General features: G+C 40.1%; 3 protein-coding genes and 1 non-coding gene across 5 annotated transcripts; 3 read left to right on the forward strand and 1 right to left on the reverse strand.

The window, feature by feature from the left end:
* Positions 1 to 43824: 43824 nt before the first annotated feature.
* On the forward strand, positions 43825 to 95267 carry LOC138194460 (A disintegrin and metalloproteinase with thrombospondin motifs 16). Its single transcript, XM_069143212.1, has 24 exons — positions 43825 to 44331; positions 44498 to 44588; positions 47296 to 47657; positions 57286 to 57688; positions 60219 to 60421; positions 62500 to 62583; positions 63247 to 63406; positions 65202 to 65307; positions 65736 to 65873; positions 69274 to 69427; positions 72103 to 72198; positions 75122 to 75270; positions 76520 to 76692; positions 76842 to 76972; positions 77278 to 77401; positions 77587 to 77831; positions 77986 to 78127; positions 79492 to 79618; positions 90504 to 90708; positions 92274 to 92468; positions 92588 to 92644; positions 92837 to 93052; positions 93222 to 93369; positions 93452 to 95267. Exons 1-24 carry the CDS (start codon positions 44239 to 44241, stop codon positions 93565 to 93567), a joined length of 3918 nt encoding a protein of 1305 aa, XP_068999313.1. The 5' UTR covers positions 43825 to 44238; the 3' UTR covers positions 93568 to 95267.
* Positions 95268 to 97913: 2646 nt separating this feature from the next.
* trnae-cuc (transfer RNA glutamic acid (anticodon CUC)) lies at positions 97914 to 97985 on the reverse strand. The gene has a single exon. It is a non-coding gene; the product is annotated as a tRNA-Glu (tRNA).
* Positions 97986 to 98871: 886 nt separating this feature from the next.
* On the forward strand, positions 98872 to 110838 carry ice1 (KIAA0947-like (H. sapiens)). 2 transcript variants are annotated; one of them, XM_069143213.1, is made up of 20 exons: positions 98872 to 99077; positions 99216 to 99274; positions 99900 to 100011; positions 100180 to 100256; positions 100359 to 100396; positions 100519 to 100601; positions 100773 to 100849; positions 101086 to 101123; positions 101255 to 101337; positions 101435 to 101471; positions 101769 to 101825; positions 101947 to 102030; positions 102180 to 102544; positions 103053 to 105917; positions 106762 to 106930; positions 107248 to 107408; positions 107901 to 108091; positions 109082 to 109182; positions 109300 to 109398; positions 110122 to 110838. In XM_069143213.1, the coding sequence occupies exons 1-20, from the start codon at positions 98988 to 98990 to the stop codon at positions 110301 to 110303; spliced, it is 4968 nt and encodes a 1655-aa protein (XP_068999314.1). In that variant the 5' UTR covers positions 98872 to 98987; the 3' UTR covers positions 110304 to 110838. The 2 variants fall into 2 exon arrangements, with proteins under 2 accessions (XP_068999314.1, XP_068999315.1); XM_069143214.1 differs by having other exon boundaries at positions 100528 to 100601.
* Positions 110839 to 111920: 1082 nt separating this feature from the next.
* LOC138194462 (terminal nucleotidyltransferase 4B-like) lies at positions 111921 to 121554 on the forward strand. The gene is made up of 12 exons (XM_069143215.1): positions 111921 to 112843; positions 112928 to 113051; positions 115383 to 115429; positions 115982 to 116102; positions 116209 to 116316; positions 116420 to 116548; positions 117096 to 117315; positions 117855 to 117981; positions 118189 to 118292; positions 118460 to 118641; positions 118790 to 118927; positions 119113 to 121554. Exons 1-12 carry the CDS (start codon positions 112110 to 112112, stop codon positions 119545 to 119547), a joined length of 2469 nt encoding a protein of 822 aa, XP_068999316.1. The 5' UTR covers positions 111921 to 112109; the 3' UTR covers positions 119548 to 121554.
* The last annotated feature ends 17114 nt before the right edge of the window (positions 121555 to 138668 follow it).

A 138668-nucleotide genomic window follows, 5' to 3' on the forward strand; every position in this document is an offset into this window, starting at 1 on the left:
TGCACATGAGGGTTCCTGTGTGTGTTCTTGTGTGTTGACCACATTGCATGCATATGCACAGTTGTTGTGCGTGCGTGCGTGTGTGTTTCAGGCCTTGATGTCCTTATGCAGTCACATCTCCATCCACGCGACAACAGCCCAGGCCCCTCCACTCATCAATTTTGCATTGCCATTTAAAAAAGCCTATCACAAGTTCCCCATCAGTTTCACATCGGCCCCTGGTGCACATAAAAAGGCCTATTTATACTGATCCCCTCTCCCTGAAATTGTTTTTCAAAGGGAAGATATTATTTTGTGCCCTTCTAGTATCAAAGGCTCGTCAGCACTCCAGAGAGTCAACCAATATCAAAGTAACACAGGAGCTAGAGGACACATCGAAGAGAGTATGAGCAAAAAAAAAAAAAAAAAAAAAACACACATTTAGCATGAACTACTTTGGGATGTTTGGTTGCTCTTATTTTTGTTTACTGGATCTGAATTCTGTCACTTTGTGTCAGGCGACATGCGGGCTGCCTTTTAATTGGGTCTGACATGTTTCTCATCTTAGACTAACTTTACCAATGTACAAACATGCTGTTCATCCTTCACAGAGGTGAAAAATATGGAATACAAACTCCAGAGAGTGACTGAATCAAAGGTTACAAAATGTTCAGACATCACGAAGTGGTACGATGTGTTTGAGTGCGCTTGATAAAGTGGGGTTGTACTGTGGTGGTACCTCCTGAGCACAGGTGCATTTAGAAAAGTCATAGCACTAAATCCTTTGGAAATACATGGTGTATCCTCTCCTAGGCATGGAAGTGTGGATTAGATACTCAGCCTGTCAATGATAACAGGTGCAGTATTCCATGGATGATGTGGTATGTTGGGGTGCAAATGTTGCTGTTGCAGGGAAGCCCCTGTGTTCACAATTCTCGGCAAACAGTCAAATAATCCAGGTGGAAATTAAAATTTTAAAAGGCTACACTTTGCCTCTTTTACAGGTTGCGAAATTTTAAGAGGTGAATGTTTAAGGCAAAACATTTGTCATGTTTCAGAAGTTGTAATATTTGCTTACATTGTTGTCACTGAATTGTAGTTTCTTTTTCAAAACTGTTTGAAAAGAGTTTGTTTTTGGTTTTTTTTAAGAATCTGATGGCACATCAAACACAGTAAAAAAAAAAAAGTATTTCCAGCAAAGTCATGATTTGGCACATTATCTAGTCCCCTCCAAGATTTTACAAAGGGTTTTGGAATTGTTGTGATCCAAAATGTTTGATTTTGCATCAACTTAAGTGAACGCTTTGTGGTAAAATTGGAGAAGCCTTAAAAATGTAATCTCATTTTAAGACAATAGGTATTATATTTTAGGGAAAATGCAATCAACAAAACAATTGCTTACATAGCTCTACCAAACAGTCTGTGACTGCAATATAGAATATGTCGACTACATATTCTGTAAAAATATGTACTTAAAATGACTTAAACAATATAGATTCAACACATTCTGTATGCCCAAAAACAAAGTGCAACTCTTTACACCTGAAACGCATGCAAATTCATTGGTAGTGCAATTGTTATAAGACCCTATTCCCTGTCACTTCTGGTTTTGTCATTTGTTTTGATAGTGAGCGGAGAGCTTGAAGAGTCTTGCTATCTATGAATAAGGAGTAGTTTTTATTGACAAAGCAAGTTTTGTTTGAAAAGGCTTATTTTGCTTGGCGAATGCTTTTAATGAAGAGAAATTGTAGGAATTTTGCAAAATTGCAAGCTTCCGCAAAGTGGTTCAATTTGCATCTAATGCAATTTCCTGGAAGGTGTTACTGCCATAGACCATTTGAACAAGGAAGATTTTGTTTGTTTTAAAAGATCACTATGGCCTACATGTCATAGAATGTCTACACATATTAACATATTATTTGGCGATAGCAAAGCATGAACCAGTTCTACCAGTGGGCAGGCTACCACTTGTATTTCTGTGAATGTTCTATCGAAGTACAGATGGTGGTTTTGTTGGACTTTATTACCTCACAGACATTCACACGTCACATGGAATAATAAAGAGAAGAAGGGAATATGTCTGAGATGTTTTATTCTGACATTTCTCTCTACCTCCACAGACTGTACCTCAGTGTATCTGTGAGCAGATAACAAATGAGGGTGCCAACTGGGCCACAAAATGCTGCAGAGATAATCTGTTATCAGTGAGCCTCACTGATCCCGGGGAAAAGAAATAGGGCTTAGAGGGCGAAGTGTCAACACCTTAGATATCTGTACATACTTAGCCCTGGAATCAAAGCTAAGGTGGCAGGACCTGCTCACTACTTAGCCTCATATCTCCACAATGGTGACATCTCTGTGCTACAAACCAAAGTGTCTCTTGACTTTCAGCCCCGGGAAGGCAGTGAGTATGATCTATACATCCGAGGTGTTTTTATGGCAAACTATATTTACTTTTGTTCCCCTCAAAATTTCATTGCATTGTTGATTTATTTTTTTAAAAAACAGTCAAAGGATGTAGCCAGACTGATTGGGCTTTTGTCCTGCTTTTTTTTCTTTGTCTTTGACCTTGTTTTTCTGTGTGGCTTCTGTTGTGGCCAAAATCTAGTGACACAAAAAACAGAATGCTTTCTACTTACATTGAGGTTGGAAAATAGGGAGATACTTTGCATAATTAGTTGTTTAATTATGCATAGTTTGCTTGCTGAAGGGCCTCACATGGGAAGAGATCAAGAAAAACCTTGAACTTTATATTGACTTACAAAATAATGGAAACATTTAACAAAGACCAAGAGGATTGTGCACTGGGAGAAATCCACTCCAACATGCTTCTTCTAATGATCCCTAACTTCAATGAAGACTTTCTCAGTTCCCATTTTCTACAAGTCATATACTCTTTTTATTTGTGTAGTCTATTTTCCCAAATCACACCATCTTATGCATACATTTTAATATCTCTGAATATTGTTTTCACACTCGCCAACCAGGTCAAGATCATCGTGTAACCATTTTTAATGGTTGGAGCCTTGCTCAAAGTATTAAGAAAGATACTTTGTATACTAAATGGTATCTAATACTGTATTTCCCACGCATTTTAACAGGTCTGAGTTAGTGCTGTGTATCATACCAGTAGTACCAGTTTGTGGCACTGAATACTACTCAGCGCCACGTGGAGTGTCTGTGGGGACTCCTATTACCTGCGTACCATTCTTACTAACAGTGAGAACTTTTTAACACAACATTTAATAACCCCCTACTGAATCTCTTTAACAGAGAAAACCACCATGACACAGCAATGTGTAACACATAAACAATATTTAACACTATTTATTTACAAAATTGCACCTCCAAACTGCATGCTGGGTACACTACCTAGCTACCCAGGTAGCATCATTGTCTGTTAAAAGCTGAGAGAATTTGTGTCGCTACAATAACTGAAAAGAGGGAGGATGAGGATAGAGAAACCAGAGATGCTCCAGAGGAAACAGGGAAGTCAAAGGGTCAGCTCTGGCTTGAAGAAGCAGTTTACCAAAGCCCAACATATGACAGGAAAAGCAAATGGTGGGGTCAAAATACAAACGCAATACCAATTCACCAATGCGAGGACACAGTCCAGAGACAGTCAAGAAAGGCATGTTCAGAGCAATGATTAAAACACTAGATGAGAGGTATGTCGTGCAGTTATCAAATACTGCACTACAGTAGGATTATACCCTTAAGTGAGTGCTTCCGACAGGTGTAGTGCTTAGAGAAAGGTTGGACAGAAACATGTAACAATGTATTGCAATATTTGTGTGTTTTGTCAAAGAAAATAATAACTCGTACCAAGTCTTTATTAAAGTACTGATATATATATATATATATATGATGAGCCTAAAGTATTATGTTTAATTTGCTATGAAAATACAATAAAGCCCAGTCCAGTCATGGAAAGCTTTTTTTGGTTTTGGTTTTTTTAAATTGTGAAACACATTTTTGGTCACACTGCCCAGCACTAGTCTGAGTTACAGCAAGTCACGACAGAGAACCAACCAGTGGTTTGCAGTGTTTTCAAGTCACCTCTTAGCTTTGAATCAGTTCAGCTCGCCTGGAATCCTAGACAACAACAAACATTACCAAGTGCATGGGAGTATCCACAACATTTGCCCTGAGGAAAACCAAAAAAGCAAAGTAGACTCAGGTTGAGTTGAGCTATATAGTGTAAAGGCGGCAGAATTTTGTATTAACATTTTTATCCATATATCCGGCAGCACTAAAAAAAACACAATTTTTTCTTTTCACCATTGGCAGCCATTATTAACAAGAATTAGTTTAAACTGTGTGACCTAGCTACATCGTTAACTTACACAGAAGGATATGTATCTATATCCACTGCTTTTGTAAATTATATCTCACAGAATGTTACATTTCTTTGTGTTGTGACTATAGTTTTTGTGACATCAAACCTCTGGGTCTAAAAAAAACACTGTACATAACTAATATGCCTCTTGCCCGAAGAACTTTGACTGCATTTAACAAAAACCCACCTGGGCCTTCATTATGAGTCATTAGGCTTCATGGTGTTTTCATGGGTTTCTCTTTCTCTCATATGAAGATCCATGCAAATCTCTCAAGTAGCTTAAATCTACTCACTGCAGTATACCAATACAGATATCTCAAACTGTTCACAGAGATAAGTAAGGCTGGGTTCCTCATTACCCATCAGCAGAATGATTACTCTTGCTCTAAAAGCAGCAGTGGACACTCCCATTTTGAGAAATAGAAATACCGATGAAATTGTATGTCAATCACTGCGCCAATGCCTACAGTAGTAATCTGAGTACATGTGTCTGTATCTATAAGTGTAAGGCACGGGTGTGCATACCTGTGTGCAAATGTGTCTTTTTTAGAGGCTTCCGACAAACGTGTCAGCATATCAAACATGAACTTTCCTTTATCCTGCTCTCCATTTTTCCATTGATCTTAGTACAATCACTTCAAAAGGACCTGACAACTACGGTAGTACAAAGCAGGGCTCAATCCCTCCTTTACATCTGAAGGGCAGCCTTGGCCCTGGATGGTACCACTCTCAGCCCAAACACTGTCAGTTCAGTCTGGCTTTATTATCAAGTGGTTTGAAAATGAGCAGAACAGAAGAGACACCAAATATCAATTTGCTGCAGGCATTAAAACTTTTTTGGCCTTATCAATACCCTAACACAGTTTCTTTCTTTGACTAGTTGTCTTTGTCAGTCTTGTTTTTCTCTATATCTAAATCTGATATGACTTTCAGATTCAAAAAGGTCACTACAGAAGCAGTAAAGCGTACAGTTCGTTAGTTTATCAAATATCCTGCAAAATCCTAGCTCCTGCTTGCACACATTCAAGGACAAATTCACAAACTCACACAATTACACTCATCTACTAAAAGGTACTTGCTCTGTCATGATATACATATAACACTGTATATACATTTTCACACACACACAAACACAACATAACTACACCGCCACCTCTACACACATCCTCCACCACCTCCAAATCGCAGCCGAGCAGCTCAATCTTTAGAAGTTCTCTTAATCAAAGTGCAGTTGTGAGGCTAATCAAAGGGCTCTAAATAACTCCATCTCCCAACACAGGCCATAGGAGGATTAAAAATCCACTAGCCAGAACTGGGTTTCTTCGATCTGGGGGCCGCTAACGCCTAATGAGAACTCCCCAAAGCCCCAGATCACAGCTGAGCTGCTGGGCGCAGCATGCTGAGGCCCCTCTTTAAATCCTAAAGAGATCCTATCAGGACGAGATGAAAATAGATATATTGCCCTCTCTGGGTGTCAGATGATTAAAAGAATGGCAGAGGATTATAGAGTCCAGTTTGGATGTTAGTTCTGGGAGGAAAAAAAAAAAAAAAAAAAAAGAAACTCAAAGTGTTCCTGTATTTGTGTGTGTCTTTTACATGGCATTAGAGCCCTAACAGAGAACAGTAGCTGAAGCCCAAGGGTGAATGTAAAGGCAGTGCTCTATTATGCAGACTTAGAAGACCTACATTTTGTTTACTTAGATCTTAGAAGGATTACAGAGTCCGTTTGCAGAGACTCCATTAAACACCCAGGCTTTTTGTTCTAGTTGGCTTGATGACAGTATGTTTGTCTTTATTGAACCACTATCTCTACATAATTACTGTTTGCCCTGAACCTCTAATAAGTGGATTATGATACTGGCATGCTTTGAATGTTGGATAGTTTTACAAGCTGCATTTATCTGGAACAGGCATTTGCTAATATACACTTTGACAACTTTAATAATAATCTAATAATTACACCAAATCTCATCAAAAAGACAACAGCAATGATTAGGAGTTTAAAGGTGTCTGACGATTATTGGTACTTAAACATGTTTAAAATTGGGTAAAAAAGCTAATATTTTTGCCATACATATTTCAAGAAAAATAAATGAATACAATGGATTTGTATTACCACACAGATGTTATTTTTTATTGTCTGATACAGATGAACAGAGCCTCTCTGGAAACCTGTAAATAGAATTACCCATTTTTAACAACTAAATGGACATTCAAGCACTTATTGTGTAACTCTACATACGGATGCATTTGCTTCACATTACATAATGCAGCATAAGATATAATTAGATGTTTATAAACTCTGATAGCGCTTTCAAATATTAATATCGGACTACTTTTTAACAATTCAACCTCCACAGAAAACCTAATCTACATGTATTTGTGCTTACCTATGCTTTAACATTTGCATTATTAGGAACCTGACAATTAGTCATCGGTTTCCTTCCCTGTGCAGCGAGACACATGCTGGAAACCGATCTGCCTGTCCATCTTTTTAGAGTGGAGGATCTTTATGCTCTAACTAGACCAACACAGATCTGACAAGGTTGTGTGCACCTGTCATGTCCCACTCTCCAACAACTTTAACATGTTCATGTCTGGGCCTGGCAGGTCATTATAATAAATGAGGTGGGCTCAGTGGACAGCCATGCCTCGTTCCTTTTCCCTAATGGGAGCGAAAGAAATCTGCAAACCAGTACTTTACACTGACTGATGCTGAGGCCTCAAAGAAACTCGTTAAAGTGGACAATTAGAATTACGGGGGAGGTGGGGTGGGATGTCTCCCTGCCCAATCACATGAAATGTCCCTTGTTATTTTAATAATTCAGACAGCAGCTAATTTCTACAGCCCAACTGTGTCAAGGTAATGTGCAGCTCACATGTCCTAGATGTGTCACTTTGAACTTGGTCACTACAGCTTCTAAAGTACTGCAGACAGGTACCTAGCAGGGGACACGTCGTGCGCTTTCAATTAAATCAAGCACGGAGGAAAATATTGAGTGAGAGGAAATGCACGAGGAAGTGCTGAAACTCTATTATCATGTGGTATAACATCTGTGGTGGTGCATTTTTTTGTGCATTACATATGTACAGATGCTTGTATCTCTTATATTGTATACTTGTATATTCATATTCAACGCTCAGCACTGCAACTGTCACTCACCAACAATATGTTGAATTGAACACAGAGAAGGCATAACTTGTATGAAATCCCCCCCCCCCCTCCTCTTCTGGGGCATATTCTGCCCTCAGTGCTTACACAGCTCAACAACAGACCTACACACATACCTTGATGCTCAAGTGTAAGGCTGTTAGACCCTCCACTCACATCTGAAGTGGCTTAGCACAAGTGCAAATCTCTCCAAACCAGACCCTGAGGACTCTATTTCATACTCCAAGCCCTTCTCTGCCTCTTCTTCTCCAATATGCCTGACCTAGACGTCTGCACTCCTTTCATCCACATTCCCATGGAAACTCATTTAGCCTAGCTAGAGGGAGAAGCCAGCCCTGGGTTCAATTGGCTGGATTTACACTTGAGATATTATTCATTACATTAGCTGCCATGCTGATCTCTTGCTCGGTTGTTCTCTCTCCCTCTCTCACGTTCTATCTCTCTCACATCGTCTGGTGCCAGGCTTCTCAATATATTCCCTGTCTTAAAATTCATGGACTTCTCCTTAATACATACCTATATTCAGTTTTCTTCTATTGTTATCCACCCCGTCTCATTGCCACATGGAAATTGCATTCTTGAATGTCAAGAGCAATATTTTCAAGGACAAATTAAAACGATGGCACAAAGCTGCTGCATAAGAAAGTAAACTTGTCTCAGATTTATTTGAAAGTATGTCAGGGATTGTAATAATATGCAAATACAGCGGTATCTGCTTTTCTTACAAAACAAATAGATTAAAAAAAAAAGAATAATTGAATTGTCAACGCTTGTTAAAACAATTCAACATGGTGTCCAGACAATGTAACAGTGAGAGAATTTTTTTTTATCTTCAAAAGCCAATGTGTGGCTATCAGTAGTATGGAATGTAATGGCTAATTGTCCTTGCTGCTGCAGATTTTATGGTCCTTAAGCTTATTATATAATTGCTTGCCAGAGCCTCTTTCCTGCAGTGAACTGAACCATAATGAGTGTGTATGTGTGTGTGCATATCAAAGGAAATGTATGATTCTTCTTCTTCACATTTGTACTCAATCCTCGTCCTCTATCTTTTCCTCTTTACCCACTAGCAGAATATTTAATTATGTGGCCAGTACATTGTTCGTCACCTGCCGGGATACGGCAACATGATGTCGCATATCAATGGACATGACTGGAAAAACTCCAAGCCAAATAGAGAAGCATCCCACAGCCACAAAGTTTGTTATACACATTGATGAAAACAACATCAAACACAAATGCTGTGAACTCCTGAAACAGGATTTTAGCCTTCTTTCTTTCTTGCTGAAAAGCTGTAGTAAAAGTTCCTTCCTCTCCAGTCCAATCCCCGCACTGGGCCGTGGAATTAGCTGGTTCTTCAGGTTCCTTAGTTTGCATGCACAACTCCACTCCCAATCCTTCAGGCACAGACCCTTTATATAGACCATTTTAATCTCTTCTGAGAACATTCCTCCCTGTTTACAAGTTGAACAACATCCATACAGTCTGAGCTCACATACTGTATCCATCTGTCCCCTTACAAGTGTGAACAGACATGTAATAATGTTGCCTTAATTAAATGTATTTTTTTCTATCTATTAATGATTTTACGTATTCCTGTAATCGCCACACCAGTACAAAACTGCACTACCAAATAATAAACTCCTGCCTCACCGGAAGTCTAGACACAGAGCTTATACAACAAAAGTTAAAAAGAAGATGCAACTGATTCTGAACTCTGCGTGCTGACTTGGACCAGAAGGCCAGACCACATTACCCCCATTTCAAGGTCCTTATATTGGCTACATGTCAATTTCCATATTGCCTATTTGAAGTTGTTTAACTTTTTTGTGAAGCACTTTATTGTCCAGCCTGCTCTGCTACCATACTTCAAGTATATGCACCAGCGTTGTCTCTCATGTCCTCTGGCAGGACTCTCTTGATTTTATGCTCATTTTAAGCTTTTCTATTCCCTTTTATTGATTGTATTAAAAAAGACTTTAAACCTACCTTAGAATATATTTTGATAAGAATGTTTACGGCCATCATTTACTTTTATTTTGTCATTTATTTTACTATAATTTATGTTTAAAATTATTCAATGTCCACATTGATTTTATTTGCCATTGCATATGATCCATTTTATCTGATCTGTGTTTTGACTTCTGGTTTTCAAATTTTCATCTTTTGTCGGTGCGTTTCAGGCTTTAATTGTTTTAGTTTTTACATTTGAACTTTCTTATTATCAGCCTGTTGATCATCTGTAAAGCTCGTTGAATTTCTCGAATCATTATAAAACATACTATACGTATAAAGTTTAGATTTGTTTTATTTATTTTTTTATTACCAAACAATATTATTCTTGAAGACAAAACATTTTGACATGTGCATGTTTTTAGGTCCAGGTACATTACATTCTTAAAAGTGTACACACACACACACACACACACACACACATACACACACACACACACACACACATACACACACACACACACACGGGTGTATCTACTTGTGTGGGCTTATATGGGTGAGTGTGCACTTTCTCACATGTGCATATGCCTTGTTGTCACAGAGAGAAGGGGGTGTATCCATCTTTCCCAGTCCATTTTTTGGAGATAATGACGACCATTTCTTCTTCTCAGTGACTGATGACAGGCAGAACTAACCGCTAATGGCATGCCAGTGCTGGAGCACGCCACTTATGTTATTTTTCCTGACAAGGCTCAGGGGAAGACTTCATTTTTTTGACACTTGACCATGCAAATTCACTCCTGCTACATTATTCCACATTTACATCCATCTCTCACCCCACCACCCTAACCCCCCACCTCCTCGTCTGTCGACATCCACCCTACCCCACCCCACCCATCTCTTTCCTTGAGAATCGGCTCGTGGCTGCAGACAGTAAAAGCCAGGCAACTAAAGTGCCATGAAAAAATGACTTGAACAGCAATACAAATGAAATTATGAATAAAAAGCTCAACCTTTTCTATTCTGTACTTTTCCAGTTTAGACCATTTCCATAGCAAATGAGGTGGTCAAACAGAAAGCTGGTAAATGCAAAGAGAAGTGGTAAATTTGAGCTGTGGCGAGTGCAGTCAAGGTGAATATGAGCTCTACCAAATAATTCATTGACACAGGAAATTTCAATTTGTGTCTTTGTGTATTGTTCTTTTTTTTTTTTTTTTTTTTATCTCAGGTTGTGACAAACGCCTGTGCTGCACATTTCACAGAAGGGTCTTATGACTTAGGAAACCACTCAGACAATTTTGCAAGATTTAGTATCAAACTTTTAGAAGAGGTTGAATAATGAAGATGGTTTGGTAGAAGGGGGTCACGGTTAGTCAGGTTGGATTAGAAACCACATGTTACAGGAAAATACACGTATAAACTAATGCACAGACTGAGACAATTCAGAGTTTACAGTGTTGTGGATGATTGGACATTTCACAGTTCTATCTTTATCCTCACATCCCCACCACACGCAATTGGTATTGCATTCATATTCTGCCATTATGAACAAAGAACAAATTTTGCTCCACTGGCTCTACAAAAATAGAAAACATATTTTTGCTTAAATGCCATTTTTAATTGTATGTTCTTTGTCTTGCCTTTTTTTCATTCTTAGAAGTTTCAATTAAAAAATAATGCTATGATTTTTTTAGCTGATTTTTATTGATACAGTATGTGCCTTGTGAAATAATTTTTTTTTATTAAAACCCTTTAATTTACAAATAACAGGTGTGTTCCACGTGCATTATTGAGATGTCTATTTTGTCTTACTCCTTATGCTATTGTTTTTTCTCAAAAGTTAGAACATTAGGCTCTCTTATTATTGCAACAACTTCAACTCCTTTCAAATGATATGAATAATTATTGTTCTTAATGGGTGGTATTGGTTTTGTGTTCATGTGCATATTTCTATATTGTGTACAACCATTTGCACAAACGTGTGAGCGTACTGTCAGAAATGTTGTGTTTGTTTGTGCTTTCCGATCTGAGATGCGAGTCTGCCCGTGGGTGCATGTGAGCGAGAGAAGCAGGAGGTTGATGGGTCTTGGTGGGTCAGCACACCTGCTGCGGCTACAAGCACTCTGGGACAGCTAATGTTCTCTGAGCTGACAGGAATCTCCCCCCACCACTCCAAAATCCAACCCTCCTCCTCTCTCCTTCCCCTTTAGCTTGAGCTTAGATAGATTGCCCTTGTAACGGGGGCTAATAATGTGCCACAGAAGGCTTTTTAATGGGGAGGACTTTGATAGGTTTTCCAGGACACAGAAAAAGACACATGGAGGAAGACATATGCATGGCAAGCGCATGAAGACAGGAATGGACACACACATTGATGCGCACATGCATGCTTGTGAACTCACACACTTAAATGTGTATGTGCACACATCATTGCACGTACCCACACACACTCTACCTGTCGGCTTGTTTTACCACATTATTACGGCTGGCAGGGAGTCTCTGGCCCTCTGCTGTTCTCCAAAGGCAGCCTGTAATGTGTCAAGAGAGAGAAAATGAGGAAGGAGGGAACAGAGGGAGGAAAAGAAGGAGGAAAAGGAGGAGGAGGTAGACTGCCAGCTGACAATGAAATAAAGCCTATTAGAGAGAAGTAAAATAACACAGGGAAGGAAGTGACAGCAGGCCTGTTACACATACAGCTTTACTGTCTTTAACTACTGTCAGCCCCACTGGGTGACAGCAGCTGCCATCTCTCACACACACACATAAAAGAGGCCTATATGCATTCACACACATGCACGCGAGTACAAAAACACAAGCAAGCACACACACATAGGCTTGAAATCACACTATCCCTGCTGGTAATAATGCACATGCAGGGTTGTGTAAATAAAGGGACACACAAACACACAGATTCATTGCAGGGACAGCATGTACATCAAGCTCAGAAATACACACTGAAATTCCCACAACCATCGAAAGATCTGTTTATGTAGTGTTAAAAAAGTGTTGTTTTTTTTAACTGTCACTGTTTAAATGTAGTGATGCATCCTTATGTATTGTTTTCCCTTATCAAGAATGTTTCAAAATAAAAACAAGAAATTAAAAAGAAACAATGATCATTAGTTCTGCTAATTTACTTTTGAATTATGATTACATATTAGAAATACAGAAAGTAACTAACATTTTTTGTATCCTGATTCCTTCATCGAGCCTCCTCTAATTTTGTCTCACTGTTTTCTAAAATCTCAAAAATTGCTTTCAGCCCTTCAGCAGCCTGTTGCCAACCGAGCAAATGGTGTGACTTTTAACATGCCACATTTTAACTTTGTTAACTGTTCATTCACAATACATTTGGTGGTGACTGGCAGATAATGACTTATATGTTTGTATTGACATGCTCATGCTTTAATACATTAGACATTAGCCACACTGAGCAGACATCTCCATGAAAAATGTTGGGATTAAAACTCCTCCTCCTCTACATATATAAACTTCCACAGAACCACCTGTTGTCATCAATCTTCTGTCCACATCACAAAAAATATCAGGAGGCAATGAGTCATCCCCTCCTCTTCCCTCTTTCAAGTAATGCCTTCAGCAATGCAGTTTTAAATGCAGTGGACTTTCTGCTGGGATTAACTGAATTATGTGGTGGTAGAATCATTGCTGTCATTATTTTTGGTTAAATTCAATACCAATGGGACAGAAAACCAGTCCCTTCAGTGTCCAACGCAAGACTATTTTTCTCCCATTAAGCCAGCAAGTCAGAGTTTTACTGGTCCCCTGTACATTTTCACTGGTTCAGCAGTTTTTTCCCAATTTTGGTGAGTTATTATAAAAAACAAAAACAAATAGCAGAACAGTAAAGTTCCCTTTACGTTTGGTTGTTTATGATGTAAGAACAGATACAAATGTACGACAATAACATTTCAGCTAGTATGGATGGATCAAGAACTGAGACAACGCTGAGCGATCTCCCACCTGTGTTTCCTACAGGTTGAGAATTTAGTTTTGATGGTGGGTGTTGCAGCGAGTAAGTGATATATGTATGCAGAGATTCATACAATTTAAAGGGAGAGACCGAGGTCATTTTCTCACGCTACAATTTACTGATGTCCCCGAAACACCTCGCATGCTGACTATCAGTTGACACAACAATTTACCAATATTCCTTAAACGCCTCATGCACGGTATCACTGGCTAGGCAGCTACGCACGGAGAGGAATATAGTCACCACTGCACCGTTAACACGGTGACACGTCGCTCTGATGTAAGATTTACCAAAGCTGAAACTTTTATCTGTCTGGCCAGGGACTGGCCAAGCTACATCAACTTTTACTGGCCCCGGGCCATTAGGCCAGCAGTTATACTAGACCCTGGTCTTACAGAGAAACATCAGGTTCTTGTATATTTGTTAGATGAGCACTGACCATTAAAATACTGATTTCCACCCTCTACATGTGTGCACTTATCACCTGCATTAAATAATGAATACGTCACCAAACATGAACATTAATCTGAGTGAATATTCCCTTTTGACAAATAGCGAATTTAATAGAATTCCTAAAGAAATACGGTTCTGTTTTTCTGCAGGAAAAGTGTCCGAGTTGCTATTTTAACTTACCCATGGCCAAATAATGATATGAGGCCAGTGATATGAGGCTAGCCCTTTGGAGATAAAATCGATGTCATGTAAAGTCAGATTTCACTAATGTTCTCGTCACCATGGTCATTCAAATGTACATTTTAAAGTGACATGAGGCTGACCTGTCGGGAAAAATGGACTTTTAAATGGTATAGACAGAAGACTTGTAAGGCCGGGTCTCACTAATATCCTAAAATATTTATGTGTCCCTCCATCAATGCATGAGTGAGGGATATTCTAATAGATGCTCAATTATTCATATCTATAAATAAAACCTGCTTACCTAGATTAGGATTTCCCTACCTTGATGGTTTATGAGGACAGTCTAATAATGTATGTATGCAAAGGTTTTTGATGTTCAGCTCTACCTGCACGTTAAGTTCAGACAGCAGTCAGAGAAAGATGGGTGTCACAACTAAAAGCGTGGCCATCAGATATATGCTCATTTCATATTCACAGGACACAACTTTCTTGACCTTTACAGCACTTTGCAATAGCTCAGCCACCTTGCATATTTCAATATGTGCAGTATATATATACGGAGAAGGCCAGTTTGTTAGACTGTCAAACCGATGGCATAACATCACGCATGCTTTGGATGTTTGTGACTGCTGTAATGAGAATAACCTCTGCACATGTCAAACTCCTGCACAGCTGATATTAGTAGAGCTCTATGTGGCTTTACTTTTTCAATACATGAACAAACCGTATTAGATATGGCAGCAGAGATGGTGAAATGTAAGAGTATTGTGTGCTCCCGAGTTTATAATGTGTGAAAGGTGCTTTGGGAACAGGCCTTAAATGAGTTGTGTGACATTAAACCCAAATCTATTCACATTCTGAAGTTATTATTTTGTCAACGACTGAAGACTGACTTGTAAAACAATGAGGAGTACTATTCATTAGAACTGCATAAGTAATTGAAAAAGCTATCGCCACGGTAGCAAACTAACGCAGAAGTACCTTTTCTTCACCGTTGTTTTTATTGACACGTCTGCTTTGTTGTATCCTCCAGATCTCTAAGACCACTTGTGAGAGACAATTAACTGCTAATCAGTTTTAGTCACAGGCTGTTAGTATTTAATTGAATAAACAAACAGACACAAACAACTTAATGGGGAGTGTTGAGATAATGTTTTGCATATTCACTTACTTAAAATTCTGTCATGAAAAATGTCATTATTGTCGAGAAAATTAATCACATTATAATTACACTGCGGCAGAAAACAAGAGTTGTGGAAGTGGGTTAAACATAACTTCAGTTATTATAAGAAGTCATTTCCTCTTTTTTAAGTTACGTTTCATCATCAAGTGCAGATTTAAGTAGAGCTCAACTGATTCATCGGTCGTCCGATTCTAACTACTGATATTGGCCTTTCATAGATATATCAGGATCTGCGGACAGGTAGTTCAAAGCGAAAACTTTTTTTTTTTTTTTTTTTTTATAATAGAATGTGAAGAAAAGGTTCTTGTGCTATTTTAGAAATTGTTCTATTTGTTGTTTTGTTTTTTTATTATTCATAATTACTACTTTCCCTTTGAAGTTTTCATCAATCATTTTGGACAATAAGTTTATTGTTATACCATAAAATATCCTGCCTCCATAATATATCTTTGTCATAAGTGTTTGTTTACCACCTGTCAGTCTATATATTGATATCAGAATTGTTTTTACGTCCTATTATTAGTATCAGATGCAAATCCCCAGTATCAGTCGCTCACTTTAAACATGCTGCATTTGCTGTAATAGAATGACCGTCTTTTATGATTTAGTTTTATGATTTAATTATGAGAGTAATTGAACTGCCAAGTATTGATTTACTTCCAAATACAAACAATAAGGCAGCACTCTTCCTGTTTTGGGTTCACTATATTATTTTGTTTAGTTATAAGGCCACATGAAATAAAAGATGCTTAATCAATTTTCTTTGATTCTGTCAAACAACAAAATGTAAAGATAAAATGTATTGATCAGACAGCATCAATACATATCTACATTCCCTACTTAAAAGCACGGTGTAGTCAATTAAAGCGAATGCTCTAATAATCAGCAATCACTTGGAGAGAAAAGACCAGTCGGTATTCAATAATAGCGACTGGTCTTTTCTCCCCAAGTGATCCAAGTTATTGAATAGACGGGGAGAGTTAAAAGACTTCTGATGAGACGAGCCCAGTAAGCCTATCGAGAATCTGAGAGGCAAGTTCCACAGATAATGAAGTCTTCAACTGTGGTGAGCAACACAACTCACACTGTCTCTATCTGTGTCTGTGTGTGTGTGTGTGTGTGTGTGTGTGTGTGTGTGTGTGTGTGTGTGTGTGTGTGTGCGCGCGCGAGAGAGAGTAACAATATCAAATTGTGTAATTAATTATGAACACATCTAAATAGGGGAGATACAACAAAGGTTTGAGATACATGCAGAATGAGAGAGAGAGAGAGAGCGAGAAGGAGAGAGACACATAATTACTGCTTTTGAGTCGTTTCCATCTTAATAACGCATCAGGGTGAGAGATGAGCCTACTCTGCCCTCCTGTGGCCACAGTGGTGAAATACTGACTGCCACAGTTCTCTTGTCTGCAACTAATTGCACTCTCTGAATTGTATTATCCTGCAACAGAGGTGCATCAAGGAGTGTGGTTTTAATAACAATGACATCAGTGTAAAGATGGAGTGACAAAACACAGCTCCAACTGGTCTGTAGTACAGCAATCATTTAAGATTTGATCTAACATTTACTATAGATGATATTGTAACATTTGTCTCCATAAATGAAGATACATGTTTCAAATAATTCTAACTACTTGAATGATGGGATAAAATTAAATAAAGGACAATAGCCAAAACACGAGATATGATGCTCATAATTATGATTAAAATCGAGATTGCTGTGTTGAATAATGACATATGATATATATATATATATATAAAATGCCATCATTCCTACAACAAAAGGGTTATGCTACAACAAATATAAGGCAAAACAACCACCTGAGTATTGCTGAATGTACAGAACCACAATTAAGGAGAAGTTATCGGGCTTATTACAGCTAACCTAATTGTTGTACGTTTTATTAAGGAAAAAGAAATAATGCCGCTGCTGTTTACAGATCATTACCAGTGTTCAGCCAGACTTTTCAAAGTTTAAGTATTAACTATTTACACCACTTACTTTTACCTTTCTTGTTTTGTTTGTGCATTAACGAGCGAGCCACCAGCCAAGTCAGTATTACAGTGTGAGACAAACAACCACCAATCCAGCCAGTCAAGGCAGTTGGCCGAAAAAAAGAAAAAAAAAATGCAGACAGGCATCTCAACAGTCAGCCAGAGTGACAGTCATTCCACCAACAAGTCAATCAGACACTCGGCTAATCCTTTAGTCAGTCAACAAGCCAGTCAGCTATCCAGTCGGCCTGCCACTCATCAGGTTAGCCAGTCAACATGCCAACGCATCTACCAGTCACTTAATTTGCTCCCACACAGCCACCGAACCAGCAGCCTGTCTCCACTTCAAATAACCAGCCAGTCAGTCAGTCAGCCAGATAGGAAACCAGTTAACCTCTGCCAATGAGTCAACCACTCCGTCAGTATAAACAATAACCGTATACCTGTCAGTTTAGCACAGTATATATAAGTAGGACTGAAGAGCACGCATGACCTTTCTGGCTTCCTGCATGGAGGTGCCAAATCATTAATATTACTATGGCAACCACAGGGCAGACATAAACTTAGGATACATAACGACTGCATCATTTAAGGATGGCCTCCTTGCCACAAACATATCTGCATATGCACAACGACACATGTGCACATAGACACAAACACACATACCCAATATATGACATGTGACCATCTCCTCTGTTCTGCCCTTGGAGAATCTAAATGCTAAATGTATGTGCATATTTTTTCATAGCAAGAGACATATTAGAATTTTTTCAGCGACTCCCCACTACTCCCCCCCCCCCCCCCCCCCCCTCGCCTGTCCACATTCGCCGTCTCCCATACGGAGGACATGAAAGAGTCTGAAGCGCATAATGCCGGAGGAATTAAGGGATTCCTTGGTGGCCCTGAGTACCAGGGGCCATCGCAATGACGAGGAGGCTTAAGCGCTTTGTATCCTCCCTTTTACCCCACTCTGTCTCGCAGATTTCATTTTTCATATTTTTCTGAGGGCGTGTGCCTCTTTAAATATTCATTCTGAGGTAAAGTAATGATCATGTGTTTTTGTTGTTGAAGGAGGCACATATATTAGAACACAGAGGAGATAGATGTGTTCTCTTGTTTTGAATGGGAAGACAAAGCAAGGAGGGGAGGAGGAAAACGTCCCCGCCTGTGTGTCTATACATGTGCAAACGATATGTTTGTTTCTTTGTAAAATGTTTACTTAAGAGCATCTTTAAAAAATAAATAAATAAAGTCAGTTCCTTATCTTATTTTTTTATAAATCAACTACCATATGCAAAAAGGACAAACTGCCAAAAGGACCTATTTCTCGTGGTGAGTGGAGATGATCTCACTCGTTTCTTTTATCTCTTCTTCTCCAATGATGGCTATTGATCTGGGTCAAAGGGAGCGGAGACAAAATTGATTGAGAAACTCTAGCATGGTCAAAGAGGAAGGATTCCCACCAGACCTTCTGACTGGTGTTTGCATCTTAGGGATCTCTCTCTCCATCAGAGGCCACTTACCATCTCACCACCACTGTCAAACATGATATTCCCTGTTTTGAGAGAAGCTAGTGATGTAGATATTTGCAGTTATAAACAGTAAACTGTGTTACTTTATCCTAGGAGATGATAAAGATGTGAAAGAAGTTTGGATATCATCTTGTGAAGTTGATGTTAAAAATAAGCCAGCAGGGGTTCTGGTGTGATGCACTCAACCATAGTGAAATAATAACAAGATTTCATCAAAATTTCAGTAAGGTGCATACAAATATTGAGTATATTTAATATACTGTTCATACAATGTTCATGTTTTTAAGATGTTTTTGAAAAGCCATTAACAATAAATATCCACTAGAGGGAGATATTGAGCTGTTTCATTTAAGAACAAAATTCCATTTACATGCACATTCTTTGAGCACATGTAATCAAGCAAACTCCTTCAGTCAGGTAATCTCATGTAAGAGATGCTGTTCAACCATTCAGTGCGATTACAATAATTGGAGCAGGGGTTGGCTGCTTGTTTGCTGGATTTAAATTTGCATGACTTCAGGTCCTTCTCATGACTTCATACTCTCCCTCCTTTTTTTTTTACACTGAACAATTTCCCGTTTGCAGTATATCAATAGAATTAAGCACATACTAATGACATCAATATTAAATAAAAAGTTTTTATATAATATTTTATAATTATTAAGTTTAGATTTTTCTTCTATTAAGCTAAAAAAAAAAATAATAAAATAAAAAAAAGAGTTCCATTGTCAGTTAATGTTTATTTTACTTTCAAGGTTTTTATGTGAGAAAAGCTCATTATGAAATACACAAAACCTAGTTTTGACATTCATATACATTGACCAGAAAGTCATCTATGCTATTGTCCATGACACGTCGATAAACAATGTCATTTTCAGAAAAGTTTTTAACTTAGAAAACCTTTGGGTAAAGCCAGTCAAGTATCCTCCTCATACCCTGTCTGTACATTTTATTTTCCTTAATATATTTTTTTCAATTTCATTTAGTCATAACCTTTGACAGTGCAGTGCAGACGGGATGATTTCTGTCTACACAGAGGCTCACGCCGTGAAAATACCTTCTTCCACTGCACTGCATCACAACAACTCAGAGGAATTTACGTGACTATTGTCGACCAAACCCTTATCACAATCAGCGCATCCCCACGCTAATAACTCTAAAACCCATCATTCACTGGACAAAGACATGATGATGCCAGTGTGTCAGAGGTCAAACTGCTCAAATATAAGCTACCATGATCGGCTGTGTAGGACCAGGTTGCCCACTAACGGTAAGGTTGACAGTTCAATTCCCAGTTTCTCCTGTCAATGTTGTGCGCTGATGTGAAAGGCACTGAACCCAAAATTGCTCCAAATGACCGGCAAGTATGCACCTTACATGGCAGCTCTGTCGCCTTTGGTGCATGAGTGAGTGTGTGAACGGCTGAATGAGAGACAAACAATGTAAAACGCATTGTAGACTGCCAAGATAAAAAAGACAATATAAATGAAGACCTTTTACCATTTAATGTAGTAATAAGCGGTGTTTACAAATGGGCCATTTCTTTAATAGCGCTGCATAATTACTGAAGTTTCATGTTTTAACTGCTTATGTTTAAATGAGAGTTTAACTAGGTTTAACTATGTTTTTACTTCAGACAGTGCACATGATAGGCTTACTGTAGTGCAGCAGGTCAGATTCATGTTTTGTGTTAGTTTTGGCGCTCTTCCCTCAGAGGTGAATGTGAACATCCGTTAAAGTGTCACTGATCTTGATCAAAGCTGACACCCACCTGACCCAGCTTGTTCTGTTACACACACAAGGTACATGTTACTGTAAGTGCATGTATACACAAGCACATACACAACGGTATAGATATAGCAGTTGCTCCATCAACCACACACAAATGCTGATATAGTATGTACGGTATAAACAGCCCCCAATATGTACTGTACAGGCCATGCACATTTACACACAAACGCACACACACACGCGCACACGCGCACGCGCACACACACACACACACACACACACAGGCAGACACACACACACACACACACAGAGCAAGCGAGAGAGAGACACTCGGTGAATCAGTGGAGGAATACCTTTTGGGAGAAAAAAAAGGAATCCTCTCCCTCCGAGTGTTAATCCCTTCTGTTGTTATCGATGTTAATTGAAAGAAGGAGCTCTATAATATGGTCCCCTGCTGGGTGATTACTTAGCCCAAGCACAGCCTGGCACGATTCATAAACACTTCCAGGAAAAACTGAATTACAGCCATTCTTTGAGCCGACACACTTAATAAAGCCCTCGCTTCGACCTGAGGACGGTGTTTATTTGAAGGCATTACTGCAGCTGTGCATTGTCACTGGAGAAGCAGAGAATTGACAGCGATAGAGAGTCAGAAGGAAAGGTCAAAATGGTCTGAGGAGAGGAAACTAAGTGGCCGACCCATATTCTCCTTGGGTTCGGGGTCAAGTGGAGTTCAGTGACTGGTGAGTGTCAGGTGAACCCTGAAGTAATTTCTGTAATTTCTCTGTAGTCGTTTACCTCCATTCATGTCTAGTGGAAAACATGGTGCTCCACCAAGCAAGTCAACATGACAGTAGGTCCAACTAATGATTGGATAATACAATTACATATCATGTCAGAGATATTTTTGCCAAAAATGACTGTACTTTGGGGTACAGAAATATTTATTTTTGTTTGTGTATGTAAATCTAATGGTTAAAATGCTGGAGCCCTATGAAATCAATGAAAGTAAAAACATGGCAAAAAATGGGTTTTAAGTAATTTGGAGAAAGAAGTAAAGTGTGGTTCATCCAGTAAATTGTGACTATTTATTTCTATGTGTGCTTGTAAGTGTTGAACTTGCGTCATCTCAGCACAAACTCTTGTGTAAGGAGCCATCCTACCATCGGTGCACAAAGATGGCAGTGCAATTGTGTACGTATTTCAACTTTAACGACCTGTGAAAAACTGCGCTGATATCCATACGATGGCTTATATTTCTGTGGGCGCAGCTTTATGCGCATCCACAGGGATCCTTATGTGACTCAAGGGGGCTCTCAATGTAAGAACAACTCCGACCAGCTGTTCACGGGATCTATAGCACATATGAAAGGCATCTTCTCTCTGCAATTTTCAGCTCATGGAACGAGCATTTGTCGCATACAGGCGGAATGGTGCAGGGATTTCCTGTTGATATTACACATATTAACTTTCCCTGATGCCTGCATGTGAACAGTGAATATTATTCATTGCTATGCACGACAGTGGAAAAACAAAATAAAAAGGGTGTGTTTTTGGTTTGACCGTTTTTTTCTGAATTTTTTTTAAATGGGTTAATGTAAATTGAAATCAATTTCAATATTTTAAATGTGTGTATCCTCTTGTAGTTCACACAGAATATCACACAGATCAAGTTTTTTTTTTTTTAATGGCACAAGTATTTACCTAGATGTAAAAATAGCATCAATAAAAGTTAGATCTTTCAAATAGCAGCACGGCCAGTAAGCCTTGCCACCAGGTCTAATCCATTCTCAGCATTTACTGTAGTGTTTCTTCCCTCTGGTGGTCAGAAGATGCACAGCTAGAAGGCAACAATGATCCTGAAGCGTCATCGCAAAAAAAAAAAAAAAAAAAAAAAAAAAAACTTACAGCACAGTGTGCACCACGCACTCGGCTAGTATGTGTGTGATGGTCAGCAGTCAGTGGAAGGTCGTGACTTGCCCTCAATTTGGCTCAAATATCAAAACTTCATCAATTCTGCATGAAAAACGCTACATTTAAATGCCAAAGAGTAAAAGGTTCGAAGTGATAAGTTTACACCGAGGGCACGAATCATGCATTATCACTAATCTCCAGATTGCACATGCAAATAATATGCATGCATGCATAACATCTAAGCAGGTGCAGGTCATTCATCTTGTCAGTCTTTTTTAAGTACAGCAGCTCTAATTATCCTACAATCACAGAATAATATTTTCTCCTTTGAAAACAAAATTACAGCCCCCTCTTTTTTTCAGTCATTGCGGAATGTGGCGTTGGCTCAAAGTGTGTGTGTGTGTGTGTGTGTGTGTGTGTGTGTGTGTGTGTGTGTGTGTGTATTCATTCCTTGCACTGTAGAACCAAGTCTAGAAAGAAAAGGCTGTCAGTCCTCAAACATTTGGCAGAGATCTTAGATATGTAGCATCCTAATTATGTTGATTGAAACGCAGTCCAGAATCATCACGTAAAGGTTTCCACTCATTAAACAGAGTTTGTTTGTCACAGAAGAAAAAAAAAAAATTAGAAGCATGAATTCCATCCTTGTTTCCACCCAGTCTGACTACCGTTGGAGGGAGGTGGAGAAAGTGGGTATTTGTTTTACTCATTCACACCGAGGCTCTGGTGGAATTAACTGCAGGCAATACATCCATACATGATGATCATTTCAGTGACTTCCTGTCTTTGTGACCTGCATTCATAGCTGCTGAACCAAATACCACTATGCATGTGTTTATAGTATAGAGATTTTTTTTTTAAACTCCATTCAAATACAATATTTACATCTTCAGAGGTATTATGTATTCAACCTGGACATTTTCACATCCACGAATTAATTATTCTGTGTATAGTTCTATATCCCTGAAGAGTATACACACTTGTTACTCCTGGACAATGGTAGCCACACGTGGTACAGTACATCTTAAACCAAACGGGAAACATGGTACTGATTACAGTACTATGACATTTGTATTAAAACACTTTTTTTCTTGCCTGCCAAATGTGCAATAACAATATTACATATATAATTAGAGGGGCGCTCAGAGAGCACACGCCTTCAACAAAGCCAATAGTCCATGTCAAGTCACGTCATCCCCCTGAACACGGCAAACTTTCACGCAGAAGGAAACGGAGCTGTCAATCTGTCGTGGCGCTAGCAAAACCCAAAAGAAACTGTGGTAGGCCTGGGTGTGCATCACTCAGACAAGAGTCAGCCAATGATAAGAGAGGGTCACTAATATCAAAGCTCCTAAAAGATACAGATGCAAAAAAAGTGTGTTCTTGCTAGAGCAGAGAGAAGCTTAACTATAACGATATTTTTTGGTACTTAAACCCATAAAAATGGTGCATCTTAAGGTTATCAAGACTGCAAATAAAACATTAGAGAAGTCCAACATATGGGTCCTTTATTGATACAAAAACTGCCAAGTTGGAACACACCCTATAATTTTTGCAAAATACTGTATATATAAAAACTTAGAAACTCCATTTATATGTTGACATCAAAAGATTATTGGGACATCAAGATGCTGTTGAACTTTACTTGAAGTTTACATTCATCTAATCCACTTGCTACAATACTCAGGCAATGACAACATCAGGGATATGGGCATATATTCAAAGTTATTTTTTTGACCATGGACAGTGACTGAATCTAATCAAGCAAAACCCAAACTTAAACATCATTCCATGATTTGTAATCAGCTTAGTTTAATTATGTTTTCAATCTCCAACTAATGAGCTGTAGCAGCTCTATAAGTCACTGACTGATGTGTGTGAGTGGGTATTTTTTTATTTTTTTATACTGAGGGTTGAAGGGTGGTAACCTAAACAATGTAAGAGTGATTGGCGAGATGTTGAGAACACCATTTGAGTCAGTTTGGTTCCCAGTATCTCCGTGTGTGTGTGTGTGTGTGTGTGTGTGTGTGTGTGTGTGTGTGTGTGTGTCTCATACTCCTCCTTTCCTTTCCTTTCCTTTCCTTACGCCCTCTTGGTCATTGACTAATGTTCTCGATGCTATTGTCCAGCCACACAAAAGCCACCACCAGGACGTGCACGTAAACACATACAACACACTTTTCTCACATCACCCCTTTCTGACAGTCAGAGTAAAGGCTCCTCTATGACTGACAACGTTAGCCTATGTCTAAAAAGTTAGGTTTGGGAGTATTTACAAAACGTGGCACAGGTGAGCCTTGTCCTGTGGGCAACCATGAGCCAAGACCGGAAAGTAGGTTAGAGTGAGTCTGTGTGGGGTCTTCTGGAGGCAACAGGTTAAGAGTGGAAAGAGCATCAATGTGAGGGACTACTTATGAACACACATATTGAGCTAAATGAGGGCAAATTAGAGCAGAGAAAGCCGACTCTGTATGTGTTTGTGATGTGATAAACTAATCTGTAAGCATTGGATATTCTTTTACAAATGAAGGTTGTTTTTTTTCTAATAATCTGCAAAGGGCAGTTGTCTTTGTGGATGGACATGTCTCTTGTTTATCAAAAATATAAAGAAAAAAAAAAGAAAATACACAGGTACTGACCAATTTTTTTTTATTTTAAATAATAGAAATTCATACTGTGTGAGAATATTTGACTTGGGTCAACATGTCAACAAAATGAGCACCGTGTAGAGGACACGTGTTCTCTAGGTTGGCACGTTGCAGGAAAGAAAAAAGGAATTTGAAAACTAACTTAAGCTGCGGAAAGACATTTTTTTCAATTATATATGTGCGTGTATGTATATGTGTGTATATATATATATAGAAAATGTGGCTGATTTGTAGCCCTGACATGGATTCCAAGTAGACAAGCATCGAAAAATGTTCATATTTTACAATATAGGGCGGCACAGTGGTGCAGTGGTTAGCATTGTCGCCTCACAGCAAAAAGGTTCAGGGTTCGAATCCGGTCCTGGGCCTTTCTGTGCGGAGTTTGCATGTTCTCCCTGTGCCTGCGTGGGTTCTCTCCGGGTGCTCCGGTTTCCTCCCAACATCCAAAAAACATGCACCTCCCCAGCTACTCCTGCCCACATGCCTAAGTGTCCTTGAGCAAGACACTGAACCCTAAATTGCTCCCGATGGTGTGCCATCGGTATGTTGTAAGTCGCTTTGGATAAAAGCGTCAGCTAAATGAAATGTAATGTAAAAGAACTAATCATTTACATTACGTTTTTGAGTATCATGTTAATATTAGTGTCAAAATGGAAATGATGCAATGCCACAGTGGATGCAATTAAAAGAAGGGTTAGGTTGTGGTGATTCAGAACCCCCTGCTGATTATGTCAAATGTTGTTGTTTTTTTACATTGTATTCAGTTTTGTGTTGCTGAGCTGGAGGTATAGTTTGCCTCCTAAAAAAACAAGTACATTTACTGTATAGCGATATGATCGTGATAAATGTCTGACCACAAATTGGACTGAACGAGGGCTAACGTGTCTCTGCAGGCAGCTGCTACCAATGGGGTCTGTTTCCAAAGAGAGGGATTAGTGAAAAACAGTTGTCAGAGGACAAATGAGAGCCATGGGAGCAAAAAGACAAAAAACCTCACAGACACTTATACGAGCACATGAAACAGCAGCACACACATTTATATTAGAAAAAAATACAAGCAGATATTTTTTTTTTCCTCTAACTGTAGAAGAGTGCTGAAGCTTGTCACATGGAATTAACAGTGTTTGTTTTTGTTTTTTCTAGCAAAATCAAACATTCAGTCAACATTTCCAAGTATTCGGTTACAAGGGAAAGGGATATAAAGAACAAAGGCATTTTCATTGTTCTCAATTTGTTGTGTGACAAGTGCATTAACTATGCGAAACTAAGATTGAAGAATTTACTATTAGAAAGTCTTTTCTGGGATTCTGGAGGGTTTATGTGTTGTTGTAGCGGTGTATGTGAAAGAGAGGAGGGCAACTATTTTAATAAAACTATGAATTTTCTCTTAATTTTGTATTATTATCATGACAATGTATATTTAAAAAAATGTAGTCTCAGCCATTAAAACACTAATCATAAACACTGGTAAAAGAAAACTTCGTCAATAGAATAGACAACAAGTTTCTCATCCTCACATGGTCTCTATCTGTATCCAGCAATCAGCTGTAGGGGTGGGAGAGGATCAAATGTTATTTGTGTCTTAACGGTCTGGTTATTTATCAATAGTCTTATCGGTTCTTTTTCAGTATTCAAGACCTTTTTTTTTTCCAATTATCTTTTAAAAAGGGATGTCACTTACTTCAGGGCTAACTCCGTTCACTTTCATCCGTAAATTGCAAGCTAGACACGAGAAATTGGCTTGAGACTTCATTCAGCTTAGGTGCTGTAAAAGGAAGTATTTGGGTGCTGGGCCCAAGTGTTGTAATGACAAGGAAACCCATGAATTAGCATTTTCTATTCCTGCACCAAACATTACAAACGCATCCAAGAGCATGACATTGGATCATAAAAACAACAGGTGTTGTAGGCGAGGGTCTACTGAAATGCAAGATCAGTGATTGGACAAGCAACATAACAGTTAGCTCATTATTATTGCTCACAATGTGTTGTAAAGTGCAAATAGATCAGTTTGTGATGCAGGTTTTGTCCACAATGGCGAAAGGTGATACAATTACAACAATAGAGGCAGGGAGGCCTCAAGCTTTTTCTGGAGGGGCAGTGTGATGGCTCCCCCATAAAACGGTGTTATAATCAAGATGCAGTATTACAGTGGATTTGTGTGAAACTGTGGGGATACCTTGTTAAGTCTAAGGGCAGTGGTCTGTTACTAACCATTGAGATGGCATAGAGTCACAATAACTAATGTAACAGAAAAGTATCTCTGGGAAGCTCGGAGCTCGATCAGAGTAGGACACAATACATTTTATTCATAGAAACAAATGATCGCTCATTTACCAGATATAGGTCATTGACAAGCGCAAGGCATTAGTGTGGCTGTTTGGGAGTGTGTGTGTGGTTTTAAATTTAAAAAAAAGAATAACAAAAAAACAAAAAAAGAACAGCCTGCGTAACAGTTTCATACATAAACTATTACCATGTCAATAAGAGTTGCAATGCAATAGTTAAATATAATATACTGGTTGAGTCAAATCTAAGCATTCTGTTTTATACATGAAACTAATTACAGTTATCTGTGTTCCAACTATAGGAAGCACACTGCTACTTAATTGCAGGCCAGAATGACCAATTATACTGTTAGCAGTAGCATCTGGTGGCCAGAAATTGCAACAGCGGTACTGAAAGCGACAACATAGCCAACACCGTGTATAATAATGCCGGCATGTGATATAATCAAAGAATTGCCAAGTTACAAAACATACATCCCATCATGTACATATTCAAGAGGTATGCCACTCACAGCATAAAGGCATGAGGCAAGTAAGCTATATGTAAGAAATATTACACTGTCCTAACATGTTCTAATCCATGTGCTAACAACACAACTACTCTGATATGCATTGAGCACATAAAGCCTTGAAAAGACAACTTCAAATAACTTCAGGAATAAATATCACGTAATATCTGTACTATAAATATTTGATGATCTCACATTAGCCAAGAGAGGTTTTCGACTGATGTTTGCGCACAGGCATCCACTACTGCTCAACCAAATTGCACTGAATGGTTTGACCACAATAATAACAGAAAACAGTAGACTTTCCTATAACTCAAAGCCACCTGAGTGATTATTGGGACAAAGATTACGATCGCTGACTTTCAGTTAAAGCAGCTCATCTCATTGCTTATAGATTCCACAATGTAGTGGAGCATTTTAACATCACTGTGACTTGTTCTGATCTAAACACAAGAAAGATTCTGTGTTCTTTCCCCTCGCTTCCTCTTTTTTTTCCTCCTCTTCGAGCCATGTTAAAGGTCTCATTTTTCCCCTTCTCCCGCTGCTGAATCTGCAGTCTTCCTTTATAGGGGATCTGTTGTGAAAGGCTCTTCATGCCGGGAGACTAATGGTCTGCCACTTACAGATAATGGGCTTTTAGTTGTCTCAGCAATTTGGAGAGAGTGACAACTACACTGGCGCTGCCCACACAAAATACTTTGCTCTTCACACGAGGACAGAGTTGCGGGAGAGCAAATCGATTGGGGACTTCTTTGGTTGAAGGGCTGCTTCTCTCAGTCTGATTTCATTCTTTTTATTAATGTTTATATTTTGTTTTACTTTTAGTGAATAGATGACTGGACTGGAACAACGTTGACCTAAATTACTTTAAGAAAAAGAGCGTAGGCCTGACTTTTGGCATCTCGATAAAGTGATTCACTACTGACAAGAGGGCTGAGGAAAAGTAAACAAGATTTATTTATCTCACTTACGGTTCCATTGGTTCTTGAACTAAGCTCTCAGTTCTGACAAAACAGTCCGGGGTTTTGAATTATGATAGCAAAACAAACATGAAAAAGTGTTGACTGAGATGGTTTCAAGCTCAGTATATATAAGATTACACACTACCTCTAGGACATAACCACAGCATGCAATACTGGTCAAACACCATCTCCTACTTATTTTATGATTCTCACCAAGTAAAATTAATGAAATGGAAATATTGCAACCTGAAGAAGTGTTTACAAAACCACAGAGATTGCACTGACTTTTTTAAGCAGCTTTGGCTAAAGTCGCCACAGGTCACAGCATGGCGGACTGTGTGGGTTGACCAATAAACAGAATGGCATATAGAAATACAGACAGATCAGCAAAACAAGAGCAAAAACACAATACGGATATCAGAAAAATAAAAATGACATTTCTTATAGAAATACAGACAGATCAGCAAAACAACAGCAAAAACACAATATGGATATGAGAAAAATAAAAATGACACTTACTGTTTGTTAATCTACCTGAAAAAAGAAGTTATTGCACCAAAACTGATCCAAGTCGTTTCAATAGATGGATAGACAGATCAATCGATTTCTTTATATGTATATATACACAGCAGCCCAACAAAAGCACAACACACTTATTGGCAGAAATAAATAACTAGTGGCACGGCAGCAATTGTGGGATCATAAACAGAATAGCATATAGAAGGACAGACCGATCGGCACGGCGATCAAGCAAAAAACACAACACAGAATATTGAAAATAAAAATGACACTTACTGTTTGTAGATTTACCTGAAAAAAAAATTACTGCACCAATACTCATTCATGTTCATTCAATAGATGCCAAGACCAAGAGACTAACTGATTGGTAGATTTACAGATAGATCAATAGGCATAGCAGCCAAGCAAAAACACAACACAGTCAGTCTTACAGAAAGAGATAGATCGGCTCGGCGGTCGGACAAAAACACATTATAATCATTGGCAGAACCAGATACATAGTCGTGGCTCAGCAGACACTGTGGGTTGATAAATAAACAAAATGGCTTACAGAAAGAGATAGATAGGCTCGGCTGCTGAACAAATACACATCATTGTCATTGCCAGAAATAGTCAAGGCACAGCAGACAATCTGATTCACAACACTGATAAAAAATTAAATAACAAAAAGGAAACTCACTGGTGCTGATATGGTTTTCAGTTATGCAGACATCTGAGGCCTCGATGGGACAACAAAGAGGAGAAAGAAAGAATCAAATTAATTTCAGACTCTCATGCATTAATATTTTCTTGCGTCATACTGACATCCAGTGCACTCCTTCCATCGTTAAGAACAAGCTCCTTGATAAACACATGTTGCTGTATGCCGTATATTACCACATATTATAACAGCTTCAGATTGGGTACTTAAGGATAAAGTTATGGCAATTCTTACTTACAGCTTTGAGCCACTCATTGTCCGTTTTCCGCACCTCTTAATGTTGTTAAAGGGTCTGAGACACTTTAGCTGAAATATGAACTCTGTCTGAAACACATTTTCAAATTTTAGGAAACCTATATTATATTTGCCCAAAATGGGTCATTTCACTGCTTTTTTTTTATTTTTATTTTTTTAACCTCTAGACCACATTATACCTGGTCCAGGTCCAAAACTACCATACTCAGCCAGGTCAAACCTGGTTTAAATTATCACAGAGATGCTAAAGATTCTTTAAAACACAGTTTCTCATTTGTGAAACCTTTATTAAATTTGTGAAAATGCCAAAAACTTAATTTTGACTGCTTTTTTCGCTTCTAGACCAAATTACACCTGGTCCAGGTGCAAAAGTGCAAACAGACAAGTCGAACCAAATTATCACAGAAATGCTAAGGACTCTAAAAACATTGTTTCTGATTTGTGAAACCTTCATTCAATTTGAAATAATTGTAAAAAGCCGTATTACCAGGTCTAATGTGGCCCAGAGGTGAAGAAAGCAGTGAAATGTCACCTTTTTTTCTTTTTTCTTTTTTTTCATTTTCACAAACATAATAAAGGTTTCCCAAATCAGAAACTGTGTTTTAGATCATCTTTAGCATCTTTGTGATAATGGAAAACATCCGATTGCGTTCTTGTGCAAAAAAACAACAACAAACAACGTAGTAAGGTCAACATGCAATGCTTATTCATAAATTGTTTGACAAGTGTTTCCCCTGGGTTGAGTAGTACTTTAGGCTGGCTGGGTAGGCCGCGGGAGATGGCCTGTGTAGGCCTACAGCACATTCAGACCTGCACAAACAAACATTTAATTTCGCACCAAAACTTACCGATATTGGTCTTGTAGAGCCAAGACTTTCTTCTCAGACACGATGGATCAAAGCCTGGTCTCCTGCGCGGGTCTTACGTAGAGAGCCGAGTTGTTCTGTCCAGGACTGCTGGCATGAACGTTCACATCCTCGCCACTGCCGCCGGATTTACGATGGTCTTTTAATGCACTTTGATTGCACTAAAACCTTGAATGTCTTTCCCTTGCTGTGCTCCGTGTGTGGCGGGGACTGGGGCGCATCTGATGGAGGATTCAGGTAGGGAGACACCACGAAATTTTGCCGGAGGCGCCCGCGCAAAATACTCCTGATGGTGGCATTTGCACTTTTCGTTAGCTTGCCGATCACTCATTTGCACGTAATGTCAATGATTTTACGTCTCTGTGAGTCAATTGGGCTTCTTGAAGTGACTGCTGCTACACTTTGAGAGTGACACGGTCCAGGCAGATCTCCCGCTCGTTGACAAGGTGAGTGACGTTACATCAGTGGTCCGGATTACTGCTATTTATCAGTTTCAAATTAAAAGCACCTAAATTCAACTCCATGTAGAGCGTCGTACATGGTCCAGCCATTTAACTATTTTTTTTTTTTTTTTTTTTTTTTTTAAACCTATAGTAATATTTTATGATTTATGAAGTATTTTATTTGTGTATTTGATTTTTTTTTTTTTATCTAATTTTCTAAACAGGCAATCTAATTGAGTTTGGGGTCTCTTTGTCCAAAGAGACCTGTAGAAAATTAAATGTATAGCCTATAATAAGGATAAGCAGATGCACCAGTAATTTACAGACATACAGAATACATTTAAGAGAAGCAGTCTAGGTAGATGCTCCTTAATTTCTCTGCAGACAGAGAAGCTTCTGTCATGGTTCTGTCATGTTGGGTTTCTTTTATTTTGAAATAACTCACTATTTTTGCTTTTTCCCCAGGAGTTCTTGTGTTCACCTGTATTTCATTAGCCAATCAGCATTCTAGCAATAAAGTCCTTCCTGTATCCCTTTTAGTTGCCAGATTGTCCGTGGCAGGAATGCAGAGCTGTTCAGCCATGTTTCTTAGTTTTCCCTATTGATGACTTTTGCCTGCTCCTGGTTCCAACAGAAGTGTTGAATTCACAGTAAAACAAACCTCAATAGTTGTGGGTGGATAAGGAATGTAAAAGCTCAACAGGTAGATTAAGGTGGATTAAAAAGTAGTTCAACAGATCCAAGTCCCCTTAAAGTTTATTGGAGAAATAAGACAAAACAAAAACAAACTGGTACCAGCATGGGCAATAGTACAAAACTACTTTACACAACACTATTCTGACAAATTTATATTCATAGATGGTTTCAAAGACCCTAAAACCTGACGCACATATGCAGCATTATTCTTCCCGAAGGGTAATGCAGGTATTAAGAGAACAGACCATACTCTAGAAATGTTACAAATATGAGCTTTGCAATGGGTAGAAGATAACAAACGAAACATAAAAGCGTCAGATAGAATATCAGCACTTACAAGTATTCAATTTGGAAAATCATGCCAACATGATATATATTTTTGCATGAGTTTATAACCAAATCGACAGATTACGCTGCAGAAGGAAGTTTATGTCCTCCGAGTTCCTGCCTTAATAGGTGTTGAAGGCAATGAGCACGTTGACATATTATTTTCCTTAGTGAGCTACTGACCACACTTCAGTCCATTAGGTTGCAGTAATGTGCCTATAAACTGGTTGCCAACCGCAAACAAAAATCCAAAGAAGAAAAAGACAGCTTCTGGTTTTTGTTTTCTCCTGGTGTGTTTGTCCACCTGCGGTTTGTAAGTAAAGCCCACTATTGTTTGCACTTCGGTTCTCTTCCTTGTTTCACTGTGTAAAATATAACAACCCACAGTTACTGCAGTGCAGGTGTGACCTGAAGGACTGGAGGGTCAGGTGCTGCTAAGCCCCCACCTGAACCCGGGCACCCCCAAGACTAACCTTCAAGTCAACACAAAGAAATGTAAAGCAAAATAAGGATAGACAGGGATGTGGCTTCAAGTCAAAATATACAAATAGTTTATTTAAAACAGCCGTTATTATTAAAACAGCATCAACAATCATACAAGATACAAATAAAATTATTAAAATTCAGGCTATTGTCTAAAACTGTGTTAATTATTCCTATATAATAAAAACCAAAAGGGAAAGATTATCAATAACGCTGGTTAACTGTTGAGAGGACTAGTTTTTCCCCCACTTCACGTGTGCAACACACACACACACACACACACACACACACACACATACCTCATGCAATACAGTGCAAAATAACTGGCTGGACCACCAACAGCTCCGCCAGGTAACTGCTCAATTCGGAAAGAACAGAACCAGCATTAAAATATTTTAGTGAACAGTGAAACACATCTAAGAAGACAATGCCCTACAATGTGCAACTTTCACAAACCATTGCCAAGAATAAATGTGTCATTTGACTGGTGAAATAGGCTATCACTTGATACATTTAGTCAGTTTAAATGCCAGTGGATGCATTCACTATAAAATGTGCCCTGATTGTGACTGATTGATCAGCCAAATTAATTTTAAATGGAAAAACACCCAGCATTACAATCTCTGTTATCCAGTCAGAGACCCAGACAGTGTCAGTATTTTAATCTAAAAAAAAAACAACCTCAAATTAGCTCACAGAATTAAAAGCAACAGAAAGCATGCCTAATAGGATAACAGGAATTCAGATCTCTATTCTATTCTATTCGATCTTTTCATTAGCGACACTAGCCCAGTGATTGACAGCATTACTTGGTGGCTGCCTTGTGACAGCAGGAAGAGGCCTCGAGCACATCCTGTGTGACTCAGAGCAACATTTAGCATTATCAATGTGTTCTGGTGTTTCGAGCAGAAATTATAGTTTAGGTGAATGCAGTTCCACACAAGGATGTGTAATGATGTTTGGATGTTAATAAAAGGCTCCATTATTTAGAGGACTAGTTCACACAGATCAGAAGGCAGTCCAATAAATTACTTGACATCTGTATGTCATAATCTGGGGTTATATTTTATTGTACAGTTGTTTTGTCTCAGCTCTCCAAAAAAAAAAAGACGTTATCTTTGAATATCAGATCTCTCTCGCTTGCCAGCATCAGATCGCTGACATCTTTTTATCTTTGACCCAGATCGAAGGTAGGAATGTGCTTTTTACTAGTGGAGACATGGATATGTAAACTCCCTGCACTACGGGGTCAGAGGTCACACCACATTCCAAAGGAGGCCCTTTTTTAGAGTCATAATAGTGACAGCAGAAATATATTCATTGAGAATTTATGGGTGATATGCTCATTGTCATGCCTAGCAAATCAAGTACTTTCCAACTTGGGGGCTTTTTATATTATAATTTGTTGAAATACCACAACAAGTGTTTTTCAGTATTTATGAAGTTTGACGGTTAGCGACTCAGAAATGAGGAAGAGAGGGACATGCAGTGACATGAGGTGCAACCAAATGATTTCGGAAGGAAAAAAAACAAGTTTGAAAGTTGTGATATGCAAGAACATCAGTTCAATGCAGCCACTTTATTTGCCTCTAAAAAAACAATACCTCGAGAGGAGCAAATGGCAGAAATCATTTCACCCTTTCATCTTGCAACAAGCGTAAATATTTCCGCTAGCTTTCATTCTAAAGCCACAGTTTTCCAACCATAGGTTTCTCTCAGTGAAACTGCATACCAGCCTCCAGTGGGAGTGAATGACGCCCTCATCTACCTGCTGCAACGAGCTCAGTCGCACCTGGACGGAATCAGTGGCTCTGTGAGAATCACTTTCTTTGATTTCTCCAGTGCATTCAACACCATCCAACCACTGCTGCTGAGTGAGAAGCTGCGGGTGATGGGGGTGGACACGTCCACCGTCTCCTGGATCACTGACTACCTGACAGGCAGACCACAGTTTGTCCGTCTGGGCGGTGTGCTGTCTGATGCGGTGGTCAATGGTATTGGAGCTCCTCAGGGAACTGTTCTGTCCCCCTTCCTGTTCACCTTATACACCACTGACTTCCAGTACAACTCAGAGTCCTGCCATCTGCAGAATTTCTCTGATGACTCTGCAGTAGTCGGTGTATAAGGGATGGACGGGAGGACGAGTACAGGGCAGTAGTGGAGGACTTTGTGAAGTGGGCTGGTAGAAATCACCTGCTTCTGAACGTGGCCAAGACCAGAGAGATGGTGGTCGACTTCAGGAGGAAGACGACGGCTCCACAACCGCTGAGAGTTCTGGGAGAGGAGGTGGACATGGTGGAGGAGTACAAGTACCTGGGTGTGTCCATGACAACAGACTGAACTGGAAGACCAACATCACCACTGTCTACAAAAAGGGGATGAGTCGACTCTTTTTCTTGAGGAAACTTCGATCGTTCAATGTGTGCAGCAAGATGTTGGAGATGTTCTACCAGTCTGTTGTGGCCAGTGCTTTGTACTTCGCTGGGGTCTGCTGGGGGAGCAGCATTGGAGCCGGAGACACCAACAGACTTAACAAACTGGTTAAGAAGGCCGGCTCCATCATCGGCTACAAACTGGACAGCCTGGAAAAGGTGGTGGAGAGGAGGACGCTGAACAAACTATTATCCATATTGGATAATCCTGTCCACCCTCTCCACCACCTGCTGCAGGGACAGCGGAGCACTTTCTCCAAAAGACTCCTCCAGCTCCATTGTCACGAGGACAGATACAGGAGATCATTCCTGCCCACTGCAATAAGACTGTACAATAACTCACCTCTGGCCAAATCTATCACGTATCAATAACACCGTCGCACTACTGTTTTTTGTTTTTGTTTAATTTGTTTCACTGTTGTTTAGTTTAGTTTACTTTAATATCATTCAATTTTTATTGTATATAAGTTGTATATAATGTGAATTAAAACATTTTGTGTATCTCTATTTTGGATTCTGGCAGTTTTTATTGCTTTGTCCTGTTAATGCTGCTGCCATGCAAAATTTCCCCTTGTGGGATTAATGAAGTAGCTTTCTATCCATCTATCCATCTATCCATCTAAGACCTGGAAGATACCTTATTTAAGGGCACCTTGGTGGTCAAAATGAGGAGGGAGAAAATGCTGCATTTTCACTTTCACTGCAGTCATTTATTCTCCCAATCTGGGGATCAAACCATGCAGGTTAAGCACCTGCATAATGTCTTAGTCTTTATGAGACCACTCGTCACTCATTTTTAGAATAGATGAGTCTAAATCGAAGACTATAAATTGCATGTTTAAAACTGTTTCAATGCTGCATCAAGAAAAATAAAAAGTGCTCCTTTTACGACAGGAAGCCTTGCTGTTTTTTTTGCCCTAGCATACACTTTAAAAAAAAAAGTATTATTTAAAGTCACAGACAAATCTTTATTGGGTTATCAGCTGCTAACACGCTTCATCTACTTAGGTATATCTCTGATAAATACTTGTCATAAATATTGAATGTATATACTATAAAAATAATAACTACAAAAAATGACTTACCTGTCAAATGACGTACCCTCAGGAGAGAAGTATAAACAAAATTTTATCCTTGATAAAGTTATTCCTGCACTGTTTACGTCATTGCCAGTGGCTCAAAAGTGGAGAATTTCATCTTCTTTCTTGTTTTATCTGTTTTGAGTTCTCTAAAATCCAAAAATTCCTCCTTCGTGGCCTTATACTCGACCTCTTGCAGGCTCTCTCATGGACACTAATTCATCGCTGTGAGTAAACCTTAGCTTGAATGACCATTAGTATAATGCTTTTCAGCTTGTCTGCACTTTGAAGAAATTAAGCATTACTAAAAGAACAAAGCAGGCCCTTCATAGTGGAAGGTAGAGGCTTTCTGCAACCACAAAAGGCATTATCTTCAGTCATGACTGAAAATTTGTTGTGGATGGGAGCCATGAGAGGAGGGTTCAAAGATACAGATAATGAAACTGCCGTAGCCGCCGACATTGCTCTGATATTTCAGTGTTGATCTTTTGCTAATTTGGCAGGACTTTGTGTGAAAAATACAACTTCGCATTCAGTGGGGCAATTACGTGTGAACCGCAGAGTGTGTGTGTGTGTGTGTGTGTGTGTGTGTGTGTGTGTGTGTGTGTGTGTGTGTGTGTTCCTGGGTGGTCTGAACTTTCCAGACTTTGATTACTCTGGGGTGTGTGTGTGGGGGGGGGGGGGGGGGGGGGGGCAGGTGGGAGTCGGGTTGTTGGTTTGGTGACTGGTGGTGAATTGAAGTTTGTCAACATTAGGTGCCAACGAAGGAACATTTAATCCATATTAGCAGCTCTGACTGGCACTTTGGTGTGACTCATTTGTGGCACAAGAGCCATTCTTGAACTCTGTTGAGTAACAGATGTAAAGTACCAGTACAATGCTGTTAGCATCTGAAATATGACTCACTGATCAGCGTCAGGACCAGTACCAAAAGAGTCGAGTGGCTGCGCAGAATTAATCCTGAAGCTTAGTAGGTATTTCCTTTAAAACTCTTTCTAATGAATTCAGTCTGTAATCCTCTATCTCATACATTAAAGGACATCATTCACTGTATTATCCTGACTGAGCTAGTTCACTTAATGATGTTAAAACTGAGTGATTGGCCCTTTTCACAGTTTAGCTGACCCACAATGGTACCTGGACGGTATCGGGGTAGCCAACACACCCTGCATGACCTCTGCTTTACGGTGGCAAGATACTGTATGCCACGCAGCGTCTCAACAGGGATCAACAGTGAAAAAGTAATTTAACTGTGTGGCTGATGTCTATACAAAATGAATGGTTATCTGAAACCATGTTAATGCTTTAGTGATCCAAACATAGAGATTTGTTTTCAGTAAAGTTGATCTATTAAAGCTCCTGAGTCTATTAATCACCAGATCGACTGTATGTATGGCAGATAGAGTTTGAAAATAGAACAAAAGAACCCCTTACAATACACTTCATTGCATCCACAATATAGAAACTGGTACATTGGCAGGTTTTTATGAATTCTGCTCCACTCAGCAAGAATCTTGCACGCAGGGGATTTTGAGCTAAATGAGGAGGTTTGTTCTTTTCCCTCATCTTCCTGCCAGCAGGTCTATTTCCACACCACACTATGGACACTGGTGGGCTGTGTGGCACAGAGACTCTGGCCCAGACAGCGGTTCCCACAGGGTGAAACCCTGCCGCTAGTTTGCAGACATGCAAATGTTTGAGTGCAGAGAGAGACACTTTCCTTTGGGTCTGGCACTGTAAAATAGAGCCACTGTACAGTACAGAAGGTCTGACCCTCAGTGCTCCTGAAACTGGCATCACATTTAGCTGAAGTTTGTGCAAGATTCAAGCTAAAATAAAGGTTTTCAATACAAATGTTTATTATTTATCTTACCCATTTATTACTGCTTCAAGTTAGGGCTCGTTATCGTCACCTCTGGTTGAAAAACCCTGCAAACAGGCTTCTTTTCATCTACCATCTCTGATAAAGGTTTTACAGTCTCTTTCCCCCCTAAGATGAAGGCAGTTTCATATAACAGGCCTGCTTACACAATACAGAGGTGATGAACTTTAGCGGGCTCTCACCCCTGCAGAGTGTCATAAGACTGGCCACTTTGTTTTTAGGTTTCACCCCTCCAGAGATGCTCTTTCTGCCCCAGCGATCACATACAGCTGCCGACCAATAATTAGTGCAATTCTTCAGCCCTTCATTTTCACGTTTTCAAAAACCAGAAAGAGAAGTGGTGTGTTAGCAAGTTAATGGTGTCCTTTTATACCATGAAGAAATATAAAAATGTAGGTTAGCAATGAGGAATGTTAGCTGCACTTACAACCAGCTGGATTTTTCTCAAAATACTGAAGTGTACTGTTAAAAATTAACAACGAAAAAAATCATTGAGTTGGCAAATTACCCCTCTCGCTTTATTAGCACCTTAAAAAAAAAAAAAAAAAAAAAATCTATGCAATGTTGATCTCTTTAAATAAACATAAATACAATATCCTGTCGTTATCTTGATTGCTTACATCCTCAAGTAGGAATCTGTGACTCAAACCATAAACCGTACTTGTGTTGTAATTACTGTATTTCACACGCTCAAAGCATGACCAACGCTTTAATCGTACACTTCTTGCAATAAATAATGTGCAACTGATTGGATTAATAGCCTAAACTACTACTTGGATAGCAATAGATCAACATGATGATTACTACTATAAATCAGATTAATCAGGAAGATGTCAGCTTCTTCCAGCGTCGTGTCCTAGCGTGAACTGCTCACATGTTCAAATAGGGTCAGAACAGGACCTCCCATGCTGCAACACTTCTTGGGCCAACTGATGTAGAGCACTGACATCAGCACAATAACCCCACTAATCAGTGGTTATTATGAAGACTAATAATACTCGTCAGTGATCCATGTCAAATACATTATCTAGTTGAGTAGAAGGGGAGGGTTGAAGCAGTACAATACCATATTCCAGGTGCAGCTTTCTACTGGAGCGCTGGTAAAGCTACAGAACTATCAATCAGTGAGGGTTTCAGAATAATTAAAATCAACATATTTCTTACTTTAAAGAGGCAGACGATGTGGGAGTCTCTTTTTTCACCAGTTATATGCAGTACAGTTTGTTGTTGTAGAGTAATGTGCATGGACTTTTTTGGTCATTTCTCTGAAGAAAAGCTGTTAACAGATTCACAAATCTGCTGCTGTTATACTGCTAAAGAAAAAAAAATACTCCTTTGCTTCGACAGTGCAGTTGGCAGCAAACTGCTTTTTGTTGCTTTTGGCTGATAACCGTGCAGACAAAACTTTCACCAATTTAAGATTGGAAATATTGATAATAATTGAATTAAATATTACATGCTATGTTTGTAAGTAGAAATGGAAAAATTGAGAATTGTGGGAGAATTATGGGACAATTACTAGAAATGGTCACTGCACTTGAACCTTAAACCAGGATATAACATGATATATTCCACAGCTCGCTATGCAAAGCATTGACACATCTGAGAGGTCTGTGCCCCAAACAACGTGACAAATCTATGAGATCTAAATCATTTAAATTAACATTTAGTCGATTGCTCTTCTAAAAGCAAATTTAAACATCTTAGCCAAGCTTCCCCTGCTCTTCATGAATTTATATTTCACTACTTCCCTCCTTTCTAGAGTTTATTCCTGTCTCTTCCTACACAACATGTAGCTTAAAATATAATAACTATTTGTCTTCTAAAACGTAAAAAGACCCATGAATTACTGGGAATGGGTCCAGCAGTGAACCCAAAGCCAAAGACAGACTTCAGCACCATCTGCAAATATTTAGGAGAAACAGTGTTTCACTCTGAGCTGATGCATTCAAGGTGTATGGGTTACACCAGATAAGGGCAAGGCAATAGCAGTAAAGGCATCACTATTCTTCGACAGCAGTGCAGAATTTCTGCAGAGCCGGACTAAACCTTCAATCACGGACCTGGCTGGCGACCACAGTCTCTGCTTACTTCACTCTCACCTTCCTTCCCCACCTCCCTTCACTCTTGCTCCATGTCAGCTCCCATCAGCCTCCCCTCTGTGATGCTCGGAGAGGAATTTTACAGCTGCTGTCAGCTTAGTGTGCATGCACACTCACATGCATAAAGAGCAAAACGCAGAAGTGTGCATGCGCATACATGCGTGAACAGACTCACACTAACAAAGAGACATATGCACATAAATCACATAAGAGAGCATGCACACAACAATGCACATGTGCTCACCACAAGTATACACTCGAATGCACACTCGCACATGTTGCCTTGATGACAGTTTTAGACTAAGCTAATACCTGTATAGACTAAAGCAGAAAAGCATTGGGAAATTTAACCCATTACAATTAGATGTGTGTGCAGATCATTTGCAACAGTTATACACTAAAGATAATGCCAACCTGAGTTTGTTTTTATGCTTCCATGCTGGTGACAGCCGTGGCAGGAGTTATGATGTTTTCAGGTTGTCTGTACGTCTAAACAACCACTTTCACTCAAGGATAGACTGTTTTGAATTTGTGCTGACACAAAACACATTTGTGGCCAGAACATAGACTGTGTTTGAAAAATTAAGCCAATATGGAAGTGCCTTAAACTGCAATACCACCGAGGGAGACAAAGAGTTGTCTCTAAAAAGGTTCTGGCTCCGTAGACTCCTCTTCAACTTCTCCAGATTCATAGGTCTCAACATCTTTTTTCTAATGCCATTGGAGAGCTCTCTAAATTGTGGCACAATGAGACCACACACTTATATTCCACCTGTCACTCTCTGAGTAGGTTATAATTATTGGCATATCATTTGAAACCCCGGATTCTAATTTTATTTATGAAAATGACAACTTGTAGTCAGTACCACCTTTATTAATGGACAGTGTCACAAAGAGATTCAAGTGTCGATGTGCTAAAAAGGTTATGTACTTCACTTGACTGTGTGAGACAACATGCCTTAGTGTGTCTGAAAATACATGTGCTTGAATGGGTTCCCTTTATGTGTCAGTTCCCTGCTTCTGTACATCCCCAGATGATACTGAAGACAGACAGTCAGGCAAATAGCCAAACTGACAGAGAGACAGGCAGCCAGAAGTGCAGGCAGCCAGACAGGCAGGCAGACTAAAAGGCATACAGGAGCTCAGCGGTTCAGAGGTCAAAACACTCACGGCAGCCAGCTTAGTTCAGTCTGCAGGAGGTGTCTTTATGTTCAACCCCTTCAAACAATACAGCATCTTCTCCTTATTTCTCTGTCTGCCAGCTGGATCTACCCACACACCTCCCACAGTGAAGCATCCTGCTGCACACCCCGATACAACGCTGCCAGACTCATTCAAAGTTCAACGGCCACTTTCCAATCAGCTGTAAACATTTGCTGAACAAATACAAAGAATTGGCTCCCGCAGAAATATGTGAGCAGCATATTTTCCATATGTCCACATGATACCAGTCACGTAGATGCAGAGCGAGTATTGTATTGCAGTGAATGCACACATGTGTTTGAGTGAGAGGGGTGTGTATTCGTGCAACAGGAGGAGGGGGCTTTACAGTGTCAGCTGCTGCTGCTGACACTGTAAAGCACAAGTCCTGAGCCTCCAAACATATGGTAAGAATTGTGTTCATGATGGCATTTTATCACTGATTAAATGCAGGATTGGCAATCTTCAGCAGAAATCTGGAAGTGAGCTTTGTACATTTATAAATTGTATCGACGTAGAACATATCACTCTGAGGATGACAGCGCTCTTACTTTGCCTATTTCTTAACTGTGGGGAGTTTCATTCAGAGGAAAGTTGATCATTTGCCTCAGATACCACCATATTGTCGCATTTATTCCCTTCCTATCATTCAAAACAGATAAATCCTTAGTGTGTGGCATTATTGCTAATTGAACATGTCACAGACCATCTTGAGGAAGCAGAAAACACCTTGTTCGTTGGGAAACAAACCCTCAAGACCGAGTGTTGCAGAGAGCTGAAGTCCTGTCCCAGTCGTGGGTTAGCTTCTGTTCCTCAAGCATTCATTGCTGTGTGCAATTTGTCATAGAGGTCTTTTCTCATCACTCTTTCTGGATAGCTGAAAGGCTATACTGGGGTTTTGTTTCCTTATCTCTATCTATTTACTGTGCCGGACACCAAACATATATGAATTTGTAGATATCAGAGTTTCTGTCGCGAAGACCCATTATACGTTACCGAATTGTATGTGAACAAAATACTTCTTAATTTGATAAAACAATGAGATGCTCTGATTTAATCCCATTTATTTTACGAAAACACCTTGTCTGCATGGCTGAGCTGAGTAGAAATCAAAGAAACCATATGCAGAAATACTTTACAGCCTCTGTTCCACAGGCTGCATCAGAGTGAAAGGAATCACCTCTGATTCCTTTTACTCTGATGCAGATATACTGACTTCGTGCCAAAAAGATCATTCCGTAAACCGTCACACATTTATTTCTACTGCCGCACAGCAGAAATCTCATCTGGTTTTCTTTTGGGGAGGATGAAATGCTCCAGAATATGAAACAAAGCGCTCCCTGATCTGTTGGCTCCCACACTCCTCAGCACTTCTATGGACGATTGCGGGGAGTTAAGAAATGTGGGCATGCTGCCTATCAGTGCAGCTGCGGAATACGGGAGAGATGGGAGAATGACGGGTGGATTAAACGGGGTCAGAGGTTAAATTTCAGACTGTAAAGCATCACAAATTACTGATTACCTGCTCCAGGGTGTAATCCGCAGATCATATTTGAGCTACAAGATACAGAAGGCTGAATTCATATAAGCACTTTCATACTTTAAAATACATTGTTTTTTAACGAGATGATGTGGAACAAACATTTATTGTAGTCCTCTTAAAGTCCGTGTCAGGAGGAAATGTGATACTGTACACCCTGCAAGCTACAAAAGATAGGTTTTCTAGTTTTCTTGTTTTTTTTTTTTATCACACACTGACCCTGGTCCTCCTCTGCATGTTGAGAAATGGATACAAACCCCATCTCTCAACACAGGTGTCACGTGTGATTGGCTACAGGCTGAATCCACCCCACCCCACCCTCTCAAAACACTCACACACACACACACACACACACACACACACACACACACACACTGTCTTGTGTTCAGAGCTCCCTCAGCAGGCTCCCCAGAGAGACTCGCTGCGACGTTCACAGAAGTCTGCCATTGCCAAGACGAGACGCGCCTATTTAAGACGATCACATGGTTTCATTGGGGGTCAAAATGGAAATGGTCCGCGGGGGTCACTGGGTAGAAAGAGAGAAAGAGAGAGAGAGAGAGCAGCAGAGTGAGCGTCTGTGACAGAGCGAGAGAGAGAGCGAGAGAGAGAGAATTTTGGATTGTTGTCGAGCTGAGTGGAAAAAAGGAAAATGACTTGCCGGGAGAGATGACCTGAGCTCGAGCAATTTACCGCATCTGGATACTGCGCATGGAAATGAATGGAGACCAAAGTGGCGGAACTGAAGAAGCCTGCATCTGAAACTCGTTGATGCTTCAGTCATCACAAGCAGAACCATTGCCGCCACTGCCGCTGTTGGACTGGTTTATTTAAGTCCTTTGTACTGCTGGAAAGTGGCTCACGCGTCAGAGTGGATCCACAGACATGGCTTTGTTGCGCTTTTCTTGCGCAGAGTGGAGAAACTGGACGCGGTCGTTGCTCTTTTTCCACCTTTTTTGTTTTTTCTCACTGAGCAAAGTAAGTCTGTTGTAGTGACAATCCCCGCATGCGCCTGCACGCACATGCACGTGGAGCTCATAAAGTTATCAACACTTGACATGACAAAGTGCCGAGTGAGGACCATTTTCCGAGATAATTTGCAGAACACACAAACCAATTCACATTTGCACTTTCTTCTTTACAGAGCATACTTTTGAATAATGGTGCTGACAGTCCTCAATATCACCAAGACGCATCGGTTCTGCTACGATCTCTCAATTTACCTCAACACACAGGTAGGTCACTTTTCAAATGTCAGTCAGATGTCACGACTGTTTCTGCGACTGTTATGGAAGTTTTCAGGTTGGTTGAATGCATTATGATTTTGCCCGTTACGGTATTTGGCGCAATAATATCAAAACTAAAGCTGTTCACTGCATCCCTCAAACGACCAGCAGCATCGACCTTTGCTCACCTGCGCTGTATGGTAGCTCTCTTCACCGCTGGGGGGCGACCTACACCCTGACACAGAGTCGCCAGTGTGCAGCAGCAGTGAATGTCTAACTGGGGTCCACAGCAAAATTTGGCAAAACTAATTTCACTTTTTTTGACGCTACCCCGAAGGAATTATTAATTTGTGAAGCCCTTGAACAAGAATAAGCTTAAAGTATCAACATAGTTTATGACATTCATCTGATTACTGAATATTGAAAATAGCTCTGGGAAGTGAACAAAGTCCTTAATGAGGATGCACTGATGGAATTATTAGTGTGAGCAGTTGAGGCTTTCATGTCTTCTTTGTTTTGTGGATCTAACAATTGCATGCGGTGTGCTGAGTCAGCAACTTCTTTGGCTGTGCATTCTCCTCCAGATCTTTTTGTTGTTGTTACCAGGGAAAGCAAATTCAAATGAACAAAGCAAACATCAAAACTCTTTTCACTGCGCCACATGTGGAGATGATCTGAAAACAGAAGTGAATGGTGATCATCTCACAGCCAGTGCGTCAACAACTACTTGTCAATGTTAATGTGTTTATCATTCATACAACCATATGGGCGAGGATAGAATTCATATGTTCCATCTTTTGTTAAATTTAAGCCAAGGCCCCCACTGGTTAAAGCCCCTATCAGTGCTAATGGCACTCAGGAGCCACTAAACCAACTGCAGGATCTTGTCTCAGTCCAGCAGAAAATGTGTGTGTGTATGTGTGTGTGTGTGTGTGTGTGTGTGTGTGTGTGTGTGTGTGTGTGTGTGTTCTGTTCCCGCAGACTCTTTGTTTGTATACTGTCAGACATGGGTCATTGCAGCTGTTTTTTGACTTAGGGTGGGACAGTTAACTAGTGTGTGTGTGCTGGGGGGAGGTGGACAAAGCCGCAAAGACAGAAGACCCTTTTCTGGTTTTGCCTAAGTGCTTCGGTGTCTGCACAGATATTGCCTGACTGAGAGTATGTGTTTGCACTTTGCAGTCCTGTAACTTTTAGATCGATTACGTCGCTAACACTTCAAGGGTTGGAGGTTTGCTTACCACTGTGACCACCCATGCTAAAACACATGCAGTTATAGTAAAGCAAGGTGCTTTAAATAAATGCATCTGCTAATGAGCGCCGTGTTGTGGATAGTCAGCCTTTAGGATGCACCAAATAACCAAGTTGAGGCATTCACACTGCCACTGATGACATACTGTCTGCCGCCCTGCGTGTTTCTCCCACTGCCAAAACATGTCTGTCTCCATGCTATATATACTCATTATCAAGGCTTGCTAAAGCAGGCCATCCTGTACAGTAACTGACTCTTGTTGACTGTATATGTGAGGATGCTGTTATTCCCATGAACTTCAACCTAAAAAAGTGAGACCATATCATACTTCAATAGCTGGACTGAACATATTTGCAATGGCCATGACGACACTGTAACAAAATCCACCATGATGCTGTTATGTTGATTTGCATACTGGTTACGCACAGACCCAAATGTATGAAGAGCAAAAGGTTCAAAGTGTGTGATGGTGTGAGTGATCCCACACCATGGTGATATAGTCATAAATACAGAAGAAATAGTGCACGTATTAACACGTTAAACATTTTGTGTACATTAAGAAGCATTATCTCTCAAATCTGGCAATGCATCTAAACTTTTAAAGCGTACATGTGCTTCATTTCTCACACAGGATGTCCTCTGTTTAGTAGGCCAGGCCTTTCTCACTCCTAGGATGAGCAGAAGCAGTTTCGACTGTCATGATGTCCTCTGGAAAAGCCATTTTGGTGCAACTCAAGGACTCAGCTACTTTTGATTTGACCTTTTCAGGATGGCCCATTAGTTTCTGTGACCACAGTGCCATTAGACGTTTAAGTGGACCAAGAGGCCAGGCCTGCGACCTGCCACATCTCCCTTTATGACCTGCAGTTATCCAGCTTGTAGTAAAAAAACTGTAGTAAAACACCAGGTCAAAGATGATTCACTCTCCACTCAAAAGGCCTGCGTTGGAATTGTCTTGATCCCTTCCTTTTCTTGTAACTCTTTCTTGACCCTGCCAGCAAAAGTATGAGACAGGTCAAGGAGAACCTACAAAGGAAAGGAAGAGGTTCTAGTTTTTATTCAGTTCATGATGCAGCTGAGACAGCCGCTGACACAGTGTGCAGTATATCACAATGAACAGTGATGACATATCAAATTAGTACAGACTGACCACAAGGACAATGTGTTTTATTTCTGCCAAGCTGCATCGACAATATATGGTCAAAAATATAGTCTCTGACATCTGATATATACAGTTTGACCTTAGCAATCTCCCACTCTGACTGTTAAACCCATTACAACTCTATATTTACTATAACCATATCAAAGGAGTAGATTTTACCTTTAAACTGGATACTTTGTGTGTGTGTGTGTGTGTGTGTGTTCTGATTGCATTTAAATTCAGTGTTTCACTTTGCTTCAAAATTTGCAATCACCAAATAATCTCCATATTTTCTGTTTTTCTCTCCCTGTCATTTTTAACACCAGAATATGAGATTGTATCTCCATATGAAGTCAACCACCAAGGTGTTTACATCTCTCATGAAATCGCCCACCATCAGCGCAGTAGGCGACGCAGATCCCTGAACCCAGATGCAGGCTCACCAAACACAGACAGCAGCAGCAGTGAAACAGTTCACTTCCGTCTGAGCGGCTTGGGGCAGGACTTCCACATGGAGCTGAGGGACGCCTCCGAGAGCCTGATCGCACCTGGATTCACCATCCAGGTCCTGGGAAAGAACAGCACCAAGAGCCTAAGGGCTTACCACCCGGACGACCTCTGCTTTTACCGGGGGTCGCTGAGGTCGAGCGTCAACTCCTCTGTGGCACTGTCCACATGCATGGGAATGGTGAGTCTGAACATGCACAGAGTCAGGTTGCAGGAGGGGTTTGGATGAGACAAAGGGAGTAGATACATCTGGGTTGGTGTGTGTGTCTTTGGGTCATTAAAAAGGAGTTCAGGGTCAGCTCATTTTATTTGATTTTATTTTTGGAAGCATCTAGATTGATCAGCGAGAACTTTAATTGCACTCCCTGACTTAGAAGAAATCTTGAGCCTGGGAGACAAAGATGTTTGACTCATCCTGGGACCCCTGATAATATAAACACAGAGTGTCAGGGCTCTTGTCATGCTGAAAACTAGAGAGAGTGAAAGGGAGAGGTCAATGACCCTTTCTGGATTTCAACTCAGCATTTAGAAAACATTAAATTAGCACTCAGACTGAGAAGAGCTAAGTAACTAAAAACGTAAAAACATAATGTTCTATAATTTAAGGTCAGGGCATATTAGACCCCCAGATACCAATCAGACACCGAGCTAAAAGAAACAACTGAGAGGGAAAAGAAGGATGAAAGGAGGAAAAAAAACCCGATTAAAGCCAGCCAGTAAATCCAGATCGAACTACAATTATTTCATTGTGAGACACTGTCCTTTTTTTGACACATCATGACTGTCATCAGTTAGCTCTTTCAGTATGATTCTGTGAGGCTGCCTTTCACCCAGTGTGTGACTTAGTGCATTGTCCATCTGCTATGGTCAGAAAACTGGCTTGTATTTCATTTAAGTCAACTTAAAAACCCACTGCCTGAGCCGCGCACAGGGGTTTCTTCATCCAGTCTGTCGTGCATCATTAGTTTTGAACTCATTCATGTATATTGCCTAAATCAGCTAATGAATAACTAATGGTTGGAAAAGTCAGGCCAGTGAACTCTGCATCATGTTTGGTCTGTAAACCAGGGAAATCAAAAAAAACCCATACAAGCCAAATATGCCTTCTTATCTTATTTAGCACATCGTACACTGTTTGTCCCACTTTGCATGGGTTTTTGTTTGGGGTTCAACTCGAGAGCAGTAGCTTTTGCAAATGTGCTGCTGGCACTGGGAAAAAAAAGTGAAATGAAAATATGTACAAATCAGAACAGACAGCAAATCTTATTTAAGCGAATGGTCTGACAAGGAAGGGTTAGATGCTAACATTTGAATGGATGGCAACTGGGTTGCAAGCTAACTTGTCAGTGAATGCAATGTTGATATACAACATACTTAAAGCAACACAATTAGTAAGCTGATATCCACGTCCAAAACTGATTTATTGGTGTTGAGATGATCAGCAGCACAGGTTGTATTTGTGTTATGTCGCTGACTAGCGCTGTGCTTGTTCTACTGCCTTTTGGGGAGTCATTTTTGTTTTCTTTTTATTTGTTTTTGTGTGATAGATCAATCTTGTCCTGGATAAAAGTTATTATCATATTATTTAGGCTAATATTGCTAAGTGGACAAATTGTATTTATACCCCCTCAAGTGGTTTGTGTTCTGCGGAGAATGCTGGCATCATTTCAATTTTTATCTTGGTGGTCCTCTTCTACTGCATGAACATAAAGAAAACATTATTGTAAGAATGACATTAAGTAAGCTGAAGTGAGGCAGCTCCACCCTAAGACCCCAAGTGTTATACTAGCCATCTAAGCAGTCTGGACTAGGGAACAAAGGACTTTATGAATACAAACATAATCCTCTCAGTCACAACTCACCAATCACTGAAGACAGCGACTGGGTCGCAAGCAGAGACATCTGTAGTGTTCCTTGTTTGTTTAACATCGGTGCAGTCTTGCAGTAACAGTTTTAAAATAACGGTAATTAAGAGCATTCAGGCCAATGGTCTATACGATTCGCATCTAAAGAAAATAAATATTCCTTCATATTTGCTGTCTTTTCACAGTTTTAAGAACAAAAGCTTTAAAAGCTGATATGAAGACATTTTTTCTTTAGTGTGACTTTTTGGTCTTCTTTAATTATAATAAAATTCCAGGCCCGTTTTTGCCATCTCGCTGTTTGTATTTCCATTGTAGAAGACCACTGCTGTGTCTGAGAATTGCCCTCTATAACTACAGACAGAGAATGGCACATCTCCAGGGATTCTTCTTCTTCTCTCTGTGTGTGTGTGTGTGTGTGTGTGTGTGTGTGTGTGTGTGTGTGTGTGTGTGTGGTGTGTGTGTGTCTGCATTTCAGACCAGATCCCAATAAAAGATTCAGCCAAAAGGTCCAGGGTTGCAGAGACTGTAAATGTGGTTCTCACGGCTGTGGCTAGCTACAACGGACTGGGTCAGTGCATCAATGGGAATTTGACTTTTTCTGATGTGAATTAGGGAACTGCGAAGCAATATTAGCAGACAAAGGTATTTAGACTCCCAGGGAAAGATAAAGATACTTCCCATTTTTCAAAAATGCTTATTTTGCACTGAAGAATATATTTGAACCAATGTACATTTTCACAACACTTCCTCAAAGACAGTCAGAGTTTTGATATTCCTTTCTACAATTAAAATTGTATTAGGCTATATTTTATTTAGACCTATTATTCCAAATTAGTTTTATGATTGAAAAGTATTTCCTTGATACATTTTTTTTGACTGTTGTGCATGTGTGTGTTTTTATTCATGTTGTGAGGAAATTGTTGGACCTAATTCTGGGGACAAAAAGCAAATCCCCATAATTTAAATGATTACATTTTAGTATGAAGATGGTTTGGTGGCTTTAAGGTGAGGTTTAGGTTGAGTTTTAGGGAAAGTGTTAGGATTTGGCAAGTAGTGTTTCGAGTCAGAGTCAATCTCCAGGAAATAAATGTAAGTCAATGTAATGTCCTCTGAAGTGACGGAAACACAACTGTGTGTGTATGTACAATATTCACACAAGTTTTGTGTGTTTCAGATGTTATATACGACTGGTCAAAATTTGGTAACTAGGTCACCTGAAGGCTAATGACAGGCCTTGCACTTTGTCCAGTTTCCTATATGGCAGGCAATGGGTAAATATTGACCAGAGGAACACGGCACCTGGCCCCCAACTGCAGCATGAGACAGCTTAGATGAGACCATTTCATCACCCTTGTTTGCTCTGTCATGCTTTTGAGAAATTAACATTACCCATCTGCATTTAGCGTGACTTACACAGCCTGCATGTTAGGGTTTTTCAGGCTGGCTGATAGATGCAAAGAGCAAGATAAAGTAAGACCAGAGAGAAAGAGGGAGATGTAGAGATTAAGGCTGGAAGGGTCATTGTTCCGTCTCTGGCATTTTGAAGTGCTGAAAACCCCCTTGTAGGGAGTGTAATGTTGTAAAGCCTGTGTGGAGGTTGCCTTTTCAACTCTCCTCTTCTGGCAGCCTATATAAGGTTAGCCGTGCTTTGATGACAGTAGGGAGATCAACCATAAAAATATGTTACTTACAAGCAAAGAATCGGTGGAATAAAAGTAGCAGGCCAATCCTTCCAACTGCACTGTTCACCTGCCAAATGGTTTCATACTACGCAGTCACACACATATGTGGTAGGGGAGATCATAAAACAGTTCCTCCTCTGTCGACTTTATGCTGCAGCATAATACGCTTTAGTCTGGCTTTTATGGAGGTGAGGGTGTTGAGGGGTGAGCTGTGCAGACATTGTTTCAGTCTGGTCCCATGAATCATTATTTCCCCCCTGTAAATGGCATCTTGTGTAATTTTTAGCCATGGACTCAGCAGGGGATGACCATTATTTTGGTCCAAGCTGAAATAAAAAGATAAATTCTACTGACTTTGATCATCACTTAACCTCTCTTTTACTGCAATCATCAGGTCAAAATTTAAAATTTGTGCTTCTACCACTCACAGATCATCAGCCTCAATTGTCAGCTATTTTGTGTCCAGTGCAGTCAGCAAATATATATATATATAATAAGTTAGAAAAGCTAGGTCAGACATTGTTACCCATTGTGTACCAGTTGGTAAGAATGCATTAAGCAGTATTTTGCGCACACAAGCACTGTAGCAACAGGTTGACTGAGAAAGATTAGGACTGTGTGAACAACTAACTTAATGAGACACAAATAAGACAGAAGAGCTGGTACGCAGTATTCATTATCTTTCACTACTATTGAACCACCTTCTTAGATTTTGAGGTCAGGGTTGGTGAGGTTTTTCCAACCTACAGAGTCAGAAATCTGACTTCTTGATTCGCTCCAGTTGAATTTCCCTCAAGAAACTCTGAAATTCCAACATTCCAGTTCAAATTGAACGCACGGTAAGAACAGCCTCATTGCCGAAAGCATGACTTCAGATGCTTAGTTCCTCAGTTAGTCCAGTGAGAGTAGGCTATCTACAAACCACAAGCTGGAAGCAGCCACCTGCTAACTTCAAAGACTGAACATGAGACAACATGGTGGCACATCACCATTGCAGTAATGTCTTTGTCTTATGAAGCCTTTCTCAAAAGAATGGTAGCCTCAGACTGCTGCACATCTTGGACTTTTTTATGTATTATTTTTTGTCTTTTGAATTTGCCTCTCTAACTATTACATAACACCAATAATGTTTTATTAATAGAGGGACATCTCTAGGTCTGTATGTGTCTATTTTTGCCTCTAGATGTACTTCGTTGTCCCTGTGTTTCACGTGTTTGTCGAATCAAATTTTTACTCTGATTTGTGAAGCACACATATCAAAGGGAAGTTCTAAACGTCCCACTTCTACAAATCAATTGGAAGGCATGTGTTTTCCTCTTGTAAAAGGATGGGTGTGTTTCTCGCCTCAGGCCTTGTAGTAGTGGTAATAATAGAATACTGCGCACTTGTCCCACCTCTGGGATTTCCAAGAATATATGAGGGATGGTCTACTGATGTGATGCATCTTTGAAAAGCACAGAGTGTGGTCTTGGCAGGTTTTTATCATCAATTTTCAACATAAGGAACATCAAATTATCAGAAAGGATTGTCACCAGTTTTATCATCTGCTAACATCACTCATGTCATACAAAGTACATTAGGTACAGAATCATAAACAGATGAGATGAATTTAGGTCAGTTTGGAATATATTTTTTTAAACCGATAGACATCCAGTTTGTTTCATGTGTTCTGGATAAACTGGAAATCTCAAATCGATTAAAGAACAGTGACTTGTGCTGAAATCTAACGTCATAGTATCAGTCCCAATTTTTCAGTAAACTCTGTCAACCCAAAGCCAAAGTTTGAGTCACTGTCTTCAGCTGCTAAAAAATTTAACCTTTATGGAATCAGTTTTCATGTACCAAACACAATAAATTATCATAGCATAAATTATTGCAGCCCTTTGGTCTGTCAAAAGAGGGATTGTTAATGCTATGGAGGAACAGATTTGAGATGACAAACTCTCCACTTGTTTTCCTTTTATACTTAAATTCTTGGATTGCTGTTTATCTGACTATACAACATGAAACAGTCTCAACTCTCACACATACTTCTCACTTGCTTCATTAAAAACATATAGAATATGTGTAAGTGTGTATAGTTGGTTTTCGGTCTCCATCCCATTAGGGAGAGCAAGTTAAAGAGCGGTAAAGAAATAAAAAAAAGAGAACCATAATACTGCTCACAGTCAGGTGCACCTTGTAATGCACTGAATGCTTCCCCCCTCATTTCCGTTTTTCCTCGTGTTTTTTAACCCGCCCATCCCCATTCCTGTCGCTGCTTGTCTGGATGAGTCTGACTTCAGAGCGTCCAGCTGTTTGTGCCCTCCCAAGTAGTGTTTCAGCATTTTATGACTGCTATTTGCACCTCATAGAGTGCAGTGTGTAATCTGATGACTTTGGCTATTTGGGAAATACTCTAATGTGACCTAATCTCCTAATATAGTGGCCTGCATGTACACACTGAAAGAAAACTGCAGATGCATGTTGTTTTGTGTACAACAAGGCATAAAGACTGAAGCATTTACAAACTAAAGACTTCATGATCTGTAGGGTTTGTTGGCTCTCATGCTCAGGAAGACAAAGAGGATGCAGACACATTTTGAATTCATTGTACAAAGGGTACAATTTCCCAATCTGGTTTCTATGTACAAACAAAAACTTTTTCTTTGCACTCCATATAAAATTACAATATTTTAGAACAACCGAGCCTACCAGCACAAGTTAAATATTACAACATCAACATCTGGATTGAACAGTCTTAAACAGGCCAAAATACATAAAGACAGCCTTTGTTTAACAATTAGAGGCAATGATCTGTCTTGAAGAGAAACAGACCTGTCAGTCAATGTGACAGCAGATGTAGATGAGGGGAGACGGGGGGATGTGTGGAGTGTGGCTCATGGTTTTTGTTGAGGGAGCTGGAGACACAAGCGGACCAGTAGCTCATCCCTGACTCAGCTTTGAGATGCTTTTGACAATATTTTCATGTGAAGACCTCACAAAAACCCTCAGTTTGGCAACAACCTGTGGAGCATCATATAGAAATAAACAGTTTGCTCCGATTTCACGGCATATATTGTATCCATCCTACTGCATGTAGAGAGAGTTGGCAATATATAGCTGAAAATAAGCTCACGTCGTCATCTCCATAAATCACTTCTCTGCTCGGAGACCCTGGAATTGGAATCTCATCAAGGACCTTCGGAGATAGAGACCCATGTGTGGAAATAAGGAATAAACATGCAACAAATACAGCTGCTGAAAAGACCGACCAGCTTGTACAGACACATGCATGTGGTGCTGAAAGGGAAGAGACAGAAGAGTCAGTCAAAGAGCGAACACTGTCGCTTTGAAATGTAGTCACAGCTATCATGATGTTCTCGCTTGTTGACAAATGGAGTTGTGAAAAAGGATTTGGCTGAGGTTGCAGTTTCTGAAATTACAGCCTCAGCATGATTCTTAAATTGTTTGTTGAGCACATATCTGCATGCTGTTCTAGTGCTGTGTTATATGCAGATATGAACAACAGTGAAAGCCAAGATATTTGGCAGGAATTAATTGAAAATATAGTGACTGTAAATAATACAGCTCTGTAGATAGCTTTACTGTGAACACAGTTCTTTTTAAGACTGTATGTCAGCCAGATTACCATGTGCTCTCCACACTAATCCTTAATATGTATGGGAACATGACAGTTTCTAAAACAACTCCCAACTAAACAGTCCAGTCCACAGGCTGCAGGTGTGATCGATTATTTCCGTCATGTATTTCCTCTTCTTTATCTGTCCCATCTCATTTTACTGCCATAGAAATGAGCTGAGCAAAAATAATCATTATGACTAAAACTAAATAAGGAGAAACATTTTCCCTGGACAACTTCTTTACACTGTCTCTACTAATGCCCCAACCACCCACCCAGACAGAATAAATACTTATCATGTGAAGTTTGGAAGGTTCACAGCAGCACAGTTCAGGTCAAAAGGCCTCACCGTGACTTGGAACCAAATGTTGACAATTGTCTGTGATTACACCGCGCCTGGGCGGACGCCATGTGGAATCACGCACCGGTTGTCACATGTGATTGTAAGCAATAATCCAGACTGGGATATTTCTTCACCGCTGGCAGGCAAGCCACAGAGGAAGGTGGTAATTCTCTGTTTCTCAATAATTGATCCCCCACCCTCATTTTTCATATTACCCAAAGCAAACTAGAGTCAATCATCTGTAGTCAAGCCGTCTCATTGTACTATAACATTGTCCTGGACTGTTCAGAAACTAGAGCTGGAGCAATTTAGTGGATTTTAACACTGAATTGCCAATGCAGCAAAACATGCACACTGTATGAGGACTTCATTACAAAGCAGCAATGTTTTTTTTTTTTTTTAAATGGCTTCAAAGATTGTAATCAGAAACACCTGTGAACAACAACTGCTCACCACTGGCTTGTGGTAAGGCCATACGACAGTGGGATTTTAACAAGTATTCCCCCACGTTAGACCCTAAACTTAAGTGATGTACAGTTGTGTGTTTTTTTTTTTTTTTAAATGTAGATAGTTTAATGTGTTCATATTAATATTTGTATCACATTTTCAAAGATATACAAGATTGTCTGCTGTAGAACCAATAATGAATAACTACAAATGCACAATACTTAAACTTTCCTTGCCACAGTACGTGTTGAAAGCTGTAAACTATACGGTCATAGCTGAAACATCTGTATTGGCTTGTTTTCATCTGTATTGTATGAGTTCATCATTTTCAGTCAGTGCTTTATACAGTCACAGCGTTTTCCAAGGACTCTGCTGGTTTTCTGATCCGTGGCTGATTCAAAGGCCCAGGTTAGTGAGTGATGGTGAAAGGAGTAAAAAAAAAAAAAAAAGGTACAGAGGACCATTATAGGAAGATCAGACACATCACCAATAGAGGTTTGCATCTGCAAGATAGACTCATTAAAAACATAGACACATAGATATGTACATTTACACAGGCAAATGCACATTTATAATCCCTGTTTTTCTATCTGTCTATCTCCGCTTTTTGTCTCACGTGCAGATATCCACACACTCACCCCTGCCATGGTGTCAGTCTCTTTCTTTCTGCCGAAGGACCTCACACTCCACTCACAGTAAAAGAAAAAACAAAACAGAGACTGCAGTCAATTAAACATATTTTAGGGAAATCACTGTTCCTGCCAAGTGCAGTTAAAGTCCAAACTCTACGTGCCAGCTGACTGTCAACGCAGATGTGGTGCGTGTTTACAGAGACCGGGACAGACAAAGAGAGTGGCACAGAGCAAGAGAAATAATCTCCAAGTTTCTGAATCTGCTATGTTCATAGACGTTTAGTGAATATGAAAGCTGAAAATGTCTCTTTGGAACAGAAATAGAGACAGGCAATAAGGTCAAATGGAGAAATATTATGCTGAAAATCTAGAGCTGTAAAATGGGCTTTCCCAGAGCTCATCCCAGAAAATTAAAAGTACAAGTCACTGGTACTTAAAGTGAGGCCCTCAGCCTCATGTGGCCCTTCATAACAATAGTTTCAAACAGTAAGAGAGACTCATAAACATGTAAAAACATACTTTTAAAATATGTTTGTGACATTATATTCAGATAATATTCAAAGAATATTTGATTTGCTAGATTTCAAATGCATGCAGCTTATATACAGTAGTACTTAAAAGAAGGATGCCATCAGCCCTTTTGTCTGAAAACCATTTTATTTGACCAGGTCTTATTTAGATTCTGCTGAGATAACAGCTGACCCTGAACAGCAAAAGCAGATGTTGAACATGAAGAAGCAAAGCCAGTAATTGATCTGCACAGCATTCTGGTGGGGTCAGGTTGCAGTGACCAAGAGTCAGATCTGGCTAATTGCTGACAGTGACAGATTGAGCAGTTAAACAAATAGCTGGGTAAAGTTATTGTTGTAAAGTAATTATTGTGATGTATGACTGCAGCCCACCAGGCTAATTTCAGTGCCAGCTTTTAAGGTGTTGAACATCTTTACTCCATGGGTCACTTTTAAATATTTTATAACACAAGTGAAACTACTTTAATGAAGTTTTGTGAAAGTAGATGTAAACTTTAATGTGAACTTTTTTTTACTGTCAAAATATGGCATATGTTTGGACCCTTAATTGAGGTAAATATGATTCTTTTGGATCTTTTTATGATGAGTAAAGGCAACTTAACGTGAGTGCAACATCAGAATAGCTATGGTTAAATGAATTCAAGAGCCAGTGCTGTAAAGCTAACAGGACTTTCTGTTTTGCCTCTAGTCAGGTTTGATCCGAACACAGGATGCAGAGTACTTCCTGAGACCGGTGTCCCGCAGCCTCGCACAGAGGGAGAACTTCACAGCAGCCTCCAGTCACCAGCCGCACATCCTCTACAAGAGCGAAAGGGACTCCCAGACAGAGCAGAGAGGTCAACGACCCCGAGTGCTTCAGAAGAGATCTGCAGACTCGTCTCATCACAAATCACACAGACAGGTGGACCCACAGCCCGAGTCCGCCGACAACATAGTTAATGAAGATCAATACAGGAATGATAACAGCAACAGTCACACTGACCAGACAACACATCACGGAGGTGGTCATCACCGTGGGAGCCATCGCCACGACAACGACTACAGACACGGGGAGAAGCAGAGGCAACATTTCTGTGGGAGAAGGAAGAAATGTATGTAAGGGTAATTTCTCATTCTAATCCCCATGTAACCTGCACACACATATTCCTCTTCACACTTCGGTGACTCAAACATTCCTGCAACGGCTCAGCTACTGTAAACGTGAGGCAAACAAAGGAGGACATGGAGAGAAGTAATGGAATAAAACACTGCATGAACCTTTTCTGCACTGATGATGAAGGAAGTCATTTTAAATAGATTTTATTATGAGGTTAACCTCAGTAACATCTCTTCTCCTACTACTAGGATATTTCCTTTTGGATTTAAATTTTTTTTTTTTTTTTACTATAACCAACTAAAATTTGATTAAGTAACAGTTTGTTCTGAAAAATGTTGAGTGGTAATTTTTTTTCCTTTTCAATCCCTCAAATGAAAATGGACAGCATTTGACACTTTAGTCAGAATGTTCCCACCCTAAGATACGTCTCACATTGCAATTTTTGAGGTACTGTAATAATATATTAAAATGTCCAGATATAACTACATTATCAGTTTGAACTTAAGGTTAAGCCACATTTTGAAAAATGTTCACACCACTCGCTGCTTCACACAGAAACGAAGAAGACTTATTGTGTGACATTAAATCTATTTGTTGACATTCTTGGTTAATTCTATTAGCATGTCAGCCTCACAGGGTTGTGCCTCGTTGGTGTAATGAGAACATCAAAACGGCACTCATAGAATATGTTTTCGTATGCAATTTATTGCTACAAAATAATGCTAATATCACCGTATGTATGCAGCAAGCATTGACACGTGCAGTATTTACTGTGCAGTTAGGACAACAGTTGTGCCTCATTTTGCAGAGTAACACCACATTACAAGTCTGTGTTGACTTGTGGTTTTTAACACATTGTTAGCCCCTTTTGTGTTAAAGAAAACCATGTCGACTGTTCATTCTATGACTCAGCTTTAAATATATTGTTATTATTTGGATGGATTTTCTTGATAAATTAACCCTTGGGAAGGAAGCCTTACGAGGAAATTTTGTATTTCTCATGATGACAAAGATTATCTCAATTTACATAGACATTTTTGCTTGAATTCATTTGTGACTTAACCTGTTAAAGGTTAGGGAGCATGTTATATATTCCCTTCACACTGTGACAAATGTTTCTTGTCAAGAAATTACCACTAGATCAGTTAACATTGCTCATGTCATGGGGGTCATTGGAAAGACAGCAGGCAGGGATTGGACTCGTACGACCGCCATCTACCCTGCACAACCCCAGCTGTCTGTCCCCTGTGAAAACATGCTCATGTTTACATTTCCAAAATATGACATCAACGAACACCTGTGCTGTGTCAAAAAAAGCACTTTGGTCACTCACCTGCTTTCCGCCTACAGTATATACTGTATGCAAACTTCCAAGCCTTTATAGTTTATCTCGGCCCGACAGTGACAGGTGAAAGTTTTGATGAACCGAAAACACAAACGTGAAGATTTAAGGTGATAATGTCAAAAGCCACAATAGTGTTAGGGTGTGTTTTTTTTTTCATTGGTAGGTGTAATAATGAGCTTTTGTCATAGTGTAAATGTGATTGTGAGAGGGTGCTTTTATTCCCCCGGAGAAAACAAGCTTTAGAAGGAGAGTTAAAGACAGCACAACTGGGAATTTAATGTTAATATCAAATTCGGTATGTGCCTGAGTCACATGTTCACTAAAGAGCTGATAAGTCTGCACAATACGTTTGTGAATTCACTGCAATCATATTTTATATTTACGGCATTCCCTTTGGAAAAAAAAAAAAATCATCATATCTATGACACACTGACATAATGTTAGCCACTATTCAAAATGATCTTTATTGACAGAGTTTGCCAAGGTGATTGAAACAGCGATAGTTTGAAAGCTGAATTGGTTTTACTCCTCATAATGAATACAAAATGGCCTTCATCCATCTAACATCGTGTTATGTTTACAGAATACGAAACTGCCCTGTAATCTTTTAGATGACTGCACTTACAGAAAAATGGATGTGCTTTGCAGCATATGAATTTTTCCCATGTTGTTGCATGTATTGTTTATTTCTGTAGCTGCAGCTAATGCACAGCACATAGTGTGGTTTCACACTTTTCTTAATGGCAGCATAACACTCAGACTGCCAGAGTCAGCAACAGAAAAAAATGCTCAGTCTGCAGTTTATCCATGACATCAGGTCACAAAAGTAAGAGAATAGTTAATCATCTCGAGTGGTTGTCAGCTACTTGCCAGAAAAAAGTAGCCATTTGGCTAGTAGCTATACGTCAATTTGAAATTGTGTGTAAAATACAGTATAATCAGATGTGGAAGGAAGGCTTGTATTTGTAATGGACTTTATAACTGAAATCCAGTTGTTATTATATGCTCTATTGTTTTTTTTCTTTCATCAATCATTCACAAGCCTCTATACAGTAGTTTGTTCCCAATCATGTCGTCACAGTGCACTGCAGAAAGCACATCACCTCGTAAATTTGCTCCAAAATAGTTAAATACTTAATGAATTCTAATTATTTTTGTCTCCTTCCATCTGTTTTCACAGATATGCCCAAACCTCCAGAGGAGGATGTTTTTATCCTCCAAGATGAGTACAAGTTCCTCCCCAGGAACAAAAGAGCAGTGCTGACGAAGAATCGGGTCAGTCAGAAGCTCAATGTGGAGACACTGGTGGTGGTGGACAGAAAGATGATGGACAACCACGGCCATGAGAACATAACCACATATGTTCTGACTGTGCTCAACATGGTAAGAGAAAATATATGAATGCTGCTGCGTGCAAGTGGGTTGTTACTACATTAGCTTATGAACAAATACCTGCCAGACTCTAATGACATTATCATTAGTCTCAACTGCACATGCAAACAGTAAATTAATAAATCTATAAATATTGGCATTTTAACATTGTTATTGTGGGCATGTTAACATGCTGATGTTAGCATTTAGCTCAAAGCTCTGCTGTGCCTAAGACTGACTTTTAGTCTTAGTTTTATGACCAGCAAATACAATGCAGAAAATGTACGTCCTTGCACCACGGCTTTTATATTCCTGTAAAAAGGACAGTTCTGCATCTTTACAAGTGGATTTGATAGCAGTATAACAAAGCTTAAAATTTGGCTTTGCAGTGGCCTGCGGCAGTGCCTTATTATCTCATCAAATGACGTTTTGTCATGTTATGCGACAGTGTATAACATAATTTATTATATATTTTGACATTGTACAGCATGTACTATCAGCTGACCTTGATGGAAGCCAGACAGTTTCTTTGAAGTTTGCCAAAGTTTAGGGTTTAGTGACTCGACACCTCTCTCTTCTCAACCGATTTATCAGAAAGAGCGCATCTAAAAACATGAAACTGATATCTGGGTGAGATCATCGCCACAACGCTCTCAGTGTCTCCCCTCGCTCCTCTCAGCTGATCTGCAAGCGAATACCGTCACGCTCATTTTGCTACTTAATGACTGACTGACAAATCCAAAGATAATCCATCTATTTTGAAAACATAGTTCCCTCTTGTAGAAACCAAGTTGGAGCAGCCACAGGCGGCCTCAGAGGAGTCACCTAAATACAGTATGGGGTTTCACGGAAAACAGGCAACCCTCTATCCCACCTGACAGGTCTCACAGGTCTTTAAAATGTTATTTAATATTTGTTGAAAATTGTATCTAATGAGCCATCTTGTAATTTCCAATTGTAAAAAGCATTCTGCACATTATGTACCACAAAACACTGAAGCTCAACGGAAACAGGTGTGATTGTTTCTTCTGCAGTATGTGGCAGTGAAAACACAGTGATTCACTGTATCTGTTTGGATCAGATCAGACTCTGTCAAACACTGGGGTTCCCGGATATCTCAGTTTAAGTCAGTAGCTTTGACTGCCTCTTTGACCTCAGCAATTTCTCCTGAGCTGTGGAACAAACCACAGCCATGTGGCTTCTCATGAGTTAGTGTAGAGGAAGACCAAACATGGAGGAACATGAGGAATGAATGAGCATGTTTCTGAAAGAAAAAAAAAAAAATGGCAGCGTGAGTGGCACCTGATGTGTTCGCAGGGCCTGAGAGGAAGACAGATAGCAAACATGAACAAAAGATTAGGACTCAGCTTTCAAAGCCCAAACTGTTATGACTGATCGGATGTCTGTGCAAGAAGCTGAATTGGAAACAGCAATGGTGGTTGTCAGAACTCAGCGATACCATTAGAAGGGCTTTGTGTGTTACTTATACAACAATGTCACGGTGTGTTGTCTTGTACATTAGAGACAGGGCTCTTTATTGTATGAGTAACAGTATCAATGTGTAGGTATAATGTTGTGCTAGTAAGCTTGACCTATTGATGCAAATATCCACAATCATCTCCTTAGTTCATATAGCTTACATTAAGGCAGAAACAGAGAAATTAAAATGGTGCTTAGTATTAACAATTTAGTTAGGAGATTTTGTTTTTGACCAGATGAGTCTCAGTTTGTATCAGTCTGATTCTGAATATGAAGTTTTTAATGACTGACCATGCATGTTTGAGGTCATGATATCACTGCCGATGTTATTTTATAAGAAAGCAATATAAAGCTCACTGAAATAATATGTGCAAAAGTAATCTATGCTCCCGACTACATTAGGTTGAACTTGATAACACTGATAACTATCTGTGCTGGGTAAAGTTGCTTCTTTCTCTCTCTGTTTCTGAGAGTGTTTTACATTGGTAATAAGTTGCAAACATTGTCATTGCAACAGAACTTTGATAAGGCAGTTGTACACAAATAAATATGTATTTAAGTCAACAGCACCCTCATTGATATGTAATAATGTTTGGTTTTGTGCCCTCTAGGTCTCCAGTCTGTTCAAAGATGGTACGATAGGGGGAAGTATAAACATAGTGATCGTGGGCCTTGTCCTTCTGGATGAAGAGCAGGTGAGCATCTTCAAAGCAGTGTCAGGTGAAGTCCTAATATACCCAAGAAAACTGATACACTAAACACATTGTTTGTCTCTCTGTGTATCTGTACTAGCTGTGCACATCATGTGTGGAGCCTCAGACATACAGAGAATGAAGAAAAAAAACACTTCATTTGTTTATTTGTTTTTGTGCCTGAAGATCCAAATCTCTTAGGTGTCTCAGAGATTTTCCCGGCGTCGTCCTAACTACTAAGGACGTTTACAGTGGTTAATTATAGGGTATATATTTCCTTGGATCCTTGCCAGATTTAGGAGGGAAATTCTTGTGGAGTTCAGTTGGAAAGACAGCGAGAGAGAGAGAAACAGGTGGGGCACTGTCAGAAAGAGAGTGGAGCAGTTTGAGGACAAGAGATTCTGCTTTCCACCCACCTGTGATTCTCACAGATTCCTTAAATGGAGGTAATTATCAGCAGGAGGAATGCTAAAAATCTCCCAGACGTTTGTCTTCCCAGGAGCAACAATGTTGCTTTTGACATGGGAATGTCTAAAAATGTTATTATTGGTTGTAAAGACCAGGCAAGGATCTGGAAAATTAGAAGTAAATATAAAATAGAGGCCTATTGTCCATAAAGAAACATGGTCTCTCCTTCTGCCTCTTTGTATCTGTTTTATCTCACAGGACGGCTTGGTGATAAACCACCATGCAGACCACACACTGAACAGCTTCTGCCACTGGCAGTCCACTCTGGGAGGCAGAGAGGGCCGACACCACGACCACGCCATCCTCCTCACTGGACTCGACATCTGCTCTTGGAAGAATGAACCCTGTGATACTCTCGGTATGTCTTTATTGGCCTGTTCATCGGTGTACTGCTCATGGGGGAGTAGATTCTGCAGGAGTAGATTCGAGACCAAACGAAAAATCCTGGCAAATTCACTCATTGAATGCCATGCGCTGACATTGAAATAACAAATAGTGGGACAGTAAGGGTGTTTTTCCTTACTTGAAAAGTATTCTTTCATTTATTTGATGCTCCTAACAAAAATCTGTCACATTTTGTCTCTGTTGTTCTCTGGGAAGATGCCTCTGTCTTCTGTCACAGTGCGATCCAGGAACACCAGCCAAACCAGATGTTAAAAAGATCTGCATTTATCCTGTTCCACTGGGTCATACACTGTGTACTTTACAGTAACATGGATTATCGGGAAATTTAACAGAGATAAAAAAAAAAAGCAGTAAAAAGCATCATCAGCGAGTCTGTATAATATTTATAGTTGTTTATGACATATAATAAAAATAATCAATATTTATATTAAGCTACATGTTCAGAGGAGTAAACACACTAATCATGTTTTCACTTTAATCACAGAACATTTAAAAGAGTTCTCTTTCGCTCAGCTTCTTTAAACTCTCACACTCACTCGGTCTTTTGTGAGCGTGCACCATCTAACAAACTAACAACAGCTTGTTTGTGGTAATGACCATGCCAACACATTGTTGTGTCTTTCACGGTAAGAAAAAAAACCATCCATTTTGTGTTCCAGAGAGACACAAGTGTGTGAGTGTGTGTGTGTTTGAGTGTGTGCACACATATGAACAAACACACACACTACCATCAAACGCCAGACTTAAGTTTTGACTTCAAAGTGTGGAGGATAGTAGCCCTAATCATTTCCACAAAAGCCTAGTTCAAAGGTATGTGTATGTGTGTTTGTGCCTGTGTGTGTGTGTGTGTGTGTGTGTGTGTGTGTGTGTGTGTGTGTGTGTGTGTGTGTGGAGTCAAAATAAGAGTTAGCTCTGACTAATTCCCAAAGGTGCATGGTAAAATTAGTGTAACCAGCAGCTATATGACAAAGTTTATTTGCATTACTGTTACAGCCCTATCCCACAGTGTTTTCATTCATAATTCAAAACCAGTATACGATATCACTGACCTGCGTCTTTGCTGAGTCAAAAAGGAGCTAAATGGTAGTTCTCACAGTCAATCTGCCTTCTTATGTTTAATATCATTACTCACATTAGTTATGCACATGAGAACATGACTTTAGTGCTTTTGCAGTCGATGGCGAATGACGTACAGCTGTAAATTAAACAAAACACAAGGCACAGTTCTCCATGAGACACTCAGACAAAAACGTTCAGGGAGGCCCCCATGCATATTATCCTTTTTGATTCAGAGCCAGGGGTGCTGTATGTGTGTGTGTTCGTGGAGGAGAGACAGGAGTAGAGCGGACAGTGAGAGGCATAAAGGGAGCTGAAGAGTAAAAGGGAGTTTAATAAAAAAGGAGAGATGAAGTAAAAGGCAACAGGAGGATCTGGAAACGTTCCCATGGACTCCCATATTTTAACATCTGGAGAGATTTTAACTCAATTAAACCATGTTTGATATTTCTTACACGTGCAATCCACAGCTAGTTAAGACTATTGTCAGTTTTCCACTTATCATTTCATAGATTTCTTTTGCATTGTAAAACTAAAAACAGTCAAATTTTTGCAAATTTGGGCTAACACAGCTTGAGAGCAGTTATTGTAATTAATCAAATACAGTTCCTGTAGGGTCTGACTGAGTTAAACTTGATGAAATAATTGAAGTGGGAGGTAAAGGTTGAAAAATTCTCTCACTTTCTTTGCAGGGTTTGCTCCAATTAGCGGGATGTGCAGCAAGTACCGGAGCTGCACCATTAATGAAGACACTGGCCTGGGTCTGGCATTCACCATCGCTCATGAATCTGGACACAAGTAAGGGGTTTCCACTCCCTGTCATTATCACGTGATGACAAAACGTGAAAGTCTGTTCATTCGGGATAAATGTGCACATCATGCCTGCGAACTTGTTCACAAAAGAGTTAAAAAATGAAGCAAAATATGCTGAAAGTAGTGAATAACAATAGCAACATTTGACATGAGATGTGTATAATCGTAGGATTTAAACAACAGAAGATGTTTTAAATCATTTTTTTATCTACATACACGACAATTCACAAAGCTGATGACAAACATCCCTCTTATAGTATATCAGTGTAGTAGTTCTGCTTGCTCGCCCTTACTACAAACGCACTCACATGACACCAGTCTTCTACTGTTGGATCAAATTACCTAAAGCTGTACCACAACTATTCAGCACTGTCACCATAACTTGTACATTCGTACCTTTTTTCACTCTCCAGTTTCGGAATGGTCCATGATGGTGAAGGGAACGTTTGTAAAAAGTCAGAGGGCAACATCATGTCTCCCACACTTGCCGGTCACAACGGCATCTTCTCCTGGTCCGCCTGCAGCCGTCAGTACCTTAGCCGCTTCCTCAGGTAAGATTTTATTTTGGCCAACAATACAAAAAGAACTGATTTGAGAAGAACTTACTGCGTTGTTAATACTGACTTTTATGAGTAACTGTTCTTGATAACTTTGTTAACTTTTCAGAACTTCACATCCATACGACACTGATAAATAAATCCTCATGCCAGCCTCTGAAGTGCTGATGCAACAAAGACACAAAGCAGTGGATCCGTTTATAAAAACAAATGAATTCAGACTGGGAATAGCCCCCTTTTAATGTGCATTGTGTTTATATTATTCAACATATGTTTCTGATAGATGAGCATGTGTTGTAGAAAAACATGTCAGCAGCAGATATATCAGCTACTAATGCTGCTGTGATCCTAAGAGTGCCATGTGAAAAACGGCACTTATATTGTAACTGTTACACACTTTATTTTTCAAAAGCAAGGGCAAACAAGGCAATTATGTGTGTGTGTGTGTGTGTGTGTGTGTGTGTGTGTGTGTGTGTGTGTGTGTGTGTGTGTGTGTGTGTGTGCGTGTGCGTGTGTGTGTGTGTGTATATGTGTGTGTGTGAAACAGAGACAGAGGCTAAAATATACAGTGTAGCTGGCATAGCAGCAAGGTTAAGTGATATATGGAGCTGCTTTTCTCCTGTAAGTGCTGTTTTACAGACTACATATTTATTATGTGTCAAGGTCACATGTTAGGGGAAGTTTTCAAGGGGGAAAGTTGTGTGTGTGTGTTTGTGCAGTTGATGCATTTTCATGCATACAGCCTGCTCACCCAAGTGAGAAAACAACCATCACGGACGTAGCGTCCGTATGTCTGGCTGTGTTTCTATGTGTCTGCGGATGTGTTCATGTGTGTGTGTGTGTGTGTGTGTGTGTATGTGTGTGTTTGTGCTTGAAACTAGATAGCCCAGAGTCTGTGCCCTCCACTAAATTTACCAGTGTGTTAACTGAACTGTCAGGTCTCCCCTCTCAGAGTGGTGGAGACAGACAGTGTATTTCCTTGCTGAGTTATTAGAGCTGGGATGACCTCAACCTTGTTAGGCCTGTCAGCCTTATATTAAACTCCCATCACCCTTTGAGGCCACGTGCAGGGGATCTCCGCACCACTGAACCAACCAAGGGTCCTCTTCCTGTATAATTACTGAATGATAAAAGTGCTGTATGTTTTCCTAATTGCAATCAACAAAATGTTATGATATTTAAATGTTCTTGGCTAAATGTGTCTCATTGAGTTAACTGAGACTCCTAAGCATCTCTTTCATTTGCTGTGGGGAGGAGTGTTGTGCCAGCCAACATAGTTTGAATCACGCTCCCTCTAAATCTACCTCTCCTCGGTCAGCTATGACAGAGAGGTCTGTGCCAACGCTCTATGTACAGTCAGATGCTTTATTTGAACTCGTTGTCATGCCTAAAAGGGATGAGCAACTTACATGGCAGGTGAAGCAAACCCTTAGAAGCCACTCTGAGTTGTTTTTGTTTGTATGAGCAATGGTGAAACCCATCAAAAAGTCAGTGACACATGAAAGCTACAAGATTCCTTTGTGGTTCCATTTCTTTTCTTAGACTCTTCTTTTTCACAAGCTCTTGTTTTGTAACAGTTTTGGAAAATATACCTATTTGTTTTTAAGTGGATAGCAGGTGCCAGTCGTCAATTAGCTAAGTTTAGCCTATACATTGAAAACTGGGAAACAAAGTCACATATTAGCAACCACACAAAGCTCCCTTATAAACAAAGTAGGCTATATCTCGTTTTTGTTCAAATATGTATAAAAAGTGAAGTGTCAAAACAATACCAGCTGCCTACCTGTCAGGAATAGTCTGGCACATAAAGTCCCATAAAACAGCAAATTGTCATTTTTACACTTTCATTTTTGTACAGATTAAGCAAATAGGAAACAATGTGCAAATTAGTGAGCTTTAGAGGTGTCCAAAGGTTTTGTTACCTTTGGACAGAGATAGGCAAATACCGCCGTTTTCCGCAGTCTATATGCTAAGCTAAGTAATTGCTGGCTCCAGCTGCATATTTACTGTAGACCCGAGTGTGGTTTTCTTGTCCAGTTCTCAAGAATGCAAATACATGCATTTTCCACAAATGATCCCATTTTGGTGAAGCTCAGAGGTGTTGATTCAAATCAAAGATCTGTACTCTTGAAGATGTTGTTTCAGTGATGCTTAGAAAACAGTCTCAAAGAGTAGCTCTCACTAGTCTTGAAGTAGGTATGTCATCAAGACTTTTGCTGCTTTTTTCTTGCCACATAGCAAGATGTTTCTCTCTTTTTGTTTAAGTGCACCATTAAAGCATGGCGGCTATAACAAATGTTGTCTGGAAGAAATGAGTCAGGAGATCAGTCATAGAAGTCATAGAAAAGAATGGGGGCTTTTCTCAATTGTTTTTTTTCCTCTCCAGCTGATGATGATCTTGTGTGCAGTGCTTTGTCCTGAGCCTCATGCAGTGCCATCAGTGAATATAAAAGGTGCTCTAAATTAAATTTGTTATGAAATCCTCCAAAATCTATGTGATTATGCGAGTCAGTTACATGAGTGACTGCATGTTTGCCCGCAGGCCTTTCTTATGTGCCTGCTGATGTGTGTGATTACTCTGTGAATGTAATGTATTTTTCAGGAACCTTATTGTGTGAAGAATGTAGAATATCAGACTATTGCACTTGCAGAACAGCCATTGTTCTCTGCAGACACAAAGGGCCCGTAAAGCAGTGGAAGATCTCATATACGCGCACACATACACTCTGCTAAAGCAATCAGGACCACTCACTAACACAATGCACCATTCCAACATACTTTGCCTTTTCTTGGTCTTTCCACCATATTTTTTTTATTTTATTCCCCTAACTGCAGTGTTTAAGCTGTAAAGCATCTCCATATAGTAACCAGTGATATCAGTTAACACGGGAAAACCCCCCACTGGTGTTAGGATGTGGGAGATAGGGGCGTCATAATTGAGTGTCTGATGCATTAAAACTGTTACTCTCAGGTTTTGAGTTTGGCAGCTTGTTTTGTTACCATGGCAACACCATAGAGTTGTCCCAGTGTTGGGAACAATGGAAAATGTGGAGTGATGCTCGCTGTTGAGGAATTTCTGTGTGTACAGCAGGGAGTCTTTTATACCAGCGACTTTACATGCTGGCACCAGCTGCAGATACGATACGTCTGTTTGACTCTTTATAAGAATGTGCACCGTGATCAATGATGAATGATCAATGCCCACCTGTAATCTCCCTTCCTCTCTCGACCTATTCACCTCCACTCCTCTCTCCTTGCTACTATCTTCACTCCCACTCTGCCTCTCGTCTTACACTTTCGTTCGCTTCCTTCTTTTCCCTGTCTTGTGTCCTCTCTTTTTCCCTTATCTGTCCTTTCCTCAACTTACTTTTCCTCTGTTTTCCCCATCCTCCAGTTCTGCCCAGGCTTTGTGCCTATCAGATGAACCCAGAGCAGTCAAGGAGTATCGGTACCCCGAGAAGCTGCCTGGCGAGCTGTACGATGCAGACACACAGTGCAAATGGCAGTTTGGGGAGAAGGCCAAACTCTGCACCCTCGATTTTAAGAAGGTAAAATTGATTTTGGCTTCATTATGCCATCCCATGCAAATTTAAAAATGAGCTGAAAGTTTCACTCCATGCCATGAATCTCTCAGGGGTTTTGTAAGCACGCCCACTGGAACCAGAGTGCTTGATTCATTTTTAAAAATGTGTTAGGAAAAACAGAGGACGAACTTGAGAGTGGGATGATATGAATGAGGTATAGGAAAAAAAGAAAGAAGGAAGGAAATGAGGAAGTAAAAGATAAACTGGTTGGGGTTACATGCCCTCATGTGCATAAACACACATGCATGGATACTCTCTGCTTCTCTAACACACATACACAAAACAAACAGTGGGAGTTGTAATGCTGCCCATGAAATGCTCACTGGGACAGATGACTAAAAATACACTGGAGCATTGCCAATGGGAATCTCTTCTTGTTGCTCTCCCATTGTCTCACTGATGATGATGATGCTGTTTAAGATACGCTGCTAGATATTCCAGATAGGATTTAAATTACATTGATGTTTAATGACACTTTAAAGGTGTAAATTGTTGTAAATTGTTGCTGTTCTTGCAGCTGAGTAAGATATATTCCAAGTTATCTTCCAAACACAGCACTTCACGTGAGCCAAAGATGCCAGTTTTTTTACGAGACAGTTGCATTTAGCTGTTGTTGGGGCCATTCGGGTAAAGAGCTCTCAGATGGGTAAAAGAACATGAAGCATACTGAACTCCACCAAGGGTGATGAAATCACACAGCCAAGTTTTGGCCAACCAGACACTCTGCTCAAAGAACCCAAAGACACATTTTTTGTCCAGTCTCCCTAGCAGATTAATCAGGCTGTACATACAGTGTACATATATGGACTCATAACCCAAAATGTTCACTTCCAGCACATAGAAATTGTACACTATAACACTGCGGCATCTGGCCAGACAACTTTAAGTAACTGGTACATTATTTTACAGTGGCCCTGAAATATAAAATGTGACGTTTCGCAAAAGACATACAGGACGCAATTTACAGTTAGTTAATAAAAGACAATTACACCCATTATGAGCATTTGTTGCTGTCAAGTAGACCTGTCTGTAAACCAGGGATTCTTTTTTTGGTACACCAGTTTCTTGTGCTTCTTAGTTTACCAATAGTTCCACCAGTCTTGTTCATGTATAATTGAATGCAACATATTGTCTTTATGTGGACACCATCATTAATTCTTCATATCTGAAACTGTCACAGGATGCAGATTCAACGCTCCCTAATAGAGTAAATGCATTACACATAGAACTGCTGTCTCCTCCTGAATTGATTATGGTATGGGTCTTCAAGTTTTTTTTTTAATTTCCAAAATTCAAGATTACTTTTGAGGTTTGCTGTGTTATTGAAAAGCTTTAAAGCGTTAAAAAAGCACTTAGGAAAAAAATGTCCAATGCCAGTGCCAGTATTATCTGGATTTTGACCTAATGTATCCACACGTAGTATCTTACTTTTGCCTAAATATAATCTATTATTTGTATTATTTCATCTGTAACATATGCTCTTGCAGCTGGTAGCAGCAAGGTGCAAAGGACCCAAATATCCCCGACCCGTCATCGTGCTCACCATCTTTCCAGCCACTTGTTACTCAGAAAAAAAAACCTACAAGCATCAGCCTCAGCGGTGCAGTTCATTGTGTAATGAATTCATTTTTCATGCAACCTTTTGGCAGGCCTTCTCAAGATAAGATACAGCTGGAGGAGACAAATGATACTCTCCATGGCGTGTGTGGTTAGATAGAGATGGGCTACCCAAGGAAACAGCAAAATAAATGTGTAGAGGTGTTTTTATTTCTCTCTCAGGTTCTGTCACACTCTGTCCATCATCCCTCCCCGTCCCTGTCTGTCGACTCCTTCCATCACTAACCCTCTCCCTGCCATTTTTTTTACTGCTGCAAAAAGGCCTGAGCAAGCAAAACAGCTGGACAAATAGGCCTTGGGATAATTCCATGGTGGCTCTTGGCAGCAACAAGCTGAGGCTGAGGTGCCTGTCAGCATCTGCACTGAGTTGTCAAAATCTGATATAGTCATTCAGATACTAACAGAGTGGACATGTTAAAAGTAGCAGGCCGTGTTTCTCAGGCAATATGAGCAGGGAAAACACCGGTTGCTCCCATCTGAGTCTTTTAGACCACTGCTGAGACGTACAGCCATGACTTCACGTAAGTTTGGTAAAACAGTTTGTGCCCTGGTAAACTTAATGTTCCACCTTTCCTAACCTGAACTGTGTGTTAGGCAAATAAAATGTGTCAAAAATACTGATTCCAAGTGCTTGTGTTCTCATTGTTTGGTGCAACAGAAACAATGAATGAGGACCAGTTGGACCAGATTTCATGTATTTTTCTTCTTTTATTCAAAACTGTTGTTTTCCTAGCTACTGAAGCAAACATATTTTGGTGATGCGCGACTGCTGCACACCGATAGCTCGCCAGAACATCATTATTCAGACACTCTACTTCAGCAAGTTTTCATCAACATGTTTTAACAGCTCTCAAGAGGCAAAATAACAATGTTACGATCATTTATCGTTATTCCAATTGTTTGCTTGGTTTACATCTGTTGTGAGGAAGATCCTGGTTATCCTGTTTCCAATATTTGCAGCAAGGAAACATGTTTGGAGTGACGTGTAAATCACCCTCTGCCTTTCTCTGATGTTGTTCCAGGATATCTGCAAGGCTCTGTGGTGCCACCGTGTTGGGAGGAAGTGTGAGACCAAATTCATGCCAGCTGCTGAAGGCTCTGCCTGCGGCCCTGATATGGTGACTTAACACGTGTTTTTGTATGTGTGTACGTGTGTGTGTGTGTGTGTGTGTGTGTATGTGTGAGGTAAAGGGGGGTCGGCAGTACACTACCAGGCTTTGTCACCTCAAGAATGGCATCACATGAGTGGCATGGGAACCACTGACTTCTATTGGACTTGTTCTTTGAGGCAATTCAAGTGGTCATACCAAAGACGTTTCTAGCAGCTCGCAAGAACATGCAGCTAGATACCTCCTTCCACCAGAATGTCATTAATCATGTTTTTGAAAAAAAAAATGCACCATCTATTCAGGCAGTGGAGTTACCCTTTAATCATACCACCACTAAGATAACCTTTGTTCCATTTTAGCCCAAGGAGTCAATATGATCTTAAAATAATCTGCCTTTGACAAAACGTTGTCTTGTTGTGCCAGAACACAGTTCCACGGCAACATCTTAATTAAAGAAATCCACAAATGAAAGGTACCAAACAAGAGCCTCTCACGAACAGTTTTGGTGAAAAAAAAAAAAAAAAGACCTCAAGCAGAGTACCAAAACTCAAACAGGAACACTAAAAGTGGCAGGTCTCAAATTCTCCATTGTGTATCAGTAGATTGAATTGTGCAAGACCAGTTTAAATTAGTGATTTAATTTCAGAGTAAGTTTCCCTTTTGATGCATCAGTTGGCCCAGTAATTGTTTGGCAGTGAGCTGTTTAACATTATAAACTGTGTAACATTTAGTGTTAAAAAGGGGAAAGAGCTTATAAAATAGAGATTTCTCACATACATGGACAAACACATTCCACCTCCAAGGGATACCACAGACATCTGAGTCAGTAAATTTCATTGGACAAAGAGCGACTTGTAATTTATACAGTGAACAGGCCAAATTGATGTAGATACGATTACAAAAGTAACATTTATTGAGCATTTTAGTGTTATATAGTGCTAATACTTCTACCGAGGTAGGCCATTTCAAGACAAAAGACTTGAACTGAGAGACATTTCTTCTTTTAATGGTGCCTTTTTACACACCAATGTCCTTGTGTCCCAACACGGACTGTTAAATGACTAAGCTTAGTGAAGAATTTGGAGAAACTCTACTCTGTTTCTGAGTTGAGTTTATTTGAGTGCAGTGTGAATAAAATCTTTCCTTTTGATAGAGGTACCACACTCTCCTTCCATTATTTTACCTCGGGGAGCAGCTGCAATTGGTTTGTTGCTGATGTGGCAGAAATATGCCATTGGGGTTGGGGCCAAAAAGCAATCTGTGCTCTTTATTTATTCTTTGTTTCTTTCCTTCTCCTTTCAAGATGATTCTCCCCCCAAGGCTCTCGCTCTTACCCTCACTCCCCTGACAGCCCCTCATCGACATTTGCTTCTCAATATATTGAACTTGATGGTTTAATCTGGCCCTCTCCCTTCGCGGGACAATTAGCTGAACACAAACAATGACAGGCTCACATAGGAATCCGTGGCACTCAGCCGCAGGGGGAAAACTGAGGGGAAATCAGCTGTTCTAGTTCTTAGTCAAGGACCATGAGATTATCTGGAGAGGTGTGTGTGCTGGTGTGTGTGTGTGTCTGCAGGCTCGAGTGCAGGCATGAACACAGTGAGAACGAGAACAGCTGAACATATGCCTCCATATCAGAGCGGGTTGTATGTGCACTGTGTGTGTGTGTTTTCAAAGGTTGTACAGTTGAGTGTACGGTGACTGATGTCATCTTGACATGTACAAATCCAGTTCAGCACTGTACCAGGAAACAGCTTGTAACATGATGCTGCTTTAAGTGAGTCTAGATTTCACAAACTCCTCTCAGCACTGCTCATTTTGGAACCTGTGATTGGTCGGCTGGTTTATGAGTCAGTCTTTTTGAGGCAGATACTGTAAATATACTTGATTCAGGGGTGTGAGACATGTTTGCCCTGCAGGATGTTCCATCATCTCATGCAGTACAGTCTAAAACTACTCACATAATTTAGTTAAATATCCCTCTTCTGTCTTGCCTGGTTGCCTCATGGAACACATTTGAAAGTGTTCATTGTTGGAAAGTTGCTTGGTCAGTGTGGCACTTATGTAGAGGGGGTGTGGATTCAGAGGATGTAACTGTGCACCATGGTGAGGCTCGTCTCAGTAGAGCAAAAAGAAGCAACTGGTAACTTCATGTGTGTGCATACCTCTATGCACACTCAGCAGGCCACCAGTCACCAGACTGAGAAGGAAAAATTGTCCTTTTCAGATTAGGAGAATGTGGGAAAGTTTTTCGGTATTGCATTGTAAAAATCCTCTCCCAGTTTTAGGTAGAATCCAGATATAAATACATATAAGTCTCAAAAGGCAGATACTCCACCCTTGGAGTTGATTTGCACTGGAAAGAAGTCAAATTATCTCAGTCCCTTGGCGGATATTTATTCTTTTGTTTCTGTTTTTTGTTGTCATCAGTGAAGAAATATTGATTTGTGAATTGTTGGCAACAGTATTTTAGCGTTTCTTGTGTTTTTATCGGGGGGGGGGGGGGTATATTTGACTGCTTTTGTAAAGAAAAAATGGAATGAGGTCCAAAAGGTGAAATCCAGGATATTGAAAATTAAATGCAGATATAACAGTGCAAACAGCACGAGACCTTTTTTTCCAGACCGTGTTTGGCTTTGCTCTGATAATTCAAGCTGATGATAGTTCAAGCTACTGCGTTTCCAAAACGCAGCACAACTGGAGTTTCATTGATAGATTGGGAGCATGTAACCAGGACTGGAGCACAGCCTTTTCGACAGTAGTTAAACCTGAAAGTTATTAGTGACCTCTTCTATTATTGGTCATCATAAAGAAGATAAAATGTTTGGTTCACTGTCTGTGTGTTTTTGACACTTTTATGTCTGCTTCAGTCTCCAGTCTTCTGCGCCTTTCTCTCTTCCACTCATCATACCTCTTTCTTTACTTTTAGTGGTGTCGTAGGGGCCAGTGTGTGAAACAGGGTGATGAGGGCCCGAGGCCTCAGCATGGCCACTGGTCGGAGTGGTCATCATGGTCCGCCTGCTCTCGGAGCTGCGAGAGCGGAGTCACCCATCGAGACAGGCAGTGCAACAACCCCAGGTAGACAAACAGTTGCTGGATAAGATAAAAAAAAAAAAAAAAAAAAAAAAAACGACACAAAAATTGTAATATCTCCAACTGAGGAATTTGGGAAACACTGGGACTGATACCAAGCACATTTTTAATTATTGACAAAGCCAGGTTATTTATCCATGTGTCCAGTCTGAAACCTAAACTAGGCTAATCTAACCCCTTCATGATGCAGAGACATTAGTCTGGTTTCAAATTTATGTAACTCTCAGGAAGAAAGAGAAAAGGACTGTTAGACACCTAACTGCTGTTGTCTCTGTTGTTGTTGATTACCAAAGCAAAACTACTGAAATGTAAATTTGCAGTGCACACAGAAGATTTATCAAGTGACTGCTTTGTTACAGAGATTGTTTGTAGTGTCTGTGCTAGTTTGACTCAGGGCCAAGAGTATATTAAGATGTGATTAAAATAGTGAAGATCACTCACATGGTTCTGTCGCTTCATCACTTATCTGCTCACTTAGTTCCCTACTCATGAGTCACTCAGGATTATTTGCGCTGTCAGTCAGTCAGGGCCCCTATCCCAAATACCCAGACCTCCTTTATATTTTGTCATGCCAAAATCCTGACAAGTGGTGGGCTAAATTAGACAGAGAGTGATGAGGAGAACTAGGGAGAGAGAGAGAGGGGAGGAAAGATGGTGGTGGAGAGAGGAGGGGCTGAGGAGAGATGACAGAGAAGGGATTAAAAAAGTGAAAGATGAAATTTAGAGATATGAAAGGAAAGAACCTGAGAGCGCGAGTGGGATAAGTGACAATGTGATTGGACGGCTTATAGAAGATGTAATTGTCCCGTGGAGGGGATTTTTTTTTTTAGGAACATAGCCCGAGGATATACACCTGTGATTGGAGAAGCCGTCACAAAGGCACACTCACATACACAGCCGCATATAGAAGGAAGTATACCCATGTATTAGTCATGATTGAACAATGAAATCTAGTGTTCTTTGTAACACAGTAGAGTTTGAATTTTGCTCACGCGGCAGATCAGAAGCAACATAAGTGTTTTCTTTTTTCGCACTGGATTGAATCATGTCAGTGCTTTGCACTACTACCTGTGTGCTGAGTGTCAACACACACATGCAAGCATTCATATAAAAAGAAATCAGGACATTGCATAGAAAATCAGTGGAATACTACATCTTAATGATATGAATATAGGAGTACGATGCAACAAACGTAAATCTTTGTTACATGACATGTTTGTGTCCATCTCTGCAGACCTGCATACGGAGGGAAGTTCTGCGAGGGCTCCTCCAGGTCATACAAACTCTGTAATACGGAGGATTGTCCCCCCAACACCGTCGACTACAGAGCACGACAGTGTGCTGAGTTCAACAGCAAACAGTTCAGAGGATGGTACTACACCTGGAGACCATACACGAGAGTTGACGGTGAAGCAGTTGTCCTATTCATATTCAAATTTTCAGATTTTTTTTTTTTTTTTTTTTTTTTTTTTTTTTTTAAATCCTAAAAAAGAAAGTTTTCTAAAACAATGTTTCCTCTGGCCCCTGTGTGGTTACCTCTTTTTTTTTTCTTCCAGATCAAGACTTATGCAAACTTTACTGCTTTGCTGAAGGATATGATTTCTTCTTTGCTCTGGCCAGCAAAGTTAAGGATGGGACACTTTGTTCCCAGGACAGCTCTAATGTCTGCATCGAAGGACTGTGTGAGGTAATTTTAAACGTTAAGCAGAGACAGTTTGACTGAACATTGATTTCAAAGTATATGGAGTTGCTCCTTTTTTTTTCTGAAGAATGACACCATCAATGAGGTCTTTGAAGTCGAGCTATAAAACTTGAGTCAGGACTTAGCAGTAGGAAACATCAACAAACACCCATGTCTTGTCATGAACAATAAAAAGCTGTTTTGTCACCACATATGGAATAAATGTTTTCAACTGTTGTCATCTATTGCGTTGTATCATGTCATTTAGCATTTTATGTATATAATGTCCTTGTGATGTTTTTCTTCCACAGAGAGTGGGCTGCGACCATGTTTTGGGCTCCACAGCTGTGCCTGATGCTTGTGGGGTGTGTAAAGGAGACAACTCCACCTGCAAGATCTACAAAGGACAGTACACGAAGCAACATTATACGAACCGTAGGTCATCCTAATTCACTAGTTAGGTTTATTGGTTTTGGTGATTTAATTTAAAATATCCTAAAAGCTTTTGACTTATTTGTTGTCCCAGATATTGAAACTCAAAACTATTAAACTTTTGTTTTAGTTTTATTGGGATATTTGCAGCTTTTCATGCTCGTTTAAAGTTTTGTACTCTTTCTCAGAGTATTATGGGGTAGTGACCATTCCACCAGGAGCTCGGAGTATTCGTGTGGTGGAACTGAATACATCCAGCTCCTACCTGGCTGTCAGGGACACCCAGAGACGCTACTACCTTAACGGTCACTGGACGGTGGACTGGCCAGGCCGACACCCCATTGCTGGAGCTATTTTTGAGTACAAGAGACCATATAACAGACCAGAGAGCCTCGTATCAGCCGGCCCCACCAATGAGACACTGATCGTAGAGGTAAACAATCAGTGGACTCAGAAATTTTGCTTCAATATGTCACTTGTTTATGTGTATATTTTTTCATATCTTCCATCCTGTCTGTCATTCCTTTTTGATTTGCTCCTCACTTCTTTATGTGTTAACTTGCCAACACATCATTTTCTTTCATTAGATACTGTTGCAGGGCTGGAACCCAGGTGTGCGTTGGGAATATACTCTCAAGAAAAGTGATGAGAAGCTAATGAAGAATCACATCAAACACAATTATACGTGGGCCATCATACGCTCCCAGTGCTCAGCGACTTGTGCCGGAGGTACAAATAGAATTTTTATGTTTTTTTCATATATAGTTCCAAAAAATATTTCAAAGTCTTTTGCCTCGATGAAAAAGGACAGATCACCTCTAATCTAAATCAGGGTCAGACCACAGATTAAGAGGAAAGGTTGTAGATTGATAGATAAGCATCTAAAGCTCAGTCTGGCCTCTGTGACCTCTAATAAGGCTTTTAGCTGCAGGTTAAATGGAGAGGAGAGCCTTCCCATTATTACTGAGAGGACATTAGAGACTCCTGTTTGGAACCGGTGGGACCGCTTCTTGTTCTACTGGAGACCCGCTATTACACACACACACACACACACACACACACACACACACACACACACACACACACACACACACACACACACACACACACAACAGCAAGCAAGCACACACATGCATGTCTGCGACCAGTGGTCTTTGTCCCAGCAGAGGCCTGGTATTAAACTAGTAGCCACACACACACGCTCTAATGACCTGAACAGATAATTTGTGGCCAGAGGTTAAGGGACAAAGGTGTGTGTGTGTGCACATGTGTGTTCACTCATACACTCTTCTCTTTGAGGGTGCTTGTATGGGTGTATTTGTGCATGTGCACTTGCTTGGCTTCATGAGTGCGAAGAAAGCCCCCAGTGTAGAATTCCTATTGATTGACCCTGCAGGTCAAAGTTCCCCACCCTGGTCCGCTGCAGTCCACCCTAACCACCTCCACCTTTCCGCGTCCTGATTGGAGGCCGTGATGGGTTGGGGGTTGTTTGCTTTATTAAAGAGGGTGACTGACTAACTGACCCGTATGAGTCGAGATGTGCAGACTGACCTTGCCTAAAGCCAAATAACAGCCAAAGGGACCTGTTAACCTGGGATTTAAGTTTCACGCAAATCAAACACTGTCAGCGCAGCATTTGTGGCAGAAGAAGTTACCAACAAAAAGTCACAGCATTTAGAGAGAACTAGCTCCCTTTAATGAAGAAGGTTAAAGAAAAAGACCAAATCATTTCTTTTATATGACACATGTGCAGAGAGAGGTGTGGCAAAAAGGCACACGTTTTAATATCTATCAACATTCTTTTACCCCCCTCCACAGTGTGTGAAACATATTGGCTTTGCGATATTAAAAATGTCACATATTCGCATGTGTTCACATGTATATTATGAGCAAACATTTAATAGCATCCTGATTTAAATTCCAGATTTTTTTTTTTTTTTTTTTTTTTGTCAAGTTGTTGTTTCCAAGATATTCAATAGACTGCATTAACATGCAAATTAGTTTTGTAGTGGTCAAGTGTAGATTGCAAAATGAAAATGATATTCTCCTTTAAAGATGATATGCCTGAACTTGTTAATCTACAACCCATACAGGCCAAATGAACACCAAGGCAGCATGTTACAAAGACTTAAGAGTGCAGGTGAACATGTCGTACTGCAACTCCAGATCAAGACCAGCTACTGGACTGATGCCCTGCAACTCCCAACCATGTCCTGCCAGGTCAGAACCTATGAGCTATAATACGTCAATGTTGTGTTTGCGAGCTTTCCTGTGTTGTCGTCCAGTCATATGAATGCAGTTATTCAGTTGCTGTTGTTTTGTCCAGAAATTCAAGGGTTCTCTATCATGATTATGTTTTTTAGCCATGTTAGTGTCATAACTCTTCATATATCGATGTTTGCTGCTCAACTGGTCCACCACTTTGGTCCAGAGTGAAATATGTCTGTAACTATTGGATAGATGGCCATGAAGGTTTGTACAGACAATCATGGTGTCCACAGGAATAATCCTGGTGACTTTGGTGATACTGCCTTTTTGTCCAGCTCCAACGTGAGGTTGACTTTTAGTTCTGGCTTAGTTTGTAGTCTGTAGTGAAATATCTCAACAACAATTGGATGGATTGACATTAGATGTGGTACAGACATTCACATTCAGCTGGGAATGAATTTGTAACCACTTTGGTGATTCCCTGATTTTTCATCTAGCGCCGCCATCAGCTCAAAATATAACAATTATTGATGTGTTACTTCCTTTAGTTTTTAACTAAATACCTGCATACTTCTAAATACTATCGACCCTCTAAGCTTAAGCTTGTGTATAGTCATAATTAACAAATGTTAACTTGTTAACATGCTGAACTATTCTGGTCATTATGGTGAATATTATACCTGTGTACCATCAGCTTGTCAGCATTTTCTTGGTGAGCATGTTAACATGCTGATCTGAACATTTAGCTGGAAGCCCCAGCCTCACAGAGCTGTCAGCATGGCTGCAGACTCTTGTTGTTAAGATGAGTTTATGTGATTCAAATATCACAACTCATTCAGCTCAAACCACAGAAAGTCTGTGAAAATGTTCTAAAGCTTGTGAATGACCTCATTAATATCTCCACTCAGGTTTAACTGTCTCTCAGTCTGCACATCATTAAAAATGGTATTGGGACTGTGCAGACATTTCCTCATATTTTCCTGATACAAACTTTGGTTGGAAAACGGCACAATTTTTGGCTGCTGTAGACTTCAGGGTATGTCAATTATTCAATTGTTTATTTAACGTATCCTGGAACATCAATATAGCGTACCGTAGGCTAAGTGACAGCTGAAACTTTGTTGGCTATAACAGCTTTTGCACACATATGTTCATGTTTGGATCAGCTTTAGGGCCACCAACTAAGTAGGATGATATCTATCTTCATGTGAGAAGACAGCATTTTTTTGTATTCTCTCTGATTTGCCTTGATGATCCTTCTATCAGTCTCTTTTTGTTCAGTGTCTCCCACTTTACCGCTGGGTTTCCAGTTTTTTTTCTTGCTACCTTCTGTCCTTCTCACCGTCTTCCCTCCTTGCTCCTCCTGACCGCCATGTGTTATTGGCCTACAACACCTTCACATCTGTTCTGTGATTTCTTCACATGCAGTGTCAAAAGAGCTTTTTACTGGTTGAGTCAATTCTTCCGCACTTCCCACACTATCTCCTCATAATAAAGCGAATGAAGGGTGTCAGGCAGGACTGACCGAATTCTCCACCCTTCTCCAGCCCATTAACGCACCTGTTCTGTGATGATGACATTCCTCCCTTTTTGTAATGAAAAATACACTTTGGCCAAAACATGTGTGTGAGACGCAGGGAAGACAAGGAAAGTTTCACTGGACGTTCTGTTCGTGTCTTCATCCAGTTCACCATGAAACCTCACCAACTGTCAGGAATACTTAGCTTCTGTGTTTGTTTAAAACAAAGGGCCAAGAACTTGTAAATCTGCTCACATGAAGCATCACTTTGGGACCCAAGCTCTTAAGCAAACTTTAACTCTCTGGCCATATGGACCCACCTACAACTTGTTTTTTATTGTTTTAGTTCTTTAGTACACTGGTGTATGCAAAACGCTGAGCCAGTTTATTTAGTGGGACATGTTGGTTCGCTTACAAACTGTGGTGCTTAGGACCTATTTTCCCACAAGGTTGCAAGAGAAACAGGCCCAAGACTAATTTACATTTGGGATGTAGTTATCCTATGTTATCCTTTTGGCAAGCAGGCGTTCCCAGATGTTGTGAAATGTCACCGATGTCACCTTGAGTGGCACGAACATTTCTCTATGATGTATGACATACCAGACAGAGCGAGAGTGGGAGCGAGACCCACTGATGATTGTGTGGTTTCAGGGTGCGGCTCTGGGATCTTGGCAAACTTAAGCTGGTTTGGTCTCGGACGCTCAGGGTCGAGGCAGAGGATCAAAGATCAGTCAGCGGGGTCTGATGCTGTGGACATCATAGGGAGGGGTTCGCCTGTTGACAGGCAGGACATGTATGAACACACACGCACACACACACACACGCACACGCACACACAAGGGAAATGTCCCTCCCTTGTCTGTGCTGCTCTGGACAGTGTCATGCAGGGTAAAGTCCTGGCCAGAAAACATATCAGTGAAAGACACTCTTGGGAGCGGGGAACTTGAGGTTTTGTTGATAATGATGAGGTTTCAAATCATTGTTTTTGAGTTTACACATATACGCATGGTATTTACAACAGGTTGTTGGCCACTGAATATATTAATACCAGTCAAATCTGTGCTGTGACCAACTGAGATAAAGTATCTCATTCCTACAACAGCTGTTTCTGAGGTATTACTTCCCCTGAGCACATTAGTGGTTGGAGTAATAATTTCTAAGATATCACTCAGACATGTTCTCTTGGGTCTACAGTACTCCTGTAAGACAGGAAGGTTACCGGTGCAAAATATGATGAAGATGAAGATGGTTACTTTTCTCGTAGCTACCAATGTGCACTAACAGAGAGGATACATCTGGTGTCGTGAGACGTTTTGCCACTATTTGGTATATTCAATTTAATTAATTTATACAGCGTCAAATCTCAACATTAGCGATCCCAGGGCACTTAACATAATAATGTTGAGACCGTACAATAAGAAGAGTCCACAATTTCTATGGAAAACATGAAAAAGATTCACACAAAAAAATGTTTTTTTTACAAAACATTGACAGTCCTGTAATTTCTAAAGTGTGATTGAACTTATAGAATACATTACCTCTGCTAACTGCTTTTCACTTCATTGTTTATAGTCTACAATTATTAGCCACAAACAAAACAGTACAACTTCTGAGCATCCACTCAACCGCACTCTTACTTGAAACACTTTTCATTGAGATTGTGGACAACATCTGCAAACCAAATGGAGGAACTGCTCAACTTTCTTGCACTGCGAGATTTAAAACTGACATCTGCCACTTAAAATGTTCTTTGCTGGATAAATTAAAAGAGCATTTACAGCTTGGAACCTCTACTAAGGCGACCACTGTAAAGCAGGGCAGCTCCAGAGTTGACGATGCCTGTCTTTCAAGGAACAACAAGAGAATTTGTCTCGTGTCTTTTGACAGCTGCTGTTGAGGCGTCAGTTCCTCTGTGGCTCTATTCGGAGTATTCCCTCGCACAGTCTTAGCAGTGGTCTGAAATATCAGCCAAATTCTTCGAAATGAAGGGGACACTGCTGACAAGTTGTGCCTTGATTTATGAGCAGAGAAGGGTTTAGCTGAGAGTCTGACCTCATCTTGGTCAGTGTTGCATGTGCATGTCCAGAAAAATTCTGCTGTGGTACGTCCAAAAGTGACTTCGTCCCCGGCTTTTAAAACTCTTTTGTTCTGTTGCAGCCAAACTAAGCCATTAAAAATGCTTTTAAAACTCACATTATTAGCAGATATTAAAGGGCCATACCAGAGACAGGCACAAGGCCTTGATGTGCCTTTTTGCTTTCTATGATGATGATGCTAATTGGGTGCAATGTAATACAAGGGCATTTTTAAAGTTTAAGAATAGATGAAGTCGTACAGGAGAGCAACAACTTTACATTGAGGTGTCAGAGATACAACAACATTCTGCGCTGCTGCTGCATGAGCTACAAAAGTTTTTTGTTTGCATTTGTATGCATACAATGTAATATAACATATAGGTTGTAAATGCAGTAATGGTGTACTGTGTGATGCTGTTGTAACAGAGAGCATAATGCCTGGCCATCAGCTGCTGTCTGGCACACACACACGAAGAAGACATGGCTGGGCAGGAGAGGAACAGTGGTGGTGTCCGATTACTCTGAAGCTCACTTCCACCCAAACTTTCTCACCCTCTCATCAACACAATTTTAAGTGTCTCTACTGCGCCCCACCCTGAAATCAGTGCAGCCAATAGACTAAAACCACAACAATCTATTAGCACTGATGCAAACAGTCATATTCATTACTCTAGTACCATATTCTCAATGCTTTCTTTGGAATCTCCCTCTTGACCATGAAAAAATCTCTCTTTAATCTGCATTGCATTACGGTGTCCCAACACCTGCTAAAGAAAAAAAAATGAAACTCTAATGTTTCAAAAATATTTTCTCAGGGATACAGTATTATAGAGGGCACCAATATTATGTAATCTGCTCTGAAATCATGGAATCCCAATTACGTTAGCATTTATCTCATGTTTTATGGTCACCAGCAGCTGTTCAAAAGGGGATTTTTTTTTTTTTTCCTCTGCATAGCAGTGTCATTGCCTGAATATTTCCCTCTCGCTCAGTTTGTGTGCGTCTCCGTTTTGGAACAGGTATCCTAGGAAAAAGCTGTGTGATGACCACAGAGCTGTCTCATATTCACTGACATAAAGTAGTGATCACGTTGACAGAAAACATATAAATAAAGTGCTCAGGAACGAAGGCTGCGTCCTACAGATCTTTGTTAGGTCAGACATTTTAAGTAATGATGGCATGTTTGTGGTTCATTGTGTCATCGTGTGTAGTGATGCGCTGTATATTATGTAGTCATTCCCACTTTGTTTTCACTGTCAGGTTCAAGAAAAGCTGGTGCTGTGAGTACAGCGCTGCACTGCTAGCTGTACTGATGAGTCCCTCCCCAGCTCAAAAAGAGCTCTGAGGCACTTTGGATAAAAACATCTTCCAAATGTTTTATTAGGATGGCTACCATCATACTCCACCTGCAGTCTGCAATATTAACTGTAGGACTGGATTACTGTAATTACCGTTACAGAGGGTTTATTTTTTCTTTAATACCACACAAACGTTTCAGGTAATTATAATGTTGAATTAAAACTAAGTAAAGAAAACACATTTGAACTAAGATTAGCTTCCCAAATGGCTGTCAACTGACAAGATGACATTAATGCAGTAAAAAAAAAAACTGTATAGAGCAGAATAGTAACAAAAAAAGTAAAAAAAAAAAGTCAAAATTACTTGTTTCCAAAGCTTTCAACACATCTTGTGGCCTTACTCAGTGGATGTTCAGTTGTCATGGGAATGGTTTAATTGTTTTGCATGACCTGCGTGCTAAATTATCATTATCTGACATCAGGGTCACAAAATAACATAAACATAAAACATGGTTTACAATGTAAAATGTAAAATGTGTCACAAATGGTGTTTTTTTTATTTACTTAATTCTTTAAAGAATGCTCCAATGTCCTGAATAGATCTTTTTGACAACAGACATGCTGTACTCACAACATTACTAATGTTATAAGCTCCAACTATTGTCTGCTGTAAAGAGGTGTCGACGGTACACAACAGAAACCAATGAGTAATATGGGTAAAAAAAAAGAAACATGTCATTGATACTGTAAGTTTAAGGAAATTGAACTTGGCTCTAGTTGTCACCCGTTTCCCTTAATATTATTACAGGTTGATAAATATGCGTTCACTATACTCGCTTAGGGAAGCATGACATTTTTTTTGGCCTCCAAAATTGGACATGGCTGAAAAGGTCTGGGATGCACCTGGTACATTATAGTAAGCTCAGTAAATGTTTCTCGACCTCCTGTAGGAATCAATAAAAGCACTGATAAGATTTTTCTTTTTCTTAAAATGTCATGCTAAGATTTATTTACTGCACTCTAAAAGTGGTGTATATTGAAACACGACTCGTTGAATTGTCTAAGTTATGTTTATCAATCAAGCTCTTGTAGAAGTCAGATATCACAAATTTACATATTACTACATATTGAACCCTGTATGTACGTGCACCAAACTCATGTAGTGTATAATGTTTCTATGCCACGCTTTCAGTGGAAAATCGAATTATGCTCCTATTGGTAAATGGATCGTAGTGGAGTCAGGAAACTAAATGTTTCAGGGCATACATCCAGGATCTGCTCCCAGTTTCCATCTGTCTGTTTCCCTCTGTCACTCTCACACACACACACACACACACACACACACACACACACACACACACACACACACACACACACACACACAGAAATGAAGACTTTGAGGTCAGTGGTGAGACCTCTCTGTCCCACCTCTCACCCAGCCACATACACACACTGTTGTCAGACCTCCACTGCAGTGTCTATTACCTGGGTGGCTTCAGGCTCAGCTGTAAGTCTAATGGCCTGGATGCTTTGATGTGCTGTCCTTTTTTTTTTTTTTTTTTTTTCGTGTCCTGTCCAACCCTGTCCTATCGAACACATACACACACACACACACACACACACACACACACACACACACACACACACACACACGCACACACACATGCACACACACTGGTACCACTGAGCAGTCAGCCAAAGATAGCTGTCATTCAGTCTAAATTGTGCTCAGGTCACAGCACTTCCAGTCGTTCAGCAGGGATTTGTGAAGCTGTGGCTGTATGACAAACACTCTCTGTCTGTATCTTTTAAAGAGCTCATATAAATATGTTCAGATTTAGTCTCCCTTCTTCTCAAGTACTCCAACACAGCTTTTCCTCTGCTCTCTTGTGGTTATCTTATATGCCTCCTTGTTTTTCTTTCCCCTCTTACCTTCTTTCTCACCCCACTACTTACAAAGTTACACACGGCTCTCCTATCAGCATTTGCTCACTAATGGATCTGTGTGTTTACACTGAGTTGAGGAAGCAGTGATAATGGTGGCCATAAAGTAATTGAACAACAGTTTATGCTCATCTCTTGGCCTTATCGCCGTCATTATCTATAGCTGGAGCTGCTTCGGTGTGCATGCAAGTCCATTTGTGTGCATGTAACTGCGGGAGGAGCCATGTATTGGCAAGACATTCAGAAACTATTCTGCTGATTGCAACTTTTATACTAATGCAACAGATTTTGATTGTTTTGATAGATCATTTAGATAATTAATGAATTTAAAGCAATTCTCCACTTTTGTGGTTGCATTGACTGCGTAAATTACCAGACTTCATATTCAAACACTAAAAGCTTCAGTACTCATGAGATTGAAGAATATTTGCACAATAACATTGATATCGTACAAATAATAATACAATTTATTTGTATAGCACCTTTCATACAAAAAAATGCAGCTGAAAGGGCTTTACAGCCAGGAAATTACATACAGTGTATCACATAAAAACAGATACGTAAGAAATGAGATGCATAAGATCAGATAAAATTAATTTATTAAACACAAATACAGTTAAAATACATAATGTAACTGCATTTTAAAGGTGCAGTAGTTCAAGAGCAGGCACGTGCAAGAGAGCTTCAAGAGTGGCAAGTTAAAGGCTAATGTAATGTTTTGAGCTTTCTTTTAAAAGTATTAATTGAGCTAGCTTCCCTGATATCTACAGGTAATGTGTTCATAGTGTGAACATTAGATAATCTATATCTTTCCTATTGGTTGTGTAAACCTCCAGGCCACTTTTGCATTAATTTACACTCACATCAGAGCGTCTTACACCATTGCAGCACATATAAAGCTCAGATTTCCTATTAAATGTCAATAACATGCTTATAATATAGTGTTTGCGAGGATCTCATTTATATATCCTACTATATTAATGTGCTGTTTCATGGTTTAATCAACCAGAACTGGTTTTGTTTGTACTTCTCTTATAACTATATAGTATAGAGCATCTTTATAGAACAAAACTGAAACATATTTTACTTCATATGCTCCTTTTTTAAACAATAATACGGACAACTTTTTTAAAGAGCATCAGGTTTTTACAGTTTGTGGCTGTCCTCCTGCATAAACTGTGAGCTTAGACCAAACACATGCTGGACCAACTAAAACACACTCGCTAGACTAGCCGGCTGCAATCATCAGTCCATCGCTGCATGTCATACTATTCTGAGGCCGTGTAGTTATTTCATTTTGCTGTGTCTGCACCCACTGAGTTGGACTTAACAAGCATCACATCATGGAAAAGGGTGTCCGGTGTCCACTCGCATTTAGAGCATGATATCACTCTGTCTCACAGTGTGGGCACACACTGATACAAGCAACGACAACAACAACAAAAAAACACACGCTGACATATACATATGAAAGTTCAAGCACACAGTGGCAAAGCCATAAATTCTGGTCAGGGGTTATTTAATGCCCCTGGTGTCCATCTCAACAACGTCATTTTGACCACAAAGCCTACCTGACACGCTGCCCACAGGATACCTGATCCCTCGTGCTTCTGTCCAGACAGTGTGATGCTTACTCATCCTTTAACCGCACTGACTGATAGCAGCCAGGGCAAAAATCACAAGGTGGTCTACAACTTGATATGGCATTAGTCAGTGTATTACGCCAATATCCATTTCCATGAAGTCATTACAGAGATAAACCTGTGGTACAAACAAATACCCTTCAATATTAGTTAATGTGTCACCTTTATCGTCCATCACATTAAAATATTTCGCTTACAATAGGTCAGATGACTATATTTGACTTTTCTGTTCAAAAAGCGATACCTGATATGTAACCAAGTGGTGTAAGAGAGCCAAAGCAATATGCCATGAAGTGTGTTAGTATGATGTCATGCTGTAGCAGGTTGGTAAAAGTTCATACATATAAAATCCATGATATCAACTCACCACTACAAACTTGTTACGTCATAGAAATCCTGTGAAGTTTTGTTTTTTTTTATCTATAAAGCTACACCAATTACAATTACAAAATATATTGAATGTCCTCCCTCTTGAAACCAATAATATGCATAACGTACCCAAATATATCTCATATCTCAGCTCTTAAAAGACACAACGTGGCTCTAAAAATGGCTGTGACTTTAGCTCTGCTTGCATTTACTCATATTGAATGACACCAAGAAGGTTCAGCTGTTATTTCTTTGCCAAAGGCTAATGAATACCAAGTCACCATGTTAAATATGTTACATGTATGTGTTGATCATTTAGTTAGCTGTTTAAAAGAAATAACCAAACAAAAACTTTCTTCCCTATATTCCCCCTACTCTCCCTCAAATCATATTTTGATGATACAACAGTTTGTATCTTCCTGCTGACAAGCCATAGCATAAAAAGACCAGTTGGACTTTGTCCCTCTGTAGTTATTTAGATTCAGTAGTGCATGTATATTGCCCTATAGATCTTTCCTCTTCTCATTCCCCTCATACAACATTCCAGGGAAGTGATGCACCAAATTACTGCAAATAAAGTTTAGACTGTTAATATATACAAGTCAGTGTGCTGACAGAACCGTTTTTGGGTTGTTTGGGGGAGATTGTAGGAGGCTGGGTGGGTACATTGGGGTGAGGTTAGGGAGAGAATGACAGAGTGTGTAATGAAAGATTGAGCTGCCTGCACCTTGAGTTATGAGTCACTAAGAAGAGATGCAACAAGGCTGTAAGGACAAGAGCAGTCTGGGAGAATCAGTGACTTAAGATATTCTACCAAGGAGCAGTGTTGTAAGAAATGAACAAAAATAAATGTGTAAACTTTACTGCCCCAAACTGAGGTGCATAATATAAAGGGTGACATTTTTTTTTTTTTTTTATATATATATATAATTGCTTACATACTCTAATGTGTCGAGTACAAGTGGAGGTAATTATGAAAGAAATATGTCCTCAGCGGCCTTGTGGTAATGTTTAGTTTTAGTGGTCATCAGGGCTGAGTTTGGGCAAGCATGCGGTTTAACATTTTTGTAATGGGGTTTAGGTTACAGTTTAAAAGCCTGGTGTTTCGACTGTTCTGACTTGCTCTAAAGCCAGTCATCCATGAACAAAGTCTAACACCTTATAGATTAAGACCTGTGCCAGTGGTGGAGGAAATCAGATCTTTTACTGAAGTGAAAGTACCAATACACCAATGTAAAATTACTCCATTACAAGGCAAAGTCTTTGTGAAAAATCCTACTTAAGTAAAAGTTAATAAGCAATTGTAGTAAAAGTACTGGTTTTGTCCCACTGACTGATATATAGTGATAAATGATATCATTAGATTATTAATGGTAACGCATCAGTGTGTCAGCAGCATGTTACATTTGTAGGTGCTGCAGGTGGAGCTAGTTTGAACCACTTTACATCCAGTTTTATATCCAAGGACAGCTGATAAATCTGAAGGGTCATCAGGAGAGGAAAAGACAGAGCACAAGTTTTCAGTTTTTCAACTTTTTCTTTGATTTTGGGGAGATATTTGATGATTAAACTTAAACCATGCAAAAAAAAGATTTAGCGGAAAAATCACTATTTGGGTCTGTTAACAACTCATTGACTTCTGAAAGGTTTGTGCTTTTTGTAAGAAGTCAGAAACCAAAAAGGTTGGAAACCACTGGTTTAATTTTCAAAAGTGTTTTTTTTTTAAAAGCTTATCCATCCACTCCAGTTCACCTGATGTCATCAATATATGGAGACTGGTATTTTAATTTTTTTTTTGCATAAGTCTATATAAGTCTATGAATAAGCTACACATACATTAAGTTCTTAGGTTTACAGTCACTTTTATTTTGAAACATCTGCAGTGGCCACAGGAGAAGAGAAGTGACTTTAGATGCAACACTGTGGGTCTTCTCTTCAATTACAGTTATCATTTTGTCATTCATGAGTTCCTGCGGGCTCATCTGAATCAGTGATTGAGGAGCTGCGCATGTTGACTCAGCGGCCTTGTGTTGTGTTCTTTTGTCCCAGCTGGTCTGTCGGAGAGTGGGGGGGGTGCAGCCAGAGCTGTGGGGGAGGTGAGCAGACACGGCAGGTCCAGTGTGTCCAGAAGACCAGCCAGGCCAACGTAGACGCCCTGGCTGACTCTCACTGTGCCCAGTCCACCCCGGTCAGGAGGCAGGCCTGCAACACACACAGCTGTCCACCAGTTTGGACCACTGGGCCATGGTCACAGGTAAAAAGGGCAGGAATGATCATTTTCACCGTGTTTACACTCATACAAGTGGGTGAGGGCATGTTGCTGCTACAAAGCTCTAACCCATAGCTGGAAAAAACACTTCAAAGCCGACACACTCGCCATTCAGCCTGAAGAGCTCGACACATTGGGTTGTTAAGTGGACCCCAGCTTTGATGGCTTCAGCACATTTTATGACAGTGATCTCAGTGGCTTTAAACTATGAATGTGCCCACTGAGACCTCGAGTGTTTCATTCTCTCTCCAATTCCTGTACATTGTGTGCGGTGACTTGTCGCACTGTTAAACTTTTTAACAGCTATTTTATCCCAAATATCCCCAACTACATGGCACAAATGGTGTCCAGTTTACTTGCTCTTTGGTACTCTGTGCCACAGTGCACGTCACAGCTCCGCATTTATTGTATATAGTGAAACACTTTCAAGATTTTGATGTGCACTGTGCCATAAGATGTGTGCTTGAATCAAAATGAATATGGGGGGAACTGTTTGACGGCCTCAGTGGTGTTATTAAGGAACTAAAGCACAGTAAGTCATTGTGTGGAGAATATGGAATGAATATTAATATACTGTATAGAAGTAATTCTGAAATGCTTTCTGTGCATACTTGACTTGTTAAGATTTTTGGCCTGTGACATTTCTTTCCATGTTCACGTCATATTTTAACTACATTCTGTCGAATCTTGAATTCATTTTGATAATTACTTCTTAAGTAGAAAAGCTACCTCTAAAATAATGAGTATATTATAAATGTCCAAGAACAATTGAAACCATTTAGCCAATATTTATTTTATTTTATCTTTGTTAGTGAATGATAAAATGTTCCTTACAATGAGGCCTCGAGTTGACTTTGGAAACTTCTGTAATGTTTGGTTTCATATAGTGGCCCAGTGTAGATTTCATTTATCTTCTTAACTATCTTCTTTATTTGGGCCATTTTTTAACGTAACTGCAGTAAATTATATTGTCATTTGTCAAATGTGACATTGTCACATTTGCTAATCTACCATTGATTAAGAAGTTTTACCTAAAGCATTTTGACAGATCAAAGCGCCATATAAATCCTGTGAAAGTGTCAAAGTCCAAATACACACAAGCCGTAATCAGCAACTGTGACATTTAGACGAGCCGTTGGGATTTCCTTAAGTTTGGTATGTCACAAATTCTCACTGATGTCGTAGCTCAGCACGACCCACTGTCAGAGCGCTCATTTTGTCGCAGAGCTCACAATCAACAGGACCAAATAAAACCAGTGATTGGCCGGGAAGTGTCTCGCTCAGAAAAGAGTCAGTGAATCACAAGAGACGGTCATATCAGTGAGCCTTAAAGTCACAGACACACAACACCCTGTTCTTAGAAAAGCTCCAGAAAGAAGCTTAAAATGGAGATGTAGCACGATATTGAGATGTTTTTTTTGGACTTAAAACCACAAAAATATCTTCTAAAGGATCTTAAGGCTGCAAAAAAAAAAACACCGGAAAAGTGTCAAATATGGGACCTTTAAATATCATGAAATATCTTGATCATGTTTCTTTCTATTTGGCAGTGCTCACGTAAGTGTGGCAATGGTTTGAAGAAGAGGACTGTGCTGTGTACGAACACCGACCCAGTCGTCCAGACACACACACTGCCAGACAGCGTGTGTGCAGGCCTGCCGAAACCTGCCAGTCAAGAATCCTGCTTCATCAAACGCTGCCAGAAACAACGCAAGGTCCAATGGTTTGTCTCCACATGGCAGGAGGTAATTTAATGTAATACATGAAATCGAAACGAGAAACAAAAATTAATGTTCATTTGTAAAAATATTTTTAGCCAATGCAAATAAGTTCTGTTTCTCTCTCTTTTCTGCTCCATGTTTAGTGTTCAGTAACATGCGGTCATGGCCATCAGGCACGCTTCATCAAGTGTGCAGAGAAGGTGTGTATTATATGTCATGGCAATTCTGTGCTTTAATCTCACCACCATATTAAAGTTTTCATTTGTTGTCTCTACTTATGTATGCATGAAAAACGTAAACTGCGCAGACTGTAAGAATTGTTTACTCAATGGTTTTGTGTTGTGTGATGGCATCTTATAACTTTCATCGCATTCCTGTTTTGGGCGATAAAGGACACTGCAGGTAAATACAGAGAGCTTGCTGCCAAGAAGTGCCACCACGTTCCCAAGCCCACAGTAGAGCTGCAGAGGCCCTGTATCCTTGCTGAGTGTCCTGTCCGCACAACCCCGCCAGTCCACCGATGGAGGACGCATCATCACACCTACCCGCCTCAGCCCCTCCCTCACCCTCCACCTCGACCAGAATGGCACTCACCTCCTTGGTCTCAGGTAAGTTAACATAAAGCAGGATTACACAGCTGAAACAAGGGAGAGTTTCTGCTTCTTTTTTTCTGTATTACTTTGTAAACTCATCAACATTTGTTGTTGAGAAAAGACAGGGCCCAGAGTGTGTTATACTTGGCAGATCATCAAAGCCTTGTTTCTTTGTACCTTACAGTGCACTGTGACATGTGGAGGAGGAGTGCAGGCCAGGATGGTCCAATGTCTGGTCCAGGGGAAGCCTTCCTCTGGCTGTACCCTCCATCTTAAACCCTCAGTGTCTCAGGCCTGCAACACCAACTTCTGTCCACAACCTGAGAAGAAAGGTACTGAAGCTCTTACACAATGCTGTTTGAACGAAGTTCTCTTAATTCACCAATAATTCATTTTCCATTTTTTTTTCCACAGACCTTGCGTGTAGGGATTACTTCAACTGGTGTTACCTTGTGCCCCAGCATGGAGTCTGCAACCACAAGTTTTACGGCAAGCAGTGCTGCCAGTCCTGTTCGAATTCCAACCTATAATCATTGGAAGTGACTCAGTCTGTGATACAGACAGATAGGTAGTTAGCTAGTCCAAAGACTACATTTGATGTCCATGCTTGAAAAGACGTGTTTTTGTTTTAAGCGTGTGGCGAGCACTGAAAAACAGAGAACATTTCAATGGAAGTGCAAGAGAGTTGCAGTGCCCTTTGTTCTCCCTGCGATGCCGGACATCTGGATACAAGAACTTGATGCTGACAGCACTACGCAGGAATGTGATCAGGAAAGAACAAATAAAGGAAAGACAGACTTATGAGGAGAAATTCGCAAAATGGGGATCTTGATTAAAGCGAATAGTACTGACATGTCGAAAAGAAACTGAAAACCTGAAAAATCCCCGCTTTGTTTATGTACCGCAACTGAACAGCTCTGTACCCAGGACACCCAACATCTCCCTGTCAGCCAAGGGCTAATGATGGCAGAACAACAAAGAAACAGAAAAACTGTTGACGAGGTTTCAAGCACTGCCACACAACAACTTGAGATACACTCCGGTCTGCTCTGCAGTTCCTGATCAAATGGTAATGAAGGTCTGATAATGAAAAGGGATGTTTCAAAGAAGCAATTAAGTAAAAAATAATCATACCCTAAGCTTGATAAAAAAAATAAAAAAACAGGCTAATCAAAGCGGATTTCTTCAATAGCTGGACAATAGCAGACTGCTCTGTGTTGTCATGAAAAGGAAATAAAAGAAGAAAAAAAACATATAAACAGCATCATACATGAAATAACTGTTTTGAAATAGGACAAAGCTCTGTGAACTGTCTTTTATATCTAGTGGTGCTACAACGTTTTCACATTGATTTCACCCAATCAATTTGAAATCCTCAAGTTTCAGGAAAGAACAAATGAATTGTTGAGACCCATGTACAGTGTTGTCTTGTTTTATTTATTGGCTTTACAATACAGTGTTGCTGGAAGACTGTATTAATAAGCAGTCTAAATGTGTCCTTTTATTACTCTTCCCTAACCCCATAACATGTTTTATCACGTTTCAATACATGCTGAAAAACTGCACCTTTTTACGCAAAACATTTCTTTTAATTTGAAAAACCAGCTGTCCAGTTGAGTGTTGGAAATGTTTATCAGTAACAAACTGTATGAGCATGTTGTTTAAAAAAAAAAAAAATCACTGGTTCATGTTGTATTATTCTGCATTATTCTATAAGGCAGTCATGCATTGCATATATGGCACAAAAATGCATTACATATCAGTTATGGTTTAAAAGACCTGACGGATGATAGCTAATACTGTTCCAATGTGATTTTTTTTTTACAGTGTAAATGAAATAACATTAACAAATGTGTGTCATGACAGCAGTTCAGTCGTAGCGTGAGTCCTAATTTTATTCTTTTTAGTCTGACTGAATTTCATCTTCCATGGGGGGTATCAACTTTTAAACTCGAAATGGATTCTGTCGACATGGAAAAAGGCTCAGGAAGGAAACATGATCTCCAGTCGTACTTTTTTGGCTGAAGTCAACCGGGCATCATGCCCTGACAAAGGATTTGGCTTCCAACATATTGTTAAACATCACTATCATCATCGTTAGATGTTTTCACCTCCATAATAGCAGGGGCTAGACTGTTCTTTCTGCATTTCTGTGGCTTTAATACACAGCTTTGTAACTTTCAGATTTAACCGCTGTATTGTTTGTACATGTAAAGGTATCTGAACTCCAGTCTTTGCTTCTATTCTTTCCACAAAATACAAAATTATATGGTCTATTCCTCCCATACCAAAGCCCCTACATTCTTTTGTCTTATTTAAGATGTCACCAGGCAGGGCTTCACGTTACCCCATGAATTAAAACTAAATTCTAAAGCAATGATGACGCTTCCTTTAGAAGGAGCTCAAAGAGTAGGAAAATGATTGATGAGACTGGATCAAAATAACCAATTCGTGAGCCATAATACTGAAATATTGAGTTAAAAATACTGAAGGCAATTGCAGAGACAGTAGTTCTTTACTGCATGGGTTTTGTCACGAGCAGCAACACCTTTGCCTTGGAGCTACACTGCGTGACTTTTACACATAAGTGATCGTCTGTTACAGTCAATCCACTGCTAAACTAGTTCACACAATGCTGATTCATGCCAGATCAATATCTCTGTAAGCAGAGTTTTTAAATCTGGTGTCTGGTCAGATATTCCTGTGCTGGGCGGTTGAATGCGAACTCGTCACAGTCTATGGTCAGAATACCCAAAGACTTCCGCTGGCTGAATTCTAGTTTAGCACTATAGTAACTTAAATGTGGATAAAATAATTCAATCATGAGGATCTTGTAGAATTTACAAATTCTCTTGCAGAGTTGTGACACCTTTTATTTCATTCATCCTCCATTTTACAGCTGCAAAAGTGGCGATGGAGTTGGGTCAGGCTACTGACGTGCTGGACCTCACCTCACATGCATCAGCGTTCTGCAGTTCAGCATTAAGGCATTATGATATTGAGGTATAAAAATGAACTTGATTTGATTACTTGTTGTTGTTGTTGTTGTTGTTGTGTGTGTGTGTGTGTGTGTGTGTGTGTGTGTGTGTGTGTGTGTCTAGAATAGGCACATCTGCTGCCTTTCTTTTGAACCTTTTTCACTGTTTGTTTAATACACCAGAACCACGTTACACTTCATATCATTAAAAACCTCAATAGGAATTTGATTAAGTTCCTAAAACAGTGTGCATGGGGCTAATGCTAAGAAGATGGAGTTTTCAACATGCAGCGGAGTGCAGCACATAAGCCAAAGGGTACTGGCTAACAGCAATGCCAATGTGGTATTAGGCTTTTCAACACCTATGACATATAGTATCTGGGCTTTACTCTTTAGTCATTTCTCAACAAGTCGAGGAGACACAGATGCCCATAACAAAATAACCATTGTCATAATCCCCGGGGCACAGCCCTAAAGCTTTCAGAGGGAGAGACAGGGAGGAAAGAAGAGTTTGAGAAGAAGTAGGGTGGAAAAAAAAACCAAAAAAAACCAGGAGAGGCAGAATATCTGTGGGTTTCATGCTGTCAGAGAGAAATGGTTGCAGAAAGAGTGAGAAGGATAGGCGGGTAAGAGAAAAGGGGGGTTTTCATCCTTACAAACCAACTCTGTTTGGTTGATTTATAGAAGGCCAACTCTGGCCACTGTGTTACTCTGGTGTGTGTGTGTGTGTGTGTGTGTGTGTGTGTGTGTGTGTGTGTGTGTGTGTAGACACTGAACCGCTGAACATGTGAAGGCCAGAATAACAAAGTTCTCTTTTTCCCAAGCAGATGTTTGCAAGAATTTCAGTGATGCAACAACAGTTTTATTAATTGATGCTAGTTGTGCTTACAAAATTGACACAACACACAAGAAGAGAAGAGAAGAGAAGAGAAGAGAAGAGAAGAGAAGAGAAGAGAAGAGAAGAGAAGAGAAGAGAAGAGAAGAGAAGAGAAGAGAAGAGACAAACAAAAAAAAGTCACATTTCTGTCAACAAAAAAAGAAAGATAAAATCAAACCACACAAGAAGAAAGGGATTAAGAGGATTAAGCCTTTTTCTGTTGTTTATACAAAGATAGTGATCAGACACATGCTTCCTGTAGATAACAAAGGCGATCAAGACAAATCTGGCAACATCTAAAATGTTACCTATCTCATGTCAGGTAACAGAAGAGATTATCTGACAGACAGGAAGCGAGAAAGCTTGCACAACACTCACCTTTCCACTTTAATGAAACTATGCTATCTCTGACTGCATCTGTTTGGAGAGAGCTGGCTCTTTGGCCTTAAGGCTACACTCAGAAAGTTCATCTGAAGTTACAGGGTTATTATCGTTCCATCAGGATGCACCTACAGCAATCCCTTTAGTTGTTTCCGCTCGGCTTAAAACCTGCTGGCACTGTATTAACGGCCAACATACTGGCTCTCTCCATTTATTTGAAAATATGTTAAATTCATGAGAGGCAAATTATTTATTAAATCTATCCATTGGATGAGCAATGGGTTCCAATAAACAAAGTTAAGTGCAGTGGATAGGTTAGAGGCAAAAACCATTTCAGATTGGCCTCGATTTCACACAGAACCATATCAAGGGTCTGCAGGGTTATCAATGAAGGCTCAGAATGAATCCACACAAACACAGCTCAGCCCGGGGCAGTGTCACCAAGGCTAATGGTATGGTTTCTGCCATTCCTTCAGTGTGTGTGTCTGTGTTGTGTGTGTGTGTGTGTGTGTGTGTGTGTGTGTGTGTGCGTGAGAGAGAGGAAACTGTTACCAGAACAACAGCGCCCTCTGCTGACTGTGTATAGAGATTTAGAAATTAGGCAAATATCACAATCTGAGGGACAAAAAAAAAAAAGCGAGTTCCCTGACCGGGAATCGAACCCGGGCCGCGGCGGTGAGAGCGCCGAATCCTAACCACTAGACCACCAGGGAGTGGTGCTCTGATGCGGTACGAGTCGTCGTGAAATCATGTCTATAGTTCCGCGATGGCTCATTGATCTGTCCCTCGTTGTCTGTTGAAACACATTTTAGACACGTGGAGATGTTTGGTTCTAAACAGAAAATGCCACACGTTGAAGACCAATCTTCTAAAGCCAAAAAAAAAAAAAAAAAAAAAAAAAAAAAAAAAAAAAAAAAAAAAAATCACGTGACCACCCCAAACCCCAGTGCTGTTTCGTCACGTGTATCAGAGGGTTTTCGTGCTGGCTTGAATACCAATAATCTTGTCAGTTTGCTAAATGACAAAACTGTAAACTCCGCTTAAAATTCATAAAAGCAGTGCCAGATTCAACCTTTCAATACAGAGGCAGTACCCAGTATTTGCCCGGCAGATGTCGCTATTTTTGACTGTATCGAAAGTCCACGACAAAACAAACTATTTTCAGCAGTAATGCTTCATGCAGATTTTGTGCTCCAGTAATCATTGTTACCAATGTCTCTACATCAGACTGTAATTACAACAAATATGGTGCTAATGCTTTACAAAATTGTTATTTTGACCCTACTGCATACATGCCATACGGGATTTTGACCGGCAATGCCCCACAAAAATATGCCTGAACTAAAATCCGACCAACAGCAAAAAAAAAACAACCAACCAAATCTAGACCAACACAAAATGACTATACGTTTTAATACATGGTGTACTTATATTCAACTATATATATATATATATATATATATTTACAAATTTGAATATGTTTTCAGCGTAGCAATAATATCTAACTTCAGCTCTTCCGGCATTTCGCGGAGTTCCTCCTGCGGGGTCCTGGCTTTGGGTCCTCGGCCAACGTGGGAGACGCGAAAACGTGAAGTTGTTTTGAACCTGTGTGGAAGTTGTGACACCGGAATACGTTCGTCCCGTTACACCTTAGACACACGTGTCTATGCTCATAACACCTCGGCTGCGTGGAGCTCGGCGGACATTGAGTTACTATGATGCCGGGTGACAGTCGGGCCAACACGGTGGCGATAGCCGCGGACGCGACGGTTGGAAAATGTCCAAACTGCTCTCTCTTGCATCAGGTCAGATCAACTCTTCACGACAAAAGAAGTCCATTAAAATGCTGCGTTTCTCGTGTGGAGACTTGAGTGTAAACAGTTGTTGTCTTATCTCAAGTTTACGTGTTGTGTGTGTGTGTGTGTGTGTGTGTGTTATTACAGAGTCTGACAGAATACGTGTCGTCATTTTTGGCACTGAAGCAGAAGATAACGTTTTCAGAGTGAGTATTAACAGACGATAGTTGCCATCGTTACACGTGTCCACTCAGAAAACCGTCGGTCAACAAGTCGCGAAAAGAAAGTTGGGACATTGTTAATGATTCCTTTGTTTTATATATATATATATATATATATATATATATATATATATATATATATATATATATATATATATATATATATATATATATATATATATATATATTAACGGTGGACTGTGTTCAGGAAACAAACAAAGCTGCGGTGTTTTGATTTGAGGTTGCTGCCGACAGAGAGGATTCAGCCACGTTGGCGAAGTTTATTAACCTGTTCTCCAACTTTACTTAAAGTGTGTTATCTATGGAAATATGCCCCATCAAAACACGAACAACCAATTACATTCTTGTATCTACACGAGTTTTAGCAGTCTTAACTATTTTTTTTTTCCCCTCACAACTATGTAATGTGAAAAATGTGTGTGTGTGTGTGTGGGGAATAACTATAGTGCAATGGTATTATACTAAAACATAACTTTGACATGTTTATCCTGTCTTTGAAAACTTCACTCTCGACCAAACAGTATCAATGTTGTTCAATGTTGTTTGCAACTGGATTAACACGTCTCTGTCGTGACCGGGTTTTATACAGTGACTCAATCAGGCTTCAACAGCAGCTGGAGGAGCTGCAGATCCGGTTGGTTACTCAGGAGAAGAAGACAGCAGATTATGAATCTGTGCAGGCAGAACTGGAAGAAAAGAAGGTGTGTCCTTTCTCTGTAGAACCATTTCAAATGATATTGTCACTGCAGGTAAAAATGTATTTGCCTCTCAGTATTGTTGCTACACAACCAAATCCCAACGTCACTGAATACATTTGTTGTTTATTCTGCTGCTATGCCGATATTCACAGTGTGTTTATTTTTAATAAGGGTGCTCTGGAGGCATACGGACAGCTGTCTGAAGAGACGGAAAAGCTGAAGCGGGAAAACAGCAAAACAATGGCAGAGTAAGTGATGGCGACAGTTATAATCAGGACCATTCAGATAATGGTATTTGTCTTGGTGGTCTTTGTGATGAAATATTAACAGGTGTTTTCCATATCCCTTAGAAATATGAAGCTTGAAGACCAGCTGACACATGTGAAAGGTACTTTGCATTCAGATGCTGTTAATTTTTACGAGGCAAGAGTCTCATATTTGTTAATAATAGTTTATTGCAAATGTGTTAAATGCTTCTCTCTGATTCTACATTGTCGTTCACACTCCTAGATTTGACAGAAACACAGTCACTTGAAAATGCACAGCTGAAGAGGGAAAAGGCTGCCGTGGAAAATGATTTGCTGAAAACCCAGGTGAGAAAAGCAAATGCTCTTCGGGTACATTTGACCAGCTGCATTTGAATTTCATGTAATCTGAAAACTGACAAGAATATGGCCATTCTTCTTAAGAGATGTATACAAATCTTCTACAATCCAGCTCAGAAATTTGATCAAATTTGTAAATCTTTATTTTCACCTCTGCAGGCATCCTTAAAGAAATCTCAGGCACAAGCAGAGCAAGTTGAAAATGTGATGAAGGAGAACGACAGGCTGATCAGTGTGTAAGAACTTGCTCTGGTTCTACAGTTGCTTTAGAGATATGGTTTCTTAAATTAGACAGTAATGATTGTCTTTTTCTTGGTGTCTTTTGTGTTTTTCATTTTGAAATGTTAAACAACTTTATGCTACATTATTATTATTTGCAGTTGTTGCTGTTGTTTATCATCTTTCATGTGAGAGACACTTTTCTCAGTCTAATCATGCTAAAAAATACTGTATGTTGTGTTCTCATCAACAGAAAGAACAGCCTTGAAAATACAGCCAGACTGCTCGAAGGTTGGTATTAAAAAAAATCAGACTTTACTCGGTATGAAAGATTGTTATGATCATATGGATGTCTTGAATCTGTGTTTATGTGACGATGCTTGTTTGGTGGCTCAGCTGTTCTTACTTTGACCTCTTTTCAGACACAGTTTTAAAACAGAGTCAACAAATATTCCAACTGACTAAAGAGAAGATCCTGTTGGAAAGAAATATTTATGACCTCCAGGTGCAGTAATGACTTTTTATAAACAATAAATTGGGAAGCACGTTTTTAATACTGTGGAAATGACCTTTCTAAATGTATAATTTCAATTTGTTTGTAGGTCAGACTGATGAAACTGGAAAGAGAAAGGAATAAAGGTAAACAAATACAAAGTTTTGTTTATAGACACAGTGCTGCAATGAAAGCTTATTTTACTGTGGTCAGGTCTTTTTTTCTTCAAGAAGTTTGAAAAGTCGCAAAACTTCTCCCAAAAATAACCAGACCTGATATCATTTTAATTATGTTTCAATGTCTGTAGTATGCATGAAAAAAATCTTTAACAATATAACCAAGTTCATCTTACCTGTGAACAGTTTTTCCAACAACAGCAGAATCTTTTCCTGACACAAAAGATAATTCAAATTCAAATTATCTGCATTTTTTTTCTCCCCAAGAATATAAGAGCACAACAACTCAAGCAAGTGTGCCTGCAGAGCATAAAGTTGACAAAGGTATGCAGTTTGTTTCACATATTAATTGACATTGGTTTGATAAGCAAAGCACATGCATTACCCCGACTAGCAGATTGACTTTTGCTTTTTCATTGTACAAATGTTTTGGTGTGTTTTTCAGAGAAGTTTCGAATTCTGCTGAAGGATCTGTGGGCATGTGTCCAGCCAGAGTCGGCGCTGTCGGCAAACCAGATGCACCTTGCAGGTGAGGCATCATTAATCCCTCTCGCATATTAGTGTATTGTTACAAACAAAACATCAGTCAATTCAGTTTTTTCAGTTTTGTTTGTATTTCTGTCACAATTTGACTCTTCCACATTTATGAAATCCTTTCTTTAATTGTCCTGATTTCAGAGTCCAGCGGCAAGCACGTTTTTCCCTCCCCTCCACAAAACAGACAACACTCTCACCAGAGTAAAATGTCCCCAACAGCTTCTCACAAGACCAATGAATCCCACACTTACCACACACAGGCGAAGGTCACTTACACAGAGTTGAAGCTGTGTCCTGCAGCGCAGCATGCCATCAAGCGTCAAGCATCTCTTCAGTGCTCAAGTGGCAAGAAGCAAACAGACTCTTGGAAAAAAGGCAAGCGATTGACCGGAGAGCGCAAAACCGAGGAGTCATCTTCTGACACAAGCATTCCTGAATTGTCTTTAGAGGAGATAATGGGATTGTTTAAACCTTTGCTTCCCTGCTTATCGCCGCTATCAGATTTGGTGAGAATTTGTTTATGATTAATGGGAATGTCTTTTGTTGTTGCTGTTTAAGTTGACTAATGTGCAGTTTTCTCTGTTTTTGTCTGTAATGTTAGGCCAGTGCACATTGCTGTGGTTTTCTATTTATACAGTATAAACTGCAAATAGTCAAAAGTCATAGAAGATCTGATGTGAAAATGACTTTCCAAAAAGTATGTTTGTATCAGGTTCAAGTCATTTATGGATTCCTCCAAGTGTTTAAAACGTTACTGGCTGCAATCATGAAAAATACTTTGAGTTATATGTATCACCAGTTGATACATTTACAAACTACATATTCTCCATGTATAATTCACAATTTGTTCATACACTCTGAAAACTCCAGACATATATATATTTAATGAAAAATGACAGATTTTACCTTTTTAGTAATTTTAGTAAAGCATGGCTTTGGTTAACCTTGTCATTCTCGGGTCATGGTGGACATGAGATTTCAGAAATGACATTGTTGCTCTCTTATTTCTTGCAGGACACTGAGATGGAACCAATAGAGATGGATGATGGAAAAAAGAAAAACCTTCCTAAACCCCCTGAGGACTCTCCTCCTCTTAAACAAGAGGAGTCCTTCCACATCAGAGCATCACTGTCAAGCCTAAAGAGTTCAAAATCTGCTGCAGTACCAATAGAGGACAATGCAGACTCGCCAATGGTCCCAATGCAAGAAGAGGAATACATTTCCAAGGAAACGGACTCAAAGGACTTGGGACAAAACGGGTTGAGTGGCACTGCTGAAATGAAGGGCAAAATCAGTACAGATGATGGAAAACTGCATCCTCAAACAGACGTGCTGACTGAGCAGGAGTCAGCATCTGTGCAATTAATATCAGCATCATCACTGCCGCCTGCTTCTCCCACACCAGACATTACAGTTATAAAGGAGGTTCTTCCATTAATTAATGAAGGTCCAGAGCCGTCCTGCAGTGTGAACCTCAACAGCACTGGGGCCAACAGCATCTCTGAAACTGAAACTGCTTTAGGACAGGAAAAGGAGGATCTGTCAGAGACTATTACAGAAATGGATGTAGACACAGGCCCTAGTGATGTTACTGATGCCAAAACAGTCACTCCTGATGGCGGGGAGTCACCCAGAGGAACGGATCATTCTGTAATCTCTATGGAAACACAGGAAATGCAGCTTGTTACCTCCTCAATATTCACTGGATTTGTGAAAGACAACAAGGCAGCAAATCCAGAAAATGGTTTAGAAGTTGAAAAAAGTCATCCGGATTCTTGTAGTTTACAACACGACAGACAAGATACACCTGCAGGCTCTCTCTGCAAGAACTCTGAATCTGCCCCCTGTTCATCAAGCAGCAAGGACAGCATCAGCAGTGCTTCAATTAAAAACCTTGGAAAGAGGCTGGAAACTGATGAATCTATCAAGCTTTCTGGGGAAGAATGTGGGAAAGCAGCACAAAGATCTAGAGGAGTAGAGGTAGCTGCTTCTCCTTCAAAGTCAAATGGTGATAATAGATCTTCACCTACTAAGACATCGCCACTGTTGAAGAGAGGAGATGACGTGTCCCGTACTGATCAGGAATTTAGTCAAGCAAATGTCGAACCTCCTTTGAAAAAGGATGCTGACGTAGAGACAATGAACATTACTGTTGACTGTAAATCTCTGGAACAAAATGCACATTTGCTTTGCAGGCAGTTGAGTCCTTCATGCCTCTCACCCATTGTTAAACTGCAGGCTTTGGAAAGTTACCCAAGACCAGGAAAAGTGGATGCTGATATTAACACAGAACACATTTCAGTGGACAAAACAACTCTTATTCCCAGTTTGGAGGAAGAAGGCAACATTGAAAAGGCCATTGTAAAAGACTTCCCTCAGGACAGAATTGAGGCAGGTAGTACGACCTCATCAATTCATAACGCTGCTGAAACAACAGGGGAAAAGAGATGTTTGGAATCACAGACTGCAGTGTGTGAAAAACAAAGTTCCCATTTGATCAGAGAGGAAAAAGTACCTGGAGGAGTTGATGTAACAGCATTGCCCTCAGAGTTAAATGGTGGTAATAGACCCGAGTCTCTTAGAAAGTCTCCAGTGTTGATGAGGGAAGATGACGGGTCGCATGCTGAACAGGAATCTAATCCAGCAAATGTTGAAACTCCTTCAAAAAGAGATGTTGACATAGAGACAATGAACAGTGCTGTTGAATGTAAGTCGCTGGATGAAAATACACATTTTCTTTGCAGTCAGTTGAGTCCTTCATGCCTGTTGCCCACTTTTAAACTGCAGGCTTTGGAAACTCACCCTCACCCAGGAAAAATGAATGCTGATGTTAACACGGAACACATTTTAACAAAGCGGCAAACACCTGCTGCCAATTTAGAGGAGGAAAGCAGCACTGAAAAGACCATTGTCAAAGACTTCCCTCAGGATAGAATAGACGTGGGCAGTAGTACAACTACAGCTACAACCCCAGAGTGTATAGGCCAATTTCGCTCTGAAATAGGATCTCCACTTCCTCCTGTCCTGACTCCTCTGACCACACCTCCAAAGGCAGGCAAATCAATCAACCCAAGGCAGGCTATAGGAAAACTCCTGTTTCCTTCACCCATGGATAGACTGGCTTCGCCAAACACTCCTGTCCAGGCCCACTTGACACCCAACAGTCAGCAGCTGAGTTCTTCATCCCTCAACAGCCCAGCCCGAGTCCCCTCCTCGCCACTCCAGTTCGGCTCGGCCACTCCCAAACACGCCGTGCCAGTCCCTGGTCGCCTGCCCTCGACAATTAATTCTTCCCCGTCATCTTCTACCAGTCCGTCTCAGGAAAACTCCATGAGGTTTCTTGACACCATGTATCCGGAGCTGTCCGCCCGTGCTCGGACTCTGAGCATTCTCAGAGGCAATGTCAATCTCAACACTTGTTCATCAGACAGTGGAACATCACCCGCAACGACTGACAGCCAGATGTCTGGCTTTAAAACGATAAACTCCACCTCTACGGCCTTCACCAAGACTGAGATGAGAGGAGAAAAAAGGTCGGACGTCAGCTTGCCTCAGAATGTAAACAAACGTCTTAAGCTTGACTGCAGCTCTGCTGGTGTTACTCGCAAGCAAGTGCCTTCGCTCTCCTCCACCGGTGGAGAGGAGACTACCTCGGCCCAGACTCAGAAGCAGAAAGATGAGACAACACTTCCATCCATCAAAGGTGGAGAACCCGCAGAGCAAAATCTCCTAGTTAATGCTTTAAAGAAAATTGAAAACCAGAGCTTTGATCTGCTGCCTGTGATCTGGAGCCACCTGCATGTCGGTAACTTGCCCAAAAAGCCTGTTCTGAGAGATGAGGAGAAGGAGGTCATCTCTGACATTTGCCAAAGAAGCTTGGTTAGTGTACTTGTTTATTGTTCTTGCATATCAACATATCAACATGTTCATTTCTGCCATCCATTCTGTGTTTTTTTTTTCCAGCTTGAGTTACTGTACATTTGGAAGAAAAACTAGAATTCCCAAGTGATCTGTATTAGGATATATGATACATTCTTCATTTGAAATGGCATTTTTCTACATAATTAAACCAAGCTATGGGATGCATAACAAACATGCTAAACTAATCGTGCCTTTTTGATAACTGGGATGGAACTACACAAATTATTTTACTTGGGAAACTACTTGCCTTCCAACAAAATGTCCAGGTTCTTATTCAAATTTTTGTAGTCTGGCTCATTTTGTATTTAAATTACTAGAAAACCTTAGTTTGAATAGATGATCTTAACCAGATGTAGTTTCTACAGAACGCAAGAGCAGGAGATCTGTTAGGGAAAACAAAACTAAAGTTATTTGGCCTGCAAATAGGTTTTGCAGAAACTACAACACTTTTTGTTTTCGCTAAAGATTTTTTTTTTGGTAAAGACTTTATTCTCATTGACAGCATTTGCTCATTTCCTTTTGTATGTTGTGATTAACCCCTTCTGTCACTGTTACGTTAACTTGCTTCTAAAGTTTAACAAAGAAAACAGAGAGGGAACCACATACAAGTTGGCACAATCTTAGTATGAAGGCAGTGATGTGTGAATGTAATCACAAGGGTTCAAATAAAGCCGGGAAGCGCTTCATGCAGGCCTCCCGTCAAATAATAGTTTACTATATGTAAGGACAAATGACTGTCATGGGCTCGAGAGATCAGCTTTGTGTGAATGTACTTATGCAAATGTTTCTCTTTTCTCCTCAGCTCGAGGCAGATCACATGATTTTAGCCATCCTGAACAAACTGAGAGCTGAAAAGATGGCTCTCAGCAGAAGCTATCTGCAGGCCCTCTGTAGAGTCTACACAGGGATCTGCAGACAGAAGAAAAACTGGGAGAAGGCTCACATCCTGGCCTATAGCATTCTCGCCGAAGGTGAGCAGTTTATTTCCTACACCGGTGTTTTTCTCTGAGCCTTAAAGTAGAAAACAGGGTTTTACCGAGATGGAAGAAACCCTTCATATCGTCTGGATGGTAGTTCTTTTGGTTCGGAGCCTCTTCATCAAAGTCAAATGGAGTTCAGCTGTTTTTATGGTTTGGCTTTTACAGGAAAACACGGTGGGCAATGAAAATGGAAACTAACTGAATTACAAAAGAAGACTCTTAATGCTTTTACCTTACACCTGGTCACTCACCACTTGAGCTTAGTTGTACTAATATATGTATTTTTATTTGATTCTTTTCCTCTGCAGATTTCCCAGATTCTGCTAAGCTGATTTTGTTTATGGTGTCAACATGGCCCACTGTTCTGTCCCACAGTAGTTCTCTGTGCCAGGCCATTCATGCCATCACCAAACTGAAAGCACCACAAGAGCTCATCAGCTGCCTGTCAGCATTCCTCGGCTGGGAAAAGGTATTTTTAGAGATTCATTTCCACATTTGTCACATTGTCTATATTATTTAACTGACATAGCGCCAGTCCTGACATCTCCAATGACCAGAGTTTACGACAAAATACTATTCTATATACTATATTTAAATATTGTAACCACCTTGGCACTGTGGGGGGAACCAACCACGAAGTGCAACATCCCATGTCTGTGTCCAGCAAAAGATTTAACATTTCTCCCTCCGTTCTCTTACTTTTCATCTCTCCACATCTCTCAACGCATAACGGCAACAATATCAAAGAATAATCGTTTTTTTTTAAACTGCATTTTTGAAAACACTTTTATGAGCATGTTTTGCTTTGAGGACTGGTTCATTTCCAACCTGTGTGACCTGCGGTTGGAGTCAGTTGTTTGTCTTTATCACACCATCTCTCCTTGCCCATCTTTCCCATCTATGTCCTGTCCGATTAAGTGACGTGCACCCTCTACAACTTAATCGTCTCATTTCACTACAGAGTCCTCCCCGCGACATTGACCAGCTCATCTCCAGAGCACTTTCTGAGGTCCAGTCAGGGTCAAATCTGTCTTTCACCAAACACAGTCGGTACGGGGATGACCTAGCAGCTGAGGCTTGGGAACATGTCTTCACACTGCACCTCCTTTGCACACACAAGAAGTGGAGGTGGACCTATGAGTATTTATTGAGGTACAGTATTTTTTCTAACATGAGTCTATAGTGAGTTTTACATATAAATGAACGTCCTTTACATTAAAGCCTTTCTAAACTAGTTCACACAGTGCTGACTAAGTCAACCACCGCCAGATAACTCTTTCTGTATATCGCAGTATGCCGAGTTTTTATATTTGTTGTCTGGTAAGACGTGCCTGTGCGGATTGGGTGAATGCATACATGCTCTATGGGCAGAGACTCGAGACTTCCGCCAGTCGAGTCGACTGATTTCTGGTTTAGCCCTATGTTAATTTGACTCAGAGTAAAATAATTAAATCAAGCAGCTCTTCTAGACTTTCCAAATGTTATTGGACTGAATGCAACAAATATTTTGATAGTGAAATGCATAATTCTAAGCCTTTTATTTAATTTATCCACCGTTTTACAACCGCAACATACACGGAAGAGGCTTCTGGATTTTGGTAATTACTCTCCCTGCTGGAAGGGGGAGACAAAAGTTCTGCACTGCAGGTTTAATGATGTCATTTAATCCACTGTTGTCTGCCAATGAAAATATAACAACAATGTTGTAGCAGGTGTGTGCTACCGGGGTTCCTCCTGGACACAGATGACTCGCTGAGTCACACGTTCGTGTATAAATGCTTTTTATTCACCCCTGACCCCACACCAATGTCTCTGTGCCGACGCTCTCCTGCCCTGCCTCCGAGCATCCGTCCCGTCTCTGGCTTCTCCCCCTCCTCTCCAGGTCCTGCTCACTTGTATAGGAGAGACAAAATCATCCTGATTTAGTTCAGCTGGCATGGTGATCTGTCTCGTGAATGGGAAAACCATGTTAAAGCGCTTTGAGACCGAAAGGTGATAAGGCGCTATACAAGTCCAGACCATTTACTCTCTACCCCCTGCAGCTGAGCTAACCACAAATGTGGAATATAATTATAAAGATGATCCATTATTTAAACAAATGGCTCGTAAACCTGTTATAATCTTTTCATTTCACTTTGACAGCAAGGAGTTGTGGCCATTAATGAACACTTGGGTAACGCAGCCAAGAGATCAACAAGAACCGGTTTCCGACGTGACTGTCGCCACTGTACTCCGACTCATAGGTCAGTTTTTTGTGAATTTATGTGTATATTAAATATCTCCTGTTGTGATGTGTCATTAAATTATCAAAGGGCAGTGGAAAATTTAATTCTTTTTTTTTTTCTTTATTTTTTTAATAGGACGCCTCAGTCAGCTGGGACTCAAAGAAAGGAGTGTTTCCTCTGTTTTAACTGTTGCCAACATCATCAACACGTTTGGTAGGCAGGGACACACTGAAGGTAAGAAATATTATGAACAATGGGGAGAACATAAAGATTTCCGTTTGACTAACTAATACATAGCCTTTACTTTGTGCTGAGAGTTCTTCTAATTTCAGCCACACATGCCTTTCACCAATGGTCATTTTAAATCTGTTATCTTTTTAATGTCAAGACACACATTTACTTATCTGCCTTCAAGCAAGATCTGTATTTATATCTTGCTTTGTCATGTGTTGGAAAAATTACTCACAGGCTCGATTCAAAATCAAACATATCGGACATTTATTCTTGCAAGAAGGAGCAAATACATGTACACTCAAAGAAGGATGTCCAGCATTGCTCAACGTCACTCCTCCGTAGGGCAGCTTTTATAGTGTGACAAACAGTTGACAGTCACCCCCATTCCCTTTGTATCTGCTTTAATACTGGTAATACCGAGTTGGTTGTAGGTCACAAGATAAGGACACAGGGGAGTCATAGATTAGATGCGAAAAGTAAAACAAAAGGAGTTTTCCAGGAGCCACTTGATGAGAAACTTACCGGAGCCACATGCAGACAAGAAACAATCGTTTTTCTTTCCATCACATGTTAAAGCACGTTTGTATTTATTTGTCACAAATGTGCCAAATAAGAGGAAAAAAACGCATATAATATTCTGACACCATGAAAAAAAGACAAAAGTCAGTCCCATTAGTGGATTTCCCTCAAGAATTCTAATCGTATGACGTCATCCGTCTGCAGGCGTGCCATGGGAGGTCCAGTTAGCAGCTGTCTACTGCATCTACGACTTGTCTCCATGTGACCCCAAACAAGCCCTGGAGGCCCTGGCAGGGTGGAGAGGAGAAGCATCTCAGAGTGTCCCCCCTGCTGTCACCAGCTGCATTAACCAGTTAGCCTCTATTTGCAGACAGGTCAAGAGCTGAAAGATCCAGCATGTCAGTCTCTTGGAGTATTTTAAAGATTAGGAGGAGTACCTCAATGATCATTTTAACTAGCTGACTGCCAGCCTATAATTGTAAATCATAGTTTTCCCAAATCTCAAACAGGTTTGTGCTCTTTGTCTGGAGGTCAATTAATGTCTTAAATTAAACTAAATTGTTAAAGAAAGTTTCAGACTTCTTAAATGTCTGCGTTTTTGTTTGTTTTGTATGTGCACTTAACCTCTAAAGAGTCGTATAGCAAATAATTTTGTCGATTTTTAATGGAGACAAAAGTTTTGGTTTCCAAACATTTTACTGGCATAGCATCTTGCCTCTGCAATACTCAGGTAATGCTGTAAAAATATTGTAAAGCATGTAAATGTGTTAAGCAGTGAAGCGGCTGTAAATGTTTTTTCATTCAAATGTCTATATGTGGGCTCAGTGTCTGTATTCATTGCTAAAGTAAATGTTTTGTACAGCTTCAGTAAAGTTTCAGAGATTTATTTAAATTTTTCAAAATAAAATACATTAAGTCATATTTTAATTGTTTTAGTGTAGCCTCTATTCATGTGTCTCCTCCACATCATGTATTACAAAGACATTTGCCTTTTGAGGATTGACCTGATACCACTGTTTGTTGTGATGAAAAAACAGGCGTTAAAACCAAAAGAAGAAGCAAGTTCAGTGAACATTATGGCTTATTAGGCACAACATCAGCAGTCATAAAAAAGAATAGTGATTGAGGCAGCTACTAATATTCCAGCCAAATTACTACTACTATCACGTTTTATTTTACCGGGCTGCATCTCTGCTCAGTGTGCAAACAAGTTAGTGTTACTATTTCCGGTGTAGGCCACCAAAATAAAAGCCTCACCCACTTTTAGACCAGTAAATTGGAAGCGTTCTGTAACATATCAATGTTAAGTAGTAAATATGAACTTGTACAAATCAATCTGACTTCATAAACCAAGATGTTCCTGTATAACGGCTTTGGACGTTTTGCACTGATAAACCCTTAAACTCGTAGAACTGCACTTTCTAAAACAGCCTGAAATAAAAATAAAGAAAAGTGGGTTTTTTTGTGATCAGCTTTAATTTGAAGATTAGAATAACACCTTTACAATATTTTTCATTCAATTTCAATTGTATTTATGCAGGAGAACGTTAGAGAGATTTGGACTGAATTATACAGTAGCCAATCAAAGTACAATATTTGATCGTTATTATTAGCAAAATGTAAGAAAAACAAAACGGATCTAAACTCCTGTTTCTGGCAACAGCTTTCAAAAATGGAAACGAATAGGCTTTATCATATGTCAATATAAGCTTTAAAATAGCTCGCAGTGAGTATAATGTGTGAACAGAATGAAAATGTAATTGGTTTTTTTGTGTGCATATTTTTACAAATACATGTGTTTTTTTTTTTTTAAATGTTGTATTTTTGTTTCAAATGATCTCCCAAGAAAGAAAACAGCTTGAATAGCTCGATTTCCGGTTGTTTCCGGCACGTGTAGAGGCAGCTTTACGCGTCTCTGTGATGAGGGGTGTGTTCAAAGATTTAAATCCCTCGCACATGCGCAAATGCTGATTCGTACTGCTGGGTGCGCCATATTGGCTTGTCTTACATGGGGAGTGGAGTTGGCCAAGCTGCTTTAAACGGCAAACCAGTTTCCGGACATGAAGCACTTCGAGGATGACAAGTAAATTAACGCAGTAGGGTATATTAGTTTTCTTGAGCGCAAAGTGTTTAATTTGCCAAATTGAGTGCAGTTTACTCATCGAAGAGGTTTTCGGCAAAACTCGAGTCCAATGGATGTCAGGACCGCTTGGATCCAGCCGGAGCAGAAGGGACCTGCCAATTCCCTATGGATGCACATTTGGGAAACCTCTCAGGGATCCGCAGCGAACTCCGGCGTCGACAACCACCTCCACCACCAGCGCAACTTTGCGGCGCAAAACTCCGCGGACTCACACCGCGAGTACTGCAGAAATGTAGCGCCGCAGCCGGGGGTCGTGTTCGGGAAACCGCCGAAGCGAGACGGCGGCGGCGGAGAGAGGAGGGGAAGTGTCCGGAGGAAGGGCTCGTTGTCGCCGTCCTCCTCCTCTCTGGACTCGGAGGCCGAGAGCTCCTCGCCCTCCGGCTCCTCTCTGCAGATAGACAATTTGAACGCCACGGAAGAGGCCAACCAGTTTTTACACTACGGCGAGCGCGAGTTGAACGAGCACCGTGTCCGAGAGCAGCAGCAGCAGCAGCAGCAGCACCACCCCGCTCCGCCTTTCCACACTGTCCAGCAACACTGTCGCAGCATGCAACAATCCGACGGCCACACCCCCGCTGGGCTGAAAAATCTCAACCAGTACCAGCAGCAGCAGCAGCAGCAGCAACACTATCCGTCACATCCATCCGGCCGCAGGAGGCAGCTGAGCCGGGCCAACACTTTCCACGGCATCAACCCGCTGCTGTCCTACAGCTGCAGTGGACATCATGAAGACTCCTCCTGCAGCCTGTGGAAAACCAGGCGCTACAGCCCGGGCGTCAATGGGTAAGAGAGACGTGGAGAAATATTCTTGTGTTTGTCGCACTTGTGTTCTGTCCCTATTTCATGGCTCCTTTTTTTTGCTTTCAGTCTTCACGAGGAGATCGTGGACTTTTTCAACTTCATGTCACCGAGACCCGAAGAGGAGGCCATGAGGAGAGATGTTGTGAGCAGAATAGAGCGCGTCATCAAGGACTTGTGGCCCACGGCCCGGGTGAGTGATCCAGCTTCCTTTGCAGAGGCTCGGAGAGCTAAACTCCTGCTCTCGTGGAGGATGTGCCCCACTCCGGCCTGCACAGCATGCGGGAGTCTGGCCTGTCTTTTGATTACTCGAGGTGCACCGTGCTCCGGTCAGTTCCCGAGGCCTTGCTGCTCTTCACCCCCTCCCTCTAACTTGGTCGATAGATAGATAGATAGATAGTTACTTTATTAATCCCAGAAGGGGGAATTTTTTTTTTTTTCTGCTACAGCAGCATTATAGGTACAGGAAAGCAATAAAGCAACAGTAAAATATTACATATAAAAATGCACAGTATTTACAATAAATAGAATAAATTAAAATAGAATAATTAAATTCAATTAAAACTAACTAAACAATAGTGCAAAGATTTTAACAAACAAGAAAACAGACGACCAACGGTGTTATTGTTGTGTGATGGATTTTGCCAGAGGTGAGTTATTGTACAGTCTTATTGCAATATCATTTTTCTGATAGGTTTCCAATCATACTTGTAGGCTGAGCCAGGTCAGTGCGTGGCAGCTTCAAGTATTGGGTGCCTTAACTTAAGCTGAACAAGGCTGAGGTTTACGTTTGTGTCGGATAACTGTGTCATGGTCTTTAAATTCATGAACTCTGTACAGCAACCAAAGTCCTCTGAGCGACACTGAAATAGATCGTTCACCTATTTTTTGAATAAACACAACTACTGTATTTTGCTGAAATGATGCTGAAACATTTGATGCCAGACTTGGAATTAGGTCTGTAACTAGCAATTATTTTTTTGTTATTGAGACACCTGTCAATTGTTTCTCTTGATTAATCAATTAGCTGTTTGGTCTTTTTAAAATGTCAGAATATGGTGAGAAATGTCAACCCGTGTTTCCTGAAGCCTAAAGTGCCACATGAGATGTCCTCCGCCACGACATATTCGGTTTGTTATCATGGAGGAATAAAGGACCAGAAAATATTCACCTTTTTAAGAGGCCGGAGTTGAGTTGTAGCTTCTTTTTTTTTAAGAAACGAAAAAAAGACTCAAAAATAGAATTATTCTGCAGAGCAAATCATCATTGCGGCTCTTCTTTAATTTCCTCCGTCTCAGTTTATCTCAGTTAGGCTCATAATAGTACAGCAACTTCAGTTCTTTTGAAACTAACATTGTGCTAAGATAAGAAAAGTACCAGGTACCTGGTTACATTATGTCACACTTAAAAAAAACAATCCTCAAAATAGAATTTCCATCCTTTAGTTATGATTACCATGCTCAGTGGGATTTAGCAGTTTTATCATTGTGTAACCTTGTTTTTTTATGGCAACATTTTATTTCTAGTTGTGACTTTTGTTTATTGCTTTCCATATTATACTGCACAGCTTTAAATCAATGTTCTTGTTTTAAATACTGAGCAGTCCGTGTGTTACTCCACTTGCGTCTCTTGTTTCACCGCACAGTAGTCGGTCAGCAGCTGAGTTTACACTATATGTCCAAACAGAGTTGGCCAGATGTAATTATTTATTCATGTCACTTGTATTCCCAGAGCAACATCAGTGAATTATTTTCCACAATATACTGCCAACAGCATGTTAGACAGGGTGTACTTTGTTACAAATAACTTCCATTTTATTTTATTTTTTGGGGTTATATTATAAACATTTTAAACTAATCCTGGCCTGCAGAAATCCCACTGGGCCTCACTGTGAATTACATTTGTTTCCTTCTCTTCTCTAAAGATCATGTGGTGTTATTCTTCCAAGCTGTGCAGCTACAGATGTTTAATTCTTTTAGCTGAATGAGATAATTCAACAGGAAACGGCACATACAGTGAGACCATAGAGTCGTTGTACAGAAAATAATCCTGCCCTTGTTCCAGAGCAGTCACATTTTCACCTAACATATGACTTTTCAAAGTATTTTAGACATTTTAAACAAACACATGCAGAATTGAACTCTGCAGAAAGACATGCATCCAACTATGAATGACTTTTGATGGCCAGGTATCAGTATGACACAACCTTGTTTGATTTCTATATTTTCCACTTCCTGCCTCCTCCAGCTAACTGCACATTTTAATCTAGCTTTTTCTTTATTTTGAGAACTACTTTTTAAGATGGCAACAGACCATGCTATTTCCATATGGATTGCAACCAAAGTATCCTGCTTTTTTCCCCCCACGGGGCTCATCAAAAGTGGAGAATATCAGTATCATTTTAATAAACTAAATATTAGCTTTATGTTGCCAGTGAAGTTTCCAACTAGTTTAGACATGAGCTATCACCTTGCCAAGCGTTTTACTGATGTGTCAGCTCATTCATTTGTCCTGTCCTCTGCAGGTGGAGATTTTTGGCAGCTTCAGCACAGGACTTTATCTTCCAACAAGGTAACATTTAGGTCGTAGCCTTTCCTGTACTGTCTGACCTTACATGGGTTTCTTTTAATACATCTCAGTATGCTAAGTTGTAGGAAGTGGGAGAACTATTTTTGGTCGGGGATGTTTTTTTTTGTGTGTCTGTATTATGATGTCACTCTGCTGCTGGAAATGCTAATTTTACTACAACTTTTTTGTCAAGTACTGTTGTGGTATTTGAGTTTCTCAAGACCTCATGGTTATGAGAGTTATAGAAGTGAAGAATGTTGAAGGGAGGGAGATTTGACACGTCTTTTGGAAGAGGTTGTGCTTCAGGAGGTGGTCAGCGACCGTTCGTTCAGCTGAAGAAACATTTTACTTCTCGGGAACATAGTTATAGTTTTTTTTGTCTTGTACATCTAAAAGTCTTCATCTGTCAAACTGTAACATTGTGCTCGCCACCCTCGTATGTGTTTTTCGGTGGCCTGGGCATCCGTGCGCTCCGCGGTTGTAGACGGGGCGCTTGAGATCACACACTTGTTGTTGTTTTTTAGGTACAATGTATTTTGTGGATTTGTCCTTTAGTGACATTGACCTGGTGGTGTTTGGAAAGTGGGACCACCCCCCACTGCAGGAGCTGGAGCAAGCCCTGACAAAACACAATGTGGCTGGCCCTTATCCCATCAAAGTCCTGGACAAAGCTACAGTAAGTCTCTTCTGACAGTAAGGTTCACACACACACACAAAAAAAAGTTTCAGTTCATCACAAAATCACGATGCATTGAGTGGCTGAAATCCTGACCTGTCCTCAGGTGCCAATCATCAAGCTGACTGACCATGAAACAGAGGTGAAGGTGGACATCAGCTTTAATGTAGAGACTGCAGTCAAGGCAGCACAGTTGATCAAGAGCTACCTGAAGGTAAGCCTTTAACACTTGACATATTAAATGGGGCTAACATGGATGTTGTTGATTTGGTTGTTGATTCCGGTTTTGTTTTTTTTCCCCCCTTTTTATTTTATAGAAGTACACTGTCCTTCCACCTCTGATCTTTGTCCTGAAGCAGTTCCTGCTGCAGAGGCATCTGAATGAAGTCTTCACTGGAGGCATCAGCTCATATAGCCTTATACTAATGGCTATCAGCTTCTTGCAGGTACACATGTAGTACACATACATGCTCACCTCCATAGCACTTAGCTCCACAGTGTAAATGCATCTACAATAATACCTACATATAATACCTTTCTGTCTATTCAAAACACAGCAGGTTTAGTGAAAACAAAATAAACTGAAATGTTCTCTGTCTAGTAATATAGATATAATTTTTTTTTTTTTTAAAGAGCATTTTGTGCTGGTCACGATAATTGTACCACATAATTACATTTACTTTCTACTTTTATACGATTTCTTTTTTTGTTTTACTTTGAATAACTTTTTAGTATCTGAATAATTAATTTGAATTCCTTTTTGAAAGACCACCAAAGTAGAAGAGATATTTTGAAATGTATTAAGGATGGACGTGTTCATAGAATTGAATTGAAAATTCAAATGTTTCCGAAATAGATTTAATTGGGTATTTTATTAATCAAGCTGATTCTATGAAGGATAAAACAAATACAGACAAAGTGAGATGTACAAAATACTAGACTTGGTAACAAAGGTGGTTACAAAGTGAAGCTAATCCTTCCTTCTAATCACAGCTGCATCCTCGGATCGACACACGACGTGCCAACATCAACATCAACCTGGGCATCCTGCTGATCGAGTTCTTCGAGCTGTACGGCCGCGATTTCAACTACATGAAGACCAGCATCAGGGTGAAGAACGGAGGGACCTACCAGTCCAAGGAGGAAATGCTCAAAGCCATGGGGAGTGGAAACAGGCCATCCATGCTCTGCATCGAGGATCCAATACAGCCAGGTCAGGAAACAAATGAATAAAACATGCCCAAATCACACATGCATATTACAGAGGATAATGTACATTGACAGGAACACGCATTCGTTCATCAGGAGCTTTAAGTGCTGTCAGGTGGCGGAATGAATGTAAAAATATGCTGAACTAGTGAAGAGGAGTTGTGTAACCACCTGTACAGATAGTTTGAGTTTTAATAAAAGGAGCAAAAAGAGGCCGTACAGTTGGTTTATGGTTGCTGAAAGTTAGATATGTACTTTTGCCATCGTGTCAAGTATGTTGCATTTTGATCTTGACTTCCTTTTAATTGTTCTTGAGATAAAGTTATGATCAGGCTTTTTTTAATGTTTACATTACTATCTTGCACAAGTAAAAAAAAAAAAAAAAAATGTACACGCTAACATTTTGAGTTCTCCATCTGACTCGTATCCACAAATAAGTTATTTTGATGAGTTAGTTAAACGGCATTCAGGATACACCAGGTGCTGTCCCACGATGTGGTGTGTAAATCTTTATGCTATTTTTCATTTGTGTGATCTTCACAGGGAACGACGTGGGCAGGAGTTCGTACGGAGTCCTGCAGGTCAAGCAGGTGTTTGACTTTGCCTACATGGTGTTGAGCCACGGTGTGTCTCCTCTCGCACGCGCATACCCCAACAAAGAGTATGACAGGTTGGTTTCTTTAACACAGCTGCTGTCTTCCAGAGTTTCTTTCATTGCACTCAAATTAAAGCACGACAGAAGGGTTCATTAAGCTTTTCATGAAAGCTGTTTAACTTTCCTTATATTAAAGGGTGATAAACTTTTATTGTGTTTTTTTTTTTGTCCCTCAGTGCTTGTGTTTGACTTTGTCGGCTACCATACCTCTCTGTTTTGCAGTACTTTAGGCCGGATCATCAGAGTCAGCCCAGAGGTCCTGGCCTACAGGGACTGGACAATCAAGAAGTGGGGAGCCAAGCAGTACACCAAGCTGGAAAACCATGGTAACGTTCTGTTCAACTTTGGGTTTGCATCTACTCTCTGCAACTTTTTGACTGCAGTTCTTCACTTTGATCCACAAGAAATGTTTCTCCATGTTAAGAGACAAATATGTGATAAATACCTGGTCAATTGAAACTTTTTTCAACAGTACTATTGTGTTTGGTCCTAGATGTAGAGACGTGTGAACAGGACCTAGCCCGGCTGATGCTGGTGGAGGATCAAAGAGACTCTTCCTCCCCCCTCAGTGCTGACTCGCCCTCACCTTCCCCCGTCTTCGTCCCCAGCCCTCAACACCATTCGTCGTCCTCCTCTGCTTGCTCGCTCTCCTCCTCCTCCTCTGGAAGTGACATAGTAAGATCAAAGGATATTTTGTTAGCGGAAATATTTTCTAAATCAGTAGTTTACAATGATGCTCTCAACATTTTTTTAATTAAAGTCCAGCTGTTGAAGTTTTGATCCTTTCTGTGCAGCTTTGTTGACACCACATGTATTTTCACAGGAGTCTGATTCTCCACCGAACAGCCATGCATCCATACAGCTCCACCCTCTCACCTTGGCCTCAGTGCATTCAGTGATCCAGATGGCCTCTGACCTGAGGGCCACACATCCAGCAGGCTTCATTCACACAACACGGCAGGTTGGTCTGACTTTTTTTTTTCTTTTTTTTCTCTCTACCTAATTCAATTTATTTAATTTTTTTTTTTTTAATTTAACAGGGAGATCTGTATAGTTTTTTTTGTATTAAGATTTAGTCTGCTGTATTACTACTATGCAAAATCACATCCTAAGCAGGATTCTCATTGGATTTTCTTCTCTTTCTAGGTGCAGATGTCCCTCCCAGAAAACATAACCATCCCCTCTCTGTCTCGGTGCCAGTTTTACCACGAGAATCCTCCTCCCATCAGCGTTGTGCACCGTCACGCGTCGCAGACCACACACGTCACCCAGCACACCACCTCCACGAGCCCCCTCCACCAGCTTTACCACCCTCAGGTGGGAGGGCATCAGAGCCACACTTACACCCTGAGATCCAACTCCCATGGCTCACTGGAGCCGCACAGTTTTGGCTTCAAGCACAACCAGGGCGGTAGCCTCCAAGGACAAAACAAATCTCAAGGTAACTTCAGTCCACAGTGCAGGTTAGTTCCCCAGAGTCAGAACACGGCACCGGGTTTCAGGAACCAGCAGCAGTACAACCGTAACACCTGGCGGCGCAGGAAGAGGGACATTCCGCCTGCTGTCAACCAGATCAGGTGAAACAACCGCACTGCAGGACTCGACGTAACGCGTATTGATCGTTGACGGCCTCTCTTAGCCCATCACGAGAGATCGTATGTAATCATACGTGTTTTACATCATGCTACAAGTCATGTTGCCTCCCATTTCTTGAAGGAAAAGTGTAAACATCTTAACTGTGCTCTTTTTGTTACATCAGTCTGACGTCAGAAGCACTTCCTCTGAATTTGATGCACACCAGCACCGACTTGAGTTGACTGAGGAATCACTGATTTCCAGACTGGGTCTTCTCATCATTGTCGCTTCCTAGCAGCTAAAAACTCTTGGTTTTAGCTGCCAGTCGGCTGAAGTGCTCAGTCAAGTATTGACTTTCCATGCAACTTGAACATCTTAGGACATCATGTGCCATAGTACTGAACTGGTTCATCAAGCCTGGCATCTCTTGAAGTATTGACTCTTATTGAGCCTTTTGTGATCAGGTTTTGAGCTCATTTGGTTTCATGAATCCAACTCCCGACGAGCTCAACTCATGATTCAGAGCTCTTGAAGCTTGGACCATCATCTACAAATTGTACTTTGGACTGAAGCGAACCACTACCTTTCTACCTATGCAGCGCAACGCTGACGATGTTTTTGGTGTGACGGCACAAAACGGACCTTGTCTTAAGCGTTTAAACTGTGATGACTTGTTTGAATGTACTGAGAACGTCTTTGTGTGTGTTGGTGATTCATTTGTTGTTTTTGTCACTAAGGGATTTTTTTTTTTTTTTTCCACATCAGCACCATTACATTTTGTTCAGTACTGTAAACATTGACACCTTATGTTATGTTTGTTGCATTTATGTGCAATAATGATTTGCTTTTTAATTTATTTCACATTTTAGTTTCATTTTAGGGGATCTCCCCACTATATGTTTGCTTTTTTAATTTCTGGAATATACTGATCAGTGCAATAGATGGATTTAAGGGCCTAGAAGGTGTGTTTGTGTGTGTGTGTGTATGCGTCTGCGTGCGTGTGTGTACTGCTTTCCAGCAGAAGGGGGCGCTATGGTATAACATGAGAAATGTGCCAAAAATCCTATGATGCCAACATTATGATGATCACTTGAAACGTTGCAAATTGCCTGTCCAAATATTTTTTCCACCATTGCTTCTCATTTTAAACATATCACTCAAGATGCAGTAGTTTGGCTATTATGAGGCTGTATTTCCTCTTGATAGTGTGTGTTGACAGGAAATGCACCTTCAGCCCTGTCTACGTGTCATTTCAAAAAACGTTTGGTGCTACTTATTACCAGCAAAGTGCTTCTTTTTCTGCCTTATATATCCTTTTGATTCTGTTAAAGCAACAGGTTAACTGCCTTCTTGACCAAATCTGCCCTTTCTCCTGTACGTAGCCAGAGCTTTCCATGTTTGCTTCAATAAGCACTGCCAGGGTTACTTGGCTTTATCTTTACATGCAGCTTCTAGGTGTAAGCTCCGGGAGCAGACTCCTATTGCAGTTAGTGATTGTTAGCATCATGTCACATCCTTTTTTTTCCCCCTTTTTCTTACTTTTTTTAATTCAATGTGAATAACTAGAAATCGGTTGAATAAGAAGTCCTTATATTCCACAGAGGTTTTCCTTGGCCATATTTAACCGTATTTGTAAGACAAGGTTGCAAAGCTACATCGTTTACACAGCAATCCACATGATGACTTGAGCTTGGGACACCATAGATTCACCTTTTTTAAAAGGGATTTGGTCGAGCCAAAGTCTGATTGTTGTAACAGCTCGTGTACCAAACTGATGTACTCAAAATGATACTCATAGCGTTATCCCTTCGTTTTTTTTCCTGCAGCTTTTCAGGAAGCTGTCAAAGGGATAATCAATAGGTTGTTATCATATTGCCACAAACCAAATCCCCAGCTCTTATCAGTGTAATTAAGGATGGCTTGTAATGTGTAAATGACAGACATAAATGTGTACCTTGTTTTTTTTTTATCTAAGTTTTCTATTTTTTTAAAATAAACATTTTAAAACTCTCATTTCTGGTTGAGCGTTTTAATTTTTGCGTTTTGTAAAATAATTTTAGTTTTTTTTTTTTAAATTACTTTACTTAACCAGCTAACTGTCTATTCCAGCATTTGCATGAGGTAGATCTTAAAATAATGTTTTCTGGTTTTCCTTTGTTATCATGTATCTAGTTGCCCACAGGTATGTACATTTTCAGAACGCCTCATACTTGATCTGTACTGTTTGACATGATGCATGCTGAGGATCACCACCACTCCTTTTTGTATTGTAATCCGTCAGTGTATCTGAAGGGGGCAGTGGTGGATCATTGCTCGACTTTGAGACCCATTGCCTTTCAGATTGTCAGCAGGGAAGGGCTTCAGTAACATCACTCCCCTGAAGCTTTAATCACTGGAGGGTTAGTGGCTAAAATCGTTGCCATTTTAGTCCAATTAAAACAATTGGAAAAGAGCATCCTCACTGTGTCCCCTTTCTTGATTCAAACTAGCTGACTAAGGCACTAGGAATTTAAACCCTAAATCCACATCCACTTTCTTGGAACTGTCTACAGTTCATAATATTGTTAAAAGCTGGCTCGATGCTCCTGATGAATATCTTAACCAGATTAAATGAGGAGGACAGCATTGATCCTGTATTGGAAATCTGCTGACACAAACGCACACCCCATCATGGGGGGCCAGTCTGGTCAGTGCACTGATGAGCTATTCAGTTGCCGTTGCACACTGTAAATATCCACACAGTGTTGCAACCTGTATTGTGGTTATATTCAAATGTATTACCGCCTCAAATAGGTGAAGAGAGTCCTCGGGGGGGAAAGAAGCCAGATAGCATCCTCTTGCTGAGTTTTGTATTTAGTTAAGTGTACTCTTGTCTGAAAAAAAAACTCATAAGAAGTCGTTTCCACTACACAGGAACAGAAAATCACAATTAAAGATTTGCTGTGTAAGCAGGGAAAATATTACCAAGTGAAACTCAGAACTTTACTGTTTGGTAAAGTATCGCCTCCTGAACAGGTCTGAGAAGTTCTCTGTATATCTGACTCTTGTCTCTGACCTTGCTTTACATATAAGCTTTTTGTGACTTTTTTTTTCATGCAAATCAATACAATATAAATGTGTGAAAAGCAGTCATACTGGAAAAAAACAGAGAAAGTTCTTAAACAGAGCTTCCATCCAAATCCCACTGGCATTCAAGATAAAGTTGTTCTAAGAAAAGTCAATAATTTTACCTTCAGGCTGTTTGTGGGTTTCAGTGTCTTGACTGTAGAAAATCTGCATCTGTCCCTGTATTCAAGACCCACGCACAAGACGTCGGCAATGCAATGTGAATCAGTATGTGAATGTAATTAGTATTTGCAAACAGCATTGTTCAAATGAGGGTTGTTTGAATGGTGGGACAAAGGAGATGTCAATTAAGTGCGAAGTGTTTCGTTGTCAAGAGACACTCGTGTAAACAAATGTCATTTGTCAGTGTCCTCAGTTTCTACGTCAGGCCATGACCACGTTTAACGCAGTAACTTAATATTCAAGCATTTCTGGAAGTAGCTGTCCTGTGAAAATATCAAAACTCCCATCTTGCTGTTGATCAAACAACAGGAGCCAGCCAGGTCTACACAATAGTCAAAAATACTTTCATACTTTATTGAACTGAAAGAGTTCTGTAATAGTGGGATACTATGGAAAGTGGCTAGCCCGCAAAAGCTGTGAGCACATCTACGACACATACTTCATAAGGTCGGACAGCCAAGATCATGATTTATTTGTGAGGTAGAATGCTGCTCTGTTTAGGCTCCACCAACTCCTGAGTGAAAAAAATGCATCTGTGGCAGCTGGAGCCCATTATGTTCACGAGCTAGTTGCTAATGTTGTCTGTTTGCTGCTGGGAAACATGTAGTGGGTTTAACAGAGTTTTGACCCACTGAAATCAGCCCATATTATTTTTTTTTCTTTACTCACATGCTATATGGGTTTTGTCATAAGTAGTGTGTGTTAGGCCAGATTTAAGAAAAAGTGTTGAGAGTAACTCTGACAGGCCTGTCCTCTGCCAATTATTCTTTAGGTCTGCCTCTCTCTCTCACTCTTCCTTCGTATCTTCCTAAAATGCAGGGAGAAATGTGATCAAAGGCTCTGCCTTAACTACTGACAGCTTCTGTTTGTTGCGCTCTCATGACATATGGAAGACACCCTTCAACTATTATGCTGTTTACAGCATGGCGTCACCTTGAGTACAAAATCGAGATGATAATAACAGACGTGCTGCTGTTTCAATGGAACGAAGAGGAAATAATTGATGATATAAAACAAATGAAAGTAAAAGAAAGTCAAGACAATGGAGAAACTATAGTCTTCCATGCCATGTGACTCTACTCTGATAGACTTGTATTTCTCACCATGTAGTCCACTAAATTAATGATAATCATGTGTAATATAAATATAGTATTCAAATAATGACTGCATTCACAGCATGTCACACTTCACTTATTAGTTTATCTTTCTTTATTTAGTGCCTCAGAGGGGGACGCCTGTCACACACTATGTTTGTCACATAAATCCATTTGCAAGTTCAAGATAAACACTTTTAAACATGTACGTTTGTAGACACAAATCAAAGAGAGATATCAACATCAGCTTTAATTAACCTTGTGTCAATCAATCAATCAATCAATCAATCAATCAATCAATCGTTCGAACAATAACATGCGTGCTCTTTAGAGGACATGTCAACATATAATGCAGTTTTACTCAGTTCTAACACCAATGAGTAAAAAATGTATTCAGCTTGGTACAATTTATGACACTCATTCACAGTATATCATTACACGTAGATCATGATGATTTTGTTCCACTTTACATGATAAAACCTGATTTGCTTTAACATATTGCCAGTCTCTAATCAGCATGAGCCTTTAATTCGTGTTCGTGTAGTGGAGACCATCAGAGCTTAATCCTGAGCCCCCTGGACACCTCTCTCCTCCAAAACCAAAAATAGAGCTTTCAAAATGTGTTTAAAATCAGAGCCCATTAATTCTAGGCTTATATGTCCCCATGGCACCATGTTCGTGCATGTTTAATTCGCATCTCGATCAATCAATAGCTTCTATCCCTTATTTGTTTGCAAAGTCAGAGCATCTAATTCTTAGCTGGAATCCAAAGCCTCGTGTCCCAGATATCTTCACTTTCCTTGATTTCATGCTCATTCAGGATTCAGCCCAGCCTGGATTCAGTCCTTTGTTCTCTGGCTCAAAGAGGCCTGATGGATTCTGTATTCTGCCTGGTAAAATAGCTCCCTTGAGCCTCTCTCTTATGTAAAGATTACTAATGACCCATAGACACCAGTATTCAGGGGATTCACACAAAACCTACTGTATTTTTCTGTCAATAATGGACCCTCTTTTGTTCTGCAGCTTTAAGAAACATACTTTGCCTCTAACAACCCTCACAGCGGAGTGAATAAGACTCTAAAACCACATCTGTACTTGCAGATCCTCCATTTCTGACATTTCTCCCATTAGCTTTGTGGGAAGATGTGTTCATTTTTTGTATTTTACATAGTAGAGTCAACAAACATTGCACGAATCGTAACGTCACTGAGGCATGACACTCATCAACTGGCCTGCTTATGCATTTTATTTATTTTTAAATTGTTAAATTACATTTTATTGTTTTATGTTCCTTTATATCTGTTTTTATGAGAAACACCTCGTTTGCTGTAAAGTACTTTGAGCTGCATTTCTTGAAGTGTGAATTTTAGCATTATTGTTGTTATTGTTGTTATTATTGCCAGTTGTTGGTCAGAAATCTTCAACAGGTGTCAGTAACATAAAATATTCCATTTATCTGATCCAAACCATAGATTTGGTCAGGCATTGATTTGTTGCACCAATCTGATAGGATTTTATATGCAAGAGAAATACCTGTCATTGCTCAGCCAAAATACAAATGAATAAAAGACTCACTCTCTTTCTAGAGCATAATGCACAGGAATAGATGAGTCACAGACACAGAGAAATTCTTCAAAGTCTTTGACCAGCTTGTCGCTTACTTTGTGTTACTTTGGCAGGTAGCACAGTGGGTTTCTCAGAGCTGTTGGAAAAGGGTTGTCACAAAACAACAAGCTGAAAAATTCTACAATGCTTCTCAAAGCAAATCACAGCTGCAGGGTACACAAATAATTGATCATGGTTTTATCAATATACTAGCAAATCTGTTTTCCCAATGTGGGGTTCTTAGAAAGTTCCTATGTTCAGTACTTCATAAACAACCCTTAATATACTTCTATTTCTATTCATGGCTCGGGTTACAGTGTTCAGAACTGTTCATCGTCTGTCGGGGTAAATCAAAAGGTAAAAGAGACTGTTAAAAAATCAAGGACATAATTTCGAATTGGCAGACATGCGATGGCTGGCAATCATCAAGTGACAGCTTACACTGTCAACAAATAGCAGACACCCTGTTCTGGAGTGTTCTGACCTGCTGCTCCATACTCATGATTAGAACATACAAACTAAAGATACAGCTAGAGATGGACATTTGGCCTCAAACAGGTGATGCAGGAACAAGCTAGAACAGGTATTACGGGGAGTTGTCAACAATTTTGCCAAAAGAAGCAACAACTGTTACTCTGGAACAGACTTCTTCCATATCTTTCTTAAGATGTGCAGAAATAAGTAGGTGGTGGTAATGCCGCTTAACGCTGGTTGCCACCCACAATACAATAGAAGAATTAAGAAGATAGCGTAACCTCTTAGTGTGCTGCTATTACCATAGACTTTATATAAAAAGTTGACAAAGGAGAGGGAGACACCTGCATGCGAAAAGACTTAGTTCACCATTATGTTCTCTCTGCTGGTTATTTGTTAGGCAGAGCCAGGGATCCAGATCAGCTAACGATGTTTTGGTCAATAGATTAGAAAAGAAAAGCAGACATGGCTGGTGCACGTCGCAAAGAAGACATCATTGAATCATCGGCCGACTTCAGCCTCTTTCCTCAAGACTTCCTCGAGACTTCTTGAGATAATGTGTTCACAGTGACTTTGACCTTTGACTTGGACATTGAAAGAAGATGTCATATTGACCTTGACCTTTGACCTTTAATTACAAAAATCTACAGGTCAACCTTGTGTCCAAGATCACCGAGACCTTGACCTTTGACCTTTGACCTTATGTACTCAGTAGACAAAGATTTGTTTATTGCGTCTGATCAAAACATAAGGTCTTGGATGAGATTAAAAACCATCACAGTGTGAGATAGGAGCAGTTCTGAGACAATATTGCAGTTTGACAACTGGGTTGAATATAGCCCGCAGTGATGAGATACTGATGAGAGTGACAGGTAAATTGCCTGTTGGATGATTAATTTTTCCTGGCAAAGATCCAGATCTTTCTCAAGTGTCACTGGGAAAGAGTTTTTATGACAGCAGTTAAAGTCTTTTAATTGCTTAATTTTCATCTCAGCACAGCTCACTATAAGGAAAGAGATTAAAAGATGAAGTAAATATATGGAAATGCTCATCAAATTTGTGTCTGTGGATGATAAGAGAGGACAGCTTTTGATATCTGGAGGGTAGTGTGGGAGGAAAGTCATTAGTGCTCACATTTGTTCCCACAAAGCTTCAGTTTTAGACAATATGGTCAGGTGTAGTGCTGCCGGGGCACACCAGAATGACGGTGGCCATTTATTTTTCTCAAAGTCAGGCAATAAAATGTTCATAATTCTTTTGATTTGATTGAAATTCTTTAAAATGTTTTAAGTGCTTTAAGATCCAATAATCTCTAAAGCATATGTTGTGCAAGAAAGCCAAAAATAACAACTGGAATGGTCAAAGTTGTCATATTGACATTTGAGGTGTATTAATTGATTCACTATGTAAATTCAAAGCCTCGTGATGATATGCGACCATTTGCCCTGTTAAAGTTACTCAACGCTTTCTGTATCTATTTCAAATTAAAAGCCTTCTATTTCAGTATACAGACACACTTCCTTGCTTAACAAGGCTTTCATTGTTGTCATTCATTTGCAGGAACATGTCATAACTGAGATCGGACTATAACCTTTTAGATGAGTAATCCAGCTACAAACATTAAAAATTATTATATCGTTGATTTTATTAAATTACAGAGATCAAAATATCTAGGCTGCATGATTGACTATTATTTGTAAACTTGCCACTGTAGAGTGGTTAGACAACCTTAGAAACAAGCCACAACTTGTATGTGCGCTCATGAATGTCCGCATCACAGGTACACTGAGTCTAGTACTTCAACAAACAGCACTACTCCCCTGGTTATGGTACAATAGCTGTAAATCTATAGGATGATTGAGTGTGTCATGTGGGCCAGCGTCGCTGCAGAGTAGTGGTTACAATGAAATGAGCTATTTTCTGAAGTACCAGAGCACATCTATGACGCGCACACGAGCACACACACACGGGCTGTATAACAACTGTATTGTAGCAAGTTTATACAATGGGCAGTAATGTAACTTAGATATTTTGATGACAAAGTCAACAATAGAATTCTGCTGTTTTCAATTATTGTTCTGAATTACTCATCTAAAGTGGTATTGTCCCATTTCAGTTACAAGTTTCCTGCAAACGTTTCACAATAAAAGTCTTGTGAAGAAATGAAGGATTTCTGTCTACTGAAGTGCTTTGAATTTAAAATAGATTTATTAACCGTTATTCATGACATACACTTTAAAGATGATTGAATCTTTAAGCAACAAAATAATTTAAATGAAATTCAACAGAACCAAGACAACTGTGATCGTTTTTGTTCCCTACTTGAAGAAAAAAAGAGGTGGAGTGTCGTTCTGTTGCAGCACTATACTCATGCTGATGACCTATTATGGACACAGTTATGTTTAGTATTCAGCTTAAATACTTGCATATTTTAAATATGTACAATGGCCCAAATAAGGAACAGATAAAAACAAAAGATAGAACAGTTCTTCAAGTCTTTGGGATGGATGCATGAAAAGTTAAACAAACATATGACGCACATGATCTCACCTAAACTCAACTTCTCCCACGTCACATCCTGTTTAAAGCTGTCAAAAGGCCGGAGGCTTTTTCTGAACACTGCTTAACAGCTCAGCTTGGTTGTCATGTGTTTCACCATAACTCCAAGCAGCTGTGCCCCTTTAATGATGACAGGGCTTTAATTACAGACCTTGTTCATTAACACATCTCACTTTGCATGCTAGCCAGTCAGCAGTGTGCAGTATTTTAGGACATGTCAACTTGTGTGTGTGTGTGTGTGTGTGTGTGTGTGTGTGTGTGTGTGTGTGTGTGTGTGTGTGTGTGTGTGTGTGTGTGTGTGTGCGTGTGTGTGTGTGTGTGTGTGTGTCAGTGCTCTGTAACACTCTCTTTATAGCTGCGATCCATGTGGCAGTAGCAGGTATGCTGTTTAATTCAGGTTATAAATGGACTTTCATCCCTGATGCAAATAATATTTTTCCACTGTATGAAAGGTGCTATACAAACTAACTTGCTGTGCCCGCAGTGTTCTTCTTGATCTGCCAAAGTGAGCTCATGCACCTGCATCCAAAAAAAATCTTGTGATATGAAATCAACACCAAGAGTCAGTTACAAAATATTATACTGATAATGAAGTGAATAGGTGGATTTTTCTGGAGGGCAATTCAGGTCCTTCAGGTCTAATTTGTTTTGTTGCTTTGCTGACAACCTGTAATTTGTTTGGAAAACATAATAGCTCCCACTTTTAATTTATAGTCATGTTGCTACTGATTTCACAACCCCATGTGACACTAAATAAATGTATCTTATGGATTTTAATTGGCCTTCATCAGACAACACATTGACAAGTTTCTACTGCTTTCAAATCCCCTTATAATCGTCTCCTTCATTACTTGCTATAAGATCTCCTTTAACTTCTCAATGTTTTTTGGGTGCCAGGACCTTCAGCTGCTCTGCACCATGACTGTGACTCTGTTGTACAGTTCAAAACGCAGCTCAAAACACATTTGTCTAGATTAGCATACTTATTTCAAATCAACTGTAATCCAGTCATGTCATATCCACTTTGATTTTTAGCTTTTAATTATGTGTTATTATTCTTTGATGCATACAAGGTGTTTTGAAAGGAGCTAACAAATAAATAGTTGTAGTATTGTGTAAAAGCTGAAGTTGTATTTTGAGTAAACAGTCTCGTAATCGAGTGTATAATCATTCAAAGATACAATCTATACCCTTTGCTGGAAATGTTAGCAATGGGCAATGCAACATCCTACTGTAGAGCTCCCCCTACCGTTGTCTAATACCTGCACAGAAGATCACTCGATCATGAAAGGCAAAGAAGCGCTCAGAGCATGACACCATGTCTAAGCTTGGAGTGACACATAATGGTCTCTTTTGTTTAATAGTGCTCGTCTGAGTGGTGTCTTCCTACAGAAGGCTGATAAGAATGAAGGCTCACACAAAGAGATGTGAGCCCCATACAACTGAACTGAGCTGCACTCGCCCGCTAATTTATTGTAATTCCCATTTATTCTTAGTGCAGAGGACATCTGGACAATGAAGCCCAGAGGCTTAGCAAGATAACTTTACCAAGTGTTTTCTCTGCTGTGGGTTTGAATCTGGCTCATACACCATTTTGGAGGTCATCCTCTCTATGTGCTTGAAGAGAATGGCTTGTTCAATCATGTTTTTCTACCTGGGGTCACAACTGTCACGAATCTCAAACTACCATTGCAAGAGGGAAGTGCTCTGAGCTGATGTCGGGGAAAACCAAGTAGCAACCAACAGTGGCAACACCCATTGGTTTATGAACAGCTGTTATGAAGCCGTGAAGTCGGATATCTTTATACATCTTGCTAGTTTGGAGCGATTTGGAGACAGAAGTGATCATATTTGGACAAGCTGGGGAGAAGCGAGCGGTGGATCTGACTCAATCTGATTGGAAACCCGACCACACTATGTCCTCGAAACACTACTTTACAAATTAATGCTAACTTGCTCCCTGCCTGTTGAATGTTTTCATGGTCAATGGTAACAAGTGTCAGTGTTGCAATTACAGCTAAGTGCACTTACCCTAGGAGGAAGAGGAAATAAATCAGTGCCAGTTAAATAACAAAAACAAAAAGCAATAAGGATACTTAAAAATGTTGTCATGAATAATGCATTTGAATTAATATGTTGTATAAAGAATATCCTTGGTATAGTTTAGGTAAATATTTATTTTTCAAAAAGACCATAAACAACTTGCTATACAAAGCATACACTGTGGACTTTTCCCAACCGAAGTCAGGGTCTAAATTACACCAAACAGTGCAGCTAATGTACGAACACAGGTGTTTGTGTTTGAGGGACTAATATTTATACAGCTTAATGGTCCATTGTAGTCTCCTGTCAATAAGTTATGCAGATATTTTCTGTCTAATTAGGTAATCAATTCAAAACACCTGTGCCTGTAGCCTTCCTGCTCCCCCTGGGAAGCTTTACATTTGGCATTCATTTTAACATTTTTCTTCCCTTTATCTATTTTAATACATATGCAGAATAATATTGGAAATATATTGGGAAAAAAGTGTCTTCACTTCAATATGTAATTCCTTGAATTGGGTTTTCTGTCTATAATCTATAGAATAAATCATAAAAAGGCTGAATGAGTCCAATATTTTAGGAGATCACACCTTTAAAACAGCACTGCACATACAGTTTTTAAAGTAGGTTGTTCCAAGAATCTGTGGATTTAGTCTGTTTCAGTATCTTCCGTCTCTCCATGTAATCTCAAAAGAAGATGATTATCTTTTTCATCTGTGCATTAAACAATGACAGACTAGATTTCCCTTTTGTCCAGACATTTCAGCTCTCAGAATCTTACATGATGTGTGCAGAATGACAAGAAGACTCTAGAGGATGCATTTATTTGAGAGTAAGACTACTTGAGAGGTGCTGTTCCTTTTAAAAGACAACTGCTTATCAAAAAAAGGTGTTTATTTCACATGGCTGACCACATAGCATGTATAAATTCAGGGGGGGGGGGAGTGCCTTGATGTAATATGTAATAATTGTTCAAGTTCTTTTCTGTTAAAGACTCCCCAATCTGGTTTCCTATAAAGAAGCAGTCTTGTCAATCAAGAAATTCACCACTGGAGTTGCTCCATGTATGCGCTCGTTTTCAACAAGGTGGATGCACCTGCGTCACCCGGCAATCTGTGACCTAAGGAGGCCACATCAGTGAAAATTAGAGACGAAGAGGGACCGGGAGAATAATGAGATTGAGAAGCAGTGAGAAAGGTGAGAAGAGGGATGAAGCGGCAGAAAGAAGATGTACACTAAAAGGTAAATACCAGAAACAGAAGAGGAAAAGTAGGGACATTTAGTACAGAATCGTACTTTCGCTGGAAAATACTGTACGATGTAAGATGATTGCCCCTCCCTTTGTACAATGTAATGCTGTAAAAAGAAGTCACACTACAGCTGTTCTCCTTCTGTGGAAGGACGCACATTCACTCAAACTGTCATGTCACCATCTTCCTATTTCAAAGAGTGGCAGTGACAATGAAGGACATATGTCCTCACTCATTTTATTTACGTTTAATGCATATATATTCATTGATAGTTCATCATTTTGTGAATAATGTCAATGTGAAGGATTGACTTGCCAAAGGGGAGTCTAATCAAAACTCCAAGGAGCTGAAGTAGAGAGGAAAAATATCCTCTGATTATCTGTAATGGGTAAATTGGAGAGTGCAAAGTGGATCAGGGTGAAGTCAGAATATGTCCCTCTTTCTGAACTCTGTGAATGAAAGATGTTTTCCCCCTCTGATGGAGAAACTGTGAATAATTGAAGACATTTTCAAAGAGAAGCAGTGTAAAAGATTATGATGGCAGTAAAACAAAAAAAAATCTCCACCCCGAGCTTCTTTGGTTTTTTTTTCCCTCTTGGTCTGAATTTAAATACTGGCACTTCACATGTATTTCCCATGGTAAATGTCATTTAAAAGAGATATATGAAATACTTTGTGAGGATATTTTTTTTTTAATATAATAACATTTTGTTAGGTCTTAGCTTCTTCAAAGGGCTGTTCAAAGGTTAAGACCTGGTTTTTTTATGAGGTTATTGTTGGCATTAGGTTAAAGGTGGATTAAGGGTTAGGGTTTGGCATGTGGTTGTGATGATTGTGGGGTTTGGGAATTCATCACAAGTATGAAAATAGAGAAGTACAAATATGTGAATGTGCATTGCAACATCAGCAGAGTTTAATCTGTGCCCAGCACAAACACTCTCTTGTTTTGACCCTGTCCTTGGGAGGAAAGATGTTGCATCAAACAAGCCAGTAGCTGCCCTCTGTCTGTGCATATGTGTGCGTACATGAATGCATGCTTTGCTGTTTGTGCATGTGCAAATGTAAGTGCGCCCTGGGTTAATTTTGAATCAGTCATTCAGTCAACCTGAATTGAAAACATCAGATATTTTTTTCAACAATGAATTATGTATCAGTAGTAATAGTTTAAAATACAGTAATCAATGTACCCAGAGACCGTGACGGTTTAAAATCACTGTGCAGCTCTCAGACACATTGATGAGTTAAAAAGAAAACTTCTTTGCACAGATGAGGAAAGGTTATAATTATATACTGTAGTGTCTGAAAATATCCAAGTCTTCTTTAAGATCTAGGTTAATTCAGAGGAGAACTGGTGACAGCCAGAGAGAGAGGACATGTTAGAATGATTCCATTTTGTCTCTTTAAAGTATAATTTTATTTCATTTATCCTTGTATAAGTTGTGGAAATGAGTGCAGGACACAGTGGATAGGACAACAATTATAATGTGCTGCATATGGACCCACAATATAACATGTAAAAAAGCTTGGTTGACCAATAAAAGCTGGATAATCCCCCTTTTAATAAAACCTGTGTTGTAACTCCAGTTATAAGTACACCCAGCTGAGGTCCCATGACGTTTAAGTTGGTGGTATATTGTCCTATAAAATGCTAAGAAGGCACCATTGTTTCCTCTTGTTCTTAGCCAACTGAGAACAAGACAAGATATTTAGTGCCTTCTAACAAGTCATTGTTAAAAACTAAGAAATCCCAATTGTTGCTGAATTCCCAAATGTAGTGCTGTCAGTGTAGCCCTTTTTAACTAAGGAACATTTGGACTTAATTTCTCTTTTAGTTTGCTGTGGTTGACAAAATTGATAAAATATCCAGGCAATTAAAATAATAATAAAAAACATTTATTATTGTTACTTCAGAGAGTCCGGAGGTCAGCCAATCACTGCCTTAGTGTGGAGCATGCGCTCTCTGTTGGACAAACGTCTGCTGACCACAGGAGGGCAGGAGGAGGACAAGTTGAAGTTAACAAGTTGACAAGTGCATTCGGTTATTTCAAAAATAGTACAGTCATTGCCAACTTTTTAAGACATTTTTAAGACATTATATATATATATATATATATATATATATATATATATATATATCGAATCCAAAAGTATTCGCCAGATGATGTTTTTCCTAAAAGTTTGTGTCGGTCATTATCGTAGCATTAAGACAGCGACAAGCTCGCCAGGCTAACTTCGGCTACCCGCTGTGCTTATGATGACGACCATGGTGTGTCCCTTCTCCAGGTAGGGTTGTATAGAAATACATGAAACCTTGACTGAACAGTCCGATGTGTGAAGGTACGATTTGCACTGCTTTGTTTATGGGATACAATTGTGTGAAGGGACGGTAGACAACGTTAAATATTGTTCAGCGTTATTGCTGGTGCTTTGTTAATTGAGTAATTGTTTGTGAATGATGAAATTGATTGACAGCGTGACTTAAGGTTTCTTCTTAAAGTGGGCCCTCAGAAGTCTCACTCCTCCCAAAAGATGGGTCAAACTTACACCAGTGGGTGGCTGAATGCTACGTGACTGAATGAAGTTACACAGTTAGTCGCCTGAATGCTGCGACTTTCTGTGTCTGTTTCAAATGAAAAGCTCCCTTCGTCTCGTCTTAACCGCTTCGTCCAATTAGATTTGCGGTGGCAATAGGGAAAGCAATGTAGCCCAGACATCCCTGTTCCTCGCATCTTCCTCCGGCTTGTCGAGGGGGATCCTGAGCTGCCTCCAGGTCCATGGGGGGGGGGGGGGGGGGGGGGTCAAATCTTTCAAGTGAGTCCTAGGCTGACCCCGGGGTCTTATCTCAGTTGGCTGTGCCTGGTCGACCTCCATCGGGAAGGGGGCCAGCAGGCATTCTAGTTAGGTACTCCAGACACCTGAATTGTCTCCTTCAAATATGGATGAGTCCCGACTCTACACCTGGAGTAGAGCCTCCAGGATGGCTGAACTCCTCACCCTGTCACACAGAGTGAGACCCAGAATTCATGACCAAAGGTGAGGGTAGGGACGTCCACTAACCAGTGAATAAGGAGTTTTGCCTCATGGCTCAGCTCCCTCTTCATCACTATAGTCAGGTGCAGCGACAGCCCTCTAGTGTTTTGGTTCATGGTTCATATTCATTCGATTATTTTTTTTATGGAAAAACATCCAACACATACAATTATTCAAAGCAGTATTTGAATGTCTATCAACATGCCTAGAGGAGGTATTTAAGTGCTGAAGCTGCAGTTCATCTATTGGCTTAAAAAGAAATGTTGCAGATAAATGTTAACTAGAAACCCAAACAGCATTATTAATCTATCTGTATCCTCTTTCGATTTAGATTTCGACTTTATTAATCCCACAGTGGGGAAATTTGGTCATCACAGCAGCATAGAAAAAACAACAATGTGAAATTTACAAATACGTATAAGATATAAGAAATAAGATAGATCAAAAATAATTATTTTAGAAAAAAAAACAAGAGCAATGAGTAAATACACACACAGACTATATACAAAAAAAAAAAAAAAAAAATTAAATCAAATTAAAAGAAATAAATACAGCTTGGGATGAATTGAAAAAAGTGTCGGTGCTATGAAATGAAATGAGATGAACAGTGTAACGTTTATTTTAGGGGGGTGTTGAAAAGTCTGACAGCCGTCGGAACAAACGACCTGCGGTAGCGCTCCTTCAGCAGTCTGCCGCTGAAGGAGCTGTTTCAAGCTCCCACAATCTCATGGAGAGGTTGAGAGGTGTTGTCCATGATTGATGTCAGCTTGGCTAACATCCTCCTCTCACCCACCTCCTCTATGGAGTCCAGGGGACTGTCCAGGACAGAGCTGGCCTTTTTGACCAGCCTGCTTATTCTCCTCCTGTCCCTCTTGACCTGCACAGCCCCAGCAGACCGCTGCATAAAAGATGGCCGACGCCACCACAGTGTCGTAAAATGTCCTCAGCAGAGTCCTGCAGACTCCGAAGGACCTCGGTCTTCTCAGCAGATGGAATCGACTCTGGCCCTTCTTGAAGAGGACATCCCTGTTGTCCGACCAGTTTGTTCTCGAGGTGAACACCCAGGAATTTATAAGTGTCCACAATGTCCATGTCCAATCCCTGGATGTTCCTGCGGAAATCAATCAGCACCTCCTTTGTCTTGCTGGTGCTAATCCGGAGGTGATTGAGATCACACCAGTCGACGAAGTCAGTGATGACCTCCCTGTACTCCAGATCGTTCCCTTCTGATACACGTCCAACGACAGCTGTATCATCATAGAACTTGGATGTGGCAACAGTCCGTGTTTTAGCTGAAGTCTGAGGTGTACAGGGAGAACAGGAGGGCGGGGGAGGGGGGGGGGGGGGCACCATGCCCTGCGGGACCCCCGTGCTGCAGACCACCACATCAGACTCACAAACTGCGGTCTGTTGGTGACCCTCACCGTGCTGCCGGTGTTCTCCCGGTGAGAGAGGGATCTGTGCAGCAGGTAGATCACCGCGTTGTCCACACCAACGCTGCTCTGTAGGCGAACTGCAGGGGGTCCAGTGAAGTGCTCACCAGGGGTCTGAGGTGGCCGAGAACGATCCTCTCCATCGTCTTCATCAGACGGGAGGTTAAGGCTACGGGTCTGAAGTGGTTTAGCTCCTTGGGGTGTGCGGCCTGGAACCACGCGGGAGGTTTCCAAGAGGACCGGGACTCTCCAGGCTGAGGCTCAGCTTGAAACACCTCACACAGCTGATCTGCACAGTCCCTGAGCAGCCTGGAGCTGATGTCATCCGGGCCTGTAGCCTTCCTCACCTTCACCCACCTCAGTTCCTTCATCACCTGATCAGACGTGATGGTGAGAGAGGGGGTGGCTGGTGGCTCCTCTTGATCCTGATGGAGGCGGGGGGGTGTTTGACACCTGGCTGAGAGTGGAGCGGAGTAGAGACAAAAGGTGTGAGCCTGCCCCTAACAAGATTAAAAATTACATGTCTATTAATGCACCTCAAAATGTAATTTAAATGTATTCCAACATTTTAACAGCTTTTATTCATGTAGTGACCTTTCAAAAGTATGTTAACAGGGGAGTGAAATGAATGTGATTTTATATCAAATCACAACAGGGCGACAAAAATGAACTGGTTGCTCTACTTAACGCTACGTGCCATTGTCCATCACCAATGGCTTACTGTCATCATGATAGGAGGCCGGCACGGTGAGTCCCCCATTTTGCCACAGTTTCAATACTTTCTTTACAGAGCAAAATCTGCAGTTACTACTTGTTCCAGTATATTTATTTAGGAGTCTCACAATGTCCAAATCAGTGTAAATTTTAACTAAACGTCAGTGTTATTTTATTTATCATATAATGGTAATTTCAGGAAGAAATATGCAAAATTGTACTTCAGATACAAAAAAAAAAAATCTCAGTTTAAAGGCTGACTAATTGTTTCTTTGATGTTGTGGATTATGATTTGTTTCCCTGTAACATCAGGATGAAACTGTATTGGTCAGAAATATTTTTTATTTTTTTCTACTTAAAGCTGTCATCATCACTTGCAACACTTAACCACATCAAACCTCATTATTGATACTGAGGCACAGGACAGAAGATGAGTGAAAGAAGAGAAGGGAGATAAGATGGTTGAGTAAAAGAGTCGGAAGTAGGTCGACATGCAATGAGCTCTCCAGTAGGAAGCATGAGAGGAAAGTGGGGGGAGGAAGGGAAGATACAATGTCAAGAGGAAACTTAAGGGCTTTGGGTGGAAAACAGTTTAAGGGGAAACTATTGGATGAGGTAAAGGATACAGTATATTTTTTTGATGCAGGTGGATGGAGATGGAGCATGCCTGAGTGTAGGAGAGGAAAGAGGGATTTAATGGAAAGAAAATAAGGTTGTTTTTTGGAGATGTGGTCACATTGAAGGGTGGAAGGATCAGATGGATATCCAGGGATTGTAATGCAGGAGCAGTAGAAGGGTACTGGTGGAAAAATCACAGGAAATGAGTGGGGAAATGTGTGGTGATGTAATAAGAGGTAAATGATAAGAGAAAAGAGATGGGAAAAAAAAGGGAATTGATGTAGATGAGGAAAGGGAGAATACAGCATGGTGCAGGAAAGGGTAGCCAAATTAGTTTTGCCCACTAATCTTTTTAATGCAACCATTACTACCATTACCTGCAACATCAATATCATGTTTCCAAAGCTCTTGGCTGTCTCATGCTTTAACTTCTTGCTCTATCGGATGGATAATACAGTGCTTTGATTTTGGAAAAAAATTGGCTTCAACTCCGAATTGGTAATAAAATTGAAAAAATAGATAAGCATACTAATTAAATCAATTTAGTTAAGCTCTAATGATCCCCTTGGGGAAATTGGGTTCATGTAGGAGTAAAGGAAAGAATATTGATAAGACTAGAGCCAGTGGAGAATATGAAAGATAATAAAAAATAATTACAACAGAATGTGCTACAATAGCATTTAATTGATTTAACTGTTTGTTACAGGACAGCAGGTTTTTAATATTTATTATAAACCAAAAAATGTTTTACCAGCCATACAAAAGGTGTTATTCCCCAGGAGGCACTTCATTCGTGTGTTTCTGCCATTCGTCAGTGCATCTGACAGAACATATGTCTACATAGACCACTTAACGGCTTCTGTTTTACTCACTATGCAATAGTCTCTTAGGTGTATTTCTGTGTGTCAGGTTAATTTTCCTCTTCTTTATACTCGTAACTGAAATGCGCTGCACCACACGGGTGACTGACAACCCAGAACAGTATCTAAACACACCCTGCGCAGACCTGCACGGACCAT

Source organism: Embiotoca jacksoni, unplaced genomic scaffold, assembly GCF_022577435.1.
Source record: "Embiotoca jacksoni isolate LCO1_2020_lvr unplaced genomic scaffold, fEmbJac1.0.p SCAF_11, whole genome shotgun sequence".
Classification (NCBI taxonomy): Eukaryota; Metazoa; Chordata; class Actinopteri; family Embiotocidae; genus Embiotoca; species Embiotoca jacksoni.

Excerpts from the sequence above, each read along its gene's own strand:
- LOC138194460 (XM_069143212.1), top strand. The coding sequence starts at position 44,239 with ATGGCTTTGTTGCGCTTTTCTTGCGCAGAGTGGAGAAACTGGACGCGG. Across the intron at positions 75,271-76,519 it reads AGGCAGTGCAACAACCCCAG|ACCTGCATACGGAGGGAAGT; the intron begins GTAGACAAACAG and ends CCATCTCTGCAG. Across the intron at positions 77,832-77,985 it reads ATGAGACACTGATCGTAGAG|ATACTGTTGCAGGGCTGGAA; the intron begins GTAAACAATCAG and ends TTCTTTCATTAG.
- ice1 (XM_069143213.1), top strand. The coding sequence starts at position 98,988 with ATGATGCCGGGTGACAGTCGGGCCAACACGGTGGCGATAGCCGCGGAC. Across the intron at positions 100,257-100,358 it reads AACAGCAAAACAATGGCAGA|AAATATGAAGCTTGAAGACC; the intron begins GTAAGTGATGGC and ends CATATCCCTTAG. Across the intron at positions 100,397-100,518 it reads CCAGCTGACACATGTGAAAG|ATTTGACAGAAACACAGTCA; the intron begins GTACTTTGCATT and ends TCACACTCCTAG.
- LOC138194462 (XM_069143215.1), top strand. The coding sequence starts at position 112,110 with ATGGATGTCAGGACCGCTTGGATCCAGCCGGAGCAGAAGGGACCTGCC. Across the intron at positions 116,317-116,419 it reads TGATCAAGAGCTACCTGAAG|AAGTACACTGTCCTTCCACC; the intron begins GTAAGCCTTTAA and ends TTTATTTTATAG. Across the intron at positions 118,928-119,112 it reads TCATTCACACAACACGGCAG|GTGCAGATGTCCCTCCCAGA; the intron begins GTTGGTCTGACT and ends TTCTCTTTCTAG.